Source organism: Pelobates fuscus, chromosome 1 (genome assembly GCF_036172605.1).
Source record: "Pelobates fuscus isolate aPelFus1 chromosome 1, aPelFus1.pri, whole genome shotgun sequence".
NCBI classification, from domain to species: Eukaryota; Metazoa; Chordata; class Amphibia; order Anura; family Pelobatidae; genus Pelobates; species Pelobates fuscus.
Window position 1 is genome coordinate 405,831,044 of NC_086317.1, and position 144,179 is coordinate 405,975,222.

The 144,179-nt window shown below is 42.1% G+C and overlaps 1 protein-coding gene across 1 annotated transcript; it reads left to right on the forward strand.

Annotated features, from left to right (window-relative positions):
- Positions 1 to 825: 825 nt before the first annotated feature.
- Positions 826 to 111,836, forward strand: LOC134569255 (polyserase-2-like). Its single transcript, XM_063428171.1, has 3 exons — positions 826 to 1,009; positions 35,609 to 35,684; positions 111,570 to 111,836. Exons 1-3 carry the CDS (start codon positions 906 to 908, stop codon positions 111,834 to 111,836), a joined length of 447 nt encoding a protein of 148 aa, XP_063284241.1. The 5' UTR covers positions 826 to 905.
- The last annotated feature ends 32,343 nt before the right edge of the window (positions 111,837 to 144,179 follow it).

The window sequence follows — 144,179 nt, forward strand, 5'->3', positions numbered from 1 at the left end:
AAAAATCTGCAAGTTATGAAAATAAATGTCCAAGCAGTATGGTCATATTTCTTAGTGCTAAATATATACAAAAATAGAACTGTATGCGCTATAGACAAGTATCATAATATGACTCATGAAAAATTTAAATCTTTAAGACATTTTGAGAAAAGGGAAACCGGTCTAAACGTCAACTGGCATTACCGTAGTGGTTTGACACATTTTACAACTGTATGGTAGATCTTGAATCGGCTGCTAATGTGGAATTTGGATTTTGTTAAGATGTGATATCTGGTGTGTTTTTTTTCCTCTTGGTTTAAAACATCCTGCAAAGCTTGTGAGAAGTTTGTATTTTGGTGGTTGAGAGTTTATTCATTGAAATGGGGATTGTAATGATTAGACCAAAATAGCCAAGCTGATAAAGAAATTGGGTCCACATGGTAAGAAAATGGAATGTCATATAGCAGAATACTATTAATAGTTATGAGATGGAGGAACAAGCAGTTGGGAAGCTATCCCCACAACAACTGAAGAGGGACAAGGAAATAATCTAGTTGCAAACCCTATCTGGTTAATTTGACTTCTTGGTTCTCCCAATGCTTTTAATAATATTTAAAATTAATGCTTGAATTTTACCAATAATACAAAGTCTGTGCTACTTATAATAATTTATTTACTACAATAAAATTTACATTTTTCCTCTATGTACCTTATTTATGTACTGATAACATTGTCTTTTTTTCCCCCACAAAATGATCTGTGTAGGAGTACAAACTGCTGGATTGATGCAGTACAAATTGGCTTGTTCATTACTATATTATTCTGCTTTTGTAGTTTGTGGAACGCGTCCCTTGGTAGATACGGTTGGATCTAGGATAGTTGGCGGTCGTGATGCACTTCCTGGAGCATGGCCATGGCAAGTTAGCATGCAATATTCTGAGACACAACGTAACCATAAACATTTGTGTGGTGGTACAATAGTTGAAACCAAGTGGGTTTTGTCTGCAGCACACTGCTATTTTGAGAGAAGGTAAGCTTTTATTTCTGTAACATGCTAGATTTGTTGAATTGTAAGTTTAATGTTTTTTTCAACTTATATCAGAAAACTAAGTGAGGTGCGCTTATATAAAATACTGTATATTTCCGTGTATAATGCCCCATGTATAAGACGACCACTATTTTTTTAGCCCAAAATTAAGAAATCAATATTTTAAACATCAAATAGAACAACTTTTATATTTTAGAGGTGACTTCTGTGGAGAACAACACACATCAGATTCTCATGCCTCTCCTGAGCTACGGTACTCTGTGACATTATTGGCACTATAGTGCGTGCAGGGAGACTAGAGCTGCCTCAATTCAGCAGGTGGTGTGTGGGCATGCTGGGACATCACATTAGTATTCCCTCTGCTCCCTGATCCCCATTTCCTCCACAATAAATATAAATCAGAAAGCAAGACCTACCTGAAGTGAAGCAAACCTTAATATGGCTGCTCCTTTCATGGTGTGGCATGTCTCTGGAGCTCCGTTGGTGGTAAGTGCTGATGTTTGCTGCATCTCCCATGCATATAGGGACCTCTTCCTCCTTGCCACAGCATTCAGAAATGGATCGGCGGGAGGGAGGCCAAGTATGTGTGTGGGACGTGGCACACTGAAATGCGGCAGGCGCTATCTTAACTTAGGCCCCGCGCACAAGCGGTTTTTTTTGTTTTGTTTTTTAACCTCTGCAATGACATTCTGTGTATAAGACGACCCCCAATTTTAGATTAAAATTTTTTAGAAAAAAACATAGTCTTATACATGTGAAAATACTGTACTTATTGAGTGTATCCAAATCTTGAAATGCAGTTCTGTACATGAAAAATAATAAGATAACATTCACCAGTAATGGCTGTAGCTTGTCTCAAGGCACTTTCGCAATAATTGTTCTTTCTCCAGTTGAGGGTAGCATCCACCACTGTTTGGCCCTCATATAAACCATCCATCCTCATCCAATTGGTTGTACTAGAATATATTTCTAAAGAAGAATACCTACCGTATTTTTCGCTCCATAAGACGCATTTTTTCCCCCCTCAAAAGTGAGGGGAAATGTCTGTGCGTCTTATGGAGCGAATGTGAACCTTTACTTACCTGTCTTGTAGCGTGGGCCGGCAGCACAGCGTGCACCGTGGTACAGGAACTTCAAATTCAGGTTCCGGTTTCCGGCAGGACTGAAAGGAAGTGCGCACTTCCTTTCAGTCCCGCCGGAAACCGCAACCAAAATTTGAAGTTCCTGTACCGCGGTGCGCGGTGTTAAGCCGGCCCACGCTACAAGACAGGTAAGTAATTATGGGACACTATGGGACAAGGGGAGGGGGACACACAATGGGACAAGGGGAGGGGGACACACAATGGGACAAGGGGAGGGGGGGGACACTATGGGACAAGGGGAGGGGGGAACTATGGGACAAGGGGAGGGGGAGACACTATGGGACAAGGGGAGGGGGGGACACTATGGGACAAGGGGAGGGGGACACTATTGGAGGGAAAGTGCACTATGGGATGAGGGGAGGGGGGAAACACTATGGGATGAGGGGAGGGGGGGAACACTATGGGATGAGGGGAGGGGGGAAACACTATGGGATGAGGGGAGGGGGGAACACTATGGGGTGAAAACACTATTGGACAAGGGGATGGTGGTTAAAGAACACTGTGGGACAGGGGAGGAGGGGTTAAAGAACACTATGGGACAGGGGAGGAGGGGTTAAAAATCACTATGGGACAGGGGAGGGGGGGGTTGAAGATCATTATGGGACAGGAGAGGGGAGTGGGTGGTAAGGAACACTATGGGACAGGGGAGAAAAAAAATATTCTGAACAAACTGTCCCATAGTAAGAAACACTATGGGACAGTTTGTTCAGAATATTTTTTTTTCTGGATTTCCTCCTCTAAAAACTAGGTGCGTCTTATGGTGTGGTGCGTCTTATGGAGCGAAAAATACGGTAATTTAAATATATACTGGTCAAGTAAGATCTTAACCACGAATCAGCATCATGATTGAAACATAGATCTCCAAGCAACCATAGTATAATAATACTGATCAACATGTATCATACAGTCCCCGAGATAAAAAAAAAAAATGTGAAATATGTATACAACAGTGTGTTAAACATATATTCATAATGTATTGTTTATTTTTTTCTGACATATGGTGGCAGTATGTATGGGTTGTGCTTCCTAATTAGGGCAAAAATCTGCAAGATAGGTGATTAAGAAAAGTCTCTGCCCTTACCTTATAAAGGGCTTCCCCAACAAACCCAGCACGGGACGGATCAAGCGTCTGTTGGAGGTGAGGCACATAGGTTGCTGTCTGGGGGAGGAAGCCCGATAGCCGGCTGGGTGGTAGGCTGAGCAGCATGACTCCGTCCGTGGAGGTTCTGGAGCCCTTTCTGTTTAACTTTGCACCGAGTATGTTCCGGCTTGATGAGTATGGGCGGACCAGGGGACGTCTTCATTATGTCGCAGGCCGTGCACCTGCGCCCAGTGGTAGAATGCACGCCGTGTGATGTTGCGTTCCACCGAAGTTCCGGGTGCACTATTGCGCATGCGCATGCGCGAATTGGAACTTCCAGGAAACCGCTGAGAGCAGATCGCTGTGCTGTTCCCCGTGTCACCAATCCCCAACACGGCTCAGAGGTTTTCAAGGTAAGATTAGCTGATCTTTGCCTTGAAAATCTGTTCTGATTAAAATTGCAAATTATGGATGGAATTGTTCTGCAGAAAGTGACTGTACGTGCAAGATGGACTGTTTGTACACCATGGAATGCCTCTGCTATACTCTTCTTTTGCTAATTGTAACTGTGCTACTCCCCTTAATATGGTTCTGGGGTTTATAAATATTACCAAGGTGCTGCAATTTCTTGTGTAAAATTAAGCAGAGAATATGCAATCATTCCTATCTTTGAATTCTTATAGAGAATCAAATAGTGTATCAGCTGCTCTGCCTGAGATGTTCCGCAGGTACCGAAGAGAAGCGTCCTTCGATTACTTCTAATGTCTGGCGAATGTTTATCTACCTCTTCTTAAGACATATCTGGTTCATCATACTGTGTTGAGTTGGATGTATTGAGAATAGCTCCCGACTGATTCCTCTCTTGCAACTGCCATTAGTCTAATACTATCCTTACCTTTTGTGTCACTTTACCCCACTCCCTCTAGCATGTAAGCTCATTGAGCAGGGCCCTCAACCCCTCTGTTCCTGTGTGTCCAACCTGTCTGGTTATAACTACACGTCTGTTCGTCCACCCACTGTAAAGCGCTACGGAATTTGTTGGCGCTATATACATAATAACATAATAATAATAATTAGGAATGAATCTATCATGGGGCAGGATAAATCTGCTAAACTTTAATGAGGGTTATCTGTTCCTCAAACCCCATGTCTTTCTGATATGCAGAAATGGGAACACTCTGTGTAACGAGCCTTTCTTGCCCGACGTTGAATATGTTTACCATCAAATGGGAATCCATAACATTCTGCAGAAGTAGCTGCTTTAAAGAGGCTGAGACCTCTTGCAGACAATCTTTCCAGACTGCTGGGTTTCAGTATGGGTCTTTGCTGGTAGGTGCAGCGGTGTCCAAAACTTATAATGTTATTTACAATCGTTAATGGAGGTTATTTAAGTCTCCTGATAAGCAGCTCGTCAGTTTCCTGTTTTATTTGTGATTGTCACATATTTTATATGGATTTGACTAATAAATTTTGACAATGACGACCAAGATCATGGGTTGATCTGCTGTTTCCCTTATATCCTGGCTTAAGCTTGCACGGCAGATCAGTGTCCTTTTCGGTCCCCTGTTTACTCCCATTAGGGAAAGGAGTATCTTTTCTAACCTATGTTGAAAAAGGAAAAAAGCTCTGCCTCAAGACAAGTAGAACTAGGTTCGACATGGGTAGGTGTTTCGGACACCAAAAAGCTTGGAGGCGTAATCCTGCATTTCTGTACTAAGTGTGGATAGCTCAGTGGGTTTAGGCCTTGTTCAACCCTTGAGGTTCACAGGTTCGTTTCCCCTGCAGGGTTGACTCAGCCCTTCATCCCTTTGAGGTAGATGACCGGAGTACCATTCAATGGAGTCACTTAACATTCACAGGATGCATTTGGGAACCAGTATTTATCTTAAAGGACCACTCTAGGCACCCAGACCACTTCAGCTTAATGAAGTGGTATGGGTGCCAGGTCCAGCTAGGGTTAACTAATTTTTTTATAAACATAGCAGTTTCAGAGAAACTGCTATGTTTATCAATTAGTTAAGCCTTCCCCTTTTTCCTCTAGTGGCTGTCTCACTGACAGCCGCTAGAGGCGCTTGCGTGATTCTCACTGTGAAAATCACAGTGAGAGCACGCAAGCGTCCATAGGAAAGCATTATGAATGCTTTCCTATGCGACCGGCTGAATGCGCGCGCAGCTCTTGCCGCGCGTGCGCATTCAGCCGACGGGGAGGAACGGAGGCGGAGAGGAGGAGGAGAGCTCTCCGCCCAGCGCTGGAAAAAGGTAAGTTTTACCCCTTTTCCCCTTTCCAGAGCCGGGCGGGAGGGGGTCCCTGAGGGTGGGGGCACCCTCAGGGCACTCTAGTGCCAGGAAAACGAGTATGCTTTCCTGGCACTAGAGTGGTCCTTTAATGTCTTTTGCCTGTCTTTTAAGTGGAACCTACTTGCAATCACTGGTTGCTTGATCTAGTTAAAGAGGGCACCTCTTGCTCTTTTCAAATCTGCCCAATCCATAATCTTCTGAACATCTGATACTCTATTTACAGAAACAGTGTTCCTGTTGGATTCAATGAGTTTGAGATATGGTTCTATAAACCACAAAGTTCATTGGGTTCCTCATGAATCTCCTTGTTATCAAACTCTGATCATTCCTTTAAACCGGTTATGTATTTAAATTAAATGGTTCCTATCCTGAGGTTCAGAATTGAAACATCTCCTTCTGTAACTCTGATTCTGCATAAAGGAATTTCATGGTGTACATAAATCACAGAGATATATTCCCACATATCCCTATTGCTGCCCCTCAAAGGTTTTCTGAAAATACGCCATAATACGTGGATTGTAGAGATTTCATTGCTCTTCAAAACGCTCCCATAGCAGCATATTTTAGGGAACGAGGCATTCCCTACTTGGGAGTTTGGCTACTTATTGCTAATGGAGACGTTTTCCCTTTAAGTATGTTCGGGTAGCTAGCAGAGCGCTACAGCAACACGTTTGGATATGGAGAATATACAGTATTTTCTTCTTCTCCAGGAAAGATAGGGTTTTTGAGGTTAGTGTTAACCTAAAAAAGTTACCTCTGCATCTACTGCACTCATAAAGGAAAGGTCCAATTACTAATAAAGCGAAAATGTCTCCATAAGGACAGGAAATGAGTGCTGGGATGTCTGACATCTTCAATTCCTGTGGTCAACTGGGCAAAATCTGGATTTGGCCACTACTCCGAGTCAAAGTGTGGAAATCTTGGATTTCCGTCTCCTAGATTCTCTTTGAAAAAAGCAGAAGCTGTCCTTTCTGCCTATAGTAGGAGTAATTTTCACCACAGATTGCATCTAACACAGTCTGGGTCGCTCGTCTAAATTCTCTAATGTGCCAGCGTTCTTGGTCCTAAGAAAAATAGTCTACTAATTTCAGAACTCTTAAGGCAGTTCTTCACTCCCTCACTGATTCAGATCTTGGTTGATTGAGGTACCTATTACAATGTGGTCAGACCACAACACTGTTTCCCTCACGTCAACAGACAGGACGGTGCCAGAGGCAAGGTCTGTTTCAGCTATGTACCAAAACGGTGTAGTGGGCTCAGGATCTCTGGGAGGTCCTCTCTCCATTCCACTCATGATGTGTCGACAATGTCATCACCTACAACCTCCGCACAAGAAATTGGGATCAAGAGTAAGGGTCAATAGGTCCGATCATGTTCACGAGAGATTTGGAGTGCCCAGATAGACATTATGGCAAAGAAGGGGAACATGAAGATTCTCAGGTTTGCCTCTCTCTACAGGACAGATATTTCACGTTGAATAGTTGGTCTATCTATCTAAGGGCTTACATTTTTTCTACTATAGACTGTTCCCAAAACTTTTTCAAAGAACGTATGGACAGAGAAGTGGTTCTGACAATCTCTCCGTACTGGCCAAACACAAGCCAGTTTTCGGCCTTGGTGGAGATGACTTTCAAGTTTGGGGATCTTCCGATCTCGAAAATACTTTCAGAAGACAGGATATCCTACTGGAAGTGTTGAATAGGTTCTTAATGATGGTAGGGCACTGCATGGTGGATCCTTCATCTCCTGAGTCTTCATGAGTCAGAGTCCACTTGTTGCGTATAATCTACTAGTCGTTCCGCCTCTATCACACCTTACACCTTACAAAACGTCAGGCATTTTCAGGCTAGATGTATTCTCGGCCTCTGAAATTTTGCTAGTGCGTAGGTACTCCAAGCTGTTTAGGCATAAGGCCCACCCGTTTGGAAATCTTGCTATATCCCATACGTACTGCCACCATGTCAGAAAAACTGTTGTTTTTTTTTTTTTTTTACTCACTGTAAATTAGTACCAATCTCCCTCCCTCTAAATTACAATTTTGCTTACAGTGTGTGGCTTAGGTGTTTATTATTGCTACGACTGAGGTGGGTTTGCCGGGGAAGCCCTTTATAGGGTAAAGGGGAGAGACTTTTCTTAATCGCCTATCTTGCAGATGCTTGTCCCAATTAGAAAGCACAACATACGTACTGCAACCATATTAAGAAAAAAAGAATTTACGATGAGTAAAAAATTTACGATGAGAAGGTGTATGTCTGTCAGTGTGTGTATGTATGTCTGTCAGTGTGTGTATGCATGTCTGTCACTGAGACAGTGTTTCTGTCAGTCAATGTGTATGTCTGTTAGCGAATGTGTGTCCCTGACACTGAGTGTATATGTGTCAGTGAGTGTGTATGTGTCTTGTCAGCTAGTGTGTATGTGTATCTGTCAGGGAATGCGTGTGTCAGTTAGTGTGTCTGTTGGTGAGTGTGCGTGTCTGTTTGTCAGTGAGTGTGTATGTTTCAGTGAAAGTGTGTGTTTGTTAAACAGTGCATGTGACAATGACTGTGTGTATATCAGTGTATGCATCAGTGAAGTCGTGTGTCTGTTAGGCAGAGAGCGTGTTGTTTTTTAACAGGAAGTGAAATTCAGAAGGGGGGGATGCCTGAGTTTTGTCATGCCTAGGGCAGCACAAAACCAGAATAACCACTGTTCTTATGTATAAAGGATGAGCTGCAAATACAACTTGAGTAAAGTGTATAAAACTCAGTACAGTAGAAAATACTATGTCTCTGGAGCTCCGTTGGTGGTAAGTGCTGATGTTTGCTGCATCTCCCACGCATATAGGGACCTCTTCCTCCTTGCCACAGCATTCAGAAATGGATCGGCGGGAGGGAGGCCAAGTATGTGTTTGGGACGTGGCACACTGAAATGCGGCAGGCGCTATCTTAACTTAGGCCCCGCGCACAAGTGTTTTTTTTGTTTTGTTTTTTAACCTCTGCAATGACATTCTGTGTATAAGACGACCCCCAATTTTAGATTAAAATTTTTTAGAAAAAAACATAGTCTTATACATGTGAAAATACTGTACTTATTGAGTGTATCCAAATCTTGAAATGCAGTTCTGTACATGAAAAATAAGAAGATAACATTCACCAGTAATGGCTGTAGCTTGTCTCAAGGCACTTTCGCAATAATTGTTCTTTCTCCAGTTGAGGTGAGCATCCACCACTGTTTGGCCCTCATATAAACCATCCTCATCCAATTGGTTGTACTAGAATATATTTATAAAGAAGAATACCTAATTTAAATATATACTGGTCAAGTAAGATCTTAACCACGAATCAGCATCATGATTGAAACATAGATCTCCAAGCAACCATAGTATAATAATACTGATCAACATGTATCATACAGTCCCCGAGATAAAAAAAAAAAAAGTGAAATATGTATACAACAGTGTGTTAAACATATATTCATAATGTATTGTTTATTTTTTTCTGACATATGGTGGCAGTATGTATGGGTTGTGCTTCCTAATTAGGACAAAAATCTGCAAGATAGGTGATTAAGAAAAGTCTCTGCCCTTACCTTATAAAGGGCTTCCCCAACAAACCCAGCACGGGACGGATCAAGCGTCTGTTGGAGGTGAGGCACATAGGTTGCTGTCTGGGGGAGGAAGCCCGATAGCCGGCTGGGTGGTAGGCTGAGCAGCATGGCTCCGTCCGTGGAGGTTCTGGAGCCCTTTCTGTTTAACTTTGCACCGAGTATGTTCCGGCTTGATGAGTATGGGCGGACCAGGGGACGTCTTCATTATGTCGCAGGCCGTGCACCTGCGCCCAGTGGTGGAATGCACGCCGTGTGATGTTGCGTTCCACCGAAGTTGCGGGTGCACTATTGCGCATGCGCGAATTGGAACTTCCAGGAAACCGCTGAGAGCAGATCGCTGTGCTGTTCCCTCTGGCAGCAGGAAGCTTGTCAGAAGGGTTCCCCGTGTCACCAATCCCCAACACGGCTCAGAGGTTTTCAAGGTAAGATTAGCTGATCTTTGCCTTGAAAATCTGTTCTGATTAAAATTGCAAATTATGGATGGAATTGTTCTGCAGAAAGTGACTGTACGTGCAAGATGGACTGTTTGTACACCATGGAATGCCTCTGCTATACTCTTCTTTTGCTAATTGTAACTGTGCTACTCCCCTTAATATGGTTCTGGGGTTTATAAATATTACCAAGGTGCTGCAATTTCTTGTGTAAAATTAAGCAGAGAATATGCAATCATTCCTATCTTTGAATTCTTATAGAGAATCAAATAGTGTATCAGCTGCTCTGCCTGAGATGTTCCGCAGGTACCGAAGAGAAGCGTCCTTCGATTACTTCTAATGTCTGGCGAATGTTTATCTACCTCTTCTTAAGACATATCTGGTTCATCATACAGTGTGTGGCTTAGGTGTTTATTATTGCTACGACTGAGGTGGGTTTGCCGGGGAAGCCCTTTATAGGGTAAAGGGGAGAGACTTTTCTTAATCGCCTATCTTGCAGATGCTTGTCCCAATTAGAAAGCACAACATACGTACTGCAACCATATTAAGAAAAAAAGAATTTACGATGAGTAAAAAATTTACGATGAGAAGGTGTATGTCTGTCAGTGAGTGTATGTATGTCTGTAAGTGTGTGTATGCATGTCTGTCACTGAGACAGTGTTTCTGTCAGTCAATGTGTATGTCTGTTAGCGAATGTGTGTCCCTGACACTGAGTGTATATGTGTCAGTGAGTGTGTATGTGTCTTGTCAGCTAGTGTGTATGTGTATCTGTCAGGGAATGCGTGTGTCAGTTAGTGTGTCTGTTGGTGAGTGTGCGTGTCTGTTTGTCAGTGAGTGTGTATGTTTCAGTGAAAGTGTGTGTTTGTTAAACAGTGCATGTGACAATGACTGTGTGTATATCAGTGTATGCATCAGTGAAGTCGTGTGTCTGTTAGGCAGAGAGCGTGTTGTTTTTTAACAGGAAGTGAAATTCAGAAGGGGGGGATGCCTGAGTTTTGTCATGCCTAGGGCAGCACAAAACCAGAATAACCACTGTTCTTATGTATAAAGGATGAGCTGCAAATACAACTTGAGTAAAGTGTATAAAACTCAGTACAGTAGAAAATACTGCATAAATCTTAGCCCCGAAAAATAAGCAACATCACTTTTCATGTATAGACCAATATAAACACATGAATAATTTGTTTTAAATTGGCTATATTGTTTTATAATATGAGCAACCTTCCCATGCAGGGAAGGATAGTGATAAACATGTAACATTCAACAAAATCATATGCCACACATACACTTTTCAGGTAAGATAATAACAGATAAAGTAAAGAACATCCACATGAAATACTACCTTAAGCGGGTCAGGCAGTTAGATAGCATAGTTATCACTGTCTAGCATATAAAAGAATATATAGACAATGAATATGAAGTTGGTATTAACATACAGACATGCTGAGTTGTAAGAGAAATACAAATAGGGTGCACATTAAGGTTGAAAGTAGAAACCATAGGGATGGCATGCATCCAAGCTAATAAACTGGGATCAACCAATACCCATTCTTGCCATATGTGTCCCATATCAAAAATGAAATAGCAGAAATGGAAAAGGAACCGCACTCAATTCACTTAAGACAGGGTGCTTAGCTGAACTAAGGGTCAGCACAAGCCCAGACGATAATTATTACTGTGATGGGATTTCAACATGGTTCAAAATTTAGTAGGCCTGAAATCTCCATGAGGCATATACAAGTACAGGTGTTTGTTGTATCTGTTAGTTACATGTAGCTAAGATACTGTCATAAATGTACTGAGCATGTGCATCAACTGTAATCACATTCCTTTGTCCTTAAATGAGTCATGCAGTCTGCCCATATGAGGTGATCCTGAATATCCTGTTCACTGATTGGTCTAAGGGTATGTGTGAGTGGAGCTATGAATGGGAGGAGTTATTGTTAATAAAAAGCATTTGCAATCTGTACTCTGGGCTCAGACATTTTTAGAACAGGAGTTCATCTGAGACCCGATCGGTAACAATAAAGACCTTTTTCTTCCTGAACGAACCTGCTTCCTTCTCTCTGTGTGTGGCTTCTGCGGCTTATTCCTGCTATTCCTGCAACATTACTAGTATTAGAAAAAGGGTCCATGCACTTCAATGTCTTCAGACACCTTTATTAGAACATGTAGAACAGTGCAACGTTTCAACCCTCAATGGAGTCTTTGTCAAGATCCACTGATCCGAATGGACCCCTGAGAGGACAGAGGACTAAGCTGCATATACCTAACTGCTTTCCCTTGTGTATTACAGAGTGGATTTTAAGTTTGAATAAAGTTTTGGAAATGTGATTATTGGCTGGTGGTGAGTGATTTGTTTGAAACAGATTTTTATTTTGAGTGCAAAATAAATTCAAAAGTTTTGCAAATAATAGTTAGAAATTTAATTTCGCCTGCGCAGAGACATAAGACAATCATAAATGGTAAAATCAAAATAGAGAGTCAGTGCTAAGTAATGGATAAGGCAGCAACCACAAAGGGAATACCTCAAAGTCCCCTTAAAACACAACAGGAAAAAAATTAAGAAAAGAGCCTGCGCCACAAAAAATAAATATAATAGGATAACGATAGTATATCCCAATAAAGAGTCTTAACTTGACAGTTCTTTCTTTAGATCAAATGGTCTGTAACGTGCTTGGTCAGGGATAGTGTCCACGTGGGCCTACCGGAAAGATCCAATAATATGCAAAGACAAAAGATAGAACCAAAATAGTGCAATATATCCAGTAAGGTAAAATAGAAGATATTAAGGAAGACGGTAGTGCACTCACATGAGTAAGAGCTATAGCTAGCTCTAGTATGGACAGCGTACAGCGGTACAATCCCCGCTTATGGGATATGGTGCAGGTGTCTTGCTTCAAAGGTATGTTCAACACTCAAAGAGAATAAAATAGAGACAACCAATAGTGCTCTCTGAATAAAACAATGGTGTTAGGATATATATAAAAAGGTACTCACAAGGGTGGGGCAGACAAACTGCCCACTGATATAAGCGTTGGTGGTTTGATCCCCACCTAGGATTACTTGGAGTAAACAACGATAAAAATGCCAGGTAAAAGACAAAAATTATTATAGAGTGTATAAAAGATGATTGGCACAAATAAAAGTAACCAAAAGATCTTTAATGAGTAAAACACAATGAGTACACAATATAAAATCCACAAATGCATTTTGCCAAAAAAGGCTTTCTCAATATGGAACTCATTATGGAATGTTCATCTACAGGTGCGATTGCATCAATTACCTGCAGGATAGTCACGTCAGGTGACTGACTATTCCTGAAATGTACCTCAATAGAGTCAGGTCTTTCTTCTATCCCATGTTACGTTCAGATTGAACATGTGATTTCTCATAGGTTATGAGAACCTTAGCTTGTGACCATACAATTCTATTCACACAGTCAATAATTGGGTTAAGTCTTCTGCGTAGGTCTATACCCAGAATCAGTCGGTTATAGGGGAGATCTACCACTATTACCGGGTGTCTAAAGTTTTTGTTACCTAATTTAAACTTTAACCAGGTATTGCCAATAACATGAAGGGCATTTCCTCCTACACTCAACAGAGCATTGGTGAAATTTCTTAGCTTCGGCTTATCCGTTGCTAGGTCCATTACCTGCTGGATGAAGGTATTGGATAACCAGTATCTATTAACCCTTTGAAAGGTTGGCATAGGGAATCCTGTATTTCTACAGACATGTAGTACCTTTCTTTATGTTCTTCTAATTCACATAAGAATTTAGAATGTGTCAACAGATCACTCGTTTTCCAAATGTTACCTGTCACAGCAGTAGTTTCTACCTGTACTGAGGAATGCTCAGTCTTACCCACTGGCCCATCCCTCTTAGGAATATCTTGAACTATCAAGTGGGTACTAGTGGTCGGCATAGGCGTGCGCACGGGGTGTGCCGGGTGTGCCTGAGCATACCCTAATCCCTGTGTGCCGCGCATGGATCGAGGCCGGCAGGGAAGATCAAAATATCTCCCCTGCCGGCTCATAGAAACATAGAAACATAGAAACATAGAATGTGACGGCAGATAAGAACCATTCGGCCCATCTAGTCTGCCCAGTTTTCTAAATACTTTCATTAGTCCCTGGCCTTATCTTATAGTTAGGATAGCCTTATGCCTATCCCACGCATGCTTAAACTCCTTTACTGTGTTAACCTCTACCACTTCAGCTGGAAGGCTATTCCATGCATCCACTACCCTCTCAGTAAAGTAATACTTCCTGATATTATTTTTAAACCTTTGTCCCTCTAATTTAAGACTATGTCCTCTTGTTGTGGTAGTTTTTCTTCTTTTAAATATAGTCTCCTCCTTTACTGTGTTGATTCCCTTTATGTATTTAAATGTTTCTATCATATCCCCCCTGTCTCGTCTTTCCTCCATGCTATACATGTTAAGATCCTTTAACCTTTCCTGGTAAGTTTTATCCTGCAATCCATGAACCAGTTTAGTAGCCCTTCTTTGAACTCTCTCTAAGGTATCAATATCCTTCTGAAGATAGGGTCTCCAGTACTGTGTACAGTACTCCAAGTGAGGTCTCACCAGTGTTCTGTACAATGGCATGAGCACTTCCCTCTTTCTACTGCTAATACCTCTCCCTATACAACCAAGCATTCTGCTAGCATTTCCTGCTGCTCTATTACATTGTCTGCCTACCTTTAAGTCATCAGAAATAATCACCCCTAAATCCCTTTCCTCAGATGTTGAGGTTAGGACTCTATCAAATATTCTGTACTCTGCCCGTGGGTTTTTACGTCCAAGATGCATTATCTTGCACTTATCCACATTAAATGTCAGTTGCCACAACTCTGACCATTTTTCTAGTTTACCTAAATCCTTTTCCATTTGGCTTATCCCTCCTGGAACATCAACCCTGTTACATATCTTAGTATCATCCGCAAAAAGACACACCTTACCATCAAGACCTTCTGCAATATCACTAATAAAAATATTAAAGAGAATGGGTCCAAGTACAGATCCCTGAGGTACCCCACTGGTGACAAGCCCAAGCTTCGAATATACTCCATTGACTACAACCCTCTGTTGCCTGTCACTCAACCACTGCCTTACCCATTCAACAATATTGGAATCCAAACTCAAAGATTGTAGTTTGTTGATAAGCCTTCTATGTGCAACAGTGTCAAAAGCCTTACTGAAATCGAGGTAAGCAATGTCTACTGCACCACCCTGATCTATAATTTTAGTTACCCAATCAAAAAAATCAATAAGATTAGTTTGGCATGATCTCCCTGAAGTAAACCCATGTTGTCTCTGATCTTGAAATCCATGTGTTTTTAGATGTTCAACAATCCTATCCTTTAACATGGTTTCCATCACTTTCCCCACTACTGAAGTTAGGCTTACTGGCCTATAGTTGCCCGACTACTCCCTATTACCTTTCTTGTGAATGGGCACAACATTCGCTAACTTCCAATCTTCTGGGACTACTCCTGTTATCAATGATTGGTTAAATAAATCTGTTAATGGTTTTGCTAGTACACCACTTAGCTCTTTTAATAGCTTTGGGTGTATTCCATCAGGTCCCATTGACTTATTTGTCTTTACTTTTGACAGTTGAAATAGAACCTCTTCCTCTGTAAACTCACGTGTAATAAATGACTCATTTATCCTTTTTCTTAACTGAAAAAGGCTCAAGCTTACCCGATTAGCCCCGAGAGAGGCTCTGAACTTAGAGCTCCGTTCCGTTTGGATACGGAGCTAACAGCCTCCAGGCTGCCCTCTCGCGATCTCCGCGATCTCCGATATTTTCAGAGCGTTGCCGTGGTAACCCGCGGCAACGCTCTGAAACTCCAGCTCTCGCGAGAGGAAGACATGGTCTGTACCCTGCAGAGGTACAGACCACCTCACTAGTCCACTGGATCACCAGGGATGACCAGCAGCATGCTCCCTCTTCCCCCCTGCAAAGTAATAAGGTAATAAGGGGAAGGGGAGTAAATGTGGTGTAGGTTTTTTAAATGTTTTTATTTAAATAATGAAACAATCAAAACATATACATAAACTATACTCCACCACTTACTCACTACACCCTATATACACACTGCGCCTACACACACTATACACCTTATACACCCCCCTGCACACTATACCCCTATACATAACACTACACCCCCTGCACACTATACCCCTATACATAACCCTACACCCCCTGCACCTACACACTATACACCTATACATAACACTACACCCGCTGCACCTACACACTATTCCCCTCTATACATAACACTACACCCCTTGCACCTACACACTATACACCTATAAATAACACTACACCCCCTGCGCCTACACACTATACTCCTATACATAACACTACACCCGCTGCACTTACACACTATTCCCCTCTATACATAACACTACACCCCCTGCACCTACACACTATACACCTATACATAACACTACACCCCCTGCACCTACACACTATACACCTATACATAACACTACACCCCCTGCACCTACACACTATACCCCTATACATAACACTACACCCCCTGCGCCTACACACTATACTCCTATACATAACACTACACCCCCTGCATAACACTACACCCCCTGCACCTACACACTATACCCCCTATACATAACACTACACCCCCTGCACCTACACACTATACACCTTATATACACCCCCTACACACTATACCCCCTATACATAACACTATACCCCCTGCACCTACACACTATACCCCCTATACATAACACTACACCCCCTGCACCTACACACACTATACACCTTATATACACCCCCTACACACTATACCCCTATACATAACACTATACCCCCTGCACCTACACACACTATACACCTTATATACACCCCTACACACTATACCCCTATACATAACACTACACCTCCTGCACCTACACACACTATATACACACTACACACTATACCCCCTATATACACACTACACCCTCTGCACTCACACACACACACACTCTATATACCCCCTATACACTGCACTCAATCACTACACAAACGCTATACTCCCTATAAACACACATTACACTACATACACACACACACACAAAAGCACTACACACTCTATACCCCTATAAACACCTCACCACTGCATTCATACTATGCCGATATACACCTCCTGTGCACCCACTGTACCCCTATGCACACACAACTCCCCTAAACACACACTACACCCCCTATTATTACCACACCAATACACACATGTGCACAACACCTATACGCATACACACAATGCCATCCCCTGCAACTCCTTGATACACGAAATACAGTCCTTACATGCAAACGCAACACACCACTAGGCACACACACTCTAAAGACCCTATAAACACACACACACACACATATAATATACAGCCCAAAAACACACCTATACACTACAGGCCCCAGCTACATATTATACACCACAAACAGACCCCTTTACACTCTACAGCATAACCTCTACACACATGCAATCACATAAAAAACATCCAAACACATATAACACAGCAGGGAACATTCCCACACGTGCAAAACACACGTTAACAATCCTTTTCCACTACTGGGGACACCAGAGACAAGTCACTAGGACTTGTTGTCCATCAGACAGCACTGAATGCTCTGGTGGGGTATCACACTAACATAACAATTGGGAGGGCGGGGAGTGCTTGTCAATGGTAGCGATATAACGCGCCACATTTCTGGCCCACCCTTCCTAGTGGGCTGCTCTGCCTGGGCTGACTTTTTGTCCCAGTCCAGCCCTGTTCACGGGCCCACAGGCAGGAGAGGACCCGGGAAGCTCTAGCAGCAGTTCCGCCTGGTTCCTCTCGCGAGGTCGGAGCGTTGCCACGGCCACGCTCAGATCTTGTGAGAGTGAACTCTAGCCCTGCAGGCTAGAGTTCACTCACTAGGACCAACAGAGATCAGGCATGGCAGCACAGACACACACACGCACTAACAGCACCCTCACACACACACACAGCAGTATGCATATGTATATATATATATATACACACATATATACGCGGCGTGTGTGTTTGTGCTTTAGGGTGCACACCCTAATGCAATAGGCTGCGCACGCCTATGGTGGTCGGCATCTCATCAGTAAACCCTTTCAGGTCTGGATCCTGGAAACCAGAGGCTGCTAGGGATATTTTAGCCTTTGGCTGAAATGAAAAAACAGAGGGACACGTTGCGCCTCCTTCACCCAAAAGTGAAGTAACGGGGCAGGCAATAATTTTCCTAACACAACTTATGTTTGTCTGACTGTGAGGATCTGGAAAGGAAACCGGGTTAGGCATTACATCTACTGACAACCTAGCCTGTTTAATCATAGTGGCTATTATTGTGGCGGCACCTGTGGTTGCTGCTGCAGTTGAATAGGTGGCTCTGCCATTGGGCCTGTCCCTAAAAAATTCTTCCATTAATTTGTCCATCTGGTCGGTCAATTAACCAACCTGACGACGCAAATTATTTCCATCATTGCCGTTTCGTCCTTAACCATTAGAATTAGACTGGGATGGCTGAGACTGTTGGGTGTTATTGGAAGCAGGTTGGTTATGTCTGTTTCCATATCTCCTATTTCCCTGAGGATTCCTTTTCCATTGGGAATCGCCTTGGTTCTTGTTAAACATTGGAGTTTTCAGAGTTCTTGTCAGAGGAGTTTTCAGAGTTCTTGTCAAAGGAATTAACAAGATTGCTTATGGCATTTTCCTGTTTCTGAGGTTTGGAGTTTTCAAAACTTCAGAATAAATCCTCTTTTTTCTGTTCGGTTTCTAAACCTAACTGAATTTTAGTCTCTGACACCATTTTATTACCAGGTTTCTTAACCTTTTTGCTGATTGTCGTCATGTGCATGGTGTATAGTATACAATTTCAAGCACTGACTGATTAGCCATTCTAACGGTAACTTACAATCATTATCTCTTGCGAGATTCATTTGTATGTTTACCGGCATTGCATGAAAATACAGATCTTTGAATTCTGTACTTTCATACCTGGGTTTTCTTTGGGCCATGGAATATGCATTTTTAAGAATTATTCAAAATTCTCTGGGGCTTTGATCTTGACGGCACTTTAAGTTATCAAGCGCTTTCCTGGAAGAAGCAATGGTTTTATACTTACCATATTCCATGATTATCTCATATTTCACCTTTGACCAGGACATTAGCTGTATAGCTTGAAGACTCTCCAGATGAATACGGCATATTTGTAGCGGTGCTTACCTTACCCGGGGGCCAGCCGAGGTCCTCTGTTCCCGCCGCGCGCGGTCCTGCACCGCTCAAAGTTCTGATGAAGGCGGGAGACGCGGTCATGTGTCCCGCCTAGCTCTAAGAGCGCGCCGCATGTCTCGGGCGCGCTGTTAAAGAGACAGTGGGAGCCGAAATGTGAAACGGTCTCCCATTGGCCCCTATCTTTTTTATTTTTATTTTTTATTACATTTTTTTTGAGACAATGTTTTATACATATACACAATCAATAAAACAGTGATTCTATTGTGAATCAGACATAAAAAAGATATCATACATTTGCACCATAATCATACAGCGACGTTATTTCTTTTTAACAATATAAGCATTACATTTGCATACTTTATTCATCTTATCTATGATTAGTACACATTCATACTTATTCAACATACAGTAAAACAGACAAAGTACATTGGGTTATCTCTTAATCTTTATACAATTAAGCCATTGCTATTCTATGTGGTTTATGTCTACTATTAAGGTATTATATAACTCTCTTAGTAAAATTTGTTTTTTTATTATTATTATTAAGTTATTCCTTTTTCCATCTCTAATTGGTTCAGGATTTGATTCTTTAAATGGTGTAGGTTTGGGATATCTGTTTTTTTCCAGAATCTTGCTATCAACAGCTTTATGGCCATAAAGCAATGTATAACTAATATTTGTTTTTTTTTTTTTGTTTAACTTGTTATTATAGATATGTAATAAAGCAGTTTCTGGTGAAAAATTTAAGTGAATATTGCTTATCTCAGCTATTATTTTATATATGAGTTCCCATATTGGTTGAATCCTTGGACAGCTCCACCATATATGTATCATGGAGCCGTCCAAGTTAAAACATCTCCAACAATTTGGAGGATTGGTATGGCAAATTGTATTTAGTCTCCTTGGAACCATATACCATCTGTAGCTGACTTTGATAACATTTTCCAATATATTTAAGGAGTGGAGATGATTTTTAACTTTTGAAAAAGCGAGGCACCACGAATTAAAGTCGACATTGATATCAAAATCTCTTTCCCATTTTTTGAAGGTTGTGGGGATATTTGGTTGTTTTATAAAATTTAACAAATCCAGTATTATGGAGTATTTCTTTTTCGTAGTTTCTTTGGATAGGATCTTTCTAAGTAAATGTACTTTATCCCCATTATATTTTATAAGATGCGTCCTTAGGAAACTCTTAATGCGTAAATAATTAAAAATTTCTCTAGGGGGTAGGGCTAATCTTATCTTTAAAGTATGGTAGTCTTCTACCTGATCGTTTTTATATATATATTTAATACAAGTATCAGAGTTAATATACCAGTTTTCCAAAGTTATATCATCCATAATGTTTTCCACCAATTTCAAAGATATGGTGTCTGGAATTAAATCAACTATTCCCAAGTTTTTTTTTTTTATATTATACCATTCATTTATTGTTTGTGAAATAATCTTGCTTTTAAATTCTGGTATACGAGCCCTTTTACCTATATTATCCCAAAGTAATGTTTCTAGATTTGGCAACTCCTCTCTATATAGTTCTAGTTTATACCAGGCTTGTTCTTTGCAATCTGTGGCTTGTATATTTAGGGCATGTGACGTCATAATTGCTTGATAAGTATTTATTATTAATGGATATCCCAGACCTCCCCGATAAGTTTTATTTGCTAATGTTATTGAATTGATTCTGGGTTTCTTGCCCCTCCATATAAAGTCTGTGAAACTTTTCTGTATTAAGTTTAACCAGTGTATTGAGATCTTAAGAGGGATCATGCAAAACAGGTAGATCCATTTTGGGACTATATAGGCCCTAATTGTATTTATTCGGCCCCACCATGGAATTTCATAAAACCTCCATTCCTTAAGTAATCTATTCATTTCTTTTAGTTGATTTAAAAAAATAATTTCCATTAAGCGGTCAACATCAGATGTTAACAAGATGCCTAAATATGAGAGCTGTGTAATTGACCGGTTAAATGGGTAATTTTGTCTTAACATTTGTATCTGTGATTTCCTTATATTTGTAGTTAAGGCTAGTGTTTTATTGATATTCATTTTAAAGTTGGAAACCTCCCCATATTGTGCTATCTCCTGTAATAGTAGTGGTAGTGAATATTCTGGTTCTGTAATAGTCAGTATAACATCATCTGCGTAAAGACAGATTTTAAGTTGTTCATTTGGGGTATAAATCCCTTTTATACCTATAGTTTGTCTAATTCTACATGCCAAGGGTTAAATTGAAATAACATATAAAAGCGGAGAGAGTGGACACCCCTGTCTCGTGCCGTTTAGAATATTAAAGCATTCAGATCTTAAGTCTCTACCTACAACTCTAGCTGACGGCTCTGAATAAAGAGCCTCCACTGCCCCTGTAAACCAACCTTCGAAGCCCATTTTTAACATGGTTTGTTTTAGGAAATCCCAGCTGACCCTGTCGAAAGCCTTTTCGGCATCAATGGATAGGGTCAGCAGGGGTACCCCAGTTTTTTGGGCCCAATCCAATATCTCTATCATTCTTCTAGTGTTGTTATTAGATTGTCTCCCAGCTACAAAACCTATCTGGTCCTTATGTATGATTTCTGGCAATACTGCTTGAAGTCTATTTGCCAAAATTGCTGAGTGAAGTTTTACGTCAGCATTTATTAATGATATTGGGCGATAATTTGATAATTCTGTCGGAGATTTGCCCGGTTTTAATATTGGAGTAATATGTGCTCTTAAAAAGTCTCTAGAAGCGTGACCTATTTTTGATATTTCATTAAATGTGTCTGTTAACACTGGAATAATTTGAAATTTAAAATTTTTATGAAATTGGTTAGTATACCCATCTGGGCCCGGAGCTTTTTGTTTTGCTAAGTTCTTAATTGCCCATTCTAATTCTTCTGTAGTAAATGGTTTGTTTAAATTATTTTTCTGATCTATTGAGATTTTTGGCATTTTTATCTTTGATATGTATCTTTCCATAGCTGTTATTGGAGGATTTAAATTTAGGTTATATAATTTGCCATAAAATTTCTTAAAAGCCTCAGCTATATCTTCAGGTTTTATAATGTTCTCGCCTCCTACTATTATGTTATAAAAATGTTTTTTCCAGATTTAGTTTTTTTAATCTGTTTGTTAACATGGAATTTACTTTGTTGTTTTTATAATAAAATTTTATTTTCAATTTTTTAAGATTTTGTTGAATTCTAGGCTCAATTAACTTGTTTATTTTTGTTTCGCAGATCTTAATCTTTTTCTAATCTTTCTCTTGAAAAATTGCTTTTATTCAAAGTTGATAAGTTATAATATTCGATATACATATCTGATAATTTAACCTCTCTTTTTATTTTTTGTTGACTTGCCAGCTTAATCCAGTATCCTCTTATCACTGTTTTAAATGTACACCAAAGGCATTCTTTAGTGATCTCTTCCGTTAAATTTTCTTTAAGAAATAAGTCAGATAGAGTAGACTCGGACTGCTGCACTACATCTGAATATGAGACCTCAGATACAGATAGTGAACCTACAGCAGTGCCGCAAACTAGACAAGCCACACAGAGAGGCAAAGGAATCCTCAAAAAAGGAGTGTCTTTTTTAGGGCAACTACAGAGGGAGGGGGAACAACCCATACAGTACAGACAAACTCGCAACAGGGGGAGAACTCGCAGACGGTACTAGAAGGAGACACTAGAATAATTAATATCTCAGACACCCCTCTCACCATGATACAAGAACAAGTAATTATGAAGGGTCTATCTTTTGTCCCAACTCCACCATTCTGCAAATTTGAATGGATTAAAGATATAAACTTGTTTGGGAGAAAGCTAGCCCTTCACAAATTCTTTAAAGTGAGAGACGAGAAAAAAGCCAAAGAACTAGGCTTTGATGAAAGAGAATATCAATGTGTTCTTGACTTGGTGTCCCTTCTTGAAACCAATGATAATGCTTCCCCCCCACCCTATACAGATCTGCATCCAAAAAGTAAATTTACTCCGAACTTTCGTGAATTTAAAAGCATTGACATGTTTGTTGAGTCTACAACCAATATGATTAAGAACCTGAACATTGATGCCTTTAAGGTTAAACCGAGACATAACCTCACAAGAAGGGAATGGAAAGCAATAACTGATCTAAGGGACAATGAACAGGTTATCATCAAACCGGCAGACAAGGGGGGCAACATTGTCATTCTAAACAGATTCCACTACACTCAGCTAGCTGAAAAGATACTCAATGATGCAAGCACTTATAAAGTCTTACCATCAAACCCTACTTCCAAATTTCTCTCTGAGTTCAAAAATCTACTTGATAGAGCATTCGATCATGGTGTACTCACAAAGGACGAATATGCGAGTATTTTTGTAAAAGATCCAGTAATATCTACCTTCTACTGTCTCCCCAAGATACATAAAGGCTATGAACCCTTGACAGCTAGACCGATTGTATCAGGCACTAATAATCTAACATGCAAAGGTAGCACCTACGTAGATAAAATTCTACGACCCTATGTAGAAAAACTACCGTCCTACCTTAGAGATACAAAAGACACTCTAAGATGCATTACATCAATCAAAGTACCACAGGGGGCGATGCTTTGTAGCCTCGATGTGGAGGCACTTTACTCCTCAATACCCCATATAGGTGGGATACAGCACGTTGGCACTTTCCTTGAAACAAGGGGCTCTAGCCACTCGCACCATACCACCTTTGTACTAGACCTTTTAAAGTTCATTTTGACTCATAATTTCTTTCTTTTCAACAATAAATTCTACCACCAGGTGCAGGGCACTGCGATGGGGACGTCTTGTGCCCCCTCCTATGCCAACCTGCACCTGGGATGGTGGGAAAAACATATTGTCTATTCAGAGCGCTTAAAACATTATATGGACTGTGTCCATCTTTGGAAACGCTATATAGATGATATTCTGGTCATATGGACAGGAACCCAAGAACTATTCACAGAATTTGTGGAAGTTTTAAACACTAATGACCTGAATCTTCGTCTGACCATGGAAATTGGGCTATCATCTTTGAATTTCCTAGACTGCACATTCACTATTACTGAACAACTCACGATTCAGACCACTCTATATCGCAAACCTACATCCACTAACAATATGCTCAACTGGCGTAGTCACCACCCTAACCCACTAAAGAGGGGTATTCCAGTGGGACAGTACTTGCGCCTTAAAATAAATTGCTCATCTGTGGAAGACTTTATAGAGAAAGCAGCCATACTGAAGGCAAGATTTAAAGCCAAAGGGTATCCCAATAGATGCCTGAAACAGGCATACCAAAGAGCACTTTTAAGTGAACGTGAGGATCTCTTGGACAACCGTCCCAAACCATGCCCCCCTAAAACTATTAGATGTGTGGCTAAGTTCGATGCAGGATGGGACCCAGCGAAAAAGATTTTGGCTAGGTTTTGGCCATTACTTACTCAGGATAGACACCTTAAAGATGTGATCCCCCCACATGTCTCAATAACAGCAAAAAGAGGCAAAAACCTCAAGGACATGCTAGTACCCAGCCACTTTTCCAAACGCAATACTAGTAAGGAAAATTGGTTAAATGTGTACGGCACCTACCAATGTGGACGCTGTGTAGCCTGTCGCTACATAGATAAAGACTCCAAATCCATCACAGACTCCTCAGGCACACTAACCTTTCCTATCAAACAATTTTTTAACTGTAACTCCACAGGACTAGTCTACCTACTCACATGTAAATGTGGTAAAAAATATGTGGGAAAAACTATACGCCCCTTCAAGAGGCGTATGATGGAACATATCCACTCAGTTCCATCGAATAGGGATACCCCTGTGGCTAGACATGCTAGAGGACACCATAGTGAAACATTTAGATGCTTCAAATTTGCAGGGGTTGAAAAGGTCATTGTGGGAAAAAGAGGGGGGGATCTGGACCTGATCTTGAGGCAGAAAGAATGCTTTTGGATCCAGACACTGAACACCCTATCCCCTTTTGGCCTCAATGAAGGCTTCACATTCACCCCTTTTATTGCATCATAAACCCTTCATACGATATATATTAGTTGCTTGTCACCTATCCTTACAAGTATCATTATACTAATATGTCACTTTCATGAACTGTTGTAAAATGAACAACGGCAGCTATATGTGTTTATTGTTAATAGCCACCTTGTGATAAGCTGTGTCTCAATATGCACTTTATATGTAACCCATTAAATACGATTTTGCCTTAAATCCGGGGAAAAACCCTCCCCACGGGCTATTCATCCATTGCCATACCATGAGGAATGGGTATTATTGTCTCTCTTGAGCCCCTAAGATTTTTATTTGGCAATACCACACTGTATGAATGCGTTTACGTTATAAAGAATGAGACCGGTACACGAGCAGGTTCCCATGGTAACACATTATACATGAGTTCCAGATTCGGCACCTAGCTCCGCCCCTCCGTTTCCGATTGGGGCCTCACCATCTGATTGACAGATTGGCGAACCACTCACAAACGGCTATTGCGGCTGAATAGAACGCCGCCCACACTCATCACTGATTGGCTCATTTCTTTCAGTACAACATACTTAACACGAGTCCGGAGTCAGTTCTCCGTTGATAGCCTTTGAGAAAGGCGCTCTCTTTAGCGCCGAAACGCGTTAGGCAGAATTTATGTTTTTTTAAAGCACAGCACTTATTTCTTCACCATTGTTTGGGGTGTTTAATCAGGGCAAGGAGGGTTGGTAGCCGGTTTGGAGTGTTATTCAGGGTTCAACATGAGTGTATACCTCAGATATGGCACAGATAGGGCACTAGCCCTTGAGGATATATTGTACCTTAGGAGCTAGTGTGAAGTTATTTGTAACACGGTTCTAGGACTTTATCCTCTTATGTAACCTAATACTGGGGTTCTACTAACGGGCTTTTTGTACACTCCAAGGATTTATTCAATTTCTATAGCAGGTGTGAAGTACTCTATATCACACGGGCTGTTACAGTATCCTGGAGTTAACCCGTTTGTGTACTCTGTTGCTCTGGGTATTGGAGTGGTTCTCACAGTAGCCCCTATAGCTTATGTCCATTTCTATAGAGAGCAGTTTACTCTTGCTTAGGACTATTATATAGCTATATACTACTTCTACCTCCTTTTACCCATTGCCTAAGCTCATCCCTGAGCTCCCTGAGCTACCTCCCTACCCTCCTCCCTGTTGGAGTGCACTTATTATTATTTTTCACCTTTTACATTCTTTTCTTTTTTCATTTACTTTAAGTTCATGGTTTTGTATACCAATTAAATGATTTTTTATTTTAAGTGACTAACAACTCAGATCAGTATCTCACTAGTGTTCCCTGGACACCTGTCCTTGGTTTACACTCCAGTTTCGTTTAAGAAATAAGTCAATCAAATTAGTCATATAATCGATATTTTTCTTTTCTTCTAAGAGACTGTCATCTAATCTCCATAATGGTGGAATTTTTTTTATATCTTCAGCAACTTCAACCAGTATTAGATCATGATCTGACTATGTATTTTCAATTATCTTAACTGAGATTAGAAATTTAGAAAAATTTATATTTCCAAGTATCAAATCAATTCTTGCCGCTGAGCCATGAGGAACAGATCTATGAGTATAGTTTTTATCATTGGGGTGCAACATTCTCCAACAATCAATTAAATCAAATTTGTTCACTAATTTGTTAATTTCTTTAGCCTGCTTTACTAAATTTTGATTGATTTTTTGATTTACACTCAGTTGTTTATCCATAATGGGGTCAAGTATACAATTGAAATCGCCTGCCACTATTACTTTTCCTTTTTTCACCTGTTCAACTAATCTCAAGATATTAGTTAATAACTTGGTCGGATGTTTATTGGGCAAGTATACATTCACAAGTGTGTACATCACCCCATTCAGCAGACCAACCAATATTATAAATCTACCTTCCGAATCGGCATTTTGATGTGGGCACTCAAATACTCTGTCTTTAGAAAAAATAATGGATACTCCACTTTTTTTTTTCTTTGTTGGGATGCATTATATAATTGGCCCCTATTGGTCCCTATCATTCCACATTCCCCATACACTCACGTTTTGGGGGCGTGGATATGACAGGGGCCAATCAAATTGAATACTAGGGTATTTATACTTACCTCTCCCTTAACTCCCTGCCCTATCGTAGTTTCTGATTCAGTTCCCTTTAGCCCTTGTATCGTTCAGTTGTGGATTTTTCGTGCTTGACCTTGGCTTTGTATTTGACTCCATTTTTCTCTTTATCCCTGCTTTGTCTTGTTTGCCGGCTTACTGATTCCTGTGTACCAGTCCTTGGCTAGTTCTTGTTTTCGCTGTCTCTCTGTTCCCTTGACCTCGGCTCGTTCCTGACTCTGTCACTTCTCTGTTCTACGTCGAGTCTGGCCATTCTAAGGTCCGGTAAGACGTGTCTGCTTTATCTTGTCTATTGTTGGACTAAATCTTGCGTGTTGGGTACACTACCGTGACAATATTGAATCAAAGGTCCATGTAATGTACCATTTCTTATGGATGTCATCAAACATGCCCAGTGAATTCATGGCTCTTTCATCATTTTCCAGTTGTTCAGATATGTTTCCTGAACTTCTAGAAAATTGTGGGACTGTCTCTTTAAGGAATTTAATAATCTTAGGAGTTTCATAGACATGCTTATTTGATTAATCCTGTTTCTAGTTTCCCTGCTTTTAGCTAAACGTGTGTGCGATCTGGCTGCTGAAGAGGAATTAGATCCGTATAACAGTGCAGATGGCATAGCAGTCACATGGCCTTCAGAGTGGACAGTGCAATCACTTTCACTCCCATCACTCTGAGCTTCTCGTTCACTATCACAATTCTGATCAGCATCAGAGTTCTGCCAGTGTACAAAACCATGTCTGTTTTCACTCCTGTCATCCTGAACCTGATTCCCCATCTCAAGCTTGGCCAAGACAGTCTTTTCAAACTTTTTTTTTTTTGGCAACATCATGAGATGAGGAATCCTGTTCCACAGATGTTTTCTCAGAATTACTCACATCTTTTCTTTCAGACTGTTTAGGGAAACCTTGTCTGGTGTGGGAAAATAATAATAAGGAGGGGATTTACAGATAGCCCTTTCTTGTATTTTTGTGCAACTTCTTGGCACATAGTGATGACTACTAATCTCACTGTCTGATTTTTGACTTTCCTTTTTCGTATTCTTCCAATGGCTTTTTAAGCTGAATTATTTCCTGTGCACATTTATCCGTCATAAACAAAGAAAAAATTAGCCTCAGAGTAAATGTCTTGAGTCTTAGAGGAACAGGTGGGGAGGGGGTAACCCTCAGAGATATTGTGACAATTTAGAGAAAAGGGGAGAGCAAGGAACCTGTTCCCGCTGCCTTTATTGGGTTAATTACAGGACAAGAAAAAGAAAAATTCTTTCTTGATCGCTAGGGGACACCTATACAAGATAAGCCACAGCAATGGTTGCCTGACTAAACGAGAAGTCAATATCGGCAATCCAATGTTAAATTGGGAAAAACAATATAATCAAGAAAAATAACAAATACTTTATTATTCGATAGGGGACACCTATCCAAGGTAAGTCCCAGCAATGGTTGCCTAACCAGATAACAGATTACTAGCGGCAATCCAATGTAGAGTTAAAAAAAGGGGAAAACACTGTGAATCAATAGATGAGTTTAACACTCTTGTGGTACACATATGTATCAGAAAAATGAAAAATTGTATCCTATTATCATTTTTCTGATACATATGTGTACCACAAGAGTGTTAAACTCATCTATTGATTCACACTGTTTTCCCCTTTTTTTAACTCTACATTGGATTGCCGCTAGTAATCTGTTATCTGGTTAGGCAACCATTGCTGGGGCTTACCTTGGATAGGTGTCCCCTATCGAATAATAAAGTATTTGTTATTTTTCTTGATTATATTGTTTTTCCCAATTTAACATTGGATTGCCGATATTGACTTCTTGTTTAGTCAGGCAACCATTGCTGTGGCTTATCTTGTATAGGTGTCCCCTAGCGATCAAGAAAGCATTTTTCTTTTTCTTGTCCTGTAATTAACCCAATAAAGGCAGCGGGAACAGGTTCCTTGCTCTCCCCTTTTCTCTAAATTGTCACTTTATCCGTCATAACTTTCAGTTCTTTTTCGTGATTAGCCTGACGGTTATTATGCTCAGTAAGTAAATCTTGGTATTTCCCATTTTGAATGCCCAAATCGTCACTGTATGTGTTCAGTCTGGTATTCAGTACCCTGTTTTCTTCTAACGTCTTTAGATGTCCAGACATAAAGAATGGCCAAGAGTGTATTATGTACCCTATTCTTTTCTCTATGTTGGTTTGTTCTCCAATTAATTTAAGATGTCTTATTATGGGTGCATCTTCTAGAATGGAAGTATTAGCCCCCAGTTCTATGTCCTTCAACCATTCATCATAGTCTAGTTCAATCTTCATATATTTATAAATATGGACTAGAGCATGAAGTCTCAGGTCTTCAATTATTTTGACATTGTCTGATACAGATGGATCGCTGTCCATATTTTTATACACTGATTTAATCGCAATACAAAACTCTTTTCTGTATCAAGATTAATATTGCATGAAATACACAAATAGCAATGCCTCCGAATTACTGTGTGAAATATAATTTCAACTAATGATCTCAGCAGTCTGCCTCCAAATTGTGAGGATATTTATGGGGTGATAAATATTAAAAATAATATTTTCATAAAAATTATCAAAAATTAATTTAATAATTTTTATTATATCAAAAATTGATATCTTTGCACTGTTCCCCGATTAATGATTTAAAGCGGAGAATTACCCACAATTTTAATTCTCTTAGATCCTAGAGGAAGTTTCACCAGAAGATTTTTACTTCACACAGTAATCACAAATTAATTATAAAAATATAATTTATTGTGACAATAATAATAAAATAATATATGTAACATGCGTGACAATAATCAGTGGATATTTAGGTATAACATAAGTTTACAATATGGCAGTGGTTTAACACAATATGGACAGCTAAAAGCAAGTTATATGCACAGTTGTCAATAAGATTTATGATAGAACACTGCTTAGAAACCAAATTCACAGAGAAGACAAAACTTCACAGAACACAGCAGTGCAGCGTAAAGCAATAAAAACTTTGACATTCAAATCACACTGAATTAACTCTTCCACTGCTGGCTACAATCCTCATAGGCAAGATCGTTCACCATTCCTAGGACCATCTAATAAGAATAATTCTAACCAGATTTTACGCTGCAGAATTTTAACTTTCTTAATCAAGATTATCTATTTTTTTTATCAGAACAAGTCAATATCTCTGGATAAAAATTTGGTATGCTAACATTTTCAAATTTACTGTTAATATATTGTTATCTTTATTCCACGTGCAGGAATGGAATTATTATTATAACCATATATTCCTTAGCTAATTATGATTTATAATAATTGAAATCTGACCAATATTTATCCAGATATGTATTCCTGCTATTAGCAAAATTAATTAATTAATTAAATTAAATTAAACCCGCATAATTACCAATTAGGTTGTAGATTTTCTATCAGATGTGTAGATATGTCCCAGGAATTTCTAATGCAAGTATGATGAGAATTGTGGAAAATAGAAAAGTTTTCAGAGGTTTGAAGTTGTGTTAATTGGAAAATATAAAGAATTAAGTGTGTCCAGCTTTTGATTCAGATGTCAGATCTTAGCTGTTAGATGTGAGTCCAAGAGAGTGTTTAGAGTGTCCAATGGTCTTAATGTCCCTCTCTTCCCTTTGTCCTTACTTTTAAAGGGGAAAATTCTCTGCATGTCACTAGTTGATAGGACCAATAGGGAACTGTGGGAATGTTTTCCCTATGGACTATCATCTAGATTTTGGTCAATAGATGGCGCAATTACATCACAGAAAATTCTTGTCTGGGGGTTCATTTACCTTTTTGTATAATGGGTTAACTGAAATTTGTGATGCATTTTACGTCATTTTTGTTATCTCTTATGGCTACTATCAATCACAGAACCTTTCAACTTCAAAGACTTTGGTTCACTCTTACCCAGTCTGGGTGTCTGCAATTTTAGTCATAAAATTAGATTTGACACCTCCTAACCTTAATTTCACCCTTTCTCTTACAATGGAACTAGTAATGTTCCGTTAATTTAAAAAAAAAGTTAAAATAATTACTTAGTGTTATCTGTCATTTGATGTTTGGTTTTCTTGTGTGAGACTGTAGTTTAAAATTATTTATACGTGTCTATTACACTTATTCCACTAACATTAGTAAATAATATGATATTTCTTCGTTATTAACATAGTACTAATTATATATGATTAATATAATAATAGCAAGTTATTTGTGGATAGTGTGTGTGTGTGTGTGTGTGTGTATATATATATATATATATATATATATATATATATATATATATATTTGGGTTGTTACATTCAACCCCCTTTTGCTGTTAGACATCATGCCTTGTCTCAGGTTTTATCTCTGTTTACATTAGTCGCATTCCTTAGCTCAGATTTGAATGAATAGAGTGATAGAAAGAGAAATCTTGTGTCTGTCTTAGCATTCTGTAACAAAATGGAGTCACCTCTGTGCTGAGAGTGACTAGCAGTATACACTTTAAATTTCTATTTAACAAAAAATATCTGCTCAATTAAATATACTGACAAACCAATCACAAGAATCTGGCCTATATTGGTGATGAGAAAAACGTATGTCTTCTAGACAGGCTAGATGGTCTGTTCTTGTCCCGCTTTAACTTTATTATTACTTACAGGCCTGGTCCTAAAAATGTTAAAGCCAACGCCTTATCTAGACAATTTGATGAAGAGTCAGAACTAGAACAAGAGATGTCACCCATGGTTCCTCCTGAGTGTACCATAGCATCCACTGTCCTTTCTTTGTAATCACCATTGCTTTGTGCTATCATGGCGGCTCAGTTCCAGGCACCTAACAATAAACCTCTAGGTAAATTGTTTATTCCATTACATGACAGGAAAGAGGTGTTGAAAATATTCCACGACAATGTTACTGCTGGGTGTGACGGACCGCCTGGCACACTGACCGAGTACCTCCGCCAAACGATGCTCCTAGTAATTTCCGAGGGCTCCAAGCACTCCACCAGACACCATAAGCACTGTAGACCCCATAAACCGCCGCATCTTGGTTGGGGTCTCACAGTCCTCCACCCACCCTGGACCCAGTGGGTAGACCTCTCCTCCTCCAGAGGGCGTACCAGAAACAGCTCTTAGAAGAGCTAGTGATTATACTCAAGGGAGAATAGTGATTATAGCAATCCCCAGAGTGTAGTTCCCCAATCCCCCAAACATGAGCCAAGACTTCATGAAGGGGTAAAGCAAGTCTGTTTAATGGAAGCCAGCACTTACAATTTATACATACATTTAAACCCCCAACAGCCTCATTTACATACAATAGGTTACATAGAGCACTATAGTACAAGGAAAGGTGTGGTCAGACAATAGCAAGGGCTGATGGGAGATTGAGGAGGGACAAAGCAGCCAGTTTAAACTGGTCTGGCAGTGTCCCTGGGACAACGCCCTGCTGGAGAAACAATTGGACAGGAAAAGGGGGAGGGGGAGAGGCACAGACAAGCAATACATTCAACATACTCCTCCTCTGTGTCTGAGAGATAAATCATTATCTCCAGGTACAGAAAAACACACACATTACAAACACCCCAAAAATACCCCCAAGATCCATGGAAACCCCACAAGAGTCACATCTTCAGATAGCCCTGATGTGGGTGACCAACATATTCAAAAATCACCAAGATCTGTTCAGTGGTTTGTTTTTTCCATGGAAGTCACTTTTTGACATGTCTTTTTGCATGGCCCATAATCCTAGGGCAAGAGGCTGGCAAGCAGGCCCCTCCAAGTACCAGTGGCAAGGTTACTTTCGCCACACTGGGTATCCGGGTATTAATAAAACTATATCCGCTATTTCCAGATCATTTTGGTGAGAATCTCTCAGAAGGGATTTTAAGTATTATGTGGAAGCATGTTCTGTTTGTGCAGTCTCTAAGGTTCCACACACACTTCAGTGTGGATTATTACATCCACTTCCCATACCCAGTGTTCCATGGTCTCATCTGTCTCAACCATTTCTAATGGTTATACCACCATCCTTATGGTAGTAGACTGCTTTTCCAAAATGGCACATTTCATTCTACTCAAAAAATTGCCATCTTCTCAGGATCTAGTCCTCATATTTATACGCGACATTGTTAGGCTTCATGGGATTCCTTTAAAATATTGTGTCAGATAGGATCCCAATTTGTGTCATGATTCTGGAGGGCCTTCAATAAACAGTTGGGCAATAACTTGTCTTTTTCCTCTGCTTACCTTCCCCAGACCAATGGTGCGGCTGAAAGGGCTAACCAATCGCTTGAGCTGTATTTACGTTGCTTTGTAAACAGTACTCAGTCTAACTGGGTTGATTTGTTGCCTGGGGCAGAATTTGCCAGGGATAACGCTACCCATGACACATCTATACACAGTCCTTTCTTTGTCAATACTGGTCGCCATCCTACTCTTACACAGCTATCCCCACTCTGGATGACCACTTGGCCTCTATTCGTGATACTTGGCATAAAGTTCACTCCGCTCTTGAAACTTGGCTGCTTGCTTTAAGTCCCATGCTGATAAACTGCGGCGTGCCAACCCAGTCTACTAGGTGGGGGACCAGGTTTGGTTCTCTTCTCGTAACATTAGGCTGAAAGTTCCTAGCATGAAATTTGCTCTGAGGTTTCTTGGTCCTTACCGTTTCCTTAAGAGAATTAACCCTGTTTTTTATTCATTGGTCCTTCCTGCTTCCTTGCACATTCCTAATTCGTTTCATGTATCTTTACTCAAACCTCTTATTTGCAATTAGTATACAGCCCCGGTGGTTCCCCCTCCTCCTTTGGTTCTCCGGTCAGGAGGAGTACGAGGTCTCCTCCATTATTGATTCCAGGTTCTCTCGTGGTTAATTGTAGTACCTGGTTGATTGGAAGGGCCATGGACCTGCCGACCACTCTTGGGTCCTGCTTCTGATATCCATGTTGGCCGTAAGATTCGCTCCTTCCACGACAAGTTTCCTCTCAAGCCGGGCCCTGCCCGCCCGGTGGGCGGTCTTCAGTTGGGGGGGTAATGAAACGAAGTTGTCTGCTTATGGTAATGTGTTTAAATGGTATTTACCGTCCTGACAGGAAGTTGTACCCATCTACAGCCGTGCACCCGGATACCTGAAAAACCCAGCATGTCTAGGGACGACGGCTGCTAGGGTTCTATGCCACCTTATAGCCCCATGATTGCTCACGTTGAGGATGACATTTTGGAGTCAAAGGCCGATTTCAGCCAATCGGAATAACAGGAGGGTTATTTAAACTTTACATTTTCTCGTTGCCCTGTGGTGGTTTCTGCCTGATGGTAATCCTAGAGTGTGTTCCTGATCTTGATTTTTTTGGTATTTGATTTTGACTTCGTTCTGACTTCTGGTATCCTTGACTTTTGGCTTTTTCTCATCGCTGTGTCTGATTCTCAATCCCTGACCTTGGCAAGTATTCTGACTATTCTTGGATACGTTAAGTTTAGCCATTCCAAGGTCCGGTTATACATTATCCTTAGGTGTGATACAATTCTGCGTGCGGGATCAATTAGTAATCCTGACACAGACCCTTTGGTTGTGCCAAAACAAAACTTGAACTTCTCTTGGAGTATTGCGTTTCATGTGTTTGTGGCTTTATTCTGCTTGTGTTATGTATGAGTGTTGCCATATTCTGTTGTCAGTGGTGCTTGCGGAGGAACCTGCATGTAAATCGATGTGTGTGGGGGTGACTGTTTTTAGTATTTGTGTTTACATATGTCTCTTACACTCCCAGACAGAAGTACCCAAACACATGCAGCTATTCATTCCAGAGGCATTCATGGGATACACAAAGATACCAATACACACTCACTTCCAATGCACACCACAAGGTATACATAGTTAAACACTGCCATACATTATGCTATGCACACACACAAGATCACACTGCTTCACACACTGACACATACTGCTGTACACACACATTCACAATAATGTTATTTTAGCCACCCTCCTTTTTACTTATCATTTAGCAGTAGGAAGGTGGCTTCTCTGGAGTCCAAATGGGACTGGGCAGACATTTGAAGCACAATCTGGCAAGCTGGGGAGGATTGGGAGCAGCAAAATGCTGCCCCATCCAAAGTGCTGCATAGTTCCTGGTCCGTCAGGGAACCCTGGGGAGCTCTGTGTTCCACGGCTTGCCGATCCCTGCCCTAATGTAAAGTGCTATGCATGTCTGTCAAAATAATATATTTATTAGAAAGAACATGATATGGCACATTGATATAGTGGTTACTTCCTTTGCTATTCTTATACATGAGTACTCACAAATGTTGCTAATGTTCAAAATATTATTTGCCCTTTCCACTCATTCAAAGATATAAACTGATTAGAGGCCTCCACAAATCTTAAAGACTGCAAAGCCATCCTTCAGATTAACGTTTAAAGTCCTCTTATCAAGTTACCACCAAACAAAGGATTTTCATTTGATTATAGCATAAATAATTAAGGTCTCTTGAATTGGGGTGTGGATCAGTTAATAAAAGACCTTGGGCGAGAAACAGGGCTTGTCAGTCAAACCATCTGCAATGAAGTGGATGTATACGTATATTAAGATTGGTGAAAATGTTGTCTTTACTGATTAAATTAATTGATTAATTAATTGATTAATTTCTGCTTGTCTAACATCATTTCAATTTATTTTGTTTCCCAGTAATGCTACCAGTTGGAAAGCTGTGTTTGGATTTATACTAATGGCAACCCCAGGCAACACAGCTATTGAATCCAAGGTTAAAAAAATTAATATTCATAAGAATTATAATGATTTAACTAGAAATAATGATATTGCTTTAGTGTACCTGGAGATTGATATAAAGTACACTGATTACATTCGACCAATCTGTTTAGCAAAAGCAACAGTTTCAACCGAAAATTGCTATATAACTGGATGGGGCACAGCAGTTTGTGAAGGTACATATATATATATATATATATATATATTTTTATTTGTTGTTTATTTTTTTACTTCTTATTGATTAACCCCTTCATTTGTTTCTTTTTCACTTAAGGACCACATAAATATTTACTGTGTGTGTTGAACCACATTCATTTATTTGTCCTGATTTTACAGAATGTCTGCAGCCGGGTAAAAGGGGATGGCTTGCAAAAGCTAAAAACAGCAAGTTTGCAGCTATGCAGAATAAAATAAGCATGTTTTTTGTTTGTGAAGGTATATCTACTAATCATCTGTCTCTCTCTCTCCTCCTGCCCAAACTCCAATCTGTCTCTCCTTCTTCTTTTACCCCCTTCTGTGTCTATTCTTGTCTCTGTGTCTCCCTGTCTCCATGTGTCTCGCAGAGTACCTTGTCTCCATGTCCCCCAGTATCCCCATGTCTCGACACTAAGAGACACATGAGGACACAGAGACACACAAGGACACTTAGAGACACATGGGGATGCCCCATGTCCTTAGTGTCTGTGTCCTCATTTCTTCCATTGTTCCCTAGTTTCCCATTGCCCCTTAGTATCTGTGTCCTCATGTCCCCTAGTGTCTTAGTGTATCAGTGTCCCCTAGTGTCTATGCCCCCTAGTGTCTTCCAGTGTCCCTATGTGTCCCCATGTGTCTGTGTCCTCATGTCTCCTAGTGTCTCCCAGTGTCCACTAATGCCTGTGTCTTGATGTCCCCCAGTGACTCAGTGTCCCTTGTTTCTCCCAGGAGGGGACACTGGGAGACATAGGGACACTTAGACACTAGGGGACAATGGGAGCAGTGTCCCTATGTCTCCCAGTCCCAGTGTCCCCATGTCTCTGTCCTCCCATTTGTCTCCCCATTCCTCACTTACCTGAGCTGCAGGCAGGACACTCAGTACTGTTTAAGCTGCTTCCCTGTGGATAGTGAGTGGAGAGAGGCAAGCAGGGAGATGATGCAACTTCCTAGCCCTACCTCTATCCACACACAGAGACCCCTACTGGCCGGTGTCTGCATTGCACCCGAATCTCAGTTTAGCTGAGAAAAACATCGGCATTTATATTGCCGGTATTACTGCAATACCGGCACCCGACACACAGCCTCAAATACCGGCCAGGTGGCAACCCTAGACATATTTAATATGACGTATTTTGAGCCTTATTATACAGCCATTTTTTTACATGCACATTGCAATTTAGCAGTTTGTCTTGTAAGCTTGATATGTGCTACTGTAATCAAAATCACTACATTGTGCTCAGCTGTATCTCCTGAGTAGAGAATGACCACCTTGCCAAGTTTTTGAGAAGATACAGAGCTGAATGTATAACCTGCACATTGCAGTTTAAAAAAAAAAAAGGCAAATTGAAGATTGCTCTATGATACATTTTGGGGCATTTTAGTCGCTCACATAATTATATAACTACATAAATGGATACCATGAGATATTTGGAGTTTTATTGAGGTGCAATCTTTTCACCATTTTTGTCCTTCAACATTCATGGTTCTAATTTTTATTTTTCAATATTTAAATACATATTGTATTACTTTATGCTTTTTGAATCTCATGTGTCCCATTGAATACTACACCTCATATGTATACCTTTGCAAAGTAAAAATCTTAATCCTAGTCTAAATCCTTAATACTAAAGTAAACACTAATTCTAAACATATTCCTAATCCTAATCCAAAAATGAACACTAAATCTAATGGTAAACCTTAATTCTAAACCATACCCTAATCCTATGCTAATCCACATTATAAAATAATATTAGAAGGATTCCCTCTGCTGATGTCAGCAGAGGAATTATCTTGCTGATTTCATCAGAATGATTACCTTGCTGGCCCTAATCCTAATCCAAACCATTATCTGAAACCTAATCCTAAAACAATTGTAAATCTAAACCGAATAATAACCCTAATACTTATTCTACACCTAATCTTATTCCATAATTTAATCCTAATCCCAAAGGTTTCCCTCCATTAATATCAGTATAGATATTAGCAAAGGGAATATTTAAGCTAAAACAGAGTGGTATGTTTCTTCGATCTACTGGTTATTTTCAGTAAAACAGCTTCATATAGTTTGCTTTGGAAATAGTATTTGCAATTAATTGCGATCGGTGCGGACAAACCTCATCTCTGATCAAAATGCTATTGTGGTATGTGCCAGTGAGAGAATCACTGTGGCTGAGCTTGATTGCTACGCTGCAGTGTTTTCGTAGGATTTAACGGGCTATATGCAGTGCTCAAAAAGTCTGGGCCCACTAAAAATTGTCCCCAGCTGACAGAGGAGCCCCAAATTTAACAATACCTGGATTTCCTGGTGTGAGCAGGGATTTAATTCTCCTCACACTACATTGCTGTGCATGGGGATTTAAATTTAAAAATTGTGTATCCCAATCTCACTTTGAGCTCTGCATGTAGCTCACCTGTCAGTCTAAGGCCACTAACAATGGATACCTGGGTTTACTGGTGTGTGTGTGCAGGGATTTAACCCTGCTCACACTGTGATCTAGTTATAAGCATTTAAATGCCTTTTTCAGGAGCTACATGCGACGCTGACGGCACGCAGCTCATTAAAAAGTCCCAGCTAATGGAGAGGAGCACAATAAATACTTATAACTTCCTGGTGTGAGCAGGGATTTAAACAAATAAACACAGAAACACTTTGTTTATATAACAAGGCAATATCTCCCTGAAAACATTAGTGCAAGCATGTGCAGGAGGAATTTACAATAGCTTTTTTGAAAATGTGGTTAGAATCACTGTGTTAGTATGATCTCCAGAACATGACATGAAAGTATTGGCATATTTTAATTTGGGACTAAGGTCAGTCCATTTTAATAATTATAAAGTTTGTTGCTTCAACATATTTTTTTTTGAGTGAATACCTCTATATATGGATGTTGCAAAGTCACTAGTTTGTTTTTTTTTTTTAGATTTGTTTTACTAATTTTAAACAAGGGGGTCATTTTTGTGTCAGAGAGCAAAAAACAAGGTGCAAGAAAGTACTGAGAATGGGCAACAGCTAATATAGCCTGCTCTTTGGTGGGTCTCCACTCAGATTTCAAGCTGGTTTTAGCTCATCTTGTGCCATTACACATCTTTGTGTGATACAAGAAATGTTTGTCATGCAAATGTAGTACTGAGACTCAAATCCTTCCCATCATAAATTGACTATAAAAGTGGAATATTCAATGATGTTCAGGAAAAAGAATGTGTAAAATGTTTATATATGTACAGGTACTTTGTAATGTGCTCTTGAGGTCGGCTTTTGCTCCAAGGTGCTAAGTCTATCCTGAGATGTGATATTGAGGTTTCTATAAACATCTGTATAACCAAAATTTGTTGTGCAGTAGTTTTGCAATACCAACACATAGCGGTAATCACTCAAAATAACTAGGAAAATTTTAAATTGACCTAGCAACCTTTGCTGAACTACTTGAGATGGATTAACCCAGTAGAATCCTTAAAGATCACATTGCCATTACTGTCATTAGTCTATAAGTGTTAGTCATATTCATAAAGTGCTTGTTATGCATGGAAACACTCATCAGATTGCCCGGTGCTGACAGTACTGGTAGATAATTAAATCAGGACAGCTAATAGGATGGTAGATAAGTAAATTAGGGCGGCTCAAAATGTAAATCCAATGCTACTAACAAGGCCTAACGATTACTAACCTGTTCAAGTCTGGAGGTTCAACATCACACTCACCAGGGCTAATTTCTACTTTTAACAACTCCTATGTGGTGATGTGCAAATGCATTCTTAAGGTAATCCAGGTATAAAATGCTTGTCTAAAAGTGTAGTGGACCATACACTAAAAAATTTCTCAACAGGACTCAGATGACATAATAAAAGATTCAAATATAGAGCAAAAACTTAAAGGACCACTCTGCCCCTCAAAAGCACTTCAGCTTTTTTATAGGTGAAGAGTATCCTAGTCTAATCCCAGTTTATAAAAGTGTCAGTTTCTATGAGAAATCAGCACGTTTATAAATTAACTAGGGAACACCCCCCTGGCTGTCAATCAAACAGTCAGAGAGGTTTGCTGCCTCCTTCTGGTAGGTCCCTTAAGCTAACAGAAATGGCAGACACTCTCTGCTTAAGCACACCTGCCTCCACCCCACAAATCTCAGACCAGCTCCTCCAGACCTCAGTGTCACGTATGCATCCTCTCCATACGCTATGCACAACAATAATCACCTTTCCTGTAGTAGGCCTGGCTTTTGCGACATGCCGGTGGACGCCGGCCGCTTTGGATCCACACTGTTAAGGAGCCCCACGTCTGTCCACGGTGGTAGCGACGTCGAAATGCGGGTGACATTATGCAGAGGACGCGTGCGCACGTTTTGGGGTCAAAAACAGAGTACTGCCAATCGGATTCATAAGAGGGATATTTAAACATGCTCATTTCTTATACTTAGGCCCTGTCGTGGTTTCCCTTTGCTGGTTATCCGAGAGTATGTTCCTGATCGTGTTTCTTTGGTTATTGACTATGGATTCGCTCTGACTTCCCTGAATTCTGTTATCCCTGACTATTGGCTATTCCTTATGTCAGGGTTTTTTTTTTTTTATCAGATCGAGTACCATTTTGAAGCCTCTCCTGGGTCTTTTCCCACGGATAGAGACAAAATTGGATACCTAATGAACCAACTGCAAGGTAAAGGCTTACATACACACAGAAACACAGTGCATCTCTTACACTCAATGCACATACAGACAGACACACACCTTGCATCCCTTATGCATACAAACACAGATTCACACAATGCATCCCTTACACACAACCAGAAACACATAATACATCCCTTATACACAAATACACACTGCTTCCACTACACACAAACACACTGCATCACCTACACAAACTGGTATCCCTATAGACTACATACCATAAGCACACATATTAGATCATCTACAATAACACATAACACATCCCCTACACACTCCACTCCCTGTGAGCGAACTCATGGGTGGGTGGAACATATAAGTGGACTTATGAGTGGGCCTTATGAACATACTCACCGTCAGGCCCTGGGCCCAGACCTTGAGCTATGTAAGGGGCCCCCAAAAAATGGAGCTGCTTCCAATTCTCCCAGAACATTGAATTTTGTGACCACAGTTGCAAACAGCCTCCAGATATCCTGTTCTACACCAGACCAGTGGAGCCAAACTGCAGCCCATCATCATCCTCATCTGGTTGTAAGTAGGCAATCTAGTATATTATTAGTGACACTAATCTATAATTTACCTCACATTAAAGGGACACTATAGCTTAATGAAGTGGTTCTGGTGTCTATAGCCGGTCCCTGCAGGCTTTTTAATGTAAACACACACTGTGTGCAGCACTGGCGTTAGTTCAACCCCCTCTGTTCCTGTACGTCCAGTGGTCTGATCTCAATTATGTGTCTGTTAGTCCACCCATTGTACAGCGCTACGGAATTTGTTGGCGCTATATAAATAATAAAATAATAATAATAATAATAATATGGCAGATCATATGGGTGTGGCATTGGGATGTCACATGGGGGGCGGCAAATATTTATTTTGTCTAGGGCGGCAAAAATCCTTGCACCGGCTCTGATCCTAGGCAGGCGCACCAGTCTACTGGTGACCCACAGGAGGGGAGTGCACTGATTGCACTGCACTCTTCTCCTGCCCAGACCCGTCTTTACCGCAGTGCAAGTGCCCTCTGCCCCTAATTTACAGTGGCTCACACTCACAGCAAGCAGTGCCTGGAGCCCTTTGCAGAGACGGGAACAAAGAGGTTCTGCAGCAGCTGGCCGTCCTGCAAGCATTACATTAAACAGCTGTTCATAAAAGTAGAAAGAAAGGGAAAACGAAAACTGAAGAGAAAATGCTCTAAATCACCAAGTGTGTATCACTCCAAATCACACAAATAAAATCGACAATAAAATATACAATATGGTGAGAGCAAAATATATGGTGAATAAACCAGTATGTGAATAAAAAACATGCGATATTACCATGTATCTGTATATCCTAAAAATATAAAACACGAGACATAGTATAGCCTGTATAATGAATTAAAACAAGAATGGAGAAGAAATAATCTCACTCACAATTTGCTGAGCCTATGGAAGTGGCTCAGACTTATAGCGCCTTTTTAGATAATGTGTGGGACCAAAAGTGCTGGATGTAGTGTAGAAGCTTCACTGCAAATCCTCAATTTCCCTCCTGGATGGTTAACATACGCCAAAAAGAAGGTATAGGTGCAGGAACAAAATCTTTATTTGTACAAAACAGCATAAAAATGGATCTCCAATAGATAAAGTGCACAACGCGTTTCGACCGATGGTCTTTTTCAAAGTGCTAAATTTTATGACTACTTGTCAGGTTTAAATATCGAAAAAAGGCGCGTTTTCTGTCTCCGTTACGTTACTTCCGGTTTTCAATTACGTCATTTCCTTTTAGAATGTTTCCGGGTCAGCGGTCATTCTCTCCTCTGGTGATGAACTTCCGGTATTACAGAGACTTTTCTTCACGTGGACCAGTTCAAAGTGCGCATGTGCATTGAGACAAAGTCAATGAAAACTTCTAAGTCCGAGAAAATATCGGACTTATATTACATGAAACAGCAAATGCTAATACAATCTTAACTAATACATTCTGCAATTCTGATCTAATAGATTTGATAGGCTGAGAGAATTAAGAGAAGAAAATCAAGATGTTTTTTTAGGACCAGCATATTTGAACAAGAGGAGGACCAATACCCCATTAAAAAGAACAAGAGAGACAGAAGAGGGGGAAATAGAGGAAGAAGGAGAAAGGAAAAGAAGGGAGTGAATAAGGAGGGATTAGAGGAAAAAACAATACCTATTTTTAATTCATCTAATAAAACTTTGACAGATATACATATATCTGTATTAAGAAAAGGATTCAAATTCGCACCTAGTTGCGAAGCTAATAAATTTGACATTTTTTTAGATTTAAATAGGTTTTTACGTAAATTATGCTTAAAGAAATTTTTTAAAGATTTTAAACCAAGAGAGGAAGAAGTAGATAATAGTTATAATCATACAGACTTAAAACGGAAGTCTTTATTCTATCCGCTAAATAAAAAATCTGAAGAAATGAAAGTTTTTGAAAGATCATGTTTAAAAGATTTAAAAAAATTAAAACCTTTGAATAAATATCAAAATAATCTATCATTTGGGGGCGGGGCCTGACCGCCGAGCGGGAAGGACGTGGGGCACCTCGGCTCCCCAGGGAAATGGCCACAATCAGGCAGAAATCACCTTTTATGCCTCTGTTTGGCGAGCAATGGCCACAGGAAGGCAAGGAGGACGCAAAGAGCCACTCGCGGTGTTCATGTCAGCCCCCGTCCTGACAGCAGAGCGGACCACTGGGCGGGCGGGATTGAGGCCTGCCGCGAGGCCCTGGCTGGAGAAACGGACGATCTCCGGCGCTTGGTCCGGCGGGTCGTCTCGCGTGCCCACTAAGGGCTCCGTTCCCCCCCCCTGTGGGCCGGGGGGGTTATCCCGGACCCCACCGGAGAGAGGCAGTGACGGCACTCACTATCCAAGCGGCAAAGAGCTCAAAGCATGACCGCGCGGCATATTCCAAAATGGCCGCCGCGCCTATTCCAAACCGGAGAAAGTACTCACATCCAGCTGAAGCTACAACTCCCTGTGCAATCGGATCAAGGGGTTCTTACCTGGACTCTCACTTTGCTCACACAGAGCGGGCACAGCACGCAGGCTCCCTCAGGTACCCAAGGCTGAAGCAAGCAAAGCATCACAAGCGACCTAGAGAGGGCTGAGAAGCCAGCCGACCCAGCACAGCTGCAGCAGCAATCAAGCGGATGCTTACCATACAGAATGAAAATCCTGCAGAGTACTGTATATACTTGTGTTTTACACTGACTCTTTAATATCATTTATGATTGTAACACAGACGATTTTATCACAACAGGGCAAACATTTACACCTGTCTATGCCTGATAAAATGCATTACCCGGCAAGCTTAGTGGCTCGCTGCCCCCTGGTGGTCAATCTAAAAAGTGCGGAGCTATCTACACCTAACGCTGTTTGATATAACCTGCAATTTACCAATCTATGTTATTAAGCATGCCATTAGTTTAATTACTGCTCCTATCTTGAGTATCGCCTATTGGTAGCATATCAGACTCGTTCTGTTTCCTTTTACTTCGTCTTAACACACTAAGCACTGAACCATCTGTCCTCGACTCAATTCTGTAAAGCGATGTCTTAGCATGCTTTTCTACGCCTACCTTTCCCTAACGTTTACTTTTTCTCGACTATCATAAACAAAAAAATGTGCAACTATATCCTGTGCCACAATTGTAAAATCCTGTTGTAATTCGGTACATGCTACTGCTGTTGTGGCAAAGCATGAAAGCTTGTAATATTAACTCTTGCACGAAAAAATAAAGAATTAAAAAAAAATAAAAAATAATCTATCATTTAAGGAAAAACAAGTTTTAAAAGAATTAAAAGAAGATACATCCATTGTAATTAAACCTGGCAGATAAGGGGGGGAAGGGTGTGGTCGTCTGGCAAAAAAACTAAATATTTAGAGGAAATACAAAATCAATTAGATGATGACCACACCTACCTTAAATTGGAAAATAACCCTATGAGTCGGATAAAGATAGAATATGAAAGTTTTATCAAAGAAGGTTCAGAAATGGGTATTTTAAATAAAAAAGAACAAAAGTTTTTAACCATTGATTATCCAAAAATTCCAGTGATTTATATATTGCCAAAAATACACAAAAATATTTCTAACCCACCAGGGAGGCCAATAGTATCCGGGATAGGATCCCTCTTATCGAATCTGTCACAGTATATTGACAGATTCTTACAAAATATAGTAAAGCAATGTCCAACTTATCTTAAAGATACAATTAGTTTACTTAATATTTTAAACGAATTTAAGTGGGAAAAAGGATACATTATGGCCACGTGTGATGTCAGCAGCTTATATACAAATATAGCCCATGATAGAGGCTGTGAAGCTGCTAGACATTTTTTACACAAATTCGGCAATTTTAACCAATTACAAATAGAGTTTATTTTAAAAGGCATTGAAATTATTTTAAAAAATATTTTTTTTTGGTATGAAAATCAATATTACTTGCAGATTCAGGGAACAGCGATGGGGACCAGGTTTGCTCCCAGTTACGCGAATTTATTTATGTCACATTGGGAGGAATCATTTATTCGGCTCAATATAGAACTGGGAGCAGACCTGGTCCTCTACAAGCGCTATATAGATGATATTTTTATTATATGGAAGGGTAGTACAGGCTCCCTAACCAATTTTTTGGATAACCTGAATTCCAATGATTGGAACATAAAACTTACCTACCAGATTAGCGATCAAAGTATTACGTTTTTAGACCTGGATATTTTTATTGAATCTAATCAAATCAAAAGTAAAACCCATTTTAAAAAAGTGGACGTTAATAGTTTTATTGAATTGCAAAGCTGCCATTTTAAGCCGTGGCTTGTAAATGTACCAAAAGGTCAATTCCTTAGACTAAGAAGAAACTGTACTGATTTTAAAGATTATCAGAACCAATTGAAAGATCTAGCTCAGCAGTTTATAGATAAGGGATATGATCCAATTTCTATCGAAAAGACTATAGAAGAAATAGGTAGAAAGGATAGAAATCAACTTTTGGAATATAATAATAATAAAAAAGAGAAAAAGAGTGAATCTATCCCCCTTATTCTAAATTTTAGCACTAACAATAAGTCAGTTTGTAATATTTTTAAAAAGCATTGGCATGTCTTAAAGGAAGATTCGGATATTTTACCTTTTTTAAATGAACAGCCTAAATTTATTTTTAGAGGGGCAAAGAATTTTAGACAGATTTTAACAACCAGTTTTTTAGATAAAAATAAAAGAGAAACCAATTTTCTAGACGGACAAAAGGGTTTTTATTATTGTAATGACTGCACAGGATGTAGAGTAAAAAGAAGTTCGAGTAGGAGTATTAAAAAGTTTTCATCGAGGAAAAACCCAGAAGAAGAATATAAGATCCACACATTAATTACTTGTAATTCAACCAATGTTATATACCTCCTAACCTGTCCATGTGGATATCAATATGTTGGAAAGACCACTAGAAAATTAAAGATAAGAATAGGCGAACACATTAATAACATAAAAAAGAAATTTATAAATCACAGTGTGTCTAAACATTTTTCTGAACACCATGGAGGCAGTCCTGAAGGTCTTTCATTTATAGGCATAGAACAAATTAAAGTCCACTGGAGAGGAGGAAGCAAAGATAACATTTTAAGTAGAGCAGAGATGAAGTGGATGTTTAAGTTAAATACATTAACACCAGAGGGTTTAAATGTAGATTTCGAGATTACCTCCTTTTTATAAATGTGTTTGTCTTTTTATATGATATTTTTAGTAGTATCAAGATATTTGTATTAGTATTCACATATTCTTAGCCCCTTATGTATTTTTATCTAACCATTTGTTCCTTTTTTTCTCCCTCTCTTCGTTTTTCCTTCAAATATGGTGTGGAGTTTTTTACTTATTATAAACTCCCGTTTTTTATATATACTTTTAAAACAATGTATTATTAGATATATAGTATTTTTATTAATTATATGGTTTAGAGTTTTACTCATTACATAGTTTATTGCAAAATGTATTAGTTAAGATTGTATTAGCATTTGCTGTTTCATGTAATATAAGTCCGATATTTTCTCGGACTTAGAAGTTTTCATGGACTTTGTCTCAATGCACATGCGCACTTTGAACTGGTCCACGTGAAGAAAAGTCTCCGTAATACCGGAAGTTCATCACCAGAGGAGAGAATGACCGCTGACCCGGAAACATTCTAAAAGGAAATGACGTAATTGAAAACCAGAAGTGACGTAACGGAGACAGAAAACGCGCCTTTTTTCGATATTTAAACCTGACAAGTAGTCATAAAATTTAGCACTTTGAAAAAGACCATCGGTCGAAACGCGTTGTGCACTTTATCTATTGGAGATCCATTTTTATGCTGTTTTGTACAAATAAAGATTTTGTTCCTGCACCTATACCTTCTTTTTGGCGTATGTTAACCATCCAGGAGGGAAATTGAGGATTTGCAGTGAAGCTTCTACACTACATCCAGCACTTTTGGTCCCACACATTATCTAAAAAGGCGCTATAAGTCTGAGCCACTTCCATAGGCTCAGCAAATTGTGAGTGAGATTATTTCTTCTCCATTCTTGTTTTAATTCATTATACAGGCTATACTATGTCTTGTGTTTTATATTTTTAGGATATACAGATACATGGTAATATCGCATGTTTTTTATTCACATACTGGTTTATTCACCATATATTTTGCTCTCACCATATTATATATTTTATTAAACAGCTGTTCCCCATGCAGCCACAGGTGGCGCTGTGCTGGGAGAATGTGATTACTCTTCACTTTCTCCCAGCCTACAGAGCAGCGCATTGGAGAGAGAGAGGAGGAGGCATGATTTAATCTTACAACAAATCCAGTAACCACATCTTTATAAATTGGGGGTGATCAGCTCTGTTTCCACAGTTTATTGGTGTTTACTCTGATGTCTGTATTAATATTGAGGGATGTTAAGTAGTAACATCAGTGTGTGTCAGCAGGGTCAGCCGTTGGGGTGTGCAAGCTGTGCGGTCACACAGGGTGCCATGACAACAGAGGCGCCCGGCGGCCAACACAGCTCACAAGTTGGGTACACCAGCATATTCAATTTAAACGATTCGCTGGTGGTCCACTGGTGCGCACCAGCAGTAGGTGCAGTCAGTTCATATCCTCTCCCTCGTGGTTCCGGCGCTCAGTTAGTAAGTCAGAGCACAGGCTCAGAGATTCTCAGCCTGCTCTCTGACAACATTGAAAGTCAGAGCCGTGAAGGAGCGGGTATGGCAAAGAGCTACTGATTAGCATAACATCAATATCCGTTATAAAACCAGGAAAAGGTGGGCATGGATGGTGAACTGATTTGGTGGTTCAATAGGCCACTTGACTGGTTTTGCCCCCCAGGCCTAAGGCTGCCAGCCCTCCCCTGCCTGTACAGTTTGAGCCGGAACCTATGCAATTGAAGGTTACGAGACTGCGAGATGCAGAGAAACAGTTTAGGAGAAAGGAGGATCTTTGTTTACACTGTGGCAAGAAGGGACTTTGTTTATACTGTGGCAAGCAGGGACATATGAGAGATGCTTGTCCCATACGCTATACCGCGAGTAGGGGCATGTCTATTAAACAGTGAGCAGCCTGTCCTCCCCCCGGCAGGCTGCTCCTACAGTATAGCGAGTAGGGGCATAATTTAGTAGTACTAAGTAACCAGCTTATATAGAGGCTGGGTCACATGCTGCACTGGCCAATCACAGCCATGCCATTAGTAGGCATGGCTGTGATGGCTTCTAAGGGCACACAAGTGAAACGCTTGTTGATTGGCTGCCCTGCAGCCTTTCAAAACGCCTTTCAAAACGCGTCATTAACTCGCCCAGAGATGATGCGCTGAAGACCTCCAACATCACCACCGCTAACCTGGCAGCTAAGAAACGACTCTTCATAACAATATCATAAGTATCTCCTTATATTTGTAAGGCATAATAGCACACACCCGCTTACCCATAGTGCAGACATTCACATGCACCCCACCACCCATATACCCACTACACTTTAAACCACCAGGGCCCGCTCCTCCCGTTGGCCACCCACAAGACACTTCCACAGATGTTATATGTATGGGACAGAACGGGGCCCCTCTTTCAAATAAAAAAAAAAATCACACTGGGACCAGACAATCGCACTAACATGACACGTACCCCAACAGAAGGTACTACATGCGATAGACACACCACAACTACAACATAGTAGAATCCACACACCGCCACCACATATGGATCCCGCCTTGGAAAGGGTAACGCTCAGGAATACCAGGGAATCAAACAAAATACAAAAGGAACATAGCCATACTGACACAACCGTGTTAGACCTGGTCGACTAACACCATGAGTACAAGAGATACAATAGGCCTAGTAATGTATTGATAATCAGCGGCATAAAGCATGCTAGCAATGTGAATGCCATAGAGCTTGTAACATGAAAGGAATGTAATTGTATAGATATTGCAAGTGACGTGGGATGGGGGGCTTAGTGGGAATGCAATGGCAATGGGATTGTACTAATAATGGGTATGCAAACAGAAGGTTTTACTATTGTTATGAAACTAGCTGAGCTATTGTTAGGCAATGCTGTATACTCGTTTTCTGTTTATCTTGGGCAGGAATACTACCACTTAACCAGTGGCCACATACCAAGGTACCCTGACCAACTATGGTGACCAACACACTAGAAGACATCCGCACTGGGGTGCATCACCCTCTGGGAGAGACTCAGACTGCTCAACCGACAACTGACTCTGGGTACAGTACGCACACCCACCACACACTCTCTGGCGAAACATTCAAGAAGCCTCTCCCCGGCCCCCCCCGGCCGCCCCTGCCCTTTGGGGGGGGGGGGTGACTGGGGGGGAGGGGCGATGCCACAAGGACCAACACGTGGCACACACAATACTCGGACCTCGCTACACTAGGACATTGCATCGATTAAACTAAAGGACCAGAATGCGACTCTGGCTACCCGCCACTACAGACCACCACACTACCTACTCTTACCCTCACCCGTTAAGGAGCGGTCAGGCAAACCACCCCACCACCTGCTGGCAACGAGTAAGACCAGTATTTTGGCCCCCTAGGGCCCTTCTCGATAGAACCTCACATTTCCTACCCCCACCCCTTCCAACCCACACCCCTCCCCCTAACCCGCAACCGAGGCATGGGGCCCCAGACCGCTCCCGGGCCCGCCCATCACCCCATCCACTGCTCGCCAACGCTCTGCACGCCACGGCGGAGAGCAGAACCAATCTGGGATTTGAGCCACCACATTGCCCCTATTATTAAAATGCGTTTCTATCAATACCAAGGGCCTCAACACACCCGCTAAGAGACACGGCCTGCTACGATGGGCACACAGGCAACACATAGATATACTGCTCCTACAGGAAACGCACTTCACGACCACAAGATCGTTCCCCCTTACCAACCGTTACTACAAACAAAGCTACATGGCCCACTCCCCAGACACTAAAACAAAAGGGGTAGCGATCCTACTCAAAACCACATGCCCCCTGACGGACATCAGGTGTGTCATGGACTCGCAAGGACGATATGTTACGATAGAAGTAAAACTAGGTGCAACCCCCTATGCCATAAGCTCAGTCTATGCCCCATCTGTTCCAAACAGCACGTTCTGGCAACACTACGCATCGCACCTACAAGCATACGCAGGCAAACGCCTAATAATAGGTGGGGACTGCAACGCCACACATATCCCGGCTATAGATAGGTCAACTCGAGAGACGAATGCCCTGCAACCATCCAGAAACGACACGTACTTTGCACAATTCCTAGCCACACAATCATTAGTCGACATATGGAGGGCACAACATCCGACCGCCCGAGACTACACCTTCTACTCGCACCCGCACACCTCATATTCACGTATAGACCACTTTCTCATCTCCCCGAACCTGACACCTCAGATAACTCACTCATCCATAGGCACTATCTCATGGTCGGATCATGCCGACATAACTATCACCATTCGCATACCGGACCTAAAACGACCTTGGTCGTGGAGGCTGAACCCGCTACTTCTCCATGATACCCAAATCAGGCTCTTAATCGCCAAAGCTATAAAAGACTACTTTGACACCAACACAACCTCGGTAACTTCCCCAATAACGCTATGGGCTGCACACAAACCAGTTATCAGAGGAACCCTCATTAGCATAGCCTCTGCCCACAAAAAAAGAAAACCACAAACACTACACGACCTAATCGCCACCAGAGACCTCCTCAAACGACTCACACACACGGACACAACCAAAGCAATGATGTGGCTCAAGCAGAAATATTATGAAACAGGCAATAAAGCCGACACCATGTTAGCCCGGCGACTCAAGAAACGCATAGAAGCCAAAAAAATATCATCTATACGCACAAAGACAGGTACCATTAGTGACCTGCCTGAACAGATAGGCGACACGTTCCAACAATATTTCATATCACTGTATAACCACTCCCCACACCTCAGCCAAGGGACTGCAACATACCGAGAACAACTGGATAAATACCTCCAGCGCATAACATTATCCGTCCTATCCCAGGCCGCAAAACAAGCCATAGCAGCTGAGGCGACAGTGGAGGAGGTAGCGACAGCCCTCGGGGCCTGTAAACCCAATAAATGCCCAGGCCCAGACGGATATACTGCCCTTTACTATAAAGAATTTAGCCCTTTGCTCCTTAAACATCTCTGTGCAGTGTTTAATGCTACCCTGAAGGGAGATCACCTCCCACCCGACATGACGACAGCAAACATATGCTTACTCCCCAAACCCAACAAAGATCTCACAGAACCGGACCACTACAGGCCTATTTCCCTATTCAATGTGGATCTCAAAATTATGAGCAAAATGATGGCCAATAGACTCAACCCATACCTAGACAAATTAATACACCCGGATCAGGTGGGCTTTATCCCCAACAGGCAGGCACTGGATAACACACGCAGAAACATTGACCTCATCTGGCTGACCCAACACCGCAAAATCCCCACCACAGTAATCTCATTAGATGCCGAAAAGGCATTTGATCGCCTGCTGTGGCCCTTCCTGTATCGCACATTAGAACACATGAATTTCCCGAGCTCATTCCTCGCATTCTTGCGGGCAATGTACTACTCCCCACAAGGGGCCCTACTACTCCCCAACATCTCCCCACCTAGGTTCCCGATCCTAAACGGCACGAGGCAAGGCTGTCCACTCTCGCCCCTCATGTTCGCCTTGTCGCTAGAGCCTCTTCTCCAAGCTATCCGTACCAATCCTCGCATTGAAGGAGTAACCATCAGAGGAGAATCATACACAGTGTCCGCTTACGCAGACGACATACTCCTCACGCTCACCAACTCGGACCACTCCATAGACCCCATGTTAGCCACCATACATGAATACGCAATGGTAGCAGGATACAAACTGAACATCGCAAAATCGGAAATACTACCAATACAACTGTCGGACTCACAACTATCCAACCTAAAAAACAAATACCCATTCCGAATATGCCCCACAGACATCACATACTTGGGAATCCAGCTTTCAGTTGACCTACACACCTTATACGAAAAAACTACACACCGCTCCTACGTAAAGCACACACCGACCTCCAAAAATGGGAGACTCTGGGAATATCATGGCTAGGCCGGATTACATCTATAAAAATGAATCTACTTCCCAGACTACTGTATCTTTTCCAGGCACTACCCATACCTCTCCACACAGCAGACTTCAAAGCCTTACAAACAGCGGTTGACAAGTTCATTTGGAACGGTCGCAAACCCCGGGTCCGCAGAACCACCCTCTATGTCCCAAAAAACCAAGGAGGCTTGGGGCTACCGAATTTCTCACACTATCACGCAGCGGCACAACTGACCCAAATCCAACACTGGCATGCACCTCCGCAAACCAAACGATGGGTAGATATAGAACATACCATTTTTGGAAGAGATCACCCATCTCTCTACATGTGGGTCCCTAAACCATACCGACCCCTACCCCCCCCCCCCCCCCCAACCGCCCCTTCCATCACTCACTCTCTAGACCAATGGGACAAACTACAGAACAAATACGACCTATCCTCATTCCTCTCCCCAATGACCCCGATCTGGAGGAACAAACTGTTCCCGCCAGGGCTTACTCCAACGCACTTTGCCAGCTTCGACCAAAGAGACATAGACAGGCTTAAGCACTTATACCTAAATAACAAGGTGATACAATACTCAGAAATCAAAGATGTCGACACGCTGACGACATTCGATCACTTTAGATTCATCCAACTACGTAGCTTTGCCTCAAACCCGATAATTCAACAAGCAGGCACAGCAACACTCTCCTGATTCGAAAGAGACTGCACACAATGCCCGACCAGAAGGGGACAAATCTCAGACCTGTACACATCTTTAGCAACTCACCCCACCCAAATCACACTTCCGTACATAGCAGCCTGGGAGAAGGACCTAGGACCCCCAGGAGATAACACAGACTGGGCAGATATCTGGGACGCTACAGCGTCAATATCTATTTGTGTAACACACACGGAACAAGCATATAAGATGCTCTTCCGTTGGTACCTTACACCCAAATGTCTAGCAATCATACACAAAACACCCGACACTTGCTGGAAACTGTGCGGCGAACAAGGGACGTTTCTCCACTGCTGGTGGACCTGTCCCAAGAACAAACCCCTGTGTACAAAGATCATTGCCTTATTGACTAAAATTTTGCACAAACCATACCCACTAGACCAGGGGTAGGCAACCTTTTAGCAGCACTGTGCCGATATAGGATTGTGATGTCCCGTAGCGTGCCGATCCTCAGGCCCGTCGTTACCAGGCAAGCTAACCAAGCAATTGTCATGTCCATTTTGCTTGGGGCCCCCAAATTCCTTTAAACGTCCCTGACGATCCTATTTTTTTAAATTGAGGTGTGCATGCTGCCGTATTCTGCTTGTGTTATTTATATTGTAATTGCTTTGTATCGTTGTATTTGTGCGTATATGAGCTATTATATTGTAAATCTTTATTTTTATTTTTGCAGTGCTTATAGTAATTACATGCTTACATATGGTACCCCAACGGCATTCCATACGTAGGTTTCAAAACATTTGTTACATAGGGTAATAGATGAACAGAGCACTTTTTTTTTTTAGTTAATACAAATGAATATCAATCAGTTAAGAGCATTAATTTAACATTTACGTTGAGTGTCCTCGTTTTAGATGGGTGTACATGCTTTACTACGGTTGCTATTGTAAGTAATGATGTCACACTATGGTTATTACAGTAAAAGGTATAGTAGGGCACATAAGATTCTGCAGTGTTGGCTACTGGAAAACACGGTAAAACTACACCATAGGTTACATGCAGATTAAAGACGCTTATATGGAAGATCACGTTAAGCTAGCTGGCAAAAGCATCTCTGCAGCCCAGATAACATTATACCATGCGGTAAGCAGGGAGACAAGAGTGGTAGCAGGCTTCTTTATGGTAGCCCATCCAGAGTCAGTGAGGGGTGGCATAACTGGTTAACCAAAGCGTGAGTTGGTGAGAGTTCCTGCAGGGGGACGTAGAGAGAACAGGTATTACTAGTCCACAGAACAGTCCCATTTGGCCCATGCCGGTTCCTGGCTTGTAGGTCTTAGGTGTCAGTCCGCTGATGTGCGCCCCGGGTCCGCTGGTGGTCGCTGTGGGCTGGCGTCGCTACGCCACGTTCCCTTTGGTGGCTGCCCTGCTGTCTAGGGCCGCTGGTCTTCGGCCTGAGGCCTGTGTAGGTGCTCTTGCCTTTTGCCATTGGGCCCATCACCAGGTCCGTGGGCCCAGGCTTCCGCCGGGTCGGTACAGTAGTCGGTCAGTTGTTCGGCTAAAGGTATCAGTGCCGTAACAGCAGGAGTTTCCCCGGCTTCTCCCTGGGTGTATGGCAGGCTGTGGGGGGAAAATTCCTCCCCTGTGAGCGCCCGGCTCAGAAGAAGAGTGAGTGGGCCTCTAAACGGTGGCATGCATAGGTGTGGTAGTTGGGGGGTGACATAAGTCAGGGGCATCTCTGGGTGTGTGGGACCCCGTGTGGCATTACCCCTCATGCAGGAATACAGGAAGGCTGTTGGTCGGCCTGTGCTCGAGGTAGCTTGCTGTGCTCGCATGGCCACCGCCATCTTGTGTGCTGGTCGCGGGTTACCCGTTATCCGTGTCTCCGAGGGTAGTGGAGTCTGGCTCGGTTTGGTTTGGACCGGGATCACCCCCCCGGTCCGGTGGGGTGGGAGCAGGACCGGGTCCGCCGGCTCTTCACGCGGGTCGGGCTCCGTCGGGCGGGATAGTGCTGCGGCGGCCGTCCGCTTCACTCACCGCCAGCATGGGTCTCGCCTGGTGCAGCGGGCCCCATCCTCCGAGGGACTAGAACTGCGGGAGCAAGCCTCACCTCGGCTCGGCAGCCCGGTTACATCGAGGGTCGCAGGTAAGTAGTTGCCGGGATTTCCCCTTAAAAGTGCGTTTTGTTGGCTATTTGTGGGCTATTTGTGGCCCTATGTGCAGGAGCTGAGCTGTCCTGCGACCGCTCAGCTCGGCGGCCCGGCCCCGCCCCCGAGCTATTATATTGTATATGTTCATTAGTAGTTTATGGTATCGTGTATGATACATATGAATGTGGGCTGTGTATGAGGGCTGCTTGTGGAATTGTGTGTAGATGGATATGTCACATTGTGTGTTAGGTAGTGTATGGGGGCTGTTTGGGGTTTGTATGGGGGCTGTTTGGGGTTTTGCACGTGAGAGGCTGCATGTGGGATTGTGTGCATGTATGTAGATTGTTAGTGGTGTTGCGTTTGTGGGTATTGTGTGTATGTTTGTGTGTGGGCTGTTCGTATTATTTGTATGAGGGGAGGCTTATTCTGCAGGTCTGTGTATATCTAGCAGTGTGGGTGGCTTCCCTGGGTTCCAGTGGGGACCAGCCTGGGCAGGTACAGGTCAAGGACAGGAGCTGCAACATCAGCTGTGGGCTGCTCTACTACAGTGGTGATTCCCATTCACAAGTGCTAGGAGGAAGTGATCTGAGATCACTTCCTCTAAGTGCTGCAATGCATAAATTGAGGATTGTCCTTCACTACCTCTATGTATTAGCAGATATCTGAAGTTTCACTGAGACTCCTGATAGGCCAGACCCTGTTTGGCTCTAGCAGCCTTGAGTGCCGTGGAAAGACACCTCGAGTGCCGTGCATGGCACTAGTGCCATAGGTTGCCTACCCCTGCACTAGACCCATGGGCGTTACTACTCTCAAAACCCCTAGAAGACCTAACCAGAGCAGAAAATAAACTTAGTGCCCGTATCGCCCTTGCAACAAGGAGAGCAATAGCGGAACTCTGGTCGACCACCCGAATCCCATCACCGACGACCATCACAAAGAAAATGCTGGACCACATACAAATGGACAAACTTACGTCCTTGCTCTATGACACACCTAAACGCTTTCACAAAATCTGGGACCCATGGATCGAGGGAGACACCTCACTACCTTGGTAATATTAATATACCTAGCAAAGGACCCACCACCCCTGGGACATAGACCCCCTATAGCACACGAACAGGATGAACCCTCTAAACAAAGGGTTCCTCTAGAGCATGCCCACCACCTAACCCCGCCGGGCCCATCGGACTGGGGCCCCGTGCCATGACCCGCCCTAACCAATCACCCGAAGAGCCCTCCACCGGAGAGAACTCCCTTGAGACCCATCCCCCACCCAGGACACCACCACCTCACCCCTGTACAACGCTCATACACTTCGATACCCCTTTGTATCGCGACACACAATCCCGGACACACACAAAACCAAGCTACAAAGGACGCCTGAGACCCAGGTCTATAATTGACCCCATGACACACCCGCACGGACCTCATGCACCACTGGTCTCGATGGCCGACTGCATCTTCTCCGGGATCAGCAGGGGGGGGGGAGGGGGAGGAGGGAAGGGCACAACTGGATAGATACTTCCGGAACGTAACAAAGACCCCCTAGAACCCACAGAGACGCAACAAACCAAACGGGCGCGCACTGGCTGACTGTGACGCACACCGTGGCAAACAGGGTCTCTCCCCTATCACTCCTACTCCCCCTATCCTTCGTACTAACTCTCTTTCTCAACACCCCGTTGAAGAACCAAACCTACCACAGACATACATAACGAATATATATGTGAAGGGCAAGCGTACGACTGTACAGGAAAGCAACTCAGAATGTAAAGCGAAGTTGCTCAGGGGTGCAACGTATCCCACCACCCCTCCGCAACTTCCCACCTGTTACCACACCCTCACTTACCTGTAATAATAGAAACAAAATCAATAGGGCATCCGTATCCCCTTATTTTGTACCCCTCCCTAACCCTTAGATTCAGAGCAGCAACAAATGTTACATACAGAGTACAATTGTATTAACAAACAACCGATAATGTAACCAAAGATAGATCGTACCTAACCTGTTTCTTATGTATGATTGTCATTCACATGGTAAATAAGCTCTGCGATCTTTGTAACAATAACCTTATTCCCTTGTTTTCTTCTTAACCCCTACCCATGACAATGAAAACAATTCAAAACACGACAAAAATAAAGAATTTTTTTTAAAAAAATGCGTCATTAAATTGCCGAACACCGAACTCCAACCCGAACATACACTGATATGTCCGGGTCCGGGGTCCAAAAAACGTAATGTTCGGTACGAACTAGAACTTTGCAGTCCGGGTTCGCTCAACTATATGCATGAGTGAAAATAAGGTCTAGAGTATTGCCCGCTACATGGGTGGGGGAATTAGCCCACTGTAATAGCCCAAGGGAGGAGGTAATAGAAAGTAGTTTTGAGGCTGCTGGGGCCAAGGGTGGGTTAATGGGAATGTTGAAGTCCCCGAGAATTACAGATGGAATGTTAGAGGAGAGGAAGTAAAGAAAGCGGTCAGCAAAGCGGTCAAGGAAGAGAAGTGGGGAACCAGGGGTACGATAGATAACAGCAATGTTAGCAGAGATGGGTTTGAAAAGGCGGATTGAATGAATCTCAAATGATGAGAAATAGAGGGAAGGGGGCGTGGGTATAGGTTTGAAGGAGTAGTGAGGTGAGAGCAGAGGCAAGGGTAGCAGTGTCAGAGGGAGAGAGCCATGTTTCAGTTAATGCTAGTAATTGTAGGGAACGAGAGATGAAAAGATCATACACAGCTGTGGATTTAGTAACACTGCAAACAGAGCATGCATTCCAGAGGGCAGTGTGGAAGGAGGATTTAACCCCTTAAGGACCAAACTTCTGGAATAAAAGGGAATCATGACGTGTCACACATGTCATGTGTCCTTAAGGGGTTAAAGGAAGAGTAGCGTGAGAGGGGTATGAGATTGGAGTGATTTCTGCAGTTAGCACATGATGGGTTTGCAAGGGTGGGACAGCAGTTTGGAGAGACATCACCAGCTGCTAGGAGTAGAAGGATAGAAAGAAAGAAAAGATGGGAACAGGATTTAAACGTTTTGTGAGAGTGTTTATATTTTGAGGATTTAGAAGCAGATGGTGGAAATAAGCTGGAAAGGTACAAATAGAGTGCATGGGATGAATAAAAAGGGGAGAGAAGTAGGGTGGGAGCAATGAAAATTGTGTCAGCAGGAACAGGTAGGCAGAATGAGAGAGATATTTTGCCAATGAGAGAAGTGAGGGTGAAAGTAAAGAATATGAAGGAGAACATTCTATAAGAAGAATCAAAGATTTTATATTATATAGAAGGGGAGTAGGAGTTTCAATTATGCCGAATTAGATACGGTGGTATTTTAGAGTTACAAAAGAGGGGTGAAGGGTTAAAAGGCAAAGAGTGTGATAATTGAGCAGGTGATGAGTGTTTGAGAGACATAATTAGTGTGTTTGGGCTGTCAGGTAATTTGTCCTATCTATAAATGTAATGAGATACCTGGCGTGGGCGGGAAGCCATCCAAGAGAGCTACCTCTGCATAAGGCTTGCAGCTGAGAGTCTTGGGAGCTAGTTGCTGATGTGTTTGGGACTCAGGCTGCAAGAAAAAATCTGGGTTAGATTAAACAGCAAATTAAAGGTGGGGAAGACACAGATATTGAGGTGAGAAATGGCAGTGAATGAGGAAAAATAAATAAACCGAGGAGAAAGTATTTGAGATTTAAATATATGAGGATAGGTCATAAATGGTGAACAAAAATTAACAAGACTATCAGCAAATACTCAACTAACAAAAATAGGGTTGGTCATACATGGTGGAAATAAATTAACAAGACTATTAGCACAATAACTAACAAAAATAAACATTTATGTAAACCAGAGTTTAGCATGGAAGGTACAACGTTAAAGGGACACTTCAGGCACCCAGACTACTTCTGCCCATTGGAGTGGTCTGGGTGCCAACTCCCACTACTCCTAAGCCTGCAACTGTAATTATTGCAGTTTTTTTTATAAACTGCAATAATTACATTGCAGGGTTAACTCCACCTCTAGCCACTAGAGGTCACTTCCTGATTTCTAGCAAGGATTTTGCTAGAGCGTCGCTGGACGTCCTCACGCTGTGTGAGGACCTCCAGCGTCGCTCATTTCCCCCATAGGAAAGCATTGAAATTCGTTTTCAATGGTTTCCTATGGGGAGACCTAATGCGCATCCGTGGCATTGCCGCGCATGCGCATTAGGTCTCCTCGGCCGATGGGTGGGACCAGTCTCGCCCACCGGCCGACGGAATCAGAAGGAGGAGCGGCACGGAGGAGGAGACAGCGACGAGGGACATCGTTGCTGCCTCAGGTAAGTGACTGAAGGGGTTTTCACCCCTTCAGTAACCGGGGATTGGGGAGTGGGAGGGAGAGGGTACCTCCAGTGCCAGGAAAACTGATTGTTTTCCTGGCACTGGAGTTTCCCTTTAACAATTAAGCAGTTATACTTAAGGGTAAAGAAGCAAAAAGAGAGACTAAGAAATAGATGAATAAATTAAGTGGTGCGGGAATTCTTAGGTAGACCATCCAAAAGAGCTACCTCTGCATAAGGTTTGTATTTGAGAGTCTTGGGAGCTAGTTGCTGATGTGTTTGGGACCCAGGCTCTGCATAAGGCTTGTAGCTGAGAGTCTTGGGAGCTAGTTGCTGATGTGTTTTGGACCCAGGCTCTGCATAAGGCTTGTAGCTGAGAGTCTTGGGAGCTAGTTGCTGATGCATTTGGGATCCAGGCACCACTTCCTGTACCCAGTGTCCCATGGTCTCATTTGTCTATGGACTTCATTGTTGAGCTCCCGAGTTCTAATCATTATACCACCATCCTTATAGTGGTTGACCGCTTTTCAAAAATGGCACACTTTGTTCCGCTGAAAAAATTGCCTTCCTCCCAAGATCTGGTTCATATATTTAAACGTGAGATTGTCAGGTTAAATGGTATTCTGCTAAATATTGTGTCTGAGAAAGGGTTCCAATTTGTGTCACGGTTTTGGAGAGCATTCAATAATCAGTTAGGTATTGAATTATCCTTTTCTTCTTCGTACCATCCTCAAACTAATGGTGCGGCTGAGAGGGCTAGCCAGTCATCGGAACTGTATTTACGTTGCTTTATCAATAGCACCCAGGAGAATTGGTCTGAATTGCTACCCTGGGCCGAATTTGCCAGAAATAATGCTACCCTTGACTCATCCGGGCATAGTCCATTTTTTGTCAACAATGGTCACCATCCTTCTGTTCTCCCTGCTGTGTTCTCTGACACAAATATCCCATGCTCTGGATGACCACCTTACATCTATACGTGAAAATTGGACTAAAGTCCACTCAGCTCATGAGAATGCGGCTGCTTGTTTAAAGTTTCAGGCTGTTAAGCGGCAGGATGCCAACCCTGTTTACCAGGTGGATGATCGGGTGTGGCTCTCCTCACGTAATATCAAACTCAAGGTTCCTAGCATGAAGTTTGCTCCCAGATTTATTGGTCCCTTTCGTATTGTTCGGAGGAGCAATCCTGTTTCATACTCTTGCTCTTCCTGCCTCCTTACTTATACCTAATTAGTTTTATGTATCTTAAGCCTCTTATTTTTAATAGGTATACGGTCCCTTTTGTCCCTACTCCTCCCCTGGTCTCCTCCATAATTGACTCCAGGTTTTCTCGGGGCTCTTTGCAATACCCGGACTGCAAATACGGGTAGGGGCCCTACAGTAAAATAAGGGGAGGGACCTATTGTCCTCCCCTCGGCCCCCACCCATGAGCGGCGGGTGGGGGCCCTAAATACTAATAATGGGGGGAACCTAATGTCCTCCCCCCTTGCCCCCACCCCTGAACGGTGGATGGGGGCCCTAAATACTAATAATGGGGGGAACCTAATGTCCTCCCCCCTGGCCCCCACTCCTGAACGGTGGGAAGGGGGCCCTAAATTAGAATAAGGGGGGGAGACCTAATGTCCTCCCCCCTGGCCCCCACCCATGATCGGTGGGTGGTGGCCCTAAATACTAATAAGGGGGGGCCCTAATGTCTCCCCCCCGACCCTGAGCGGTGGGTGGGAGCCCTAAATACCAATAAGGGGGATCTATTGTCCTCCCCCGGCCCCCACCCCTGAGCGGTGGGTGGGGGCCCTAAAAATAAGGAGGGGGGGCCATTAACTAAGTACCTGTAAAAAAAATAAAACTTACCATTTGATGTTTTCTTTCTTCTAAAATCTTTTTTCAGACCCAAAAAAGGCCAAATAAAAAATCCATAATAACCGACGCACTTAAAAAAATAATCCTTCTTCACCCATGGAGGGCTCCGCGCAGACTGAGCTCTGCAGGGTGGGGGAAGTCTTAAAAAGCCTTGCCCCGCCCTTCAATTAGGCTCAGAGCACTCTGATTGGTGGGTTTAAGCCATCCAATCAGAGTGCTCTGACAGGTAAATGAAGAGACTGACAGGTAAGTCTCTACATTTACCTTTCACAGCACTCTGATTGGTTAGCTTGAAATCCACCAATCAGAGCGCTCTGTGTCATTTCACACAGCATGGGAAAGTACTTTTTTTCAAATTTCCCACGCTGTGTAATTTGACTTATAACACTCTGATTGCCCACCTACCACTCAGGGGTGGTGGCCAGGGAGGACGACATTAGGTCCCCCCCCCTTATTATAATTTAGGGCCCCCACCCACCACTCAGGGGTGGGGGCCAGGGGGGAGAACAATAGGTCCCCCCTCTTATTCTGATTTAGGGCTCCCACCCACCGCTCGGGCGGGGGGGGGGGGGGGCAATAGGTCCCCCCGTTAGTTTAAAAGCCCCCATTCGTGACTTTTTTTTTTTAATTCTATTATATATGGTATATGTTATTTTGGATTTTTATTTGGCCTTTTTAAGGGATGATAAAAGAAAGAAGACCTGATAGGAAGTAGAATTTATTTAATTAAGAACTTATTTAATTAATACATTATTTAAGGGGGTAGCTTGCAAAATGGGAAGTAGGGTGAACAATGGCATGTCCATCCCCTATTTTATAATCAACTTAGCCGCCCCCCTCTCTTATTATAAAAGGGCAACCTCTTGCCGGCATGGGTGCGGGTCCTTGGGAAAAGAAAGTAGACCTTCCCTTATTGTTAATGTTTGGACAGCCACACATTGACATGGGGGGGGGGGGGGGGCAGGGAAAGGAGACAATAGGTATATATTACAAAAATATTAGGGTCCCGCCTAACAGCATGGGTGGGAGCCTGGGGATGGGGCAATAGGTTGCCTCCCCTTTATTATAAATATTATTGCCCCCATCTGCCTGCATGGATGGGGATCAGAAGAAAGATCAATATGTCCCCCATAGGTGTGGGCCAGGGGAGCATCAATAGGTCCTCCCAATAAAATTTAAAGTAGCTCCCATCCAGTGGTCATTGGTGGGTGTATGCCCTCCTGCTATTTATCGGGCCGCATCCCCATGGGATGAAGCCTTTTCTAGCAACTGGGCAGCAGTGGCTGCCCAGATGCTACTTTTTAATGTTTAGTATACCTATTCGGTAGGTGGGGGCATATGAAGGTACAATAATTCCAATATCGCAATGTGGGGGTCTTTTTCTTGACCACCATAAGATTTTTATTTATTTTATATTTTAATTTTTTAATGTGGCAGCTGGCAAGCAAGCACTGGCCAACTCCCACATAATTAACCCTCATGTCACCAAGGGCTATTTAACTACCTGCTCATTGGGTGATAGCGCTGCCAGGGGGTAAATCGTTTACATTTTTTTAAAATCCAGGTTGGATTTGATTTAGTCGATTCAGCTGAAATCCGTTCTATATTTAGACCCATTCAGGGCATTGTGGAATTCCATGAACACTGTTGAGTTTTGCAGTCTAAAAAAGGTTTACAACAGCAAATGTTCTTGCTCCATTCAGTTCAGGGACATTCAGATTTCAATGAATCACAAATACTTCTTCTGGGACTACTTTAAAATAACAGAATGAAAAATATCTTTGCAATACTTGTCAAATATATATATATACAAAAATAGTAGTTTTACACAACTTGACTTACCTTGTCTCCATCCATATATTTACAGGTCCACCAGCTGTTACTTTGCAAGAGTCGAAAATAGCTATGTATCCATATAAAGATTGCAATAGCAGGAGTAAATACAATGGTGAGCTCACAACAAATATGATTTGCGCTGGTGCTGATGCCAAGAGCGCTGAAGCATGTGAGGTAAAGTTTATTTTATTTAGGGCCTGATACAAACTAAGGGGAAAAGGATTTTACAAACACAACAAACCTAGAACAAGTTGATAAAACTCTTTTTATAGAGTCCTGATGTTGTCCTGTGTTGAAAATGGGATATAACACAAACAGGGTTTTTCGTTAAATTTCAAATGGCCCTGTACCGAGCAGGGCAAAATTGCTGCAGTATGAGGATATTTAGACTCGAAAATTCATATGAGCCTGAATTTTGTTACGATTTCAGCCAGACTAAAAGGTGTTGGATGGCTGAAATCTTAAACCGTATTATTAAACTCCAGTACCGGGTTTTAAACCGTCTGACCTAATTTGGCAAAAAGTTGGGAAAAAAACATCTGCAGTCCAAAGGTTAATCATCTTGTGGCTGGTCAGCTTGTAGCCAGCTTCCATGTTAAAAAGTTAAAAAAATAATAATAAACAGCCTATGGAGGTCAATATTACCCCCATATTAGTATAAGAGAGATTTTAAACCTTCCCTTATACCTCCACCTGACATGCTGTCCATGGGGCTTAAAATTAAATGATTGAGGTGGACAGGTTACTGGGCACAAGTTTGGGCTCTAAAAATAAATAAATGAAATAAATATGGTGGACTTGCTAATGTACGTCCCAGCCATGGTGGCTATTATTTAATAACCAGGTGGGCACATCTCACAGGGACTTGCCTGAAATATTCCAGTGAGAGATGAGACTTGCCTTTTGAGAGAGCTCTGATTGGTTGGCTTACAAGCCAACAAGAGCATTCTACTGAGATTCCAAAACGTAGGGAAGCCTTTGTAAATGCTTTTCCCACCTTGAAAGCTCAGTCTGCGGGAAGCCCTCAAAGAACTCATATGATTTTTGTTGCACCAATGTTTTTTTTTTGTTTTTTGCTTTTTTAAAGGGACGCTGTAGGAACCCAGAGCATTTCAGCTCAATTAAGTGGTCTGGGTGCAGGATCCCTGTCCCTTTAAGCCTGCAATGTTAATTATTGTAATTTTTGAGAAACTGCAATAATTACATTGCAGGATTAGACTGCCTCTAGTCCTGTAACCTCCCCTGCCGTCCCTGGCCCAATGCTATATTAATACAAAATGTAATAATTTCTGTGTTCAAAGTATATTTAGGTAAAACACTTACATGTTAGGATTCCTTATACTGGGCCTTTTCACTTGTATTACTTGATCAGGTCAGTTACTTTAAATGTACAAATTATTTAGAATAATGTGAATTCTGTGCACATTTGGGGGTCTGTTGTCAGCACAAATATCATGTTGTCTACAAATAACCAATGCCAGCATGCCCCCATACACAATCCCTTCTAACATTCACCGACAGCACCCTCATACACATCACACACAGCATCCTCACACACATCACCCACACACACAAATCACACTCAGCACTCTCACACACATCACCCCCACACACATATCACACTCGGCACCCTCACATACAGCACTCACATCACACACACACACACACACACATAAATCACACACAGCACCCGCACACACAGCACCCGCACATAAATCACACACAGCTCCCGCACACACAGCTCCCGCACACACAGCACCCTCACACACAGCACCCTCACACTCATCACACACAGCACCCTTACACTCATCACACACAGCACCCTCACACACAGCACCCACACATCACACACTACACCCCTCACACACACCCACTGCACCCCTCACACATACACACAGAACCCCAACACACTGCACCAAACACACACACGCACACACATAATACTTCCAAACATATTTATATATGTATATATATATATATATATATATATAAAAAATCAAAAAATTACCGGCACTCTTGGGTTTGATTCATCCAGTTTATTGTTGGTAGATTCAGGCTAGGTCAACGTTTCAGCTACCGATCGGAGCTTTCATCAGGACACCAAAGGCAGAAAACATTGCAAGAAACAAACATATATAGGACATCTCTACCAATAAAAACTCACCATATCAGCTGTTGCACATCACCCGTCATGTTTGGCGTGTACTCTGCGCAATTGCGCATGTGTATCACCACTCTGAACTTCCGCATCACGTGATAGGGGGGCCAGGTCTAAACATAGGGAGCGTCACAGTCTCTAAGCAACCGCTGATACATTCAGCTTTAGTTGCTACTGTGTAACTTGCTGCCAATGGGAGAATATCTCCTTTCAAAGAGAAGGCCACCCACTCCGCGGCGTAGCGTTCGGTTACTGTGGCAACGAGTTTCGACCGTGCATGCAAGGGTGTATGAAAACTGACAGTAACAGATCGATTAGCAAGTGAATACAATGAATTTTCAAATGCCTCTTTCATCTAATAAAAATAAAATAAAATAGCTGTCACATTAGTGAAAATAATGTACATAAATATAATATACAACCAGACAAAATAATACAATTGAATGAATACCATGATCAAATTAGAGTGCAGTGTTATTGGATTATTTGTACCCAAAGTGTATGTATAACACAATGTTAAAAAAGTATATGTTAATTAATAGTCCCTATAAACATTAAAAATAATAATCTTGTACAAATAAGAAATGTATTTTATATCATAAATAAATATGATTATGTGTATTAATTCCATGTGAATGCGTGTGAATTGAATTAAGAAGGAGCTGCACAAATTTGTGGTTAACCCCTAATATGAGACAAGCTAATAGAAATTAGATATTATAGAGGCTTCAGTCTCCCTGCCCATCATAGCTGTCTATATTAAATAGCTATCGGTGAGTGTCTAAGTGCAAAAATCTACCATATTATTAAATGCATTAACTAAGTATTTATTTAAAAACTTGTGTTCGAGATAAATTTTCTTCTTCGAGAGATTATCTTCAAAGAAAACCTTCGGTTTCGGTGGATACTTGAATAAAAAACCAATTATAAGGAGGATAATTCTAAAAAAGAAATGAAGGAACATTTTTCATTTAAGCCTTTAGGGGACAAAGTGTCCAGTTCCATTATCCAATAAGTCTCTCTTTGCAGAAGAAGTCTGCCTCTATCTCCACCTCTGACAGGTGAAGGAACGTAATCGAAAGCCACGTTCCACTGGAAATGATTTGGAGCTTTTGTTGGTATAAATGACAATCCTTTGTTTAAAATGTCCAATTCCTGATTGTCAAGTGGTCAAATATAGATTTGGCCGTACACTCAGATTGAAAGATTTCTTTAATAAAAACCAAAAGCCTGTAGACCAAAATCTGAAATCTAACCAACAATTTTTTCGAAAACCAAGCCAATTTGTCCCTCCGACAAATCAGCCTACGATTAAACATTCTTAAAACATTCTTATCCACCGTGAAGAATGAGACGCTGGATATCTTAAAGAAACACAGACCACAATATTGGAATTTTACAAAAGAACAACATACACTGGTACGCCGATTAGCATCAGATCCAACGATCCGCAGACAAGGGCGGGGGTATAGTGGTTCTTAATTACTCTTACTGTGCGAGTGAGATCCATGAACAACTGGCAGTGCGAACAACTTACCAACCTCCAGATATATATCTGGTATATATATGTATGATGATGTATCTGTGATGTCAGATCCAGGGACTCCAGGTAAATCGGGAACTGACCATCCCTTGGTTAGGTTGGCATTTGGAATATGTAGAGCTGTTTATTTGTGCAGGTACCCATACAGAAGGGATTTTGTCCCAAACAAATGGACGAGCACTCTCAGGCTCCAGGTACCAGCACCTCTGAACTACCAGAGACAATTGATATGAGTAGTTGCATTGCATATAGACTGTTACATATATGTTCAAATGGTTCAGGGCACATGACAAACCATGTGTCCCAATACAACTTACAAATAACGTACTCACCATCTGTTCACACCAATGCATATTCAACACTACTGACTCATCACCCTTCCAGACTTGTAATAGATTTACTAAAGCTCTGGAGCTTCAAATGGCACCCATACAGGTATCATAAACACACCTTTAAGGAATATAGCATGCCCTCACTTACAGTCAGCACAACAAAACCATTGGCTGTAAACACACTCATAGCCAAGATTTGCAGAGGGGTCTTCCAATCTCCACCATTTACAGCATGACACCAAACACATTGGTATTGTCACAAGGAATCTTCCTTTAAACAAAGACTAACCATAGACTTATTGGCACCACACACCTCCGCTACCCCAAGTCTCAACTCCCTCATACCCGCCGAGGAGTTTTCTTACTATACAACACCATTGATCTACCTTTCCAGCTATCACTCAAGCATGGGTTGAAGCTTGGTTAAGTAAGACCAATATCATCAACGCAGTAAACGGCTACCATCTACCCTAACCACTGGCACTTAAATGGCATAGAAAAGAAAATGTTACTTGCGCTTTTTCCTTAATCCCTATGTATATTTAGACAAATGGAGGTCATTTAGTTGCTCCAATGGCCATTGGAGGGATGCCCGCCTGCCAACGTCAAGGCAGACCCCCCCTAAGCGGGTCCTAACACTGACCCTTCAGCCTGCTTCCTTGAGCTTCTGGCAAAGATATCTCTAATGAGACAGAAAGGGGTATTTTTTATATACACCCCTTTACTTATTAACCCTTAATAGGGAACACATGGGATGGGTAGCAGCATTGTAACCAGGCTGTGTGATACAAAGTAAATACAAATACAAAAAGAGAAGTCCTGCGCTTAAGCTGCAAGGACTACAACACACATCAGCCCCAATATATAGTAAAAACCAAAGAAAAGAAAATGTTACTTGCGCTTTTTCCTTAATCCCTATGTATATTTAGACAAATGGAGGTCATTTAGTTGCTCCAATGGCCATTGGAGGGATGCCCGCCTGCCAACGTCAAGGCAGACCCCCCCTAAGCGGGTCCTAACACTGACCCTTCAGCCTGCTTCCTTGAGCTTCTGGCAAAGATATCTCTAATGAGACAGAAAGGGGTATTTTTTATATACACCCCTTTACTTATTAACCCTTAATAGGGAACACATGGGATGGGTAGCAGCATTGTAACCAGGCTGTGTGATACAAAGTAAATACAAATACAAAAAGAGAAGTCCTGCGCTTAAGCTGCAAGGACTACAACACACATCAGCCCCAATATATAGTAAAAACCAAAGAAAAGAAAATGTTACTTGCGCTTTTTCCTTAATCCCTATGTATATTTAGACAAATGGAGGTCATTTAGTTGCTCCAATGGCCATTGGAGGGATGCCCGCCTGCCAACGTCAAGGCAGACCCCCCCTAAGCGGGTCCTAACACTGACCCTTCAGCCTGCTTCCTTGAGCTTCTGGCAAAGATATCTCTAATGAGACAGAAAGGGGTATTTTTTATATACACCCCTTTACTTATTAACCCTTAATAGGGAACACATGGGATGGGTAGCAGCATTGTAACCAGGCTGTGTGATACAAAGTAAATACAAATACAAAAAGAGAAGTCCTGCGCTTAAGCTGCAAGGACTACAACACACATCAGCCCCAATATATAGTAAAAACCAAAGAAAAGAAAATGTTACTTGCGCTTTTTCCTTAATCCCTATGTATATTTAGACAAATGGAGGTCATTTAGTTGCTCCAATGGCCATTGGAGGGATGCCCGCCTGCCAACGTCAAGGCAGACCCCCCCTAAGCGGGTCCTAACACTGACCCTTCAGCCTGCTTCCTTGAGCTTCTGGCAAAGATATCTCTAATGAGACAGAAAGGGGTATTTTTTATATACACCCCTTTACTTATTAACCCTTAATAGGGAACACATGGGATGGGTAGCAGCATTGTAACCAGGCTGTGTGATACAAAGTAAATACAAATACAAAAAGAGAAGTCCTGCGCTTAAGCTGCAAGGACTACAACACACATCAGCCCCAATATATAGTAAAAACCAAAGAAAAGAAAATGTTACTTGCGCTTTTTCCTTAATCCCTATGTATATTTAGACAAATGGAGGTCATTTAGTTGCTCCAATGGCCATTGGAGGGATGCCCGCCTGCCAACGTCAAGGCAGACCCCCCCTAAGCGGGTCCTAACACTGACCCTTCAGCCTGCTTCCTTGAGCTTCTGGCAAAGATATCTCTAATGAGACAGAAAGGGGTATTTTTTATATACACCCCTTTACTTATTAACCCTTAATAGGGAACACATGGGATGGGTAGCAGCATTGTAACCAGGCTGTGTGATACAAAGTAAATACAAATACAAAAAGAGAAGTCCTGCGCTTAAGCTGCAAGGACTACAACACACATCAGCCCCAATATATAGTAAAAACCAAAGAAAAGAAAATGTTACTTGCGCTTTTTCCTTAATCCCTATGTATATTTAGACAAATGGAGGTCATTTAGTTGCTCCAATGGCCATTGGAGGGATGCCCGCCTGCCAACGTCAAGGCAGACCCCCCCTAAGCGGGTCCTAACACTGACCCTTCAGCCTGCTTCCTTGAGCTTCTGGCAAAGATATCTCTAATGAGCTCAAGGAAGCAGGCTGAAGGGTCAGTGTTAGGACCCGCTTAGGGGGGGTCTGCCTTGACGTTGGCAGGCGGGCATCCCTCCAATGGCCATTGGAGCAACTAAATGACCTCCATTTGTCTAAATATACATAGGGATTAAGGAAAAAGCGCAAGTAACATTTTCTTTTCTTTGGTTTTTACTATATATTGGGGCTGATGTGTGTTGTAGTCCTTGCAGCTTAAGCGCAGGACTTCTCTTTTTGTATTTGTATTTACTTTGTATCACACAGCCTGGTTACAATGCTGCTACCCATCCCATGTGTTCCCTATTAAGGGTTAATAAGTAAAGGGGTGTATATAAAAAATACCCCTTTCTGTCTCATTAGAGATATCTTTGCCAGAAGCTCAAGGAAGCAGGCTGAAGGGTCAGTGCTAGGACCCGCTTAGGGGGGGTCTGCCTTGACGTTGGCAGGCGGGCATCCCTCCAATGGCCATTGGAGCAACTAAATGACCTCCATTTGTCTAAATATACATAGGGATTAAGGAAAAAGCGCAAGTAACATTTTCTTTTCTTTGGTTTTTACTATATATTGGGGCTGATGTGTGTTGTAGTCCTTGCAGCTTAAGCGCAGGACTTCTCTTTTTGTATTTGTATTTACTTTGTATCACACAGCCTGGTTACAATGCTGCTACCCATCCCATGTGTTCCCTATTAAGGGTTAATAAGTAAAGGGGTGTATATAAAAAATACCCCTTTCTGTCTCATTAGAGATATCTTTGCCAGAAGCTCAAGGAAGCAGGCTGAAGGGTCAGTGTTAGGACCCGCTTAGGGGGGGTCTGCCTTGACGTTGGCAGGCGGGCATCCCTCCAATGGCCATTGGAGCAACTAAATGACCTCCATTTGTCTAAATATACATAGGGATTAAGGAAAAAGCGCAAGTAACATTTTCTTTTCTTTGGTTTTTACTATATATTGGGGCTGATGTGTGTTGTAGTCCTTGCAGCTTAAGCGCAGGACTTCTCTTTTTGTATTTGTATTTACTTTGTATCACACAGCCTGGTTACAATGCTGCTACCCATCCCATGTGTTCCCTATTAAGGGTTAATAAGTAAAGGGGTGTATATAAAAAATACCCCTTTCTGTCTCATTAGAGATATCTTTGCCAGAAGCTCAAGGAAGCAGGCTGAAGGGTCAGTGTTAGGACCCGCTTAGGGGGGGGTCTGCCTTGACGTTGGCAGGCGGGCATCCCTCCAATGGCCATTGGAGCAACTAAATGACCTCCATTTGTCTAAATATACATAGGGATTAAGGAAAAAGCGCAAGTAACATTTTCTTTTCTTTGGTTTTTACTATATATTGGGGCTGATGTGTGTTGTAGTCCTTGCAGCTTAAGCGCAGGACTTCTCTTTTTGTATTTGTATTTACTTTGTATCACACAGCCTGGTTACAATGCTGCTACCCATCCCATGTGTTCCCTATTAAGGGTTAATAAGTAAAGGGGTGTATATAAAAAATACCCCTTTCTGTCTCATTAGAGATATCTTTGCCAGAAGCTCAAGGAAGCAGGCTGAAGGGTCAGTGTTAGGACCCGCTTAGGGGGGGTCTGCCTTGACGTTGGCAGGCGGGCATCCCTCCAATGGCCATTGGAGCAACTAAATGACCTCCATTTGTCTAAATATACATAGGGATTAAGGAAAAAGCGCAAGTAACATTTTCTTTTCTTTGGTTTTTACTATATATTGGGGCTGATGTGTGTTGTAGTCCTTGCAGCTTAAGCGCAGGACTTCTCTTTTTGTATTTGTATTTACTTTGTATCACACAGCCTGGTTACAATGCTGCTACCCATCCCATGTGTTCCCTATTAAGGGTTAATAAGTAAAGGGGTGTATATAAAAAATACCCCTTTCTGTCTCATTAGAGATATCTTTGCCAGAAGCTCAAGGAAGCAGGCTGAAGGGTCAGTGTTAGGACCCGCTTAGGGGGGGTCTGCCTTGACGTTGGCAGGCGGGCATCCCTCCAATGGCCATTGGAGCAACTAAATGACCTCCATTTGTCTAAATATACATAGGGATTAAGGAAAAAGCGCAAGTAACATTTTCTTTTCTTTGGTTTTTACTATATATTGGGGCTGATGTGTGTTGTAGTCCTTGCAGCTTAAGCGCAGGACTTCTCTTTTTGTATTTGTATTTACTTTGTATCACACAGCCTGGTTACAATGCTGCTACCCATCCCATGTGTTCCCTATTAAGGGTTAATAAGTAAAGGGGTGTATATAAAAAATACCCCTTTCTGTCTCATTAGAGATATCTTTGCCAGAAGCTCAAGGAAGCAGGCTGAAGGGTCAGTGTTAGGACCCGCTTAGGGGGGGTCTGCCTTGACGTTGGCAGGCGGGCATCCCTCCAATGGCCATTGGAGCAACTAAATGACCTCCATTTGTCTAAATATACATAGGGATTAAGGAAAAAGCGCAAGTAACATTTTCTTTTCTTTGGTTTTTACTATATATTGGGGCTGATGTGTGTTGTAGTCCTTGCAGCTTAAGCGCAGGACTTCTCTTTTTGTATTTGTATTTACTTTGTATCACACAGCCTGGTTACAATGCTGCTACCCATCCCATGTGTTCCCTATTAAGGGTTAATAAGTAAAGGGGTGTATATAAAAAATACCCCTTTCTGTCTCATTAGAGATATCTTTGCCAGAAGCTCAAGGAAGCAGGCTGAAGGGTCAGTGTTAGGACCCGCTTAGGGGGGGTCTGCCTTGACGTTGGCAGGCGGGCATCCCTCCAATGGCCATTGGAGCAACTAAATGACCTCCATTTGTCTAAATATACATAGGGATTAAGGAAAAAGCGCAAGTAACATTTTCTTTTCTTTGGTTTTTACTATATATTGGGGCTGATGTGTGTTGTAGTCCTTGCAGCTTAAGCGCAGGACTTCTCTTTTTGTATTTGTATTTACTTTGTATCACACAGCCTGGTTACAATGCTGCTACCCATCCCATGTGTTCCCTATTAAGGGTTAATAAGTAAAGGGGTGTATATAAAAAATACCCCTTTCTGTCTCATTAGAGATATCTTTGCCAGAAGCTCAAGGAAGCAGGCTGAAGGGTCAGTGTTAGGACCCGCTTAGGGGGGGTCTGCCTTGACGTTGGCAGGCGGGCATCCCTCCAATGGCCATTGGAGCAACTAAATGACCTCCATTTGTCTAAATATACATAGGGATTAAGGAAAAAGCGCAAGTAACATTTTCTTTTCTTTGGTTTTTACTATATATTGGGGCTGATGTGTGTTGTAGTCCTTGCAGCTTAAGCGCAGGACTTCTCTTTTTGTATTTGTATTTACTTTGTATCACACAGCCTGGTTACAATGCTGCTACCCATCCCATGTGTTCCCTATTAAGGGTTAATAAGTAAAGGGGTGTATATAAAAAATACCCCTTTCTGTCTCATTAGAGATATCTTTGCCAGAAGCTCAAGGAAGCAGGCTGAAGGGTCAGTGTTAGGACCCGCTTAGGGGGGGTCTGCCTTGACGTTGGCAGGCGGGCATCCCTCCAATGGCCATTGGAGCAACTAAATGACCTCCATTTGTCTAAATATACATAGGGATTAAGGAAAAAGCGCAAGTAACATTTTCTTTTCTTTGGTTTTTACTATATATTGGGGCTGATGTGTGTTGTAGTCCTTGCAGCTTAAGCGCAGGACTTCTCTTTTTGTATTTGTATTTACTTTGTATCACACAGCCTGGTTACAATGCTGCTACCCATCCCATGTGTTCCCTATTAAGGGTTAATAAGTAAAGGGGTGTATATAAAAAATACCCCTTTCTGTCTCATTAGAGATATCTTTGCCAGAAGCTCAAGGAAGCAGGCTGAAGGGTCAGTGTTAGGACCCGCTTAGGGGGGGTCTGCCTTGACGTTGGCAGGCGGGCATCCCTCCAATGGCCATTGGAGCAACTAAATGACCTCCATTTGTCTAAATATACATAGGGATTAAGGAAAAAGCGCAAGTAACATTTTCTTTTCTTTGGTTTTTACTATATATTGGGGCTGATGTGTGTTGTAGTCCTTGCAGCTTAAGCGCAGGACTTCTCTTTTTGTATTTGTACTTAAATGGCATAAATTGGGCAATCCTTTCCCCGCTCAACTTTCGGGCTACAGATTAGCCTACTATCGATATTCGCAGATACTCTGTGCTGGTTATGATAACATATCCAGAGGCCTTACAGTCATACACTATCTAGAAGACTTCTTGTTGATCAAAGATAACATATTTTTCACTAGAAGCCTCACGGCAGCTTAGTCTGGTTGACCAATTGGGCGTCCCAGTACCCCATAAGAAACAGAAGGCCCAGACACTATTATCACATTACTGGGCATACGACTTGAGTCGGCATCCATACACGCAAGTTACCACAAGACAAATAGGGAACATTCTCAACTACATCAATCACTACCTCCTGCTTAGTACTTACAACTGCAAGGAACTACAATCCCTACCAGGTTCCTTAATTTTGCCATGCCAATCATACCACAAGACCATGCTTTCACATTCAGAGTACTTTCCCCTTTTTTCCACACTTCCAACATGACGATCAGAGGATGTCCCTAGACTCCCCAGCAACAGCAGACCTGCACATGGGGGGGAATTTCTTAACCACTTGGCATGGGAAAAGCATGTTCCTTCCAGGATTGTCTGACACTTCTCTAACCAGATGGTCAGACGCGGCGTCTACCACGGGTTTGGCAGCGATCTACCAGGAACGATTGCTTTGGAGCTGTTGGCCATGGCATCCAGGTTTTGAAATGTTTCCACCACCTCAGCCCCTTTGGGGGATCTACCCCATTGTAGCAGCTGCTGTGGCATGGGGTAAATCTTGGTCAGGGTCATCCATCCGTTGTTACTCAGACAACTAAGCACATGTCATATCATCAAGAAACGCCACTACTCATCCATAAGGTCATGATATTTCTGGGGAACTCACTTGGTTGGCCACTTATCACATTTCACTTTCATGTACCAGGCGGGGGTATACATCCCTGCCGACAATTGTCTCATTTATATTCCAGGCATGTTCATCATACACTTCCTAAGTAAAAAAACTATCCACTTTAGATATAGAGATCAATGGCCTCAAAGACAGACTTTTGCCATTCACTGAAACAAAAGCATACAAACAGAATTCTATATTAATTCAAAGTAAAATTGAAAAGGTTGAAATTGAAACAAAACATATAAAAATTAAGAAGTATATTAGAGACAAGACCGATTACTCCAATAAACAGGTCAGAACCTACCATCTAAATAAAAAATATACCTCGCAATATCAGAGTCAAAGATACAATCACGCAAGAACAAACACTCACCATGAGCCAAGGAATTATGAAAATTCCGAGGCACACTACTCAGAACACCCACCTCACCAGCACCAAAATCCTAACATTAAAAAGTTCTCACACTCACCACCAAACACACGTACATATAGGGCACCAACAAATCATTACCGTGGCCCTCCACAAAGACCTCACAATCCCAATACCAATCAATACCGTCCATTCACACAAAGAAACCGCAACAATTCATATCGGAATTACCAAAAAATTCCAACATCACCAATATATCGCAATACGTCAGGACCCCAACACAAATACCCATCCCCTAAACCACAAAGATCCAGATACATTAATGACCACAAGGAATATTCTAACTATTTGAAATCACCCACGATCCCTAATCACCAAAACAGATATTAATTGTTATCCTTAGATTCAGAATTTGAAAATGAGGATCATTTTTTAGAGATCAGAACTCACCCCACTACACTAGCCCAAACACCATACCCCTCACGATCACAAAAAAAGGATTTTAAATTTAGAGGAAGAAGAAGTGGCAGGCGCGAACAAAAAAGAAAGATTAGAAAGATATCAGTTCCTCAAGCAAATACGAATAATGGCATTTTTAACCTCTCACAAAAATGTTTAACTAGTGCACAAATATCAGTTTTAACAAAAGGTCTTAAATTTGCCCCAACTAATTCTTTTAAACCGTTTGAAGCTTTTCTCGATGTCAATAAATTTGTTCGAAAAGCCACTCTTAAAAGATTCTTTATAGATAAAAATGAAGATAATCTTATTTTAAATCCCAATCCACCACCCCACACATCTCCCGAAAACCACTCTATTATCAATACACACTTAAGAGAAAAATCTACCTTCTATCCTGCCCATTTCAAATCCGCTCCAATCACTATGTTCGAAAAACTAGTAGTAAAAGATTTAGAAAAAATTAAGAACAGAAAATACGACCCTCAGAATCTAACACATATGGAAAAATTGGCATTAAAAGAACTTCAAGAAGATAAAAATATTGTAATCAAGCCAGCCGACAAAGGAGGGGGGATAGTTATACTATCCAGCCAGATGTATATAGAAGAGGCACACAGACAATTAAATGATACTAATGTGTATGAAAGACTTACATCAGATCCAACCGCAAAAATTCAAGTGGTTTTAACTCAATTTTTAAACAAAGGCCTACGTTCAGGGATTTTAAATAAACATGAATTCAATTTTTTAAACAAAAAATTTCCTATAATACCCGTCATATATTTTCTCCCTAAAATTCATAAAAATGAAACCTCACCACCTGGAAGACCTATTGTGTCTGGCATAGGCTCCCTCCTATGCAACCTCTCACAGTACATAGACACTCTTTTACAACCTTCAGTCAAACTCATGAGATCTTACATGCAAGACTCTATGGCCCTTTTAAAGTTTTTAAACAATTTTATATGGAAGCCGAGTTTTTTATTAGTTACATGTGACGTCCAGTCACTTTACACAATTATCCCTCATGAGATAGGCTGTCAAGCCATTAGAGATATTTTAACAAAGGAGGGCAAAATTGCTGATATACAAATTGTTTATATATATATATTATATTATATATTATATATTAATTCTTTTATGAATAATCTTAATATAAACAATAGAGGTATACTTTTAACTTACGAATACAGCAGGGAACAAATGAATTTTTTAGATCTTAATATTTTTATAAAAAGTTTGCGTGAACACTGCCATAGACAAAACTAGTTGCCATTATCAACCTTGGCTCGATAGCGCTCCAAAAAGTCAAATGTTAAGACTTCGGCGAAACTGTTCTGAAATAAGTGATTTTAACCAACAAGCCAAGTTTTTAAAAAACAAATTTATTGAGAAAAATGATTCTGAAACAGTACTTAGGGACACTATCGAAAATACCCAAATAAAAGATAGAAACGAACTTTTAGAATACAAGACGAAAAATATTGATAATCCTATGCCCTTGCCTATCATTTTTAATTATAATAATAAAAGCAACAATGTAAAAAAAGTTATAAAAAAACACTGGCATATTTTAAAGCAAGACGAAATTCTTAATAAAATCATACCAGAACGTCTAACATAGTTTTTAGGGGGGCACCCAATTTTAAATCAATATTAACTAAGAATTTTACCAAAGAAACAACTAATACTGCCCCGCTATCCTTTTTCCCACAAATTAAAGATTTTTGTAAGATGTGTATTGTTTGTAGAAGTACTGATCCTACTGTTCCTCATAAAGTCACTCAATTTATCTCTAAAGTTACAAATCAGGTTTACAAAATCACTGATTTCATTAATTGTTCAACTAAAAATGTTATTTATCTGCTTGAATGCCCTTGTGGCTTCCAATATGTTGGAATGACCACTAGGTGCTTAAAAACACGATTAAGCGAACATTGCAGAAATATAAAAAATGGGTACTTAAATCATTCAGTATCCAAACATTTTATTAAACATAATAAAGATCGTAGATTGTTGAAATGTATTGGAATAAAAAAATGTACGATTCCATGGAGGGGCGGAAACATTAAAAACATTTTAGGGAAAACTGAAATGGAATGGGTTTACAAACTCCAAACCCTCACTCCCTATGGTCTTAATGTTGACTTTGACTTGTTTAACTTTTTATAAATATGTGTCCCTCACATGTTTTTACCCCTTGTATTCTTATGTACTGTTTACTTTGATTTGTTTTATTATTTATTTTTTATAAGTATGTGCCCCCCACATGTTTTTATTCATTGTGTCCTTATGCATTGCACATATTTATCCCCCTGTTTTTATTCTGTTATCCATTCATTTTTATCTATTTAGATTTTTTCTTTGCTTCTGACTATGCCTGATGACACTTTTCAGTGTATCAGGCATAGTCAGATTGTATTTCTTCGTCGGTCACACTCTGTAGTGTGCTCCAACGTTTTTTTCTGTTACCCTGACGACGGCCGCAGCCTTGTGCTGGCCGTCGTTCCTTTGTATGGTTGGTTTCCATGATGACGACCGTCGTCATGGTTTACTCCGCTCCTCCTGCATTCTCGTCGGCCGCAATCATATGCGAGCCGACGTCCCCCTTCCCTTAGACGCCGGCGGCTGCGCAGTGCGCGCCAACGTCTAACTACACATCCCAGCATCCAATGCGATTTGACTGCCGGTCACGTGACCGCACTACTATTGTAAATTTTACATTTTATACACCTCGTTTCAAATTCTCTTTAGTTTATAAAGCCATAATAAGTTAATCAAATTGTGTATTTATTACTATAATTCTATTTTTATATGCATACTTTTATCTGTTCATAATTTGTATTCTGATTGGTTGTCCCCAATTTTGGCACCAATTTTAAGTTTCTATTTGCTATTTAAACCTTTCTCTGCCAGGTATCAGGTTCTTAATCCATATTGATAAAGCCGTATTGGCGAAACGCGTTTGTGGAATTTTACTGTGTATTTTATATTAAAGATTTTTTGGACACTTTTTATTTAGTGCCTTTTTTACACTGTATATTATTTTGTTACCTGGCATTTTTATTTTCCTGGACTCCAAGTAATCCGAGGTGGGGATAATACCACCAGCGCTATCTTCAAGGAGCAGTCGGTCTGCTCCTCTCTTGTGAGTACCATTTTATACGTATTTTTTATCACTATTTTACCCAGTGAGCACTATTGGTTGTTTCTTTTTTATCTTTGAGCGTGGAACACATCACTGACGGAGGAAATTTTCCCTATATCCCATAAGCGGGGATTGTACCGCTGTACGCCTTCAACACTAGAGCGAGTTATAGCTCTTACAAATGTGAGTTTTATACCAGCTTTTAATTTTTTATCTATTTTTTACTATCAGACGTATTGCACTATCCTGTTTTGTATCTGCTTTTTCCACATACGAGCGAATTCCTAAGAAGGAGATCAGCGAGGAATTTTCCCCTGACCGTGGATCTACAGATTTCGCATTCTCCATAGGAGCATATTCTAGATAAGACTTTCTTTTTTACTCGGACTAATTGTCGTTTATATATTAATTTCCCCTGGCGCAGCCTTTTTGTTATTTCTTTTGTCTTATCTTTTAAGGGTGTTTGAGGGATTCCCTTATAGGGTTGCTGCCTTTTTGTTATTTAGCGCTTACTCTCTTTCTCTGTTTTACTTCCTACAGCCGCCTATACAGTCACGGCCACTCTTTCGTTCCAGAGACAAAATCATGGGTTAGACATACTCATGCAGCATAGCATGCACTATCCCACCTAGCACTTTCGTCCCATACTTGTAGAATGCATAACACAGCTTTTCACCTGGCTTAAAGAATCTCATTGGAACACGACATAGCTCAACCTGTGTCATAACATTTCTCCTAGGTTTTGCTTCTTTTTGCCACCTTAAACTTAAACTATCTCACACACCATTAATTATATATTTTACAGGCATTCAACAACACAGGATAACCTATGGCCAAAACTACCATAACTTCATGCTATCACAAAATAAAACTACCAGCCAAAGAGAACTCTGGCGGGGAGTAATAGGGTTACAGGGGTAGTGGAGGGCTTAACCCTATATATACAGAACAGACAGAAAAGGTGATGAGGAGAGCTCCTCGTATTACCGGGGTGCTCCACCTCACCACTACTACCCCTTAAAAGGTATCCAATAGTACAAGCTTAAAAACTGACAACCTTTATTGAAGCAGAAAAATAATAATTACAATAATAATGATATAAATCTCCAACACATTCACGAAAATTAGTGAACAACACACACCCCCATAAGCCAAAAAATAGTGAAAAATTAAAACAAAGACTAGAGACTTTACGCCTAGCTTGTACAGTATTCAAGTATTTTCCTTGTGTGAACAGGTAAGTCACAATATATCAAAGTAGTGCAACTCAATACAAATATGTCACAGTATATCAGAGTGGTACCACTCTTAAGTGAGACAATTGAGCACACTAACAAAGAAAAAAATGTTGTATATCAAGGAAACCCAGCCTGTTAATAGTTAGCTGCAATATATAGCAGGGGATCTCCCCTTGGTATGGATCAAATAAGAGGAAAAAAAGGAAAAAAACGGGAAATAAAACATAAATGACATAAACTCAGAAAAACTCCTCCAAACATGTCCCTAATTGAACATCGACTTTTAGTAGTAAGGAGAAAAACCTCCTTATATTTAGTCTAGCAGATGTTAAATCGAAAGGATAGGGAGATGAGAGATAGAGGAAACAAATTCGTTAAAGAAAGTGCTGTCTAAGCAGAGTCCATTGTACAGAAAAACGACTCAGTCGCTACACTTAGCATATGTCATAAATTCCCATAGTTTACCCTAAAGTTAAAGATCTCTTAGGGGAGTATCCTGCTAACTGTAGTCTCAGTCAAAAAAAAGCCATGACCCAAAAACGTTAAGTCATAGCTAAGTAGTAGTTGGTGGTGTAAATACAGGTAGTCCTGCACAGTTCGCCCAACGCGCGTTTCGGCGGTATAACCGCCTTTCTCAAGGGCAGGTAGCTGGCAGTGTGACAACCTCCCTTAGCTCCTTAAATACCCACACCAAGACCCTCCTACCTGTCCACGGGAGGAGGGATTCGATCGTGTCCGCCAAACAGCTGATCCCAGCTGCGTGAGGAGTATAATCACAGCCCATGAATGGAGTGCGTATGACCGCATCAAATTGCGTGCGCATGCGCACGCACTTAGAGTCTCTACCTAGTAGAATGAAGTGCGCATGACCGCATCAGATTGCGCGCGCATGCGCACGCACTTAAAGTTTTTACTTAGTAGAATTCAGTTTTTACCTAGTAGAATGAAGCGCGCATGACCGCATCAGATTGCGTGCGCATGCGCACGCACTTAGAGTTTCCACCCAGTAGAGTTCAGGACGTGATTCCTCCTCACCGAAGAGTAATTTAACTCTGGAATTGACTCGAAGCTGAGTCTTGGAGATAGATTATAGCCCAAATAAAGTTCTTATGGGCAGTGGGGTATGTATATCTACATGCACAGAGCCCCCTTACACTAAAGAAGTATAGATATATACAAATGAAAATATATATACAAAATGAAAATATGAAAATATATATACACAAAAAAACCTCCATCCATCAGTATATTAGAGGGGATTACCCTTCATCCATTTAATCTGAGGAGCCACTGTATATATATAAGAGAAAAGAATCTCATTTTGTACTATCCGTAAGTATTTTTATTAATGGCATATCCACAATCATTTATTAGGGAGGCCACTGTATATATGTAGTGTAATAGTACTCCCATCCACACTATCCATAAATGGGGGGGGGGGGGGAAATCTCATTTTGTATTATTCCACAAGTATATGTTAATGGCATATCCACACATGTGGGAGGAGAAGGGAGGGTTAATAGAAATGGAGAAAATTAACCTCAGAAAAAATAAACAAAGTTAGAAATAAATGTTTCATCAGTCAGAAAAAATAGCAGATCAATGGAAAAAAGCAGAGTGGTATAGTAAATAGAGTAGAACATAGGCCTGGTACGCAAGACCCTCATATAAACAAAAAATGATTATAATAAGGCAAAGAAATAAGCGCATAAATGGATGAATAGAATGAGATAAACCAAAATAGAGTAAAGTAAATAAAATAAAACTAGATAACCCAAAGTGGGACACTCAAAGAAATATAATGATAATGAGGTCAAATAAATGGGGCAAAAGAGAAGCCTTCATTCAGACCCCGAGGTTGGAGTGTTTTTAATCTATATATCCATTTTGACTCTTTCTGTCTCAGGACTCTGTCGAAGTCTCCACGTCTTAGGTTCCTCTTAACTAGTTCCAAGCCACAGAACCTAAGATTATTGGAGTCGCCATGGTGGTGTTCTTTCAGGTGTCTCGAGACAGGTGTTTCAAGGCGATTTCTTGGAGACCGTACATGCTCCATGATTCTGTCCTTGAATGCCCTAAAAGTCTTGCCCACGTATTTTACTCCACAGGAGCATGACAGTAGGTACACAAGGCCCTTGGTGTTGCAATTAAAGAAGTTCTTTATCTCAATTGAACCTTGTCCTGCACTGTCACTCACAGTTTTGGACCCTCTAGATATATATCTACAGGCTACACACCTTCCGCAGCCATATGAGCCACAGGGCGGAGTGCCCAGCCAGGTGGCTCGGGGAGGTGGCCTAATAGAGAAGTGACTGGGTACCAGCATGTCCCGGATATTACGTCCTCTTCTGGCCGTGATGTCGATATGTGAGCCTAAGACATTCTTGAGGTGTGTATCATTCAATAAGATGGGCCAAAACCTATCCAGAGACCTTTTGACTTCAGACCAACCAGCATCATACGTCGCAATCATGCGAATTGTTCCAACCCCTCTGGTCCCCTCGGTTTCAGGGCGATCACCCAAAAGTGCATCTCTCTGAGTCTCAAGTGCCCTTTTGTATGCTTTCTTGAGACAGCGATTCGGGTAGCCTTTTGCTTTAAAATAGGCTCTGAGTTGCTGTGCTTTTATTTTAAAGTCAGAGAGGTCACTACAATTCCTGCGGAGACGGAGGTATTGACCCACAGGTATACCCTCCTTCAGGGGTCTCGGGTGGCAACTCCCCCAATGGAGAAGGGAGTTTGTAGCAGTGGGTTTTCTGAATAGGGTGGATTGAAATGTGCCATCCCTATTCATAGAGATGGTCACATCCAAGAAGTTAATTGTACATCCACCGTATTCAGATGTAAACCGCAAATTCTCCTCATTTCGATTTAACAAACTAACCAGATCCAAAAATTCTTGGTGGGTGCCCTGCCACACTATTAGAATATCATCAATGTAGCGGCCCCACCATAGAATCATGGGTAAGTATTTTGTCAGAGCACCAGAGGTGAAGATTTGATGTTCCCACCATCCCAGGTGGAGGTTCGCATATGAAGGGGCACAAGCCGTGCCCATCGCGGTACCCCTCACCTGGTGGTAGAACTTGGTATTAAACAAAAAATAATTATGCGACAAAATAAATCCCAGGAGACGTAGGACAAAAGCTGTATGTAAATCATCCCTACGAATTCTCTGGTTAAGAAAGAATCCCACATGTTCCAACCCTCTGTCGTGAGGAATGGAGGAGTAGAGAGATTCTACGTCCAGGCTGCACAAGCTAGCTGTGGGAGAAAACTGGAGATCCGAGAGTCTATTGAGGGCCTGTTTAGTATCCCTAATGTATGAAGGCAAAGTCTCCACCATAGGTCTCAGGACTTTGTCCACATATAGACTACCGTTTTGCGTAATATTATCCACTCCTGAGACAATTGGGCGTCCAGGGGGGCTTTCTTGGTTCTTGTGAACCTTGGGCAGGCAGTAGAAGGTTGCTATCTTAGGGTGACGATTAAGAATAAATTCATACTCGTCACCCGACAGCAACCCTCCACTGCGGCCTTCATCCAAGATCTCTTTGTATTTCGTGAGGTACTCATTTGTGGGGTCGGTTTTAAGAATTCTATAAGTCTCAGTATCACCCAGAACACGTTCCACTATCTCAATATATTTACTTACATCCATTATTACGACATTACCCCCCTTATCCGCTGGTTTGATAATGATATCAGCGTCATTTTGAAGGGATTTCAAAGCCCGTTGTTCATTTTTATGGAGGTTGTCGTTTGAATGGATGTGAAGAGATTTGTAGTTAATTTTTTCAATCTCATTCTTAGCCGCTTCAAGGAACAATTCAATGTTCCTGAAGCCTGAAAAGCTTGGTGTATAGCGACTCTTAGGTTTCAAATCAGTATAGTTCTGAGTGGTACTTGGATCGTTTTCATCCAAGAGAGACAAAAGAGTAGTCAAACATTGGTAATCCTTGGACGTAAGTCCAAGGTCTCTAGCTTTTTTCTCATTCTGAATAGAATGGAATTTGTGTAAGGCCAATTTACGAATAAACAGATGAAGGTCTTTGATCCAGCCAAATCTGTCGAAAGGGGGGGTGGGTACAAAGGATAGTCCTCTACCAAGAACCTTGATTTGGTCTTGGTTTAGTATACGGGAGGACAAATTAATGACCTGTGATTCAGATCCTATAGCTTGAGTAGTCTCTAGTATCTCCTCCTCCTCCCCCCCCCTCTCGGATTCCGGGTTTGGTACCTCGTACGTTGGCTTGGAAACTCTTCCTGATTGCCCAAGGCTAAAAAATTAACCCCCTTTTTCAAAATCCCTCTTGGATTAGAGGCTATTGTCGAAGTGGAGGGCTGTGGCTGAGGCTCCGCCAGGTTGGTTTGGCTTCCTGAATCTGTATCTGAGGAATCATAGTCAGATGTTAGACAATTCTCTGAGGTGCGTCTTACTCTCCGATTAAACGATTTATAGACATTCCCAGTCTCATAATCATTTAGATCTCTCAGAAATTTGTCGTGTTTTCTAAATTTTACTGATTCCTGGTATTTGTCTAGGTTCTGTTTCAACCTAGACTCCATGAAGGTAAAATTGGGGTCAGTCTGAAATTGTTTTATCCCACTAATCTCCTCATCTAGACTAGCGTTTACAGTTTTGAGCTTGTCTTGCTCGAATTTGCAGATGATCTGCATGAAGGTTTTAGAGCAAGTCCCAGCCGCAGCCTCCCACTCCTTCATTAGCTCAGTATTTTCAGAGTGAGATGAAGGGATATTTCTCACTCTCAAACCCCTTGGGACCATTTCTTTTTTTATATAATTTTCCAAGGAAGAAATCTCCCAACAGCTTCGAATTTGGTTTTTATAGAGGCCCTGTAGTTTATTGAATGATTTATTAATATCTGGGGTCGTAGCGCTCTGGTCTAATTTTGTATTGGAGAAGACATTGTCTGCGTCTTTGCACCAGTCGCTACTATCCAGTTTATTGGTTAGGAAACCGGCCATGTTCTACTTAAAGAAAAATAAATAAAGATAACCACTCGAATAACCCAGGTATTGAAACCGGAAAAAGTGGACACAAAATAAAACTACCAGCCAAAGAGAACTCTGGCGGGGAGTAATAGGGTTACAGGGGTAGTGGAGGGCTTAACCCTATATATACAGAACAGACAGAAAAGGTGATGAGGAGAGCTCCTCGTATTACCGGGGTGCTCCACCTCACCACTACTACCCCTTAATAGGTATCCAATAGTACAAGCTTAAAAACTGACAACCTTTATTGAAGCAGAAAAATAATAATTACAATAATAATGATATAAATCTCCAACACATTCACGAAAATTAGTGAACAACACACACCCCCATAAGCCAAAAAATAGTGAAAAATTAAAACAAAGACTAGAGACTTTACGCCTAGCTTGTACAGTATTCAAGTATTTTCCTTGTGTGAACAGGTAAGTCACAATATATCAAAGTAGTGCAACTCAATACAAATATGTCACAGTATATCAGAGTGGTACCACTCTTAAGTGAGACAATTGAGCACACTAACAAAGAAAAAAATGTTGTATATCAAGGAAACCCAGCCTGTTAATAGTTAGCTGCAATATATAGCAGGGGATCTCCCCTTGGTATGGATCAAATAAGAGGAAAAAAAGGAAAAAAACGGGAAATAAAACATAAATGACATAAACTCAGAAAAACTCCTCCAAACATGTCCCTAATTGAACATCGACTTTTAGTAGTAAGGAGAAAAACCTCCTTATATGTAGTCTAGCAGATGTTAAATCGAAAGGATAGGGAGATGAGAGATAGAGGAAACAAATTCGTTAAAGAAAGTGCTGTCTAAGCAGAGTCCATTGTACAGAAAAACGACTCAGTCGCTACACTTAGCATATGTCATAAATTCCCATAGTTTACCCTAAAGTTAAAGATCTCTTAGGGGAGTATCCTGCTAACTGTAGTCTCAGTCAAATAAAAGCCATGACCCAAAAACGTTAAGTCATAGCTAAGTAGTAGTTGGTGGTGTAAATACAGGTAGTCCTGCACAGTTCGCCCAACGCGCGTTTCGCCGGTATAACCGCCTTTCTCAAGGGCAGGTAGCTGGCAGTGTGACAACCTCCCTTAGCTCCTTAAATACCCACACCAAGACCCTCCTACCTGTCCACGGGAGGAGGGATTCGATCGTGTCCGCCAAACAGCTGATCCCAGCTGCGTGAGGAGTATAATCACAGCCCATGAATGGAGTGCGTATGACCGCATCAAATTGCGTGCGCATGCGCACGCACTTAGAGTCTCTACCTAGTAGAATGAAATGCGCATGACCGCATCAGATTGCGCGCGCATGCGCACGCACTTAAAGTTTTTACTTAGTAGAATTCAGTTTTTACCTAGTAGAATGAAGCGCGCATGACCGCATCAGATTGCGTGCGCATGCGCACGCACTTAGAGTTTCCACCCAGTAGAGTTCAGGACGTGATTCCTCCTCACCGAAGAGTAATTTAACTCTGGAATTGACTCGAAGCTGAGTCTTGGAGATAGATTATAGCCCAAATAAAGTTCTTATGGGCAGTGGGGTATGTATATCTACATGCACAGAGCCCCCTTACACTAAAGAAGTATAGATATATACAAATGAAAATATATATACAAAATGAAAATATGAAAATATATATACACAAAAAACCTCCATCCATCAGTATATTAGAGGGGATTACCCTTCATCCATTTAATCTGAGGAGCCACTGTATATATATAAGAGAAAAGAATCTCATTTTGTACTATCCGTAAGTATTTTTATTAATGGCATATCCACAATCATTTATTAGGGAGGCCACTGTATATATGTAGTGTAATAGTACTCCCATCCACACTATCCATAAATGGGGGGGGGGGGAAATCTCATTTTGTATTATTCCACAAGTATATGTTAATGGCATATCCACACATGTGGGAGGAGAAGGGAGGGTTAATAGAAATGGAGAAAATTAACCTCAGAAAAAATAAACAAAGTTAGAAATAAATGTTTCATCAGTCAGAAAAAATAGCAGATCAATGGAAAAAAGCAGAGTGGTATAGTAAATAGAGTAGAACATAGGCCTGGTACGCAAGACCCTCATATAAACAAAAAATGATTATAATAAGGCAAAGAAATAAGCGCATAAATGGATGAATAGAATGAGATAAACCAAAATAGAGTAAAGTAAATAAAATAAAACTAGATAACCCAAAGTGGGACACTCAAAGAAATATAATGATAATGAGGTCAAATAAATGGGGCAAAAGAGAAGCCTTCATTCAGACCCCGAGGTTGGAGTGTTTTTAATCTATATATCCATTTTGACTCTTTCTGTCTCAGGACTCTGTCGAAGTCTCCACGTCTTAGGTTCCTCTTAACTAGTTCCAAGCCACAGAACCTAAGATTATTGGAGTCGCCATGGTGGTGTTCTTTCAGGTGTCTCGAGACAGGTGTTTCAAGGCGATTTCTTGGAGACCGTACATGCTCCATGATTCTGTCCTTGAATGCCCTAAAAGTCTTGCCCACGTATTTTACTCCACAGGAGCATGACAGTAGGTACACAAGGCCCTTGGTGTTGCAATTAAAGAAGTTCTTTATCTCAATTGAACCTTGTCCTGCACTGTCACTCACAGTTTTGGACCCTCTAGATATATATCTACAGGCTACACACCTTCCGCAGCCATATGAGCCACATTTTTCTGAGTTTATGTCATTTATGTTTTATTTCCCGTTTTTTTCCTTTTTTTCCTCTTATTTGATCCATACCAAGGGGAGATCCCCTGCTATATATTGCAGCTAACTATTAACAGGCTGGGTTTCCTTGATATACAACATTTTTTTCTTTGTTAGTGTGCTCAATTGTCTCACTTAAGAGTGGTACCACTCTGATATACTGTGACATATTTGTATTGAGTTGCACTACTTTGATATATTGTGACTTACCTGTTCACACAAGGAAAATACTTGAATACTGTACAAGCTAGGCGTAAAGTCTCTAGTCTTTGTTTTAATTTTTCACTATTTTTTGGCTTATGGGGGTGTGTGTTGTTCACTAATTTTCGTGAATGTGTTGGAGATTTATATCATTATTATTGTAATTATTATTTTTCTGCTTCAATAAAGGTTGTCAGTTTTTAAGCTTGTACTATTGGATACCTATTAAGGGGTAGTAGTGGTGAGGTGGAGCACCCCGGTAATACGAGGAGCTCTCCTCATCACTTCATGCTATCATACCATACAAGAATATACTCAAAGGTTTTCAGGAATCCATTCCCCCACGTTCCTCTCAGAGATTACAAATAGCCATCCAACTTTTCATCCTTATCTGACCTATTAGATCTACAACCATTCAATTATACTACCAAGTCGGCCATTACCAGCCATGCACATTGCCTTTTATGCCTTTCTCAGGCCAGAGAATCCACTACCATCACCACCACTCAGACAGATCATTGTCTTCAACGATCCCACGTACGTAAACACATATATCATTACCTATTGGCTCTACCACATTCCGAAACGAGTCAACACGCACCAACAGTAGAGAGAACATACTATCCTACCCACAACAAATGGTGTCCACTTTCGGTCCTAGATTCCTACCTTCAAAATCCTTCCAGGAATTAAATACTGTAATGCATTTAAGGAAATGTCTGGTTAATTTGTATATATTTGTTGACTGTATTAAATCTTTGATTATTCATTTTTGCCCTCTTTATTTACAGGCCTACCGTATCGTCGGTCTCGGCACACCACAACCGACTTGCTCCCTTTATACTATCCTACGCTTATGCTGGATCCTTACTCCATATACGGCTGTTTGCCCCTTACGCAAGTATTAAGGCCGTTTGGCCTGTATTTGTGGGAGGGGATTAAATTAATTCACTCCCCTATATAAGGGACACCCCTTACCTGACTCATATTGCTTGAGGTCAGCATCAGAATGACCCTCCCACCCACTCCTCATTTCAACACTTTCTCTTTTCTTTCCATTTACTTTACTTTCTTACTCCTTGGTGGGCCCTCTTTATTTACAGGCCTACCGTATCGTCGGTCTCGGCACACCACAACCGACTTGCTCCCTTTATACTATCCTACGCTTATGCTGGATCCTTACTCCATATACGGCTATTTGCCCCTTACACAAATATATATATATATATATATATATATATATACATATTATATATGTATAATATATTATAAAATAACGAAAGCATTTTATAATATATAATGCATGTATAAGATTTCATTATAAGTGTACTTTGAGATATATACATATATATCTCAAAATACACTTAGAATGAAATCATATATATGCATTATATATGTATAATATATTATAAAATGCTTTAATTATAATATATTATACATATATAGGAAAGTGTGTGTATATATATATGTTTTTATATATAAACACACATTATATGTCTGTGTGTGTGTTTGTGTGTATATGGGAAGGTGGAGCCTGGAGTTGTGGGAGGGGATCATCCGGCCTATATAAACTTAAACGTACCTCCATATCGGGCCGACATTGATTGATCACTTCCGGTTCCTGTTTCGCCGGAAGAGCTCCCGACGTGGTTTTCCAGCAGCCAAAAGACCGTCCGGACAATAGAGCAGGCCCTCGGACCTCGGACTACCGTCCCCAGCCTCAACCACTCAAACACGGTCGGTCCCAGCAACACTTTCCTCCCCCCCCCCACCCCGGGTCACTTTTCCAAACTTTCGGGTCAGCTGACCGCACCCGGCAACATTGAGTGCAAGGGATCACGTCAAACTATCGAACAGGGGTTGCGCACGCACGAACAGCAAATACAGATATAACCCCACTCATACAAAAGCGGTAAAAAAAAACATACACTAATTCCTAAAACATGGTAATTCTCATAGGCCATCTCCATATATAACTTTACTCTTACATCTGCCTTGAACACTGCAGCACCCGCCCCCAACCATGGCATACTAAATCAACGCGCTACCTGCAAAGATGCTCCCGTTGTGCTGAACGCTCCTGGAGGAAGTCTCGCACCCAATCAGACTTTCTCCATTATAGATTCATATTGTGTTCATACAGTGCAGCCCTTGCCCTTGCCAAACAGTCCTATTTTTCCTCTCTCATTAGTTCATGTTCCCGCAACCCCAGGCGTCTCCTTGACACCTTTAATTCTCTTCTTCGCCCTGCTGTGGCCACCCCCAAAACTAACCTTACTGCTGATAACTTTGCATGTTACTTCACTGACAAGATTGAACAGCTAAGGAAAGAATTCTCCCCTCCTTGCCTTTCTGTTTCTCAATCACACATAGATCATGCCTTTCCTACCCTTCAGACATTCTCCCCAGCTACTGACCAAGAGGTGGCTGCTCTTCTTTGCTCCTCTCGCCCCACCACTTGCCCGCTCGATCCTGTCCCATCTCACCTTATCAGATCTCTCTCCACTTGTCTCGTGCCTTCTCTAACATACATCTTCAACTGCTCGCTCTCTTCTGGCATCGTCCCTGCTGACCTTAAACATGCCACTGTAGTACCTATCCTAAAAAAACCATCCCTCGACCCGTCCACCCCCTCTAACTACCGTCCCATATCCCTGCTCCCTTTTTCCTCAAAGCTTCTGGAAAGACTTGTCTTTACCCGTGTGTCTCATTTCCTCAATTCCAACTCTCTCCTTAACCCCCTTCAATCTGGCTTCCGCCCTATCCTCTCTACAGAGACTGCCCTTATCAAAGTTACTAACAACCTAATCGCAGCTAAATCCAAAGGCCACTACTCCATACTAATTCTTCTTGACCTCTCAGCGGCCTTTGACACCATTGATCATGCTCTCCTTCTTCAAACTCTTCAATCGCTTGGTCTCTGTGACTCTGTCCTCTCGTGGTTTTCCTCTTATCTCTCCCAACGCTCATTCAGTGTCTCTTTTTCTAATGATACCTCCTCCCCTCGCCCTGTCTCGGTTGGAGTCCCCCAAGGCTCCGTCCTTGGTCCCCTTCTATTTTCTCTTTCTACTGCCTCTCTTGGCAAACTTATTACCTCTTTTGGATTCCACCACCACCTGTACGCTGATGACACCCAGCTATATCTCTCCTCCCCGGACCTCTCCCCTGCCGTCCTGCAACGTGTCACTGCTTGCCTTTCTTCCATCTCTGACTGGATGTCCTCCCGCTTTCTGAAACTCAATCTCTCTAAAACTGAGCTCCTTGTCTTTCCTCCTCCTAATACTGATCCTCCTCTTTCGATCTCCCTTCAAGTTTGTGGTACCAACATCAGTCCATCCTTGCAAGCGCGCTGTCTTGGCGTTATACTTGACTCTGGTCTCACCTTTGAGCCTCACATCCAGCATGTTGCCAAATCCTGTAGATTCCATCTAAAAAACATAGCCCGCATCCGCCCCTTTCTTGCACCAGGTACTACCAAGGAGCTTGTCCATGCTCTAGTAATTTCCCACATGGATTATTGTAACCCTCTCCTGATTGGTCTTCCCAAAAGCCGTACTGCACACCTACAGTCCGTAATGAACGCTGCTGCTAGACTGATTTTCCTCTCTAGTCGTTATAATTCTGTTGCTTCATGTTGATATGTTTTCTCGGGCACATGGAAATCAAATAGTCAATTTTGGCGGGAAAATTCTAAGTGATCAATCAGTCCGAATCTTCTCACGAATACCCATGTACGTTTGCATTTGTCCCTTCATGTCCATTAGGAACTCTGAGCTATACTCTCTCGCTTACCAGTCACATTTGTCGCTAATTCGGTGTACACGGTACGTTAATATAATTGTGTGATTCCAAATGAGGGGGTGGAAGGGGCGTTTAGGAACTACAATGCAAGCTAATACACAATAAGGATGGACCCAGCCCCTAAAAATTTAAACCAAAGAAAAGAAAAAGTTACCTGCGCTCTCTCCTTAATCCCTATGTATATTTAGACAAATGGAGGTCATTTAGTTGCTCCAATGGCCATTGGAAGGAATGCCCGCCTGCCAACGTCAAGGCAAACCCCCCTAAGGCGGGTCCTACACTGACCCTTCAACCTGCTTCCATGAGCTTCTGACAAAGATATCTCTAGAGAGGGGTATTTTTTATATACACCCCTATATACTTATTAACCCTTAATAGCAGACTTTTTTACATGGTAGTTAATATCAGTATAAAGCGTATTAGGTTAACCCTGGTAAAGAATTCAGAAATGTCTCTATACGATTTCATTCCAGTTAGAACTACTATGAACCTACAATACCTGCCCAGACGGGTACGCTAGCATTTAATCAAATACGCGATCTCTTCAACAAGCCAAATCCGTAAGTTACATTCAATGTTACACCGGTTTCTCTGCACTTGATCCATAGGCGGGAAGCTCCAGAAAAGTGTGAGTGTTTATTTTAAATAGTTGTTGGATCAGCGGTAAATGTTCAACTAGAAGCTATGATAAATGTAGGGCCGCAACCTAAGGGTATGAGGTTCATTTGCATAAAACATAGATAAAAAACAAATCACAGCTAAAATATAGGCAAGGTAACAAATAATCATAATGGGTATCTAAGGTATTTTTATTTAATTAAAACGGATTTTTACTGTAAAGATTTTATTAACAAATTTAGGGAAACGATCACGTGATCACGGCATATTGTAATGTGCTATATCACGTGGTCGGCCCCAACTCCTTATGGGAATGGTATGCTGACAGAGGGGATCGTTAATATTAACACGCCCCTTTATTTCAGTGAAGGCTGCGAGTAGGGGCTGGGTGGGGCTTCCCCTGTGAGCCAGGAGTTAGGGGAGTCACTGGGCGGTAAAGATGGAAAGCAAGGCAGTAAGGGAAGGGTAGTCTTCGGGTGGGACATACCCGGAAGTGAATAAAAGTGAATAAAAATGGAAATAAAACCAAAGCTCAAAGATTATAACGGCAGTGGTGGGGTTAATAAGACAATAACACATATAGGTGGGAATGTTGGCGATCAGGAAATAGACGTAGGGGATGTGTGTGTCCCACAGCAGGGCATTATGGGACATGTAGTCTCCAGGTGAGCTACAACCAGAAGTGGGCAAAACAGGAAACCTTGTTTTATATATATATATATATATATATATATATATATATATATATATATATTTATGAAACCAGGGGGCTGCACTCACCTGAACATGTATAAATGGGGTGCTGCTGGGGGCCAATTTATACAATACACAAGATCCAGCGCACTCACCTATCCACAAAACAGGAACTTCAATGTTGACACATGTAAGGACACCTGGTATATCCTATACCCATTCGATAGTTTCCTCCCGAATGGCCAGAGTATCAGTGATTATAACTCGCCGTTCGGTTAAATAAAGTAAGCGATTCCCATACGAAATAACAGCTTCCCAAATAGATTCTCCCAGTAAAGCAGACAGGTACCCAAACATCAGCCGAAGTCTAGATGAAGGGTGTAACAGAACTCAAGTTTAATCATGCCACACTTTGTTTTTATGCAAGGGGACCTCCCACAGGAACATAAATCATGCAGCCAATCATAAGAAAAGAAATACTTAAACACTCCCAGTACAAACATATAATTCCCTCCACTCGACCTAGAGATAATTTAGGCAGATAAAGTAATAACTTAAAGGGACACTATAGTCACCTGAACAACTTTAGCTTAATGAAGCAGTTTTGGCGTATAGAACATGCCCCTGCAGCCTCACTGCTCAAACCTCTGCCATTCAGGAGTTAAATCCCTTTGTTTATGAACCCTAGTCACACCTCCCTGCATGTGACTTGCACAGCCTTCCATAAACACTTCCTGTAAAGAGAGCCCTATTTAGGCTTTCTTTATTGCAAGTTCTGTTTAATTAAGATTTTCTTATCCCCTGCTATGTTAATAGCTTGCTAGACCCCACAAGAGCCTCATGTATGTGATTAAAGTTCAATTTAGAGATTGAGATACAATTATTTAAGGTAAATTACATCTGTTTGAAAGTGAAACCAGTTTTTTTTTCATGCAGGCTCTGTCAATCATAGCCAGGGGAGGTGTGGCTAGGGCTGCATAAACAGAAACAAAGTGATTTAACTCCTAAATGACAGTGAATTGAGCAGTGAAATTGCAGGGGAATGATCTATACACTAAAACTGCTTTATTTAGCTAAGGTAATTTAGGTGACTATAGTGTTCCTTTAATTATCTCCAGGCAGAAAAATCACAATTTTACCCAACTTTTAAAACGCACCCTAAAACATAAGGTATCCCCACAAAAGTTACATCCCCTGATAGCCCTGATCTGGGTGACCAACATATCCAAATATCACGAAAGGTTCCCCCTGGCTCCTAGCAGCGATTGTTCCCCTCATTCATTTGAACAAAAGTACCGAACAGCGCTCTCCTAGCGGTTTGGGAAACAAAGAAGTAAGCGATCGTACGTTGGGACCGGTGTTCGGGAAGTCGAGTGTCCGATCTTAGTTCCAGACACTCGACTACCAAGTCCCGCTGCCTTTGTTCGCTCAAACAAGATGGCCGCCATTTTCTCAGCCACGTGGCATTCGACTATATGAACGGCGGCCGCACAGGGAGAGGGCTTAAACAAGAGTTCGCTTTGAAGTTAATGAGCAAGGGGGGGTGGTCTCTGTTCGGTAGTTACAGCTACCGAATGAAATAAAATAAAATAGCAGAAATAACTTTGTGATTTATTCACAACAGATTTTATAAAAAAAAAAAAAAAATCACCTAATCTTGGCAAAATTAATGGGGGTTTAGTTACATTATATGATCATACATTGCGTAAGCCTGCCACAACGTCAATGTATCTTTGGCAGGTCCTACTCTAACAACCTAATGTCTGCTCTCTGTTTCGCGTCTCTGAGTAATATCCTGCGTTTATGTGGGGTGTTCATTCCCCTCACGTTATGTGAGTAAATAGTCAACATTGAGGACTGTAAAGTGGTCTGGAGGCCTCCTTGTGCATCCGTCGTGCACAAGTATTCCTGGGTACCAGTGTTGCTTGCTGGTCAAGTTGGTTGCATGTAAAGGGATGCCAGTTTCACAATCTATTTCATTACTGATGTTTCTATGTTGCGGTTTATGGGTTGCTATGGTGTGTGCGTCTCCATTAGTTGTAGTGGGGCTGTTCTTGTCGGAGTGGTGTACACGCTGTGTAATTTGACTCATAGCAACACTCAGAGAGTTATGAGTCAAATTACAAAGCATGGGAAAATTCTAAAGAACTTTCCCACGCTGTGTGAAATGACACAGAGCACTCTGGTTGGATTTCAAGCTAACCAATCAGAGTGCTGTGACAGGTAAATATAAAGACTTACCTGTCAGTCTCTATATTTACCTGTCAGATCACTCTGATTGTATGGCTTAAACCAACCAACCAGAGTGCCCTAAGCCTAATTGCAGGGCGAGGCAAAGCTTTATAAGCCTTCTTCCACCCTGTGGAGCTCAGTCTGCGCGGTGCCCTCCATGGGTGAAGATGAATTATTTTTTTCAGCATCAGGTTTTTTTTTTTTTTGTCTGATTTTTTTTTTGCCCTTTGGTTTTTAGGTTTTTGTTTTTTTTCAAGTGCGACAGATTTTATGGGTTTTTTTTTGGCCTTTTCTGGGGGTGAAAAAAGAAGATTTTAGAAAAAAGAAGATATTAAATGGTAAGTTTCATTCCTTTTTATTTTTACAGGTACTTAGTCATTGTTCCCACCCACTATTTTTAGGGTGAGGGGGGTAGGTAGGATTTCTAAAAATATTTTTGGAGTGGGTGACTAGGTGATTGGGGTCCCCTAGTCACCTGGGGGGGTAACATTTTTTTTTTAGGGCCCCCACCCGCCGCTCAGGGGTGTGGGGCCGGGGGGAGGACAATAGGTTCCCCCCTTATTTTACTTTAGGGCCCCCCCACCTGCCGCTCCGTATAGGAGGGGGAGACCGTCTGGTCCCGGTGATTTGCCCGTTATAGATTTCTTTATGGCGAGTGTCAGTTCCTCTGTAGTGATGGGGGCATCTAACGCTTCTCGTTCGTGGTTCTCGATCCGGGGTAATCCTGAAGTGTTGAGATATCGTTGTAATTCTGTGCGTATGTGAGGTTCCCCTTCTTCGCAGGTTTCCTGGCGTATGTGGTGTAGGCATCGGTAATATTGGAGGAATGTCGCAGAGATTTGGTCCGAGAGGTGATGGACTAGCTGAGCCGGGTCTTTAATTTTAGGTATATACAACTGGGTTTTCCGTTGTTTCAGAAGGTTGTCAAGGAGCCTGCTGCATTTGTTCCCGTGTTCGTGGATCAGGTGTCGGAAATGTTGGAAGGAGCGCTGGATCGTACGGTTTAGATTTGTAGTAAGTTCGGTGCGTTTAGGAAGGAGGTCTCTATATGTGGCAGCGTCCAGTGTTCTCTTGTGTTGGCTCTCCAGTGTTGCTATGTCGTTGCTGATGTCTATAATGCCCAAGCAATTCTTTTCTTGCAGGTTTAGCGATGAAATGTCCGCGGAGCACTGCCTTGAGGGCCTCCCAACAGGTCAGGGGTGTTGTATCCCCTGTCTTCTTGGTGGTGAAGTAGTCTTGACTGATCTGTCTGGTAGTCTCGACTATAGTGGTGTCGGAAAGGATCGATTTGTTTAAGCGCCACGATGTCTGGCGGGGTAGAAACAAGCATGACTTGAGTTGTAGGTGGACTGGGTTATGATCTGACCATGTCATGGGAAAAATGTCAGACTCCATTAGCAGGGTAAGGTAATTGTTTGGTAACAGGAAGTCGTCGAGTCTCGAGTATGAGGTATGTGTTGGAGAGTAGAAAGTGTAGTCGCGGCCTGTTGGATTTAGTGCTTTCCAACAATCCGTGAGAAGGTGGAGTGTTTTAGCATGTTGGTTTTCCAGTGGCGTTGCCGTGTGGGAGGAGGTGTCAAGTTGATGGAGCGTCACATTTAGGTTGCCGCCTATTATCGAAATACCTTCTGCAAATCCCATCAGGATGTTCAGCGCTGTGCGGAGGAAATGGTATTGTTTGGTATTCGGTGTGTAAATGTTTGTGAATGTGTATTTCTGACCGTGTAGGGTGCCCTTCGTAAAGATGTATCTGCCGTGTTTGCATCGAAGACTGTCCAATTCTACGTAGAGAATCCGTCTGGAGAATAGTATCCCCACTCCGAGGGTGCGGCGTGACAGGTTGTTGCTAAAAAAAAATCCTAGAGGGAAGTTGCAGTCTCTCAGGGAAGGTGCCCGGTTCTCGTAGAAGAGAAATGCAATGGAGGTCCTATATCTTTTCAGGTCTCCGAGGACGTGAGAGTGTTTCTGGCGGACGCTGAGGCCACGGACATTGTAGGTAATGAGGTCTAGATCCTCTCGGGCATATTGGGCTCCCCCCAGCACCGGCATCTACAGGGCAGCAAGCAGGGGCCAAACCTGGAGGAGAAACAGGGGGCGAGTGAGAGGAAGAGAGAAGAGGGGGGAGTAAGGGGGAAAATCCTGAAGTGTTGAGATATCGTTTTGTCCAAGACAGGTGGTAGATGCAGGTAAATGGACAAGGTTCTAGGTAGTAGGGTGACGCGGGTCTTGGGTTTTTCTCTGTTCAGCGGCGCTGTGGGGGGGGGGGGAGGCGGCTTCCCGGGGTCATTGCCCAGATTATGGGTCGTCTACTCGGGCGATACTGGTATCACAGTCGGATATGGCTGGGTGTTGTGGTCCCCTAGGGGATCGCTCATGGTCATGGCTTAGTGTGGTGGGGTCTTGCCTTGTTCTGGTATGTGTGTTTCGGGTATCTCTGCCCCTCTCAGTATGGTAATCGGGTTGTGGGCTGCGCTGCCAGTGGACTTGGTCCTTATCTGTGTCTTGTGCTCAGTTTGCTCCCTGTTCCGGGTATCCGTCCTCATGACTAGTGTGTGTGTTCAGTGTGGGTGGCTACATAATGTGTTAGGGGGTGGAGCCTGTAGGGGTGCATACGCTTCCTTAGGGGGACTTGTCGCAGCTTAGTGTCCAAGGTCTTGGGCTTACTCTCAGTGGTCAGGGTTGGGTGATGGGTCGGTTATGCCTAGTCAGTCCGGGGTCTCCGCTGATGGGCCTGAGTATGTATCACAGCGTTTCTCAGCGACATTTTCTGCCTTTCCCACTTTCCGCAACCTCGAGGCTGGGTAGTATCAATGGGACCTGGCCGACTTTGGTTGTGGTGGTGTTTCCCGAGAAGCATTTATGTCCTGAAATATCAGGTTTCTGTGTGTGTGTGTGATATTTTTAGTAGGGAGTGCGAGAAAAGTGCGTTGTGGGGTGTCTTGTGGGTCTCTCGCCCTCCCTGCTTTTTCCCTGGCTCATGGTTCTCCCGGTTGACTTCTTTCCGTATGGTGGTGCGGTGCCCTTTGTATCCCATTGGCATTGTTTCGTCAAGTTTGCCCCTTGTCTCCTCCCCCTCTGTGTTGTGTCTTTTTTTTCCTCTTTTTTTTTCCTTTTCCTATCTCCTCCTCCCTTTTTTCCCCCTTTTCCTTCTTTTTTTCCCTGTATTTCCTTTCCTTTTCCTATTTTTTTTCCTTTTCTTCCAATTTGATCCCCTTCCTGCCTCCCTCCCACCCTCCGCGCCGTCCCTCTCCCGCCCTCTCCCTCTTCCATTGCGTTTCCCCTCGGGGCTTGCACGCCGCCAGCTCTTAGGCTTTGCATCCCTCCCTACTCCCCCACCCCCCAGTGGTTTCCTGCGTGTGGCTTCAGATCTCACGTGGGTTCCCTTGCGTCTACTCCCTCCCGCCTTGAGGCCCACCCAGTGTGTCCCTTGTAGTGTGGGTAGATGTCGGCACGTTAGCAATTCAGGCAGACAGGGTTCTACGTGTCTCTTGGTTTCTGTTTACAGCTGACGGGAGCTGCCACTTCCCAGACTTTACCTGCGTGAGCTTCCGAGTCCCTAAGTCTGAGTCCCAGGTTTGTGACTAAGTGGCTACTAAAAAGACTGGACATACCCCATTTTGAATACCGTGGGTTGTCTACTTTTACAAATGGTATGCCATGATGGGGTTAATTTTCATTAGTGGGCTGCTATACAGTCAATGTGCAAACATGAAAATGGGGAAAGCCCTACATTTGACCCCTGTAAGTTTGCAAAAACCTGCAAATTGGGGACACTGTTGTACTCGGGAGATGTTGCTGAACACATGTTGTCAGTAACACATAACAGGAACTGAGAATCTATGCCTTAAGTACAATGTGAGAGAAAAAAAACACACAAAAAAATTACTACACAAAAGTGTGATGAAGACTGGTGATAGAATTAGTGCATGGAAAGTTTTAAAATACCACCATTTGAAATACCCTCGGGTGTCTACTTTTAAAAAATATATGGTTTGATGGGGTTAAATTACATTGGCCGGCTTCAAAAATGTCCCAAATAGGACATGGGCCAGCTGTGAAAATTCCAAGTTGGAAAACTGGAATGCGCACCCTCCAAATAAGGTTTTTTAGCCCCCAGAGAACCCGACACACCTATACATGTGTGGAATCACTGTACACTGGAGATGTTGCTGAACACATATTGGGGTGTTCTTTGGCAATAACGCTTAAAGTTCTCCGTACATGTTTTCTTAAATTGGTATGTGTGTCAAAAAAATCACCAATTTATTATTATTTTGTTATTATTATTTGGCATAGATTGGTGGTAAAATGGTTGCATGAAAAGAGTCAAAAAACCTTAGGTTGTCTTCATTTAAAAAATATATACATGTGAAGGGTTATTCAGGGATTATTGACAGATATCAGTGTTACAATGTAACTTGCGTTAATTTTGAAAACAATTTTTTTTCGGAACTAGCAAAGTGCTACTTGTACTTATAACAGCGGTTCTCAACCTGTGGGTATTGACCCCTTTGGGGGTCGAGCGACCCTTTCACAGGGGTCACCTAAGACAATCGGAAAACACATATTTCCGTTGGTCTTAGAAAGCGAGACGTTGCTCCTCTATCCATAGGCGTGCGCACAGGCCAGCACTATGGAGGGAGGCAGGAGAGAACCCGGGGAGCTGTAGCCAGCAGCTCTGCCGGGTTCCTCTCGCGAGGTCGGAGCATTGCCGCGTGAACTCTAGCCCCGTGTACCCTTACACACACACACACACAGCACCCTCACATACACAGCACCCACACACAGCGCCCTCACATACACAGCACCCACACACAGCGCCCTGACACACACACAGCACACACACACACAGTGTTTACACACTCAGCACCCATAAACACACAGTGCCTACACACAGCACCTTCACACACACAGCAGTGTATGTGTGTGTGTATATATATACACATATACGCAGCGTGTGTGTTTGTGCTTTAGGGTGCACACCCTTATGCAATAGGCTGCGCACACCTCGTGATGTCAGAGACAGTGCTAGGGAACTAGTGACAGACCCCATGATGTCAGAGACAGTGTGAGGGATCTAGTGACAGACTCCTTGATGTCAGAGACAGTGCTAGGGAGCTAGTGACAGACAATGCGATGTCAGAGATCTAGTGACAGACCCGATGATGTCAGAGACAGTGTGAGGGATCTAGTGACAGACCCGGTGATGTCAGAGACAGTGCTAGAGATCTGGTAACAGACCCCGAGATATCAGAGACAGTGCCAGGGAAATGTAGCAATGTAGTTTACTGTTGTTATATTAAGATGGTTACCCATGCTACACCATGTTTCAAGACAAAATTTCATTTATTTGTAATTAGAAATAAATATTTCACAATATATAATTACATATTGTTTTTGTGATTAATCACTATGCCTTAATTATGTTCAATTTGTAACAATGAAAATGCATCCTGCATATCAGATATTTACATTACGATTCATAACAGTAGCAAAATTACAGTTATGAAGTAGCAAGGAAAATAATTTTATGGTTGGGGGTCACCACAACATGAGGAACTGTATTAAAGGGTCGCGACATTAGGAAGGTTGAGAACCACTGACTTATAACTTTCAAAAAAAAGCTAAGAACATGTTAGCATTGGACATTTCTAAACTCAGGACAAAATTTAGAAAATATTTAGCATGGGTGTTTTTTGGCGGTTGTAGATGTGTAACAGATTTTGGGGGTCAAAGTTAGAAAAGGTGTGTTTTTTAACATTTTTGTTCTTTATAAAAAGATTTTATAGTAAATTATATGATATGATGAAAATAATGGTATCGTTAGAAAGACCATTTAATGGCGAGAAACACAGTATATAATATGTGTGGGTACAGTAAACCAGTAGGAGGAAATTTACAGCTAAACACAAACACTGCAGAAATTTAAAAAGAGCCCTTAACAGTAAGAAAATTGAAAAACGGTCTGGTCACTAAGGTGTTAAACACAGAGGATCACTTATTGCCACACTTAGCTCCTTAAATAAATGTGGGGGAATACTGTCAGGCCATGGAGCTTTGCTTACATTAATTTTCTTTAGCTGCTGTAGCACTTTGTCTTGAGTCATCCAATCACAATTTTATCACATATCTCTTGCTATAGGATCCTCTTTAATATATACTGAGGAAAAATAGTTATTTAAAATGTCTACCTTTTCCTGGTCTTCAATAACTAAAATGTCCATCTCTGTTTTCAGTGTACCTACACTTGAATTTTTTTTTTTTTTTTAATGTATGTCATTTATTAGGCTGGTTTGAATTTCTTATTTTCTAATTTAGTTACTTGAATTGCCTTTTTGCATACATTATTTATTGCCTTCTTTATATCATTTATAGGATGCCTCTGATTTGTCCACTTTAAATGATCTTTTCTTATTTCTAATCTATTGGTTTACTTTCCCACTAAGCATAATTTGTTTTAATTTGTTTATTTTATATTTATTACCCTGTGGTTTAACCCCTTCCTCCCCCTTCAGCGCCACGGGAGTGGGACCCTAGGGTGGGGGCACCCTCAGGGCACTATAGTGCCAGGAAAACGAGAATGTTTTCCTGGCACTATAGTGGTCCTTTAAGGATTGGTTTTAACTCATGGTTGACATACAAACATACCCCACCACGTGTCCTGTTTTTATATCCTTCCTAGAAAAATTTAACCATTTAAGATAACTGCCCAGTCATGTGTCTCATCCCACCATATTTCTATTATGTCATATTGCTTAGTGTATGATATTGCCTCTACTGAGCATACATTTAATATTATCATGGGTCACTTCTAATTTATGTGATTTTTTTCACTATTATATACCTCCTCTGTTCTGATCTTGCCCCTCCCCCTTTCTCTACCCCCCCTTGTGCTGAGTTAAAGCCCTGTATCCTTTGTGTCCTATCTCCATTTTGTAGATTTCTATGTCCCGTCCCCCCACTACTAGTTTAAAATATACTCAAACCTTCTAGCCTTCCTGTCCCCCAGCACAGCAAACTCCCTCAATGCTGCAATTTGCTTCTCCAAATCTCCAATCAGAGCTTTCAATCCATCACGGCTATAGAGACAGTACCAAGGTGCAAAATTGTCCCGGTGCTCTAAAAGCCAAAACAGTCCTTCCTACATTATGACTTTAGCTATGCATTAACCTCTCTAATCTCCTAGTACCTTTCTACTGTAGCATGAGGTTCGGGTTATATTTCTGAAAATACTACTTTGGAGGTCCTTTTCTTCAGGTTACTTCCTAATTCCTTGAACTCATTTTTTAGGAGCTTCTATTTTCCTCTGATTTTGTCATTGGTACCAATATGGACAATGTCATCCCCTGCTCCTCCCAATAATTCATCCACTCTGTCCACAATGTGGCGGTCCCGAGCACCTGGGAGACAGCAAACTGTTCGGTTGAGACAATCAGAGAGGCAGATTACCCCTATCTACTCTCTTAATAATAGAGTTCCCAACCACAACCTGTCTAGCCTTCCTTACATTCTTATCCCCACCTGTACTCTGCTGTTTTGAAGGAACAGCTTCCTCCAGTACAGGTACACCTGAACTAATAAAACAACAGGAGATATGGTGATTGCGCACACGGTAAATGATATCCTTGTATAAAATGAGATCCCTAGGTTCTGCAAATATAAGAAACCATCATAGGGTAATACATCTCAATAAAAATACAAAATTATAAAACTTGGAAAAACTCACAATATTTAGAGCCTTTCTGAGTTGGCTCTAAACTTTTAAAGCAGATATATCAATCTGATGTAGATTTGGATGTATAGGTCCCTTGGAAAACGTCTGGGGTCTTCTCTTTTATAAAAATCAGGAACCAGGTTACCAAATAAATAAAAGGTAAGTACTTTGATTAGAATAAAAACAGAAATAAAACACAATGCGTTTCGACCTAATACAAAATGTATTCCTCAGGTGCATAACATAAAACAGTACCACAATATTCTTATATAGCATACATAATAAATATAATTACATTACAAACATTAACAGCTGTGGAGTCCATCCTCTTTCCCATATATGGAGTGTTTCCGGCTGTAATGAGGAAGGCTGAACTTGATGGACGCAAGTCTCTTTTCAGCTATCTAACTATGTAACTATGTAACTATGTAACTATGTAATAGGGATTAATTTGCCTCCTCCAAGATGTCCGCCATGTTAATTTCATCTATGGAGGTACTAAGACTTTCCAAAGATGGCCGCGCGTCTTTGCCGTCTAACTGAATGTTAGCACTTCCGGTTTTCGTCCGGCTCCGGTCACGTGGTGCGGCTCCGATCACGTGACTTAGAGGGGGCATGTGCATATGATTCCTCATACAGCCGTGCCATGGAGAGGGAATAAACAATGTTTCCATGGTGACAAAAAGTCAGTTATTTGTCCAATATTTACAGAAACAAAACAGGAGAAAGAATATAACAATATATGAATAATATAGTCACATTATGTAATATAGCAATTTTTAAAATAATAGTAGCAAAAACAATAAAAATATAAGATACCATATGTATCAGTAATTCTTTATGTCAAAAAAGAGAGATTATAAAGTGACTGTGCTAGTGACCCAAATTATATTAAACACATAAAAAGAGTATATAAAAGAATAATAATTACAGCTCTTTCATTACAGATAAAAAGGAGAGGTGAAATGAAGTTATAAAATTGGACCTATTTCAAAGTCAATATTTAAACCCTTTGGACATAATGTTTGGAGTTCAAATATCCAATTGGATTCTTTTTTACTTAAATTAAAAGCACTATTTCCACCCCTCCAATGAGTTAGAATTTTCTGAATTGCTGTAAATTCCAATTCTTTCGGATTGGAATTGTGTCTTTCTAAAAAGTGATTAGACACACTATGATTTAAAAACCCAATTTTAATATTTCTAATATGTTCATATATTCTTGTTTTAAGCGGTCTTGAGGTTTTACCTATATATTGTAAGCCGCACGTACACTGTAATAAATAGATAACATTGGTAGACTCACATGTAATAAAAGAAGTGATATTAAAATTATTTTTAGTTGTGTTTGATATAAAGTCATCTTTCTTTTTCTTAGTTATATGAGTGTTTCTGCAGGCATAACAGTTGCCGCAATGATAGAAACCTTTTTGGGTTTCTGACCATTTAGTTAAAAATTGGCATTTTTATTCTCTTCATCTATATAGTTAGAAGTTAAAATTTGCTTAAAATCTTTGGCCCCTCTAAAAATAAACTTAGGCTTATCTCCTATAAAATCACACATTTCATGTTCTTGTTGTAGGATATGCCAATTTTTTACTCACAATTCTTTTTAGTATACCAACATTGCTACAGTAATTAAAAATAAGTGGAATTTGTTTACTCTGATTATTTTTATCCTTATTTTTATAATTTAATAACTGTGATCTGTTTAGATCCCTAATATTATCAATATTTTGTTGGAGATCTTTTTCACAATATCCCTTCTGTGCAAATTGCTTTTTTAAAAATAACGATTGTGAATTAAAATCTTTATCATCCATACAATTTCTTCTAATACGTAAAAACTGGCCCTTTGTAATATTCTTGAGCCATGGATCGTAATGGCAACTGCTTGTTTCAATTAAACTGTTTACGTCCACTTGTTTGAAAAAAGTGCGTGTTTTAATTTTTTGGTCGGAAATATAAATGTTAAGATCTAGAAAGTCGATAGTATAAGGACTGACATTTTTAGTTAATTTAATTCCCCAATTATTAGAATTAAGATAATTAAAAAAAAAGTTGAAATCTGCTTCAGTTCCTTTCCAGATAATAAAAATATTGTCTATGTAACGCCTGTATAGGGCCAAATTTGCTCCCCAGCCATGCTCTTGATAAACAAATAGATGTTCCCACTAAGACATAAAAAGGTTAGCATAACTGGGGGCAAACCTGGTCCCCATAGCAATACCCTGAGTCTGAAGGTAAAAATCACCATTGAACCAGAAAAAAATTATTATTTAAAATCATCTGTATATCCTTGATAATAAAATCGATTTGTGTGTTTAAAAATTCCTTAGATTGTTCTAAAAAGAAAGTGGTTGCCTCAATTCCTTTAGAATGTTCAATTATGGTATATAGACTAGTGACATCACACGTAATTAATAAATAGTCTTCTTCCCATTTCTGTTCTTCTAAAATCTTTAAAAGGCTCATAGAGTCTTGTAAATAGGAGGGACATAGTTTAACTAATGGTTGTAAAAAATAATCAATAAACTGAGATAGTGTGGATAAAATCGAATCTATCCCGGAAACTATAGGTCTGCCTGGTGGGTTCTCCAAACTTTTATGTATTTTAGGCAGAATATATAGAACCGGTATCTTAGGATATTGTACCTGGAGAAACGAAAATTTGTTTTTGTCCAATACTGTATTATCTAAACCTTCTTCTTTTAAAAAATTCTCATATTTTGTTTTAATTTCAAAGGTAGGATTTTTATCCAATTTTTTGTAGGTCTTCGTATCTGACAATTGTCGTCTTATTTCGTTTAAATAGGTAATTTTATCTAAAATAACTATCCCTCCCCCCTTATCAGCAGGTTTAATTACAATTGAGGAGTTCTGTTTAAGATCTTTCAGAGTTAATTTTTCTCTAAAGGATACATTTTGTTCATATTTTGATAAAGCTTTAATTTTATAAATTTCCTCCAAACATGCCTTTTCGAACACTTTCATATTTTGTGATTTTAAATATTGTGGATTAAAAGAAGATTTTTTCTTAAAATTTGTATGTTTAAAATTGTTGCCATTATCTACTGGTTCTTCATCTATATTTTCCTCTCTATCATTTTGGGGTAAATTAAGATTTATTAAAAAAAAAATTTCAAACACAGTTTTCTGGTGAATCTGTTAATATCAACAAACGCTTCAAATTTATTAACAGAACAACTTGGGGCATATTTAAAAACCTTTCTTAAAACTTTCTCTTTGATTGGGGATAAAATCATACCGGATAAGTTAAAAACTCTTATTTCATTATCGTCACTTTTTTTCTCTCTTGGTTTATTTCTCCCTCCTCTGTTTCCTCTTCTGACATTCTGTATCTCTTTGTGGGAGTTCTGTGGTATTCTTCCCTCCTCATCCATCTTGGTTCTAAAAAAAACTCCTCTCCTTTTTCACTCCTTAATCTCTCGAATCTGTTTTTCAAAGGGATTTGAAAAGATCTATCCTCATTACATCTAATCCTAGTTCTCTGGGTTTCCCTTCTAGGTTTAGGTGAGGCTGGTAGAAATCTCCTATCAAATTGTTTAGGTCTCGTCTGCCTTTCTTTAGATGGACTTATAGCCTTTGGTGAGCTTTTTCGATCTTTATATAGATTATTAGGGATACTCTCCTTTTTCTTCCGAACAGGGAGAGGTGTTCTAAATGTATCGCTACGAGTGAAATTAGAACTTTTTTGTTTCTCATATCTATTTTCCTCATACCTGGCTTTGTTCGGTTTATAAAGGGGTCTCATTTTATTCTGATCTATTGTTTTACTCCCTGGCATCTTTCTTACTTTATTACTGGCATAATCATCCATATCTCTTTCGTATTTTTTCTTTTTATTACCAATAATATAATTTTCCAATTTGTCCAAATTATTTTTAACTCGGTCAGATAACATGTCCAAATTTTGAGTGCCTAGAAACGGTTCTAGTTGTGTTTGTAATTTTTTTTTTTTTAATTCTTTATTTTTGTAGTGCAGAAGCTGATAACAGATGGTTGTGAGGTACCCCAAGACATATAGGTATCAGATAGGTCTAGCACATTTTTAAAGATTAGTTTAAGTAGCAAACAGTATAATGTTAAACAGCTAACTTTGTTATTTAACTTAAGGTGTCATCGCTGGTGTGTCAGGTCAGCTAATATTGTATGTGTTATCGATATACAATTGAGTATGCGTGATTGGTGTTACAGTTTAGTGTGCACGTCTAGTGTGTGCTATGTCTTAGGTATGGCAGTGAGCTGCTAGACTGCTTCGTGGGTCAATGAGCTGGTCTTTTGCTTCCCCCGTCGCTATTATGATTTGTAAGTCTCTTCGGTTGTCGATGTGTTTACTGAGCTATTGGGTTATGCCCGCCTGTGTCTCCGTTGTATTCGGCTTCGTCCTGTGTTTGCTTAAGGCAGACGGGGGGAAAGTTTAAAATATGTTGGCTGTCGTTTGGGTACTGTTATGGCATCTGTGCTGAGCTGCTGCTGTCGTGTGCTGGTGGGAGGCAGTTACCCTGCGGTAAGGCATTATTTAGGAAATCTACTGTACAGGTAGACATAAAATGAACGTTAGCTTGGTTGAAATGTCCCAGCAGTGGTTGTCCCGGGCTATGGTGGTTCAGCACATTAGAACAGGTATAGCGCAGCTCGTCTAATTAAGCTAGGTTAAGTTATGCTTTGCAGTAACCTCTTCAGAGCATGAGGCTGATGGGCTATGGGACGTCAGTAGTGTGTAGTACGTGATGAGTGTGCTATCCCCTGTGATTAACAGGCTATGAGAAAGAAGTAGGTTATATTAAACAATAAACCATTTAGGTTTGTTAGGCATACGATATAAAATGTTCTGTTTATGGTTGCGCTCTTAGGAAGGTGCTGCCAGACAGTCAGGCTATTTGGCATGGTGTTGGCCAGTAGCCGGCTGTCCAGGAATCTTGCTAGTGGATGTGAGAGCGCATATTTGTTATCGAGGAAAAGTTGCCTCTGGTGATAACGTTGAAGCGATGGAAAACGTCCCAGCAACATAAACAACAACTTATATCGGTAGTTCATTTCCCGTCTTGGTATCAGCTGCGTCCAGCGGGAATAACTGGATATAATAAAAGAAAATAATGCAAACGAAACCTTACATAAAGTCAAAGCGAACTTCTGAACGTCCATTGAGGGTTTAGGGACCAGTCCTAGTAGGTTGGTTCATGCCAGTCTCTGCCGGCTTTTGACTGTCCCTCAGGTGGTGGCCGTGGCATGTGCCTCTGGTTGTGGTGCCCGTGGGACATGAAGGGAAGCGCTGTTTCGGGGTTCCAGGTGTGGGTAGGAACTGTCGCAGTGTGCGGGCGTACTGAGGCTAAAGCCTCTTCTGGCAGACCTAGTGCAGGTAGCAGGGCAGTTGCTTCCCGGAGGTCTCGGACTTTGTGTATTGTGGTGCCTTGTTGGATTTCTAGTGTGTGTAGCAGCTTCCATCGATATGGGATGCGCTTGGAGCGGAGCAGGGACGTGAAAGACTGCAGTGATCTCCTCCACGTCATGGTGAACCCAGAAAGGTCTGTATAGAACGATAGCTGCATGCCCTCAAAGTGATACAGTGAGTGGTTCCTGACAGCACTCATAATAGCTGCCCTGTCTCTACTGCTTTGAAATCTCACCAGGAGGTCTCTTGTTGCTGAGGTCGGCGCTTTAGTCGGCTTTGGCAGGCGAAACATTCCCTCCAGGTTTATCTGCTTTGCCTGCTTGGGGGGCAGCAGTGCTGTGAGGAGTCGCCGCATCAGGTGTGGCAGCTCCTTCTCTGGCGTTTCCTCCGTGATACCTCTGATTTTGAGGTTTAGTCGGCGCCTCTGATCTTCTGCAACCGCAAACCTCTGGTCAGTTTTTGCTTGTTGGGTCTGCAGTTCTTTCACTGCTCTTTGCAGTTGGGCCGTGCTCTGGGCATTTTGGCGGGTGTCATGTTCGATGGCGCCCATGCGGCTCGTCAGGCCCTGTAGGTCCTGTCGAAGCTGTGCCATGTCGGTCTGGAGAGTTTTTCGGAGGTCCGCCAGTAGCTCCCTCATGATCCCAGTCGTTACCGGGGCAGAGTCTGGGTGAGAGATGGTGGGGATGGTTACTCTCTGCTCCAGTGTGCTCCCCTCTGTTGTTCCCAGTGAGAAATCCTCAGAGATGTCCGTGTCCACGTCTGAGCAGTCGGCCATTTTGGATCCCATGCTGCTCCTGGCCTGGTGCCACAGATCTCCGATATTCATGCCCAGGTTCAGTTTTTCTGGCCTTGGTTTTTTATTTTTCCTTCCCATTTTATGAGGGGCAAGTGTTGGGTTAGTCTGCTGGGTATTGGGAGTAATTTTAGCCCCTTTTTGAGGTCTTGAAGGCTTGGTTCAGCTCGGAGCTCGGACGGCATGCGACCGTTCAGTTCTGTGGCTTGAATTTGCAGCGTGTTTGTAATTTTTTAATAGTAGTGTCTAATTTTTGTAGATCTTCCTTTCTCTGTGTTACAATTATATTAACCATTGTGATTGAGAAAGACTCACCAGCATTTGTCCAAATTCCCATAAATTTGGTGTTATCAAGATCAAAAGACCTGAACTAATGCTCCCAACATCTTTACTCAAACAGGCAAATCTGTTGGGCTGCACAAAGTCACAACTTGTTAAACCTTTCTCTTCCCTCCCCAGCTACTACCTCATCCAACTGTTACCCAGCTATGTGCCTGCTCCCCCAGCTTATCTCCTCCCACTCTACTGCCGGTCTCCACTAAACTCTGCTCAGTGAGCAGCAGACTCCTCTCAAGATTGTCAATCTCCCTCAATGCTGCAATTTGCTTCTCCAGATCTCCAATTCGAGCTTTCAGAGAAGCCACTCGCTCATAACTGCCACAGAAGTATGGATATTGGACAGATTCATCCAGGCATGCATACATGTAGCAAGATGTACACTGCGTCAAACCATCAATCTTACTTACCCATGATCTCAGTTACTAAAAACATGCACAGGTTTTTTAACTCCTATTGGAAATAGCCTACTTAAAATGGGCTATTTACAAGCAAAAATTGAGCAGTTGTGTGTCTGTATGTTTCTTTCTTTGTGCCTGTATGTCTATAATATTTTTGTATGACTTGAATATAAAAATAAATGGATACACGTTTTTGAGAACAGATAATCAATGTGACACTCTAAAGGAGATGTACACTCACATTCACTCCACAGAAATACACCTGTCATTCACACACTGACACTCAACAGAAATGCACCCCCACAATCACACTTTGTGACTTCACAGAAACAACTGAGTTTCCATCACAATTACTTGTCACAAACATGGATATTTATCAAAGCAATCTGAAAAGTTAGTTACATTCTGTCATTATTTTGATTGTTTTATGAAGTGTGTTTAAAGGGACACTATAGTCACCAGAACAACTACAGCCTATTGTATTTGTTCTGGTGAGTGTAATCGCTCACTTCAGGCTTTTTGCTGAAAAACACTGTCTTTTCAGAGAAAATGCAATGTTTACATTACAGCCTAGGGATACCTTCACTGGCCACTCCTCAGATGGCTGCTAAAGCTGCTTTCTTGGGAAGTGCTGCAGAGTAAGCGGCACTGCCATTCAGTGTCTCACCCTCTGCATGCAGCCACTGAACTTTCCTCATAGTAATGCATTGATTCAAATTATCTCTATAAGGAGATGCTGATTGGCCAGGGCTGTGTTTGACTTGTGCTGGCTCTGCCCCTGATCTGCCTCCTTGACAGTCTCAGCCAATCCTATAGGGAAGCACTGTGATTGGCTCAGACCACCACTGATGATGTCAGCAGACATGGGCAGTTCACAAGCTAACAGGGGCAGAGCCAGGAGCTGCAGACTTTCATACAAGTAAGATTTTGCTATATTTAGGGAGGTAAGGGGCTAGATATTGGTTTTAACACTATAGCGTCAGGAATACATGTTTGTGTTCCTGATCATATAGTGTTCTTTTAAGTGTCTCAAATCTAGAGTGCAGAAAAAGAGACAGAACATTTTTCTGTCAGAAGAAAGGTTTTAAGATTCATTAATCAGTTGTGTATATTAAAAAGAGACACAAAAAGAATCTGGGGGGAATAATAAAAACACAACGGAGTAAGAGACACACAGGTCAAGATACAAGCTTTTCAAATGATAAAAATCTGTTAGAAAATATTTTTCAAATGACTTATCTAAAGAAGTCACAATTCAAGTCTATGGCAATAGTTTTTTTTTGTTAGAGGTAGACCTCCAAAAGGTTTCACTTACAATATAAGCACATCTATGTCACACTCAGGAACAGAGTTAAATCAATTTGTTCTACATATTTCTCACATCTACCTAAGAGAGATCTTAAATGTAAATTATAGTGGCCTTTTGTCACTTACCTATTCCACCTCCTCTGCCAGCCAATGGGGAGAGGGACCTACTGCACATACGTGATCGCATCTAGCCTTCTCAATAGGAAAGCATCGAATCAATGCTTTCCTATGGGGTTTTAGCGGAGGGTGGATGTCCTCATGCAAAGTGTGAGGATGTCCAGCGATATAATAGCGGACCAAAAGTCAGATAAGAACCCAGAAGTGCCTCTAGTTGTGCAATGTTAATAGGACAGGAGCACAACACCCAGACCTCTTCAATGAGATGAAGTGGTCTGGTACCTATAGTGTCCCTTTAAGATGTTGGCGTTATTTTGTAAAGTTGGTATGCTTTTTATGAAACTTGAAAGTTTTAACATTAAAATGTATTCAATGTATTTTAGGGAGATGGTGGTGGACCCCTTGTGTGCCTCGTTCCAGACAAAAAAGTATACCATCAGGTAGGAATATCAAGCTTTGGAAAGTCCTGTGGCAAAAATCTTCCCAGCCCAGTTGTTGCCCCTGAAGTCTTCACAGACGTAAAAATGTATACATCATGGACAAGGTGGCAAATACTTTACAACGCCGTTGAACCTGCAATGAAAGTCATTAACACTCAGAGTTACTTGTATGCTGTCATCGCTACAATATGGATTACTTTGGACTTTTAGCAGCATAAATTATTTGCCTATGTTGACCTTTATATGTCAGTGTCAAGCCAGAACAAAAAAAAAATATTATAAGCTTTTTTTGTTTTGTTTTAAACAGTGTAACAGTGTTCTTTTTCTTCTTCATATACTACATATGTGTCTCAAATACTGTTTGGGTGAATGATGCCATTTATTGTGAACCTTTCGTTTAAAACCTTTCCATATAAAATATATTTAGAAATATGTATAAACTCGGCAAGCTATCCAAAAAACGTATAACTGACATTGTCCACTTAAGATAATAAAATTATATTTTTAGATTATGCAACGAAACGTACACGTTACTTTTTTTTTTTTTTAATTATTAAATGTTACTCTTATCTGCTGTTTTCTTCCTCAGCGTCAACATGAACCAGCCCTTTGCCCCATTGCTAAAAGCTGCAATACACAATTGGCTAGGTGGACACTTGGATGTTGTGGGAAATTAAAAATACACACACATTAAAGTAGCCATATTGTAGTTCATAAATTAAAATTAAATTAGCAATAAAATGTAATTTGCATTTATTAATAATTTGGATGTTATATTGTATCAATTTACTAGAATGTAATCTGAAAAAAATAAAATGCTTAACCACTATATACTATATATAATCTGCTCAATTTGTTTATTTTCTAAAATATACATTTTTTTTTTATCATGTACAGTTGATATATCCTGCAATTTGAGAATGAATGTGGATTTAAAACCAAGCAGTGGCATCTATTGATAATGTGACTTTTTAGTACTTTAATTGATCCTGGCTTTATTTTAATAATTTTTAATACATTGGCTTTTTTTTTTTATTAATGGCATATTTTTAATAGAGAAAACGGAAAAAAAGAAACAGTGTAACACTGACAAAATATGATGTTATTACAGAAAATTCACACTCACAATATATAGAATAAAAATGTCCTGGCTCTAAGAAATAAAGCGCTCCGTGCCTTATTGACACCATACCCTTTATTGACATAGTATACAAACTTGATGGTAATACCGGATTATCTGCTGATTGTCTCAACATGTAACACTTAATGAGATTCAGGGAAAGCACTTGCGTGTATCAGAGCCTTTAAGAAGTGGCTCTAATTAACTTATCGTTCTCAGCCAGCCAATGAGCTAAGCCCTGCTCCAAGGGGCTTAACTCAGACAGAAAGTTCCTGCCTCTCTTGTAGCTGTAATAGAGGCAGGGAGCTGCGCATGGTCAAAACTTTTTACAGCATGCTGTACTGGTTGTGGTGCTTTGAGTGTTCCCTTAAGGGATTAAGGTATAGTGTCACTTTTTGCACTTTATTTGAAGGGGGAAATAAAATTATACTTCCCTAATAGTTTTCTTTTCTTGGCTATTTATAATGGCAGCATCACTTATGGGTAGCTCTGCCCCCAGCCAGATAAGGACAGGAATGAAGAAAAAAAAAAAAAGATTAAGAGACTGTATGTATAAAAGGACCCTCCTCCCTTCATTCAACAGTCAAGTTTTAAAGCAAGTTTTAAAGCTGATGCTGCCATGTTGAATGACGCCGGACGCTATGGATCCATTCCAATTTATAACCCCACGTCCACCCACAGTATTGACAATGTCAATGTGCGTGTGACGTCACGCAAAGGACGCGCACGCACGTTCTGGAATCAAAGACTGGGTACGGCCAATCGGATCTGAAAGAGGCTTATTTAAACGTATTTTTCCTCATTGTCCTGTCGTGGTTTCCCTTAGTAGGTTATCCGAGAGCAGGCCTGGACTGGCCATCGGGCACACCGGGCAAATGCCCGGTGGGCCGCGGTGGCCGTGGGGCCGAGGCCGGCAGGGGAGGTCCCAGGATCTCCCCTGCCGGTCTATGCAGGGCCGGCACTATCTGAGCGCTGGCCCCACTGTATTCCATGGAGGGCCGTTGAGGAGATCAGAGATCTCCCTCACCGGCCCACTTTAATAGACCTGCGGCTGGGGAGGAAGGGAGAGGACCCGGCGGAGCTCTAACTTGCAGCTCCGCCGGGCTCCTCTCGCAAGATCCGGAGCGTTGCCATGGCAACGACCGGATCTCGCGAGAGTGAACTCTAGCCCGCAGGCTAGAGTTCACTCACCACGGACCACCAGGGATCATGTGACAGTGCGAGTGCCTTTCCCCCCCACCTCCCAAGTACTACCGTGCCTGTCCCCCCCTCACAGACTAAAGGTAAGATGGGAGGGGGGGGATATAATGTCTACTTAGATTTTTTAATTTGTTTATTTACCCCAACACACAATCCCTAACATTTACATACAACACTCTCACACACATCATCCACAGCACTATCACATACACATTATCCACAGCACTATCACACATCATCCACAGCACTATCACACTCAGCACTCTCACACACATCATCCACAGCACTATCACACTCAGCACTCTCACACACATCATCCACAGCACTATCACACTCAGCACTCTCACACACATCATTATCACACTCAGCACTCACGCACATAATCCACAGCACTATCACACTCAGCACTCTCTCACACACATCACACTCAGCACTATCACAAAACACATCATACACAGCACTCTCACACACATCACACACAGCACTCTCACAAAACACATCATACACAGCACTCTCACACACATCGCACTCAGCACTATCACAAAACACATCATACACAGCACTCTCACACACATCATACACAGCACCCTCACACACAGCACCCACAGCACCCTCACACACATTGCCCATCATACACACATACTGCACCCCTAACATACACACAGAACCTCCCCAACACACTGCACCACACACATACACAATACTTCCAAACATATGTGTATATATACATATATATACACACACACACACACACACACACTACATTCCTGACATACACACTCTGGATCCCCTATACACACACCAGATTCCTTGTAAGCAAACACATACTAGACCCCTAAACACACACTCTCTACAAACACTACATCACCTATACACGCACACATTGGCTACATCCCCTGTACACACACATTCTCTACAGCCCCTAGCCGCATATGCATTACATTACACCACAAACACAACACGACTAAAACCGACCTTATTACACAATACCACACCACAATCAGCTCACTCTATACACACACACAATCCCACATGCAGGCTCCAAACACATGCACAATACTCTTTCCTGGCATTTTTGTCTCCTGGTATCCATTTATAGAGACACCAGAGACAAGTTGCAAGGAAACACAGTGCAAGCATGTTATTAAATTTGCTTGCACTGTGAAGAACAAATACAGGGCTTTTTTCTCATGCTAGAGCTCTTTAGCAGAGCTCTGCGCATGGTCTGCCCTGGCCTGCACTTTGAGAGGGGGCGTGTTTGTCGTTAGTGATGACAAAACACACCCTCTCTGCCCCGCCCCCTTCTTAGTGGGCCGCTGTGATAGAAAAATGCCCGGGGGATTTTTATCCCAGTCCGGCCCTGTCTGAGAGAGTGTTCCTGAGCGTTAATTTCTGGTTCTTGACTTCACTGTATTCTGGTATCCTTGACTTTTGGCCTTTCCCTCATTGTTGTGTCTCCCTCTGTGTCCCTGACCTCGGCAAGTATCCTGACTATTCTCTGGTACGTTAAGTCCGGCCATTTTAAGGCCCGGTAAGGTGTTACCTTTAGTCCTAGGTGTGATACAATTCTGCGTGCTGGATCAACCAGTATCCTGACATGTGCCTCACTGGTACTTTGAGGCCCTGTGTATTTGTGCTTTATTTGCTATAGCAAACAGCAAATTTCCTGCTTACAACGAAAGGGGGGGGGGGGAAGGGGCAATTTGCAGATGTTATCAGGGGCGGACTGAGAACCCTCAGGGCCCCCGGGCAAAATAAATCAAGGGCCCCCTTACATGCCCCACCCACGTTGCCGCAAGCCCCACCCTTGCCCCGCCTCCAGCCACACAATCTTTAGACACAAGGAACAAAAGTGCAATATGTTCTAAACAAGTGTCATTTAATTAACAAATGCAAAAACCAAACTGTGCAAAATAAATAACAAATGCACAAACAAAGACAATTGCATAGTTCTACAACATCTGGGTATCTACCTTTTGGGCACCCCTGCTATAAACTATACAAAATCCAGTACACTAACCCAGAAGCTTAAAAGTTTTTAAAAATATAATTGTTTTAGCTACAGTAGCTACAGTATACGATCATCTGCATCAGCTTGTCACAAAGTCAATGTGTCCCATAATGTAAGCTCATTTAAGAGACTGCAGATTCCAGGTTTCATATATATGTGCTCCGTGAATGTTATAGGTGATTTTATATTTTTTTTATTTTATATTTTTCTAACAAAAGTTACTGTAATGCATGGCTTAATAAATTTGTTTGGAATCTAGGAGTCAACTAAAAAGTTAGGAGCCAGTCTTTTTTAAACGAAGAAAGCTTCATTTTGAACATGAAAAACACAATTCTTAAGGGGACGCTATAGTCATCAGAACCACTGCAACTTAATGTAGTTGTTCTGGTATCTGTAGCATGTCCTTGCAGGATTTTTAATGTAAAGACTACCTTTTCAGAGAAAAGACCGTGTTTACATTGCTGTCTTGGGACGCCTCTTGTGGCAGTCACTCACGCTTAGTTTCAGCCTCTGCATGGAGGCGCTGAATGTTCCCAATAGAGATGCATTGATGCTGATTGGCGCAGAACAGCCTTTTCTGCACATGCGCAATATCCTCCTAAAGCCTATGGGAAAGCATTGACTTAAAGATTGATGATATCCGCCATGGAGGAAGGACCAGCCATAGGGTCGGGACCAGCTGTGGCAAAACAGGCAAAGCGTAAGAAAAAAGGTGAGTAAAAACACATGGCGACCTGGGATTTGTCGAGCCCTGCTCTAATAGAAAAATACATTAAGTGTATAAATGCACTGAAGCACAGAGAAGCTCCCCTAAGGAGATTCTTATCCCTGAAATTCCTTGATCCCACAACAATGGACAAACAGCAGGAAGTGAAGTAGACTGATCTACAGGGACCTGGAGAGGGGTATATCTAACAGAGACCCTCTCAGTGTCCTTTAGAGAGTGTGTTAGAAAGAATCTCCTCCAGGCCCCATTAGAGACTACAATGGAGTCTAATAGGCTTGGAAGGGGGTCTTTCTAGCAGATGCTCTCAGTGTCCTTCAGAGAGTGTGTTCGAAAGAATCCCCTCCAGGCCCCATTAGAGACTACAATGGAGTCTAATGGAGCCTGGAGGGGGGGTCTCTCCAACACTCTGGTTCCTATTCACAATATAGCAACACAACATAGCTCGCTGATACCTAGGCCAAGTTGGCTCCTCTTACCTCAATTATGGTTGCTGGTTGGCAGGGTGTGGGTTTGGTGGCTGCGGCTGGCAGGCTGTGGGCTTGCTGGCAGGCTGTGGGCATGCTGGCTCCGGCTGGCAGGCTGTGGGCTTGCTGGCTCCGGCTGGCAGGCTGTGGGCTTGCTGGCTCCGGCTGGCAGGCTGCACCTGGCAGGCTGTGTGCCTACTGGCTTTGGCTGGCAGGCTGTGTTGTTGCTGGCTGTAGGCCTGTGGCTTGCTGGCAGGCTGTGGGCTTGCTATAGGCAGGCTGGCTGGCAGCCTGTAGTGGCCGGCTGCTGGGCTGTGGGTGCCTGTGGCCGGCTGCTGGGCTGTGGCCGGCTGCTGGCCTGTGGGCGGCTGGGCTGCTGACCTGTGGGCGGCTGGGCTGCTGACCTGTGGGCGGCTGGGCTGCTGACCTATGGGCGGCTGGGCTGCTGACCTATGGGCGGCTGGGCTGCTGACCTATGGGCGGCTGGGCTGCTGACCTATGGGCGGCTGGGCTGCTGACCTATGGGTGGCTGCTGGCCTGTGGGCCGGCTGGCGGCCTGTGGTGGCCGGCTGGCGGCCTGTGGTGGCCGGCTGGCGGCCTGTGGTGGCCGGCTGCAGGGCTGTGGGTGCCTGTGACCAGCTGCTGGGTTGTGGCTGGCTGCTGTGGCCGACCTGTCGCCGGCTGCTGGCCTGTCGGTGGCTGGGTAGTTGACCTGGGGCCTGTGGCTGGCTGGCTAGTTGGCCTGGGGCCTGTGGCTGGCTGGCCTGGGGCCTGTGGCTGGCTGGCCGGCTAGTTGGCCTGGGGCCTGTGGCTGGCTGGCCGGCTAGTTGGCCTGGGGCCTGTGGCTGGCTGGCCGGCTAGTTGGCCTGGGGTCTGGGGCTGGCGGCTTGCTGGCTGGGGCCTGCTGGGGCTTGCTGGCTGGGGCCTGCTGGCTGGGGCCTGTGGCTTGCTGGCTGGGGCCTGGGGCTTGCTGGGTGGGGCCTGGGGCTTGCTGGCTGGGGCCTGGGACTTGCTGGCTGGGGCCTGGGGCTTGCTGGCTGGGGCCTGGGGCCTGTGGCTTGCTGGCTGGCCTGGGGCCTGTGGCTTGCTGGCTGGCCTGGGGCCTGTGGCTTGCTGGCTGGCCTGGGGCCTGTGGCTTGCTGGCTGGCCTGGGGCCTGTGGCTTGCTGGCTGGCCTGGGGCCTGTGGCTTGCTGGCTGGCTTGGGGCCTGTGGCTTGCTGGCTGGCCTGGGGCCCTGTGGCTGGGGCCTGGGGCCCTGTGGCTGGGGCCTGGGGCCCTGTGGCTGGGGCCTTGTGGCTGGGGCCCTGTGGCTGGCCGGGGGCCCTGTGGCCTGGGGCCCTGTGGCCTGGGGCCTGGGGCCCTGTGGCTGGCCGGGGGCCCTGTGGCTGCGGCCGGGGGCCCTGTGGCTGGGGCCGTGGGGGTCTGTGGCTGGGGCCGGGGGGTCTGTGGCTGACCTGGCTGGTTGCTGGTTGCTGGGATGTGAAGAAGATGGCCGACCCCTCTTTTTTGTAGTGTGGATTCCGGTCCCGTGCAGGCGGCGCCCGTCGACGTCATCGCGTCACGTAGTGACGTCGACGCGCCTCCGCGCACATGACTGGGCCCCTCCTCCCCCTCTTCCTCCTCCTCCTCCTCCTCCTGATACAGCGCCGGGCCCGGGCCCCGATCTCCACACTGAATAACAGAAAATTCACTGAAGGAGACATTCATTTGCATTCCAATCGACAGGGAGCATCTTGGGGAGAGAGACCCTTGCGAGGGATAGGAGGACGTAAAAAATAAATCTTTTATTTGTTTATAAAGTGAATAAACATAGATAATACAAAAAAGTGCAGTAAATATTATAGGCATGTAACTATTAAATAGTATACAATTTTATCACTTAAACATGCAATCAAAAGTGCTTAGAATAGAAATCCCAAAAAGCTATATTAAAACAGGCATACTGACCAGAGAGCAGAAGACACTAAGAAGCCCCTACGTTTTGCTTTCCTCAGGGAAATGTCTAATAAACTAGCTCTTGTTCCTATTTTCATACCATATTGCCCAACCAAAAAACAATTAACTTAATTAGGAATCTGTGTAGGGGAGGGGGAATCCCATCAGCATATTACTACAGCCCGGGCAATGTCACTTCCGGGATTGGAGTGCGTCCGACGTCATCACGTGTGACATCAGAAGCAATGATGCGCACAGTTTAGTCCTATAATCACTACGGAGGTGCCGTGGGATAAAAAACAAACTATTGAAAAAGCACAACGGCTCAAAATATCTATAAATATCAATGTAATAACCTTACAACTTGTGTATAACAGGTGGTATTGATAACTCCACTACTAAACCTCTTATATACCAGGGGATATTGATAACTCCACTACTACAAGACGTCTCTTTGACACTTTTAATTCCCTTCTCCGCCCTGCTGTGGCCACCCCCCAAACTAACCTTACAGCTGATAGCTTTGCATATTACTTTACTGACAAGATTGAACAGCTAAGGAAACAATTCTCCCCTCCTTGCCGTTCTCTTTCTCAACCACACATAAATCATGCTTTCCCTACCCTTCAGACTTTCTCCCCAGCTACTGAACAAGAGGTGGCTGCACTTCTCCATTCCTCTCGCCCCACCACTTGCCCACTTGATCCTGTCCCATCTCACCTCATCAGATCTCTCTCCCCTTGTCTTGTGCCTATCCTAACACACATCTTTAACTGCTCTCTCTCTTCTGGCACTGTTCCTGCTGACCTTAAACATGCCACTGTAATACCTATCCTGAAAAAACCATCTCTTGACCCGTCCTCCCCCTCGAACTATCGTCCCATATCCCTGCTCCCTTACTCATCAAAGCTTTTGGAAAGACTTGTCTTTACCCGTGTGTCTCACTTCCTTAATTCCAACTCTCTCCTTGACCCTCTTCAGTCTGGCTTCCGCCCTCTCCACTCTACTGAGACCGCTCTTATCAAAGTGACTAATGACCTAATCTCCGCTAAATCCAAAGGTCACTACTCCATATTAATTCTCCTTGACCTCTCTGCTGCCTTTGACACAGTTGATCATTCTCTCCTCCTTCAAACTCTTCAATCACTCGGTCTCTGTGACTCTGTCCTCTCTTGGTTTTCCTCCTATCTCTCCCAACGCTCATTTAGTGTCTCCTTTTCCAAGGATACCTCCTCCCCTCGCCCTGTCTCGGTTGGAGTTCCTCAAGGCTCTGTCCTTGGTCCCCTTCTATTTTCTCTTTATACTGCCTCTCTTGGAAAACTTATTGCCTCTTTTGGATTCAACTACCACCTGTACGCTGATGACACTCAGATATACCTCTCCTCACCGGACCTCTCCCCGGCCGTCCTGCAACGTGTCACTGCTTGCCTCTCTTCCATCTCTGACTGGATGTCGTCACGCTTTCTCAAACTTAACCTCTCTAAAACTGAACTCCTTGTCTTTCCTCCTCCTAATACTGATCCTCCTCTCTCACTCTCCCTTCAAGTCAGTGATATCCACATAAGTCCATCCCTACAAGCGCGCTGTCTTGGCGTCATACTTGACTCTGGTCTCACCTTTGAGTCTCACATCCAGTTTGTTGCCAAGTCCTGTAGGTTCCAACTCAAAAACATAGCCCGCATCCGCCCCTTTCTTACGCAAGATGCTACCAAGGAGCTTGTCCATGCTCTAGTAATTTCCCGCATGGATTACTGTAACCCTCTCCTGATTGGTCTCCCCAAAAGCCGTACTGACCCGCTACAGTCTGTAATGAATGCTGCAGCTAGACTGATTTTCCTATCCAGTCGGTCCTCTCACACCTCGCCCTTCTGCCAGTCCTTACATTGGCTCCCTGTATCCTATAGGAGTCAATTCAAAGTGCTAACCCATACATTTAAAGCACTGAACAATTCCAGCCCCTCTTATATCTCTTCACTGATCCAGAGGTATGCCCCTCCTCGTACCCTCCGCTCTGCCCGCGACCACCTCCTGACCGCTGCTCGCACCTGTACGGCCAACTCACGCTTGCAGGACTTCTCACGGGCGGCTCCTCTCCTATGGAATAACTTGCCTACTGCCATCAGACTCTCCCCTAGTCTTCAATCATTTAAGAAGGGCCTTAAATCCCATCTCTTCAGGAAAGCGTATGGCCTCCCAGAGTAATCTCTCCCTTACATACCTGTCCCTATGGGATAGTGCTTTGCTCTCTCCTCCAGCTCTGCTTCACTCCTACTTGATATTTCCTATCCTAATGTTTCTAATACCCCACCTCCTATAGACTGTAAGCTCATTTGAGCAGGGTCCTCTTCAACCTATTATTCCTGTAAGTTTTCTTGTAATTGTCTTATTTATTGTTACATCCCCCCCTCTCAAAATATTGTAAAGCGCTACGGAATCTGTTGGCGCTATATAAATGGCAATAATAATAATAATAATATGTGGAGTCCACAATAGTCTTTTAGGTTTCCAAATCTAAGCACATCCCTACAAAACAGATGCAGTGACTACATATTACCATACCATAAAACCAAAAAAATGTAAAGCGCTTGAGAGAAGTAGAATATAAGCAGTACAGCTGCACTACCCCAAAGTGACACTGCATGACACACAATAGAAATAAAAATACGGAGAGCGCTAACAACTGCAGTGAATATAGTATTTCCAATTATATAATCTGAAATAAATAATAAAGATACATAGTGCAGACTATCTGGTTACACTAAAAAGAAATTACAGGGGTATGTGGGAGAGAACTCACAATCACCCCTAGCTCTAAGTTTAAATAGCTCCACTTGAGAGGGATATTCCCACAGCTTACATCAGGACAGGACAGATTTTATACCAGGAACGTCTGTGCAGTATAAGAGGATAGAGAGGCATGGACCCCAAGTTGAATAGTATCTAAGTACAATTTAGTAATATCAAAGGTTAAAAACTCTTACTTTAAGTGGTGGGTTTGCCAGCAAAAAAACCACAACTTGACAAGCAGAAATCAAATATACAGCAGCTGGTAGTTACTTCTGGGTTTCAGCACTGTTCCGAACATGACAACTTGGGATCGCCTCTCCATGACATCATTCGTGACTCGTTTCGCCCGTCTCCCCGAGCTTCTTCCGATGACATCACCATGTTCAGTCTTTCCTTTTAAGTGCCTGGCGCCTCCCTCCCCGTTCTCCCATTGGTCGGGGGTGTGTGGATTTGTATCTTAAGTCTGCCCACATTCATTTCTGTCCATCCCTATGGTGTCTAAGCCTGTTAAGAAATGTCTTATACTAAACATAACGATTAACAATACTGCAGGTTGATCATTACCAAATAGTTCTAATCTTTATTTAGATGTGTATAAAGGATTATTTCCTCAAGATATATTCAAAAGCTGCAACTGTAATGAACCATTAATTTAAAAAATATAGAAGGAAAAATATATAAAGGAAAAAAATGTATATAATTATATATCTATGTTCAGTTCCTCTTAGTTAGTATACAGGGTATATAGATAGCTCAGCTATTAAGTATAGTTGTTTAGGTAAATGGTTATACTTGGGTTTGATCTTGTTATCAGATAGAAAATTGATTATCTACTTAATCAAAATTTCTAATAGTATAATGAAACATGTAGATAGCTCAGCTTTGTAAGAGTCGACTATCAAATATAATTCTTAAGGTGCATGGTTGCACATAGATTTAGTCATATTATAGAATGAAATATGGATTATGTACTAAATCTCAATTTCTAATGTTATACCTTGTTACATCTTTGGGGTCAGCCTGCAGTGTACAACTAGTTAATATCACAATCACATATCGTAATCAAATAAAAAATAAAATATGTACACATATAAATGTAAATGTATAAGAATGATAAAAAACAATAGACAATACTAAAATACATTTTCTGAAAAAAATCTAAAATGGTAAGAAAAAAATATATAATACAGAAGAAAACTTTCAATAAAAGGATATCACATTAATAGGAAATGGCAGATCTCAAAGTCCCCATTAAGGTCCCTAGGGGACAGTGATTTTAATTTAAAGAACCACCAAATTTCCTGCTGTGCTAATTTTTTTATCAATATCTTCCCCTCTCCAGTCTCTGATAGCTTTTTCTATCCCCAAGAATTTAACTTTGGTGGGATCACTTTGGGGTGCTCTTTGAAGCCTTTACGCATGTTGCGAACATGCTCCCCAACACGTTAAAACCTGTTGTGTGTTTTTTCCTACGTAGTGTAAGTTACAAGGGCAGGTGAGAACATAGATACAATTCTTACTGTGACAGGTTATGAGTTGTTTAGTTTTGTATTTATTATCATTAAAAAAACCCTTGTGGCGAAACCGACCTCGCCACGTGTCCTTGGAGGGGGCTGCTTGCCCGCCTCTTGCCTTTGGACTATGGCCCTGGGAGATTGGGCCCTTTTACAAAACGTATTCGGCCCTAACAGAGTGCATGTCACTCATTCTGGCCCTTTAAACACAGTGGGGCCATTCGGTACTTGCCCTGTGTGAGCAGTGATACCCCCAGATAGCTATGCCATGGAGCCTATTCATATAATGAAAGACTATGGGAAAGACTTTGGCTCCATGGCAATTAAACTGTATTTGTGTGGTCTGCGTGCCATTCACCTAATAATGTGCACGCAGACCTGGGCTATCTGGGGATATGTTACATGTCTGTGTTTAATGTATAAAAAGTAACTTTATATATTTTAAAACATAATCCTGTATTTAGGTCCCCACATGTGTAATGGAGTTTTGTCTTTGACCTGGGAGATAATTGGATTACTTCTCCAATTATCTCCAGGGCAGAAGGGAGGAAGCCAGGATGCATTGTGGGGATGTTTTACTTTTACTGTTTGAGCCAGATTAAAATACTGCCAGCCAGGGGGAACAAAAGATACTTTTACTAACTTTTGAACCCCTGGTCTGATTCATGCCATTTTTTAATATGTTGTTCCCCTGAATGGATTGATTTTGGATATGTATTTTTATGTGAATGTGATGTATGGTTTTAAAGTTACAGAGTATGTGTGGAAACTGTATTTTTACTGTATGTAATAATTATGTTAATTGCTTATCTGAGGGGAGGGGATGTGTGGGTTGTACTGTTACTTGATTGGTTGTTTTATGCCTCCCCCTGGGTGTGTCCTGTATGTGCACAACTGTAATAAAAAGCAGGCTGGGTGTTCCAGACCTCTGATTCTGCTTGACCCTCAAACCAATGTGTCGTCCCGTTTTGGATTGTATGCTTTTCCTGTTTGGCTGATTCCAGGGTTCGTGTGTTTCCAGTTCGGGAGATTGGTGATTGCTGTATCTGCTGGTCTATGGAAAAGGGGGATATCGCCTAAACTGGGTTTTATCCTCTTGTAAGTGAAATGGTCCGTTACAACCCTCTAGTTCTTTCATCACTTGTTTATGAGCTTCTTTTCCCCTGCAGGTCAAACAGTATCCACATTGGAAAAATCCCACCTCCTCATCAAGGAAGGTTATGTTGTTCTTTTTCTCATTCCTAAAGCTAATTTTAATGATAGGACTTTTAATGCTTGGTACCCTTCTATAGATGGTTCTTGGTTTGTTAGGAACTACCTCCTATAAGAAAGGATCTCCAGATAAGACGAACCAATATTTATTTATGATTTTCCTCAAACTCCCGTTACTTCCAGAAAAATAAAAAATCAATGGTACTTCTTTATCTGTTTGATGTTGCCCTTTTGCTCTTTTAGGAGGTCATTTCTGTCCATCTTCTGTACTTCCCTAGATGCCTTCTCTAATATTTTTTACCGATACTCCTTCGTTTTAAAATCGTCCAGCAGTTTGTTTTTTTAGCCTGAACTTTTTTTATGCCTCTCTGGTTTCACTGCTCAATTCACTACCATCTAGGAGTTAAATCGCTTTGTTTCTGTTTATGCAGCCCTTGTCACACCTCCCCTGGCTTTGATTGACACAGCCTGCATAAAAAAAAAAAAAAACTGGTTTCACTTTTGTGACAAACTGCCATTTGCCACTAGGCAAACTGTATATTTTCTGCCTGTGATAATTAAGTTAGTCTATTGTGTTGAGATAATTGTATCACAGGCAGAGGGGAGGATTTCTGCTGGGAGTGGTTTACTTTATTGTATGTGTTGTAATGTGTTTATTGGTTGTTCTGCAAAACCCTGTGGGTGGTCCTATGGTTGTGGTGTCCGGTGCGGTGCTTGTGGTCCTCGGCGCAAGCTAGGAAGCGTCCATCAACGGAAGGTACTCGGTCGGAGTACGGGGAGTTCCGTTACAGTGTTGGCAGCTGTGGGATGGCTTTCTAGCGTGAGGAGCAGCATCCTGGAGACACCGGAATTATTACTTAGCGATATGGAGCCAGCAAGTCCCTGGACAGCGCTCGAAGTGGAGGATGAGTTCGACTGGAGGTTACAGAGCCTCTTGGCCCCGTTGAGTGAGCCAGTATCAGAGGTAACCAGGTTGGACTGTTATGGGCAAATGCAAATATTACAAGTTTTAGAATTAAATGTTGTTTTTCTTAAACTGTGTACTTTGCCTTTAAGAGATATTGCAAATTGACAAGGTGTTAGAAATGGAACATATTGTTTTTCATAGATGTTCTTTAAGCAATAACCTCAGTGCATAATATGATGTTTTACGATAACAATAATGCATAAACAAGCTTCAAGGCTATACTACGACTCTTTCAGTACACAATATACTGTGGTAACCCCAAGTTAATGGAACTTCCCCAAATCCGTGAATCTCCCACGACTGTGCACTTACGTCTTCGTATAAACAACAGATAAGCTATTCAGACTTTAAGATGCCATCTTGAACTAAGTCAGGAAAATTTCCATGACATATGCACCCTTTAGTTATGGCCTTGTATCTTTGCCAAGTTAAAGGACCACTCTAGGCACCCAGACCACTTCAGCTTAATGAAGTGGTCTGGGTGCCTGGTCCCTCTAGGATTAACCCTTTTTTTTTATAAACATAGCAGTTTCAGAGAAACTGCTATGTTTATACTGAGGGTTAATCCAGCCTCCAAAACCTCTAGTGGCTGTCTCATTGACAGCCGATAGAGGCGCTTGCGTGCTTCTCACTGTGAAAATCACAGTGAGAGCACGCAAGCGTCCATAGGAAAGCATTGTAAATGCTTTCCTATGCGACCGTCTGAATGCGAGCTCGGCTCCTGCCGCGCATGCGCATTCAGCCGATGACGTCACGAGGAAGAAGGAGAGGAGGAGGAAAGCTCCCTGCCCGGCGCTGGAGAAAGAGGTAAGTTTAACCCCTTCCTCCCCCCAGAGCCCGGCGGGAGTGGGTCCCTGAGGGTGGGGGCTCCCTCAGGGCACTCTAGTGCCAGGAAAACGAGTATGTTTTCCTGGCACTAGAGTGGTCCTTTAAGGGAAATGAATAAAGTAAAAGAAGTGTTACTTTTTCATATATGAACTACGGTAACCCTAAAATGGAGACACCTAAGGTATAAATAGGTGTACTTTTAAATGTTAAGGGACAGATGAGAGACTTGGAGACAGACGCTGCTCCATCTTAAAATGACAGAGAGGCTGACAGGATGACATGTTCAGAAGGGTATGTTAACCTATTAAGGATATTTGCAAGCATTGAATTTCATCTTATAAACTCTGCTATAATGGATTTTATATGTCTATATTTATATTTTTATATAATAAATATCTAAAAGACAAAACTATTGCTTCCAAGACAATCCTTATTTTATATTGTATTCTCAATTATTTATATATGTTAAATAGAGGATCTCTTCCTAACTATATAAAATTATGGCTAAGATATCTGTATGGTTAGCCCTACTAAGTTATATGCTTTAAGACCTTATAGTGGTAAATAAGGGAACCACCTGCAGTTACAATTGGCGATCATGAAGGGACATTGTACTTGGAAGCTTTAACTATAAAATAATAAATACCTAGGTAACCTCTTATACGTAAGAGCTATTTGTAGCCCAGACTCAGAGAGAGATCTTCATCATGGAGAGATGATTTTAATGTGAACTTGTACAAGGCACTTGGAGTTCAGGTGCCAGGTACATTGTAATTAGCATACAATGCTGAAATTGTGGATCTTAATTAATATCATAAGAGAGCAAATATACATATATGGTAAACTCCCTGAAATGCCTAATACACCAGCACAGCATGGCCCATTAGTTCCAGGACAGTGGATTGCAGGCAGGGGGATATGTTCTCTTTGTAACTGCTTAGTATGCATGCGCAGGAAAAAGATTAATGCAAAATGTTGTCAAAAGAAAAGTGATAAGACAGAGCGATGAAATTTGAAGTCGAATTCCAAGAATGCAAAGAAAATTGCATTATGGCTTAATGAAAACATTTATGCAACAGACAGACAGTCCACTATATAAGAAAGTTTTATAAAACAGTGATAATTTCCATATTGTCAGTTACGCTAGTTGTTGATTGAAAATCAGGAATTATAACAGCATAACTATTTTTGGAGTCTGGAGTTTCCAGCCAAGATTGCGGTAATAGGAGACATGTAAACATTCCAAGGAATTGAGAAGTCGTTGTTTTATATTCCAAATTATGAACAACTTTTTTTACATACAGCCATAAAGAGAAAGACATGGCTTTTAAATACATTCAGTGCAGTACAATGCAGCAAATATTTTATATAATATATGCTAACTAGCTCATATTTTTTCCTATATAGAGTTGAAATTATACTACCCTCCTAGAAAAAAGGGCAACAGGTGGTTATACATCCTTTGCTTCTCTAAATGCTCTGCAAAAATAAATATTTCTAAAATAATTAAAAATAATATATATGTAAGATAAATCAGGGCAAAATAAAATTTTAAATATATGGGATCTCCGATAACTTTTAAACTGAAATTATTAAAGGCTTATTTAAATAAAATGTTATATACATTTACAGCTTTAAATGTGACCAAAAGATACTAAATGATGTGTCAAGCAGCCAGCCCAATTCACTAGAATAGCATAAGTATTCTACTATTTAAAGTGCACAATTCCTGCACATAATGACTTTGCTTACTCAGGTACAGTCTTTAGTCTATTGCAATGGCAGGATTAAAGTCCACCAATTTTAAAAGGGAAAGCTTACTTAAATCAGTAGTACTATCCAACTGTACCTGTAGTGCTAGCAGTAAGGAAATCAGAACAATGATAGCTTTGTTAAACAGATTCAAGTACAAGTACTTATGTCAGGAAATATACAGAATGCGTTTACAACAGGCAAGTTTAGCATAAATGCAAAGTTGTTGTTTTTGGGGGAATTATTATTGCCCAATTTTTGAGAGCAGCAAGTAAGACAGCAGATTGCAATGGACACCAATACAATATTGCTTTGCCGATTGAGGTCAGAGCTTTAAAGAATAAATAAATAAATAAATAAATGTTCTATAGCTCGCTAGATCACTGGCTTTTAATGAACAGCTGGCACAACACTTATAAAATAGTTTGTAATACTTCACATTATAGCTGTGACAACATGATATACAGGGTAAAAATGCAATTTCACTGTTTAATAGACTTACCCAGTATTTAAGGACGACATGTTTCTTGCAAAGTAATCAGGACTTTGAGGGAGGTTCTAACTACGTTTAATTAATTAATTATTTAACTAAAGAAAAGAAAAAATATGTAGTTTTTTTCCCCTGCAAGTGAATTTTCAGCGCAAGGTCATTTTGTGTTCACAGACTATTCGGTTTTAAAAAAGCTGTTCTTTATCTCACATTATGAACGGCCTTGTACTTCCTATGCACACTAAAAGTTGGCTTTTAAATGTTATTGTTTTAACTTTAATATGTCATAGTTACTACAGAGGATAAAGTAATTTAAAGAAAGTATATTGAAAGTATATTAATTGATAGGATTTCATTTATCTATTTTGGTCCACTGTTCACTGATCTCTAGTCTCAGTCTGGTGTTTAAAAAGTTTTTCTTACGATACATCATGAGTTTATATCCACAACTGCATTTTACTTTGTGGTAACAAATTGAAAGCCTGGCATTGTAATACGTGTATGGACATGCTTATAACAAAGCATGGTCCCTCTCCTCATGTAGTTGGTCGTTAACAGGCACTTTGATGCAATGTGTCTACCAACGCTTTTCTGTGGTCACTGGATCACAAAAGCATACCCTATCTCTCAGTCATGATGCAGAGTTTATGCTTGCAAGCAGGGCCGGACTGGGAGAAAAATTCGGCCCGGGCATTTTTTGAGCACAGCGGCCCACTAAGAAGGGGTCGGGGCAGAGAGGGTGTGTTTCGTCATCACCAATGACAAACACTCCCCGTCTCAAAGTGAGCATTGGGTCAATGCTCTTCCAGGGCAGAGCTCTGCTAAAGAGCTCTAGCATGAGAAAAAATGCCCTGTATTTGTTCTGCACAGTGCAAGCAAGTTTAATAACATGCTTGCACTGTGTTTCCTTGCAACTTGTCTCTGGTGTCTCTATAAATGGATACCAGGAGACAAAAGGGCCAGGAAAGAGTATTGTGCGTGTGTTTGGAGCCTGCTTGTGGTATTGCGTGTGTGTAGAGTGAGCTGATTGTGGTGTGGTATTGTGTAATAAGGTCGGTTTTAGTTGTGTTGTGTTTGTGGTGTAATGTAATGCATATGTGTCTAGGGGCTGTAGAGAATGTGTGTATAGGGGATGTAGTAAGTGTGTGCACACAGGCTATAGTGTGTGTGTGCGTGTGTGTGTGTGTGTGTGTGTGTGTGTATAGGTGATGTAGTGTTTGTAGGGGTTGTAGAGAGTGTGTGTTTAGGGGTGTAGCATGTGTTTGTTTACAATTAATCTAGTGTATGTATAAGGGATCCAGAGTGTGTATGTTAGGAATGTAGTGTGTGTGTGTGTGTGTGTGTGTGTGTGTTTGAAGGACCCAGAATGTGTAGGAGATTTAGTGAGTGTGTGTATATAATGGAATCAGAGTGTATATAGGGATCTAGTGTGTGTATATGATCCAGATTTGGGTAAGGGATCTAGTGTGTGTCTGGAATGTAATGTGTTTAGGGGTGCAGTATGTGTGTGAGGGGTGCTGTAGTGTGTGTGTGTATATATATACGGGACCACGTGATCAACATACACGGAAGTGTTTGTTACATATCCACAGGCAGGAGACACCACTCCGAACGGGGGAACGAGAGAAGGATTAGAACATAATCCTCCTAAAAGCAACAGATCCCCATATGGTGTGGTGAGCTTGCAGTGGACTTTGCCGTTTTAAAGTTTGCAGATTGGAGTGTTTTTTTTTTATGTGAATTAAATTTTTGGCGTCTGACACAGTGGTCACCAGAGCATTTATTCGGATCCCACGTACCCAAGGGGCTGATCCTCCCTGGGCATGATAGCCATGAGTGGGGCTTATACCACTCTTTACTTGTGAGTTTTTTATCGCTAGAGAGTATTTTATATACGTTTATATTATTAACTGTATTGCACTAGGAGTGCTTTTTGTTGTCCCCCCCCCCCCTTTTTTGTCTCCTTTATCATAGTATCCAGCTGTTCACTGGCAGGCTATAAGTATACACCTGTCAGTGTTTTGGTTTTATACACCTTATTTGGGTTTTTTAAATTTCATCACTGTTTTGCATATTGCAAGTCACTTTTATAGATTGGAGGTGTCTTTATATGTTTTATGCGCACTAGCACTTTTTTCTTCCTATATATATATATATATATATATATATATATATATATATATATATATTATAAATATGTTTGGAAGTATTGTGTGTGTGTGTGTTTGGTGCAGTGTGTTGGGGTTCTGTGTGTATGTGTGAGGGGTGTAGTGTGTATGTGAAGGGTGCAGTATGTGTGTGTGATGGATGTTGTGTTTGAGGGGTGCTGTGTGTGATGTGTGTAAGGGTGCTGTGTATGTGTGTGAGGATGCTGTGTATGTGTGTGAGGGTGCTGTGTGTGATGTGTTTAAGGGTGCTGGGTGTGTGATTTGTGTGTGAGGCTGCTGTGTTTAAGGGTGCATTGTGTGTGATTTGTGTGTGAGGGTGCTGAGTGTGATGTGTTTGAGAGTGTTGTGTGTGAGAGTGCTGTGTGTGATGTGTGTGATGTGTGAGAGTGCTGTGTGTGAGTGATGTGGGTGAGAGTGCTGTGTGTGATGTGTGTGAGAGTGCTGTGTGTGATGTGTGTGAGAGTGCTGTGTGTGAGAGTGCTGTGGGTGAGAGTGCTGTGGGTGATGTGGGTGAGAGTGCTGTGTGTGATGTGTGTGAGAGTGCTGTGGGTGAGAGTGCTGTGTGTTCTGTGTGCTGTGTGTGATGTGTGTGAGAGTGCTGTGTGTGGTGTTTGTGAGTGCTGTGTGTGAGAGTGCTGTGTGTGATGTGTGTGAGAGTGTGGTGTGTGATGTGTGTGATAGTGCGGTGTGTGATGTGTGTGAGAGTGCGGTGTGTGATGTGTGTGAGAGTGCTGTGTGTGAGAGTGCTGTGTGTGAGAGTGCTGTGTGTGAGTGCTGTATGTGAGTGCTGTATGTGAGTGCTGTATGTGATGTGTTTGTGATGTGGGTGAGAGTGCTGTGTGTGATGTGGGTGAGAGTGCTGTGTGTGCGGTGTGTGAGAGTGCTGTGTGTGATGTGTTTGTGCTGTGGGTGATGTGTGTGAGAGTGCTGTGGGTGAGAGTGCTGTGTGTGCGGTGTGTGAGAGTGCTGTGTGTGCTGTGGGTGAGAGTGCTGTGGGTGAGAGTGCTGTGTGTGATGTGTGTGAGAGTGCTGTGTGTGCGGTGGGTGAATGTTAAAATGGATTATGTGTTGGGGGTAAAAACAAAAAACAAATTAACAGGCATTATGTCCCCCCTTCCTTCTTACCTTTAGCCTGGGAGGGGGGGGACCAGCATGGTGGTACCAAGGAGAGGGGGGGGGGAGACCGGCACTCGCAGTCGCACACCATCCCTGGTGGTCCAGCGGTGAATGAACTCTAGCCTGTGGGGCTAGAGTTCACTCTCGCGAGATCCGGTCGTTGCCATGGCAACGCTCCGGATCTCGCGAGAGGAACCCGGCGGAGCTGCAAGATAGAGCTCCGCCGGGTCCTCTCCCTCCCTCCCCAGCAGCAGGTCTATTTAAATGGGACCGGCCCGTCCTGGAAAATAGCGAGGCCGGCACTCAGATAGTGCCGGCCCTGCATGGACCGGCAGGGGAGATCATGGGACCTCCCCTGCCGGCCTCGGCACATGACCACCGCGGCCCACCGGGCATTTGCCCGGTGTGCCCAATGGCCAGTCCGGGCCTGCTTGCAAGGATATCCAGACCTTATCCACCTGGTATCCGCATAAATACTCCTATCGTTTAGAGGGGTTAATTACATAATAACCATTGAAGGTAATATGTTGGTTGTTCTTCCTATAGAGGAAAGATAGACTTGCCCAAAAGCTTTTTCATGGCTGGGACAAGCTCTTATTGAGAGAGGTAATGTACTTCTGACTCCTGAAAAGGAATATTGGTGGTCCAATATGGGAAATATTGTAATTCATGTGTTTAGTAATCATAAGCATTTGCTTATTGCCACATTACTGATGTACTGTTTATTGAATTATTAATATCTAACATACTTTTTGAATTACTATATATTGGAAGTTTGCCAACATCTCATGGTTATAAATATGTTTTTGTATGTGTTGATGCATGTACCAGGTTTACTTGGATATATCCTGTGCGAAGTGCAACCTCTGATGCCACATTTTCTAGTCTCACTTCCTTAGTATGCATTTGATAATCCCAGGACCATCCATTTGGATGGTGGTCCTGCAGTTACTGCAAAGGAAACCTAAAACTGGGCAACCACATTTGGGTTACTTTGGGATTTCAGTGCGCCAACCACCCCCAAAGTAGTGGGGTTGTGGTCTGGGAAAATGCTGAGGTTAAATGATTATTAACCAAGTTACTAGTTGCTTGCCCCACACAGTGGTATCTATTTATTCCTATGGTACAGATGAGCATTCACAACATACCCGATGATACAAATGGTGAGACACCATATGAAATGTTACACATTTTTCACTGACAATCATATTTCTGCACCAGGGAGAGCTTAGAACCATTGGTTCTATTTGAGAAATTTAGGGAATTCTTTTTCCAGCCCACCTCGCCTTGCACCACCACCTATTTCCTACTGTTGAACAGCTTGTCCTGGGGAGGGTGACTCCGAGAACTTTTACTACAGAGAACAATCAGAGCCAACAGAGAACAGTAAGTTTTGATATTTTACAACCTGCTAAATACTTCCAAGATGTTCACAGAACCACTGACTGACACAATGAATGCTGTTAAAGATAGCAAGATAAAACAAATAGAGGACGACAGAGATGCCACCAGAACACAGCCACCAGAATCATAGCCACGTAACAGACTGAATCATGATCTGACATCTGAACCTGCAAATGTGAAGGAGAAGGATGAACAGACAGACGTGATACATTCACAGTTAACATGGAATGTATGAAAAATGAATCATCAACATCATTATAAGAAAGACTCTAGAGAAAACAGACTGAAACTGAATTATCTTATACAGTAAGAAATAAATGCAAAGATGCAAACAAAAGGATGCTAGAAAATTGGTTATTGTGTCTCCTTCTTACAATCTGCAGCATCATCATAACATCAACCCTAGCTGTCGTTTTAAAACGGCATTGGAATTATGTTAACAAGAAGGAAGCACCTGAGCTGAATTGGACTGCAAACTATACAAGTTCTTTGATCGTGAGGACTACCTCCAAGAACTATCTCAAAAGGAGAGACACAGCTCACAGTGAAATGATTGCTAATGTGACCTACACTGGTATTTCACAAGGAACCTATTGAGATAATTCCAAATACGATGTGATTTGCAAATCCTAATAATGGACTCAACGATGATGGCAAAGCATGCTGAAAACAGAAAAAGACGGGACAGATGCTTGTGAAAGGCTTTGGATGCACCTATGAAGGTGATGCAAGAAAATACTTTGCCATATAGTTTATCATTGAATGACTACTGCAAACAGCCTTCTTATGCTGAAAAGAAGTGCTATGCTAATTCTGGACATTGCTATTATGTTTCCAGACAGAAGATGACCGGAAAAAGAAATAAAGGCTGATAACTGTCAACACCCATCTATTTCTCAAGATGGAACATGGTACTGAGAAAACCTGATTGACTATCAAAGCACCTTACAGTACAAGACACAGATTGTTGCCTACAACTCATAAAAAGTGGTTAATAGGAAGGAGCAGAAGAAGAGGAATATAGATTTCCTACTGGAGTGAAAAACCATCCTGGAACAATATTCTGTAACAATGAACTTTATTATGACATTTGGTGGCATATGAATTTGAATTCGGCAGAAACATATCAATTAACAAAAGAAACCTTGATGCAATTAATAAATAACAGGACCGGCCTACTAAGAGCTGAAGCCCTGCCAAGAGAATGGAATATAAAAGGCCAGCAAAATCTTTCAGAAACCTGACATCATGGGACACTTGTACTAAAGCACGATTTGCAGCTTTTCTTAAACTCTACATATTATGTACATACCTGCAAAGCAAGGAACTCCTGTAAACCTAAACACAGAGACATTGATACAACAAGAAATCTGTAATGGTTCTGTTACAGATGTGATCTACCGATGTACTCCTTACTCTTTTGGTATAACTATACCAATCAAAATGTTAAATGGCTCCATAGAATCAAACGACAAAGGATTCTTGCTATATTCTGGACTTCCAGGAATGTGGTGCATGGACAGAAAAATTATAATTACTAAAGCAATCATGCTACTTTTTTTCCCTGTATCAGAAATGTGTCAGTGACAATGTGTAATATAATACATATACTATAATTAATGGTATAAAATAAACACATAATGTGTTAATTACAAAGGTGGATAGACTTTGTGAATATCTGAAGTAGTTATGGTAGGGTGTGGAACTGCACTCTATCCCTTTAAGCAGTATGTTGCTGGGTGCAACTCAGACAGTCTCAGTACCAGAGACCAAAATGCTGAATAACAAAATAGAAGGAAAGTCGAGGCACTCCAAGGTACAAATCAGGCAATTTTATTGAACCCACTCCATCGCAACGTTTCGACCTACATGGTCTTTGTCAAAGACCGTGTAGGTCGAAACGTTGCGATGCAGTGGGTTCAATAAAATTGCCTGATTTGTACCTTGGAGTGCCTCGACTTTCCTTCTATTTTGTGAATATCTGAAACACAATTGAAGATTATTGCTAAAATGCCATATGCAGCTGCAGTCTGGCCTACAAACAAATATATTATACATAAAGTATAAGAGCATAACAGCTAATTACCCAGATGAATAATTAAATCATGATAGTTAAAGATCATATGATTACAATAACAACTGCAATAATTAATGTTTTAACCTTAAAAGAAAATGTGAAATGTTTTTATTAAATAAGAAACTACTTGAAATTAATTTTAGGTTTGCAGAATTGTATAATTAATATAATCTAATTAATATAAGTGAAGTACTTCAACAGTTACTGTTCAAGTACTTCAACAAAATGTAACTGAAAGACAGGCAGAAACTTTACTTCAACTATCATAAAGTTTATTATTATTATTTATTATTATTATTATTTATAATGATAAAAAATATTCAGTCTGCCAGAGCTAAGGCCACTCAATGGAAAGTCAAAGAGTATTATGGATTAACCAGTCCAGGTGATATACATGATGATTTTGGAAATTGATCATTTAGGTCATCTATTGCAAACTGGTGAAAAGATGTCAAAGATATAAATTCAACATCCATACCACTCTATGTATATATATTAAAATACACGTAATCAAATATTTTATCGTTTTTTCAAATACCAAGAAAATTAAATTTGGTTTGTGATGGTTAAAGGTACATATAACTTGTGGTAATGATCCTGCAACATCTATTGATTGTTTAATCAATATATCATGCATATGATTATTAATTCTTTTTCTGATTGTAAGATACCCCACTTCAACCAGTTATAGTTACAACAGATTCTGATATCTATTGTTATGGAAGTGTTAAAACCACTTATACAAAGGTAGAGTTAAAATATAAATACCTTCAATATTGTATCTGAGTGCTTTCTTAACTCACTTTTAGAAATAATAAAAATCCAAATCATCTTAAGCTACACCCAACAGCCGCTGGTAAATATATTTAAACAATTAAGATTCTCATTGTTAAGCATCCAATCTCACGAACGTAACTTTCCACAATGGCTGTCAGATCTTGGTAAAAGAAAAAAAAGTTTTTGAAGAAAATTTTTGGGTGTTTCTGGTATTTTTTTTTTTTAATTCTTTATTTTCAGTTTGACATATGCAACAGCGTATCAGTTTACATTGGCATGTAAGTTGGTTAGGTTGAGACGTGGCTCGGTTGTGCACATTTCATATATAAACAGAACTGTTGCTTACATTACATTTGTCTAGCCGAGCAATGTCAGTTTTCCATACAACATGTCAACATAACATCATAAGTTCAACATTAACGCAAGTTTAACATAGATGCTAATGCCTAGGATTATATCCCTATGTCTGTTGGTGCCTATGATTGGGCAACAGTGTGGGTATGCCCTGCCTCGACAGGGCGGCTTTGTGTAGGAGTACTCGTGTGTTTTACTTGCTTCGGTGTCCTGTCAGTGTTGAGTGTCGGTAACTGATTGGCTTGGTTGCTACCTCCTTTGGTATGGCAGGGTGCGTTCTTACCGATTTAGCGAGGGAAAGGTCGCATTCTGCTTAGTAGGGCGCATGGGCACCGTTGCCGTGTTTACCTACTTGTTGGTTTTGGTGGGGGCGGGAGGGGTGGGGCGGGGTGGGGGGGCAGGAGGAGAGGAGAAATTGACCTGCTGGGAAAGGGAGAGGGGGAAGAGGGGGAAGAGGGGGGGGGCGCTGCGGGGTCCGTCTCTGTCAGTTCATCTTGTCTCATCCTCGTGTGTTTGTGCTGGTATCAGTCATTCATGTAGTCTTCCCAGGGTTGCCAGATGTTTTGTAATGTTTTTCGTTGTTCCTGACTTGGGCCGTGAGTTTATCCATTAAATAGGTATCTTTAATGTTTGTTATAATGTCATTGTCAGTGGGGACTGTAGGTGCCAGCCACACCTGGGCAAGCGCCCTTCTGGCTGCTAGTGTTATCTTGTTGAGGAGTTGTTGTTCTAGAGGCCTCGACAATAGGACGGACCACAGGTCCATGTCTATGTGTCGTCCCAGGACGTTTGTCAGTAAGGTCTGTACTCGTTTCCAGTACCCGCCTATAACAGGGCAGTCCCACCACATGTGTACGAATGTCCCTTTGGCTCCACATCCCTTCCAGCACGTGTCTGTCGTGGTTTTTCCCATTCTGTACAATTGAACTGGTGTGGTGTACCATCTCATCAACATTTTATATGATTGTTCCTGGTGTAGCACACATATTGAAGTCTTGGCCGTCTCCTCCCATATATCTACCCAGTCCTCTCCCTCAAGCTCACCTCCTAAGTCCCTCTCCCAATGGCTAATATAGCTGGGGTCTTTGGTGTTTTTGTCTGGTGCACGTAGTTGTGCGTATATGGTTGTGATCAGTCCTTTCTGGTCCTATTCTGCATTACACATTTGTTCAAAAAATGTCATTGGGGCCTGTGCTGCTCTCTTGACCTCTGGGCGATTGGCAAAGTCTTTAAGCTGTATGTATCTGAATACGTCTTTCGTGGTCAGCGGCGCTAGGGTTTTTAAGTGTCCGAACGTTTTGAGGGTCCCCTTGTCGTACAAGTGGGCATATCTCTGTACCCCAGTGCTCTCAATACCCTGGAAGTCCCTTGTGCTCAACCCTGGCTCAAATGCACCATTGTGTAGGTATGGGGTCATTGGCGACGGTGTGTGTTTTAAGGCGTGTTTGTCTGCTGCTAGATCCCAGATCCTTATCGAGTTGAGGATTGCTGGGCATGTGGTGCGAAGTGGTGGTCTGTCCTGTCTAGGCACCCAGATCCAGAACTGTGGCAGGTCAGTGCTCATCAGTCGAGTTTCCAGCTCCACCCATCTGTGTGATCCCACCCTTGAGTGCCAGGCCACCACCTGGGCGAGCTGGGCCGCTAGGTAGTAATGGTATAGATTTGGGAGTCCCATTCCCCCTCTGTTTTTTGGCCGATGCAGTACCTGCCTTGCCACGCAGTGACGTTTTTGTGCCCATATGAAATTGTCAATGGTTCGCTGTAGGGGCGTGACGTCTTGTTTGGTTACTTTTACAGGCAGAGCCTGGAAGAGAAACAGCAGGTGCGGGAGCAGCGTCATTTTTATGGCGTGTAGTCTGCCTATCCAGGAGATTGTTTTTTCTTGCCATTTATCTATGTCTCTGCACAGTGATTGTATGCTTGGTGTGTAGTTGTCGGAGTATAGTTTGTCCGGGTCAGCGGTGAGCCTGACTCCCAGGTATTTAATGTTTGTTTTCACTATCGTGAATGTGTGGTCTGATCTTATTCGCTCTCTCATGTGGGTCCATTCCTATGGGCATGGCCATCGATTTTCCCATGTTAATTTTATAGCCGGAGACGTATGCGTATTCCTCTAGTAGGGACAGAAGCCGGGGGAGCGAGTGCTGTGGATTGGTTATCGTGATCAGAATATCATCCGCATAGGCGGAGATTTTGTACTCTTCGTCCCCGGCCCATATTCCCTATATGCCCCTCGTCTCCCGTATTCTGTGCAACAGTGGCTCCAAGGCCAACACGAACAGCAGGGGAAACAGGGGGCATCCCTGCCTGGTTCCGTTATTGGGCCGGAAGGGAGTAGGGGGTTGCCCCCGGTACCATCGTCTGTGCCCTGGGGTCTGCGTATAAAGCCCCTATCCCCTTCACGAAGGGCTCCAGCATCTGTAGATGCTGTAGTAGTGTAAATAGGTAGTGCCAGAGTACCCTGTCGAACGCCTTCTCCGCATCCAGCGATAGGACCAGAGAAGGCGTCCGGGCCCTCGTTGCCCACCATATGAGATCTGCGCTGCGCCTCGTGTTCTCATATAGCTGCCTCGTCGGGACAAAGCCGACCTGATCCGCATGGATCATGGTCAGCAAGAGGGGGTTGAGCCGCGTCGCCAGTATTTTCGCAAACACCTTCACGTCAAAGTTGATTAGGGAGATGGGTCGGTGGTTTACTGCGTCCGATGGGTCTTTCCCTGGCTTGGGAATAAGTGTTATGTCTGCCGTGAGTGTCTCTGAGTTCGGGTGCCTGCCCTCCATCCATTCCTTATAAACGTATACTAGTCGGGGCGTCAGTGTTTCCCTCAGTATTTTGTAATAGGTGCCGCCGAAGCCGTCCGGCCCCGGGGCTTTGTTGCCTTTGAGGGCTGAGATTGCCTTATCTACCTCTTCATCCTCAATGGGCACTCCCAGTGTCAGCATGACCTCTGGGCTGGGTGTGGGAAGGTTGGTCTTGTTAAGGAAGTCCCTGATCGCCTGGTCGTATTGCTTATTTTCTCCATTAAGCTCTGGGGAGTGGTTGTAAATCTTAGCGAAGAGCTCTGTGAAGATCTGATTAATCTCTACTGGGTTATGTGTTATCTGTCCTCTAGCGTCTTTTAACGCGGCAATGTTATGGCGTTTCGGTTTTGGGTTCAGTGCTCTGGCGAGCAGGGTGTCCATTTTGTTGGAGCGTTCATAGTATAGGCTTTTTTTGCGGACCAGTTCCCTTCCCAATTCATCTATTGCGGTGGTCCTTATTTTGTGCCGCAGGTCCCTGAGTACCTGGAGGCCCTGGGCTGAAGGTGCTTGTTTATGTTTGGTTTCCGCCTGCCTCAGTTCCTTCTGGAGCTCAAACAGGGTTTCCGCTCTCTGTTTTTTACGACTAGTTGCGATTTTAATAAGGGTCCCCCTTATGACTGCCTTATGGGCAGCCCATATCGTCGAATGTGACACATCTGGCGTGTCGTTGGTGGCGAAGTATGCGGCTAGTTCGTCCTGTATTTGTTTTGTGACCTCTGGGTCCTTAATTAGTGTGTCCCTAAGTCTCCATTTCCAGGGGGGTTTGGGTCCTGGACGTCTTAGTGCGAGTTCCACATCTGTGTGGTCGGACCATGTGATGATGAGGATGATTCGCGCGGAATGGATCCATGGGATCCCTCCTTGGTTGATAAGAAACATGTCGATTCGGGAGTACGTCGAGTGGGCCGCCGAATAGAATGTGTAGTCCCTTTGGCCAGGGTGGTGCAGTCTCCATGGGTCAAGTAGTTTTGTTTGTTGTATGAATTTGGCTAATAACTTGTCTTGGCTCCCACCCCCCTGGGGTCCTGCGCTCCCCTTGTGTTGCGCTACGATCTATTGCCGGGCAGGGCGTTGAGTTGTAGTCGCCCCCCGCTATCAGAACACCGAATGGGAGTGTTTGTATTGATTTGCCCAGTCGGTCCCAGAAGTCTGGGTCGGGTTGGTTGGGCGCGTATATGTTTACCAGGTGATATGTGGTGTTATATAGGGTGCCCGTTAAGATAATGTATCTGCCCGCATCATCTGTCTGCGAATTTTGTGTTACAAATGGGCATCGTTTATGGATTAGTATGTCTACCCCGTTTTTTTTGGATGATCCCCTTGAAGAGTATGATCTGGTATATAGGTGATCTGTGAGCTGTATTCGGGCCGAGCGCAAGAGGTGCGTCTCCTGTATAAAGGCTACGTCAGGTTTTTGTCGTTTTAATTCCCTCATTAATAGCCTCCTTTTGGTTGGGGTGTTTAACCCATTTACATTGAGGGAGGCGAGCTTGAGTAGAGCCATGGTGTCTGTCCTGGCCCTAGGGGATGTCCCTGTTTGTGGTCGGTCGGTGTTCAGTTCTGTGCTGTCCCGCAGCGCGCTCCCTGAAGTGGGGTAGGGTCTGGCGGAGTGGGTAGTATATCCGCAGGATCCAGGTTATAAACTCCCCTAAACCTCTGCGTGCCGGGGGCGGCCAGGTAGGCGGTGGTGAGGGCCCGCCGGGCCGCCTCCGATGGGCGCCCGGGGGTGGGGGTGTCTGGGGAGGAGACTGGTCTCCTGCCTGGGGAGTGGTTTGGGGGTGTGTGTGTACCTGGTCTTATATTTGCCTGGTCTATGCGGGGGTGGCGGTACCCTCCGCTAGTAAGTTGTAGTGCGCGGGGTGAGAGTACGGTCGCCTATTCGCCTGGCCCCCGTGTCCGATCTCTATCATTTAGGCGTGCTTTTATTTATCGCTGGTGTGTAAGCAGTGGTGGGTCATTGTACCTCCAGTATGTAAGCTAATTCATCCTGTATCTATCTATCGTTTGGCATAAGCAGTGTCAAAGGCATAACATTTTCGTATAACATGACAGGAAAAACATGTGTAAAAACATTCATATATACATTCCATTACCCCTCACAGCAACAATTGGGTCCCATTAGCAGCGTGAAGTGTCTGGTCTACCATTAGTCGGCCCTATCGGTCATGAGGGGGGGGAAGGCGTCAAGGCACAGTAGGTCCGTGGAGGGTCTCCCTCCTGTCCCCCCTGGGTCCAGTGAATTTCCCCCCTCCCTCACCCCCCCATCCTTCCCCTCCCCCCAGTCGCCCCCAGTGTCAAGTGTTCATGTCTATAAGTCCCCGGGGGGGAAAGGGTTTACACTTGCGTGGTCGGTCGTGCAGGCCGGTGTTGGCTGGACTTGTGTCTTAGGCTTGCGGGCGTCGAAGCTGTGCCTTGTGGGTTTCGTCGTCTGTGTTCAAGTGTTCTGCCCGTGGTGGTGTGGACTTTATGGCTCTATCATGTCCCTTTCCTTTCCGTGTGGTGCAGGGTGTTTCTGGTATTTTAAGCCACTAATAAATGTAGTTATTATATTTACTAATTGTAACTTAGGGAATAAGTTGTCTTCTACCTAATAGGACAAAGAAAGATGAATAAGGTCATATTTCCAATTAGCAACTATTCTAAAGATATTGAGAAATTTTGAATAAAAGAGTATTTTAACATTTAGATAATGTAATTTTACATATCAATGTGAACACAGGCGGTAAATACTTTGCTGCTTCAAATTATCCTTATATATCTAAATCATATACAATGGTTTTTATCTTTAAAACAAAACACTAGAAAGATTAACTGTTACTATTTCATCTATCATTATTATACAAACTATAACAAATGTAAAGATTTTTCCACAGATTTTACCTGCTACATTTTTAGCACAACAGCACCTGATGTCATTGAGATGTCTATCACTGAGATGTTACAAAGATTCCAATACAGCAAAAAGAGGCGTTCTTGAGAACCCACTTAGATTGCTGTATCAACATAACATTTAATATAATGGGATTCATGTCACTTGAGACAATGTCTTGGAAATGCTGTCAATTAATTTATTTCGTAAAAGAATATCGAAAAGTATCCAATCTATACACATCATAAACGGTGTAAAATTGTTTCATGGAAAAAACTAAATAAAAAGCAAAGACAAAGGCAAATACCAACACCATCACCACAGTGATAACAGATAATGCTGATTCAATATCTGCAACCAATTCTAGGACTCTACAACCATTCTCTACAACAAATACCCGGGTATTCTACAAACACAACCTCCAGCAATGTATCTAAGGAATGTAAACAGGCCTTTAAAGACTTTGGATTACAAATACAATTACTACTTTTAACTTTGGATTACAATTCGTATCCGGATCTATCCAAGAATATCTTACTCTGATGCTGGGAGCACAAAAACCGAAAGACTGTTGGGGAACTTTGGTTTACTAATTTAAGGAAAAAATGCTCTACAACGCCCACAGTCTAATGGAGAGGGTGTTATGGGCAAATGCAAATCTTACAAGTTTTAGAATGAAATGTTGTATTTCTTAAACGGTGTACTTTGTCTTTAAGAGATATTGCAAATTGACAAGGTGTTAGAAATGGAACATATTGTTTTTCATAGATGTTTCTTTAAGCAATAACCTCAGTGCATAATATGATGTTTTACAATAACAATAAAAATAGAAATCCAGCGCACTCCCTTATCTACCAAACAGCTACTTTGATGCTGACAGATTTGACTAGTTTTATTAAAAACACCTAATCTAGGCAAAAAAATAACCTATTAATGATATTTGCAAGCATTTAATTTCATCTTATAAACTCTGCTATAATGGATTTTATATGTCTATATTTATATTTTTATATAATAAATATCTAAAAGACAAAACTATTGCTTCCAAGACAATACTTATTTTATATTGTATTCTCAATTATTTATATATGTTAAATAGAGGATCTCTTACTAACTATATAAAATTATGGCTAAGATATCTGTATGGTTAGCCCTACTAAGTTCTATGCTTTAAGACCTTATAGTGGTAAATAAGGGAACCACCTGCGGTTACAGGACTGCAGAGAGGGCGCCAGGAAAGAGATGTGGGACGAAGCCCTGGAGGGTGTCCAGCGTTGGCGAGGAGCAGCGACTACAGACGCGAGTGACCCTATGGATGCCTATGATGGGAGAACAGCCCAAGTGGGAGTTGGCAATGCAGCTTAATTGTCTGGCACGGAGGGAACTGGGGCTCGATGACGCATACCAGGCGCTACATTGGTATGCAGTTCAGCGTGTTCCCGGGATTGCTAAGTCCGACAGACCAGAGGGCGAGGATTACAAAGGCCCTGGCCTATTATGGAACGCCTTTGCTGGACCAAGGTTCGGGGATGCTGCAGAGTCACGGCTATGGGACATATATGAATCCAGAGCAGCCATTCTAGATCTCCCTATGGATGAAGACCTAGAGCCAGACCTGTTTGAATTGGCCATCCAGGAATGGGAACTGGAGCAGGATTACCAGTACCTACTAAGCTCCAGTCAGTCCCAGTATACCTTGGAGGTAGGGCAGTGGGAGTCCCAGGGAGAGGAGACAACCGGTCTCTCTCCCCAGCAGCAGTGTGTTCTGCAGAGAGAGGAGGCCAGCTACCTCTATCCCCAGCGGCAGCTTATCCTACCAAGGGGAGACATCAATCGCCCAGACGGCGCAGATGGGACTGTGGTCTCTGTGCCTGACCCACAGAGATGCTGGACAGCCTGTCCAGATCCCCAGCTACCATTGCCGGAGTACCCGGAGGAGGGGGAAAGTGTCTCTCCTCCCCAGCCAAGTCCCTACCAGG

Bases quoted from the DNA above. Each gene is read 5' to 3' on its own strand.
- LOC134569255 (XM_063428171.1), top strand. From the start codon at position 906: ATGCAATATTCTGAGACACAACGTAACCATAAACATTTGTGTGGTGGT. The intron at 1,010-35,608 runs GTAAGCTTTTAT...TTTGTTTCCCAG, and splicing joins CACTGCTATTTTGAGAGAAG to TAATGCTACCAGTTGGAAAG. The intron at 35,685-111,569 runs GTTAAAAAAATT...AATGTATTTTAG, and splicing joins ACACAGCTATTGAATCCAAG to GGAGATGGTGGTGGACCCCT.